The sequence below is a fragment of the Saccostrea echinata genome, unplaced genomic scaffold (genome assembly GCF_033153115.1).
Source record: "Saccostrea echinata isolate AGI-Se365-2 ecotype Australia unplaced genomic scaffold, CSIRO_AGI_Sech_v1 ptg000027l, whole genome shotgun sequence".
Lineage (NCBI taxonomy): Eukaryota > Metazoa > Mollusca > Bivalvia > Ostreida > Ostreidae > Saccostrea > Saccostrea echinata.
In genome coordinates this window covers 14,499,408-14,643,586 of record NW_026889776.1, presented here as the reverse complement: position 1 = coordinate 14,643,586, position 144,179 = coordinate 14,499,408, and the positions used below count along the sequence as shown (strand labels likewise).

Genomic DNA, 144,179 nt, shown 5'->3' with positions numbered 1-144,179 from the left:
GAGTTACAAATATATACATGTATATGTTTTCCATGTTATTCAATGCATTGTTTTGAGTATCACTTTTTCAAAACACCAATGAACTTTCCATAATGGCATTTCATTTTGTTTTCAGAATTGATTTCATCCAGAAGAACTGTTTGAACTGTGGACTGTTTGAAATATTTTGCACCTGCTCAGAAATCCCTTCACAGCCTGCCTTTGAAATTAAATAAATTTTGTAGATAAATAATACTTTGAATTTTTAACAGTACAATGGTGTGAAAGTTTGAAGGCTGTTAAGACTTGAATATCTTTACTTGCATGTATTCTGACAGGCCCGTAGCTGCCTATGCGCAGGTGCGTACACATCGTTTTCAAATTTAAAAAAAAGGGGGGGGGGGATTTATTAGAAGAGAAAAAATATCAATACCATCCAGCAAATATTTGTGTTTCAAATTATTTTATCTCATACTGTTTCGATTCAAATTCAAATTTTATATTACCAAGTCTTTATAACAAAATTATAATGTTTTATTAAATCATTGCCAAAACCAAATAAAACATTCATTAATTTGTAATTCTACAACACATTGATAATTTTTAAAGATCTTTGAGAAAATATCAACCGTTGAATGCTGTGATCCACTAGTATATGATTTGATATATAACATTATTTTTGTTAAGAATTGAAATTAATTATATTTGTTGCTGAAAGTTAAAAAAGAGTAGATGATACCAATATATCATTTTAAAAAAATATTCGGCCTCTACATGTACAATAAATTTGCATGGAAGTATTTAACTTTGTGTTAAAACCAATATTACTATGTCTTGTACGTTCTAAAGAAAATCGAAATGGCATGATTTTGAAAGAAATATTTGGTAAAACTCATGAGCTTCCAGGGACTTCGCCCCTGGGCCCTCATCAGGGCTTCTCCTTCGACCCACTGGGGGCCTCAAAGCGGACGCCAGCCGTTCTCTGTGTACAATTAATTTTACTTCCATTCTGGCTACGCGCCTGTCTGTGTTTTGGGGCATCAACAAGATCTAAATTTCAGCATGTATAATGTGTTCACCTGTTCTTTAACAGAGTATCTGTTTCTTGGTTACAAAGTTTTTACTATGATTATCTTGTTTGCGCATGGATTGATAACTCAAAAAAATGAGACTAAAGCCCCCCCCCCCCTCCCCCGCAGTGTGATTTGTGTGCTACAATACCCAAATAAGTAAAACCTGATGTAAGCACTGTTTAATAATTTATTTGTAACATGTACGTAAGGTATATGGTATAAAAAGGAGTCAGAGGCAAAATGGTGATGGGGAGGGGGGGTTACATCTCTAGAAAGGAAAACAGGTTATTTAATACAGGAGTAAGCACCCCAATCCCTTCCTACTGTTCTTAAAACTTTTAACGTAGTCTAGAATCCCTAAACAGTTGAAGGTTTGATAACTAAAAGAATCACTTATGTATTTAAAAAAAAAGTTCTCTTGGAGATATTTTTTCTGTGTGTCTACTGGAGGAGCATAAATATTTCATCATTGATAGGGGCTGTCTGTTGTTTATTACAGATGACTGAAGCTTTCAATATTTTTAACCATGGGCATTTTCAAATTGATTTACATGATTGATGTTGCGGCAAATTTTAGACCTATTGTTGACGAACGGAGGAAATGCGGTAGGTGTCAAATACGTCTTGTGTAGCGTATAAAAGAACGAAGATATACAAAACAAAGTAAAGTCGAGGATTTTTTTTATGCATACCGTTTTGATTTAGTGAAATAAAGCCCAGCACAGTCCGTAGGTATTATTTGTTTAAAATTTGCGAGGTACACAAACTCTATTAAGTACCACAGAGTTATCTCCCATGCCGGGTCAATGATGCGTTTGAAAACTATATTTAGAATGAATGTGTTAAGATTTCAATTTTTAATCAAAAAGTGCAAGGGCAAGGCGACAAACCAAGAGGTAGGTTTTTATTTTAAATTCTTTATTTTACTGTATAGTTTTTAAAAAGTGATGCTCATTTCTTTGTAATTCATTAGGCAATTTAAAATTTCCGATTAAATGATGAAAAATACCCTATTTTTGAATACTGGTGTTTGTTTTCAATGAATAAGTTAAATATCTCAGAAATCTGACTGAATGAGCATTAGTTTTTTGATAGAATAGATAGCAAGGGACACAATGAAACATTGACCTAAAATCGGAGCTCACGTGACTGTAGAGGGTCACATGATGACAAAAAATACCGATGTAAAAAGCGATGGACAAACTCTTCATAAAGCCATTAAGATATTTCAGATAGAGTTTCATGCTAAAAAAATAAGACGGTTGTACTTTAAGTGTCTCGTTTTTGGTGCCTTTTTATAGAAAATGTTGCCTTAACTGTACTGCGAAGGCATTTGTAAATGTTTACAGGAATTTGAAAGAGGCAAAACATAAACAGAAACATAGGCCAATAAAGAAAGCAAAGAAGAAACTTTTCAAATAGGTGACCCTCTTTCTTTCAAAACTAATCGTAGGACTTGTAAGCTAGATAAAAAATTGGTACCCTATTACCGCATTGTTGATCAAGCAGGTCCCGTTAGATTTGTTGTTAAAAATCAGTTAAATAATACCACCACTAAAGCTCACGCAAGGCACCTTCATCATGCCCGAATTAATGAGTGGGAAATTTCACAAAATTCCGGAGAACGCGCCTTATGTAGTACCCCCAGTACATGAGTCTGATAGCGAAAATTGAACAGGAAGTAGAGCAGCCAGCCTTACAAAGACTGATAAATCGAAAACGAGTCGAACGCGAAAATTCCTCTGATGAGGACGATATTCGGTTACAAGAGTTAAGGAGGAGAATCCGTGCTTGTGCTTTAAACGATTGCGAAACAATAATGGAAATTAAAACAAGGTAAATAATAACCATCTAATAGCATCTAACGCAAATTTGCGCGTTAAAATTACGCAAATGGAATGTGAATCTGATTCTACTATTGATAACAATTATCAATACTCTAATTCTGGAAATGAAGATTATAGGTTAGATATAGATCCTACTATGAGTGATTCGCCTGAGCAGTTAATTGAAGAACAAGAAATGGAAGTTGACGGTTTAAATCTTAAATGTCATAACGACAAGTTAAATAGAGGCTTCTGTAATAATTGTATGAAACCACCTGTAATGCCCAGAAAACGGGTATAAGTACAGAATAAAAAGTGTTCGCAAAGTATAGATCTTAGTTATAAACCTAACGTAAAACCACAGGCACTTGTTTCGGTAATAAATTTTTAACCCATAGTATAATAATAACACAAGGTATCTAACTCCGAGTTACACGGAGTACCCCCCCCCCCTCCCCCAGAATCGCACTCAATTACACTTTCAGAGGAAATACACTTACAAATTGTTTATACCTATGTTTTCTATGATAATTTATCTACACAACCATATATGGCATGCTTGTCTTTATTTTCTTTAGTCTCCGTAAACAGCGTCAGACTCTGCTCGCCGTGTGGAAAAGTCGAATTCAACCATGAAATGGTATGTGCTAATCCCGCACAGAGAACAGAAATTAAAAATGAGTGTGTTTAAAAATTCAATTCCAGTGTTTAAATATTGCATGAGTAAATAGAACTCGTTTACGTCTGATTTTCCCTGAAAATATTACGATGTTTATCCGATGTAATTTTAGAAACAGATTTTAGCCAATCAAAATCTCTGTGCGGGATTAGCACATACAATTTCATGGTTGAATTCAACTTTTCCACTCGACGAGCAGAGTTTTGACGCTGTTTACGGAGACTAAAGAAAATAAAGACAAGCATGCCATATATGGTTGTGTAGATAAATTATCGTAGAAAACATAGGTATAAACAGTTTGTAAGTGTATTTCCTCTGAAAGTGTAAATGAGTGCGATTCTGGGGGAGGGGGGTACTCAGTGTAATTCGGAGTTAGATACCTTGTGTTATTATTATACTATGGGTTAAAAATATATTACCGAAACAAGTGCCTGTGGGTAAAACCTAGGAAGTCACAGAAACAAAATGTGTCTAGTGAGAATGTATTAGGGGAAAATAATTATGTCATAGAACAATTTCTCAAGATTATGGGGAAATCACTCCAAGTATAAATCAGATTTATTTTTAATTACAGAAAAAAATGAGTTAGACTTGGGATTGTATTCAACCTCAGAAAATGGAACGAAGAAATACGTCCAAGGTTGTTAAAGTGTCTCAGAAAAGATTACCTGAAGAATTTGAATACGCTGTTAGCTTCTTCAAGTCATTCCGGCGGGTCAAAGAGGGGGAGAATTTTGAAACCATCGTATATTAAACACAACAACACTTTGAGACAGATAATGAGTGGTCGGCCTTATGACCACGTGTGGCCCAGTCTACAAAGTCATGCAAAAAAATTCTGGAATAGTAAATAAAGGTACAATCATAAGTTCTTAACCAGTCGGTAAGTTATAAGATTAAACACTGAAAAAAAAAAACCAGGACTGGGTTGCTCAAAACCTTGGTTAGCGCTAACCGCTGGTTAAATCTCTTATCCAGCGGTTAACTTTTAACCACTGGTTAAATTCTGTTGCTCAAAATTTATCCACTGGTTAATTTCGCTATCCAGTGGTTAAATATTGGCCAAAGTTAGCCATTCCACAGAGGAAGGTTAAGTCTCTTATCCAGTGGATAAACATGGCTGCTAGGTTGTTGTTTGATGTGAATTTCGGCAGACGACAAAGGAAACAAAGAGTTTATAGACATTTTCATTTTGAATTTGATGCTGATGAGTATCAACAAAGATACAGGTTTTCTCAAGAAACAGTTCAATATTTAGCAAATTTATTAAAACCCAAGTTATGTCGCCCAACTATGAGATCACAGTCCCTTGTAGCGATAAGGCAAGTAGAAATGGCTTTGCGATATTATGCAACGGGTGACAACATGAAAACTATAGGAGATACGATGGGATTCCATGTCTCCAGCGTCTGTAGGAGTGTTCGAGATGTATCTCAGGCTCTCGTTGACATTGCAGAGGATTATATCATGTGGCCCACTTCTGCTGATGAAATTAACAATATCAAAAGGGGTTTCTACAGCATAGCAAAATTTCCTGGAGTCATTGGTGCGGTGGATGGCACACATGTAAGGATTATTGGACCATCATTGCATGAGAATGTATACGTAAATAGAGAAGGATATAATTCTCTTAATGTACAGGGAATCTGTGATCATCAAGGCAAGTTTGCTTTCTGCACTTGAATATACTAGTAACATCATAATTAATTGTATACTAGCTGACTGTAGACATTATTTTATTTAAGGAAATGCTTGTATTCAGATGGAGATGCAGGTAAATGGCAACAAACGTGGGAAAGGGGGTGGGGGTGCATTCCCCTTTTTCGATATATTTGTATGTAAAATATAATTGTATATAGTACATGTTAACATATGCTGTATTGTAGGTCTTCCTCCTTTTGCCCCCCTCTTCCACTTTCTTTTGGTTTATTCTTGCTCTCTACTCTTGAATTTCAAAATTGACAGATCCTTAAAAAGCAATTAAGGGGGGGGGACCTAACATTTTCAGTTGTGTGGGGTGGGGTTCGGCACTACCATGCAAAAATTCGTTGACAAGCAAAAAAAGGGGGGCATCAGACGTTTTTATTGAGGGGCCTCAAGGAGTATGAAGTAGCTATGTGTTTTCTTTAGTATACTAAATATATATCGGCAAAATTAATGGGGCACCCCCCCCCTTCAGTTTTTTTTAAGGTCATAAAAGATATAATTTCATAAGATCCGGTGTTAGCCTGTCAGGAATTTTTTTTATCCAAAGTCAGAACATACACACTTTGAAATTGGTGCAAAGTTGCTGACAATCATGCATTTATTTCCTTCAAACGATGTATTATATTTCGGTTACTTAGGACGTTTCATCAATGTAGTGGCTAAATGGCCAGGCTCGAATCATGATTCCTTCATTTTTCGTGAATCTGATGTTGGGGCCTTTTTGGAAACTTACCACAGAGGTATTGACAGGGATGGAGTTTTACTTGGAGACGGTGGTTATGCTTGCACAAGATACCTTTTGATTCCATATTTGCGTCCAAATTCCGAGTAAGATTTTGTGACACAATCATATTAAAATATCTTCACTTAATGTTTGTCATCCTTCCAGTCACTCTCATAAATGATAGTTTTTTTTCCAAAGTAAATCTATAATTTATAATTTCAATGCAAAGAATTATAGTGTACCATGCAGAATAAAACCGATAGAAATTGCCTTATAGCTTTAGTTTTAGTCATTAATCCAAATGAGAGTCATCTCTCTTATCAGAATGTCAATGAACCTTGATAGGGCTTGTGTAGTTTTCACAATGATATATATAAACAAATAGGTTATACATAATTATAGTATGGTATATATCACTGAAAATGGTACATGTATATGTGACTGGTATGCACAGAGCATAGGCGTCGGAAGCAAATTGAAAGTGGGGTGGCTAATTGAAAGTGGGGGGGGGGAGGGGGCTAAACCAACGGAAAAGGGTAAGCCCCAGTTTTCAATGTCTATATTTTGTCTATCTTTGAAAAAAAAAGTGGGGGGGGGGGCTAAGCCCCCCCCCAGCCCCCCGGTTCCGACGCCTATGCAGAGTATAATTATGTATTACAAGTACATAGATGCACATATATCACAAATACTTGGGGACATAATCATGCGTCTGTGACAAGGGGTAAAAGGGGTAACAAGTGTTAATACAAATTGTATTCCCATAATTTTAATGTAACTTTCAATCAGAAACATGAAGCTGAAGTGGTCAGAGATTAAAATTAAAAAAAAAAATTAAAATAAAATATTTTAATTAGTAGAAGGGGTGTCATTGAATTATGCCCCTGTCTGGAAGTACCTGTGGTATTTATTTATTGATTTATTTCAAGGGCTCAGATGAGATACAATGAATCGCACACACGTACAAGAGGAATTATTGAGCGATCCTTTGGTTGGTGGAAAAGGCGCTTCATGGTTTTGCATGGTGAAATAAGGGTATCTACAATTTCTATATGCAACCATACACTGTAAACTTAAACTGCTCAAATAATGCAAAATAGAAATATTTGGTTAGAAAGGGAAAGAATTCTGACAAGTGATTTTTTTCCTGCAACGTCATTTCACATATGAAAAAAAAATCAAATATTTCCAAAGTATAATAAAATCTTTATGGTAATATAGATATCATATTTGAAATATTCCAAGGTATATCCACATTACGTAACATTTTAATAGTTTTTAAGTATAGATAAAAAACTTATGTACATTTTAGTGTCAACCGGATCGAGTTGCAAAAATTGTCGTGGCGTGCGCTGTTTTGCATAATATTGCATTTGAGAGGAAAGAAGCTATGTTTGAAGGAGATGACAATGGCGAACAAGGCAGAGTGAATGATCCAGTAGTTCCTGTCCCACCTAGAAATGAAAACGTCAGACAATTTATTACTGACACTTATTTTTAATACCACTGTATTTGTTACTATACTTCATTCTGATTACACAAAGTAGAAAGTTTCATCTTTAATTTTTGTATTTCAAGTGCTGTCTTCTCCTTTTTTTAACTTGATTAATTCAGTCTGCTCCTTGATTCTGATCAGATCCTTCTGTAATACTTGAACTTGGAGATCAGCAACATCATCTGTGTGTTTTCTTTTCCTGCATTTCTCTTTAAAATATTAAGAAAATAACAAGATCATTAAAAAATTGAGTAATCTGTTAAATATAATTTCTAAATGAATATGATCCACATTTTTTTCATGGATTTTTAGAAGAAATGCCAACTACATTCAAGCCTTTGACTTCATCTGCCCTTTTGACCTTTGTTCCTGACTTTGATACAGTCACATCATAAGTCACAGTTGACCCTAGGAAAACGCAAAATTATACTACACTGTTCAAAAAAGATTTCAAAATTGCAATAAAATTTTCATTGAGTGTATGGTTGTTTGTTTTGTGTATGGAATATTTTATTACCCGTGGAGTTGTGTGGAAGCTCAATCACAGTTGTGGCAAGACTATCAGTTTCTGAAATGTTTCGAATTCCATATCTGATATAGCTAGATAACAGGTACAGGCAGAAGAAATATCTGCATAATTTATACATTTTGTTTTATTGATATTATAGTAAGTAAATGTTATAAGTGTATATAACTAATTTTCAGCTTACCTTTTCCGTCCTTTGCTGCCTCTTTTATAAAGTGATCACCTGCACATGCCTTCTCTTCTTCTTGGTTAACATTTACTACAATTCATGGTGCATGGATTTATAAAATATATAAGTACAGTATCTAATGTTTGTGTAAAAAAAATGCTATTCTATTATGCATACAAGTTAGAATTAAATTTACCTTTATTTTCAACTGTATTATTACCAGCAAGATCTAATGGGGGAAAAAATCAATTAAATCCTGATCTATACATGTACATGAGTATATTCAAGCAGGGACCTATTTATTTATTTATTATCTATTTGTTATTTGTTTTACTTATTCTATATTTAATTTATGCCTATGATTTGATTTTAAATTTAAAGAAAATATATATTAAAAAAAAGATTTTTTTGTATTATCTTTGTATTATTTTTTTAATGCAAGCAGAACAAAAGCTTATACTTACTGGAACTCTCACAATCAGTTGAGTAAGGTAGAAGGTCTACCTCTGTAATCATAAGTTAAAAAGATAATTATTTATAGGTCTACATCTAGGCCTAATAGGAAAAAATTGCACATTTTACACCTCTAGATATTGATCTATATTGATTAAAATTATTTTTCCTCAATTATGATGATTACAGATCAATTATTTAAGTAATATTCTATAGTTACTTTAAAATGTGTCCATATTTACATAAATTAAAACGGAGCGAAACGCCTTAGGGGTGATACCCCTGTAACGGCCATGACCTTTATTATTTCTAGCCTATTGTTACCGATACCATCGATTAGTGTAGGATAGATATAAATATGACAAAGTTTCTTTTAGATAGCTTTAGACCTTTGTATCTAGTTTTATACAGTTTACACTGAAGTGATTCTGACAGAACGTATCAAACCTCGAGAATATAGTAATGCAACTCGTGCGAATTTCCTCAGATGCACAGCATAGCAGACGACGTTTACATAGATACACGCATTCATGTTTTATACAGCTAAAAAAGTTAAGGTAAGGTTTTGCTTATACATTTACCTGGTAAGTGTAATCCCACCTCCACCCCTCCAGTTATTCCAAAGAAATTTGGCGAATCAGTGTGTAAGTCCACAATTTTCTGTGACACGAGATTCAGTGAGGGCTGTGGTGGCCCACCACCAGTCTTAACGCGGTCCTTCTTGATTGAGATAATGTCTGCCTTGGCCTTAGTACACACTTTTCTGTACCTTTCTTTGATTTGATCCACAGTTCTTGTGGATCCTCCCATTGAATTTATAGCATTTAGTAATTTCCTGCCAAACCTGTGCCTTCTTTGTATTAGTAATTTGATTCGTTTGTTTAGATTTTATGACATCAAACCACTTCCTCAATAAGAAACAAAGTTTCGTCGGCCGTGAAGTTATTACTCCTTTTTTTACTCACATCTACTTTGGAAGCCATTTTTGTTTTGGTTGACAGACGGACAAATGTAATGCATTGTGGGATACTAACCACTGGTTAAATCATTTAACCAGTGGTTAGCTAACCAGAGGCTAATTTTATTTTGAGCAACAGATATTTGACCAGCGGTTAGTTGGCCAGTGGATATAGAATTTAACCACCGGCTAACTTAACCAGTGGTCAAAATTAACCAGTGTTTTGAGCAACCCAGTTCAGCTGTTTAACAATGTTAAAACAATGTATTTAATTGATTGATTTCTTTTTCTATATTAGATTGCCAACGAAGTATACGGAGTACTTCCAGTTAATGTTCTTGGCCAACAACCTACCCTTAATACCCAGAAACCTACTTTTCTTTCACCTCCACCGGGCATTTACCCAGGAATTGTGTCGGGAGGTTTGCGACATTCGGGGGTGTCGTAGAAAGAATAAATATAACCATATGACTGGACCTAGCCCCAATATCAACGCCGCTTTTGGATAAAAGGCCCTTTCATAGACGGGTGCGACTGTACCATGTAAAGAAATTAAGCTTCAAGACCCGGGGGTTCACTGAATGGGAGTCTCACGACATAACTACCCATACCATGGACACCTATCCCATTAGGAACCGTCTCAACAAACACCTACAACGATGTTTTTCAGACCCTTTTAACTCCTTCAAACATTTTGCAAATACACCAAAAAAAAAAAAGAAGTCAAGATTTAACGGCCTTAATTACATATGATTATTTTTAACTTTGCAACATACATCTCTAAATGTTTGAAAATTAATGTTCGGAATATTTATAGCTGGGAATGGGGTGATTACGGAGATATAAATGATTTTTATTAAGAAAAATGCAATTACAAAAATTACGCAATTTAAACTTTAGGAAAAATACCATTCGGAATAATTACTTGATCAAATCTGTAACTGTTGCCTTAAAAAAAACGAAATTTTACTCTAAAAGATATTTGCAGAATGTTTGTACTTGTTCTTTTAATTCTCTTCTTCCTGTTACATTGTTTGTTTTATTTACGATATCTTTAAAATAAAATCTTCTTATTTCGAAGTGATTGCTGTATATATATCTAATCTGATATTTCAGTAAAGTTTGCTATAGTCGAATTTGTAAACAAATTGTTTTTTTTCCTATTTAGACTATGACAGAATGTTGGTCAAGACAAGAACCATCTCTCTGAATTGTGTCTCAATCAAAATTACAAAAGCGTAAAGATCAGAAAAAGAGTAAACTTCCTGTTACAAGTTTGTTGCATGAAACGATATTAGTTGTTGGGCAAAAGCTAAATAATTACACAAGAAAAAGGGCCATGCCGGAAAACTTACGAAAAATCAGAGAGAGTGACCCCGTTGTAATTGAGTTAAGAAATAAAACAAAGGAAAAAGGGTAGCCTATTAGCAAGGTTGAGAGATTTAGTTATAAACATGAAAATTCAAAAGTTTCAGCCAGTCTGAAAATATCCGCCCATTATTATTCCTCGTCCTGCGACCATGTCTTGTGATGATGAGATAAAGCAAGATGATTAATGTCAAACCGTTTCGTCATTGTTGTGACTGACGTTCTTAAAAATATCGAAGAGTTTTAGAGGGACTCATACAAGTTAACTAAGAGTTTGTAATGTAACACCAGTTGTATGAGGTTTGTCGAGAAGTAAAGCAATCCCAGTGATTGGAATTGGACCATGCCACCATACTTTGTAAAGTTTTTTAATTATTATTTTTCACATAAAAAGCAAGAAGGGTTTTTACAAATGGAAAATGAACAGCTGGATTTTTTGATAAGGTTCTATTCATTTGAAGAGGATTTTCAACGGTTGTAAAAGAAGTCATCTGATAATATACTGATTTTCATTTTTTTTTCTTTTCTGTTGATTTTTTTTTTGTAGACGTTTAAAAAAATATTATAATCACTTGGCATGATTTTGTTAATTCATTTCAGATTGTGATTTATCATTGGGGGGGGGGGGGTGTTTAGACTAAATATAATGTTTTTGTTAACGAAAATGGCATTTTTGGTGAAGTAATAACCAAAGCAACCACAAGATATATATGGATAGTAGCGACTATCATTAACTTAGATCCATATGCAGTTTTTTTTTAGAACGATTAAATGAGGGGTTAAATGAAATAGGCAATTCATCGATAAAATAATATGCATAAAGAAGCTGTTGTTGTTATATCTAATGGTACACCTTTATTTCGTTTTGGAAGAACGCTTACAATGCAGGATGTTATAACTAGAGAAATAAGTCAATTACAAACTGGGTATCAATTTATTCAAGACGAATTTCAAATTCTTCAATCAGTTACTTTTAGTCACAGTTTAAGTCCAGATAAAAAGAAAAAAAGCTTTATCACCTATTGTGGGCAAAGCATTATCTTTTCTTTTCGGAACTTTGGATGAAGCGGATTTAGAACTTATTAAGGAAAATATTCAATCTTCAGCCACTTATCAGATGAAAATCAAACATGTGTTGCAGAATAGTCTCACCATCACAAAAGCCAACCAACGTTTTATTTACAAATTCGAGAGAAATAAAATAAAGTAATCGACGCCTTAAACGAAACCAAACTCGTACATGCTTATTGGATTTTCTTTCTAAAAATATTTCAAAAATCCATGATAGTAGCACTTTGACGGTTGCCATAGAAACGGATGTTTGAAAATGTGGGGGAGACATTTATTTGTTAATTATCTTTTCAATTCTCTTAAAATACTCACTGAAAATAGGCGCTAAATGTCATACGCAATGAAAATGAGGTCATAATTATGATTGCTTGAATCTCGTTGTGATAAAGTTTTATCGATCTTCCTGAATATTTACCTATTCTGTTGAGGATTTGTTGTTTATCATGACATCGTCCGACAAAGACGAAATTCGGTCAGTTATTAATGTTTGTGAAAATCTGGAAAGAACTCCGACTCAGACCCTTAAATTAATGACACAGGCAGGTCGAAAGAGCAGCAAGCAACTAAGTTTTAAAGTGGCATACGAGATTTAAAGAGGGTAGAACTTCCGTGGAAGATGAAAGGTCTGGCCGAACAGTGGAAGGTCGTTCTTTCGCCGCGAAAAAAAAGTGAGGGCGCTAATGGACTTGGACCACCGACGCTCTGTGCGTGACATGATTGCTGCTGAAATTGGAACATCATACGAAATGACAGTGTATTTCGAAAAATGACCTTAATATGAACAAAGTGAGTGCGAGATAGGTTCCAAGGCTTCTTTCGAAGGAAGAAATGGAGAAGAAGGTACGAGGGGCGATAAAAGAGTTCGCGAACTCTCTCCATATATTTACAAAACCACAACTCCGATCACAATGAAATTTGGCACACAAATAGTAATAAACATGTTCTATAAATAGCAGATGTTATATTATGATTTGGTCCACGTTTATGATGTCACAATGTGAAAATAACGTCAATATGTAGGTGACTTATGACGAAAAATGGGTGACTCGGTCTTACTCGAGCAAGGAACGTCTGTAAAGTTTAACGTACATCTTGGAACTTTCTTTGCAGTTGCATATAAAAATTTGTACAGGATTTATGAAGACAAAGGACTTGCAAGAATTTCAATCAATAATTGGATTGATTGTTTTAATGAAGGAAGGGAGATGGTTAAAAATGATGTTTGTTCTGGTGCTATTAAAAGGATGCGTCTTTACTTGACCAATTTGTAATAAAATTTCGTCAAGTTACAGTTAGAAAAATACTTGAATATCAGATATGATAAAGAGAACGCGCCCATACTTCGCAGCTAGGTTAAGGACGCCCATGAAATATACGCCTTTATATATTCAGGGAAAATAAATACAATTTTCATATTTTTTAAACAGCAGTAGTTTTGATAAATGTGAATTGTGGTGATTGCATTTGTATATATCGGGTCTCTGCTGAGTTCGGCCAAAGTGACATCGCTTACATCAGCTGTTTGTCACGTGACAGGTTTAAAATTGGACCATATATGTACTACTACAAAGATCGTAAAAGTTCAACGATATACAGGCATCTTTCCGCTATAAAATTTATTTTGTTTTCTTTGAGACAAATTCCTTAACCCGAAAAGTGCTGGGAGCAACTTCCTCATGCTCGAGAATTGTTTAAAATTTAGCCGTCTTTCTATAAACTCCAAACAAAAATGTAATACGCACTGGAATAATGTTAGATTACAGAATAAATAAAGAATGTACAACCAGCTCCCAGCACTTTTCAGAATAGTAGGAATAATAGCTATATGTGTTTAAAAATTCAGAATTTATAGTGAAGCGGATATCGTTGAACTTTTAATATTTTCAAGGGGCTGGACCCCTCATTCTAGCACGTTACTGTACAAATGTGCTCCCTACGGCTATATCTAAAGTCTACACATTATCAATTTAGTTTGACAATAAAATGTGGATTAATATATTTCAGAATATGTCTCTCTTTTTGTCTGACTACGCATGTTTCGTATTTATTTTTATTTTTACAAGCTACGATAAAAGCTTGATCCACGCCTCAAATACAGAGAAACTGCGTGTCAAACTAAGAAATGACGTCATCTCAGTAAGTACAGCGAGATCAAGCTGGCTTTCATTCTGCATACGCTAAGTGGTATTATGGCAACATAAGTTGCACATCCATGTATCTTTATAACATTTATGAGAAACGAAAGTATTTAGTGTGTTTTAAAAAGAACTTATAGTATTTATTCATCGAGATTCATTTGTATTGTTTTTAACGTGACGTCATAATAGCCCTCCCGAACCTCTGCATAGACTGACGTATATATGGGAGTCCTTAACCTAGCTGCGAATTGATTCACATTACAAAAACGACGCATCCAAGACAGAAGAGTCGGGTTGTGATGGTTACTATACTCATTCTGGTAAAAGATATCCTTATCCACCAATCCTATTGCCGAGATTTGGCCATATTTGACAAATGGACTATTCTTGTTATAAAAAATAACTTGCATGGTAATAAATATAAGACTCGGAAAAATCTTTTAGCTGCTTTGAACAGAACGCTGCGGGGCATGTCACGTGACCGCCTGGACAACGTTTTTAGCACATAGGCAGAACGGTGGCAGATGTTCATTAAAACTGGAGAGGACTACTTAACAAAATAATACACACTGAAACATAAGTTTATTTCTTTTATGGAAGTAATTCAATTAGTTTGCGAACTTTTTGATCACCCCTTGTATAGTATTCTATTGAATTTTTAAGACGCTATGAACGTGAGGGCGAGAAGTTCAAAGATCGAATCGTAACATTGCTCTACCACTGTAATATGGATCAAGGAAACAGTATTCTTTGTGGAAAACCCCTGAATTCACATTCCCGAAAAAAGCAAAATCCGCAAGTAAAAATTACATGTTTATCTTCTTTATGGATCGGCGTGGAATGGTCCTTGTTCGTTCACCAAGTGTCGGAAGGACGGTCTGTTAATGCAATCTACTACTCAACGGTTTGTGTTTTAATGATTCAATTTACTCAATTAAATGCAAATAATCTAATTTAATAAAACATTAGATTATTCTTAAGGACGTTCGATCCTGAGCTTTTGAGCAGATTTTGGTCTTGAGCTTTATTTCTAAAATTTTGCATTATTTTTAAGTTCTAACATTTAATCTGGATTCTACAATGCAAATTATACTATATCCAATGAAAAAACCGCAATTAAATTCCATTCAAATAGGATTAAGCCAGGAACTATATTTTGTGGCGGAAGGTTTTTTAGAAGAAAATGATCATTTTTTCCCTTTTGAAATATATACAGTACTGTTAAATTTAGATTCCTATTTTTCCATGCTGGTTGCACACAGAGCTATTTTGTGCATTGAAATGTTTAATGCTGGTTCTAAAATATTAATTAAATCAGTTTTTTGTGAATTCTATCATCATATTGTGACAAATATAGAAAATATATTCTGAAACTCCAGGAAAAAATTGAGCCAATTTTATCATAAAATTCACAGTTTTTTAGTAATATCTAAAAAATAACATCATAGACCTCCACTTTTGATTTTCTTTTCTGAATATATAAGATAACTCTGATCAATCTACTTAAATTCAGCAAAAGTTTAAGACTTTAAAATATTTTTCTTGCTTGTTAAATTTTTAATGCCCGAAAAATGACATTTTGTGAGTGCAGAAAGGTCAAATAATTGATTATGCGAAGCAATTTGAAATTTTTTTTGGGTCACAATTTTAATGTGTCTTTTTTAAGAGAGAATAATAGCATACTTTGTCCCATGATTTATTTGGATAAAAAATATTGGAGGGAAAACGTCGAAGATGTTATTTTTGATTAAGACACAAATTCAGTGCAAAGAGGTCATTTTAAATGTACTGTAGCGCCAAAAGAAGCATATTGACCCCCATTTTTTGTTTTGATTTTTAATTAAGCTATGTGTGTAGAAGCTAAAAATATACTTGACAAAAAAAGTTTAAGACTTTAAATATCAGGATCCAACGTCGTTAAAATATGAATTTTATTATAATGAAAAATAAAGGATAAAACATAAGAAAAAATTAAATGACAATATGTTGCCTAAAACACTGCCCAAACCCCAAACTCAAGATTTTTTTCTTATTTTTCCGACCCTGAGGACACATCTCATACGTGCTTTGAGGGGGAAAAACGACCGAATATAGATATTGAGGACTTAATTCTTCACCAAGACCATGCTCCGTCTCATACAGGACTGGAAACGCAGCTTGAAATTGATCTTTTGGGTTTCAAAGATTTGCACACACCCCTTACAGCCCCGACCTCGCACATGGTATTTCCGTGTCTTCTCAAAGTGAAAGAAAATCTGAGAAGTTTATAGTTTCAGACTAAAGCAGCAACATATATAGAATTGTTTCGCGGTTTGGTACTAATTGGTACAAAGATACATTTGATATGTGGGTAAAACGACAGAAGAAATGTGTGAAAATGGGCGGAGACTATCTTGAGAAAGTTTGATTAATGCGCTTACGTTCAACGTTACCAAAAATGACGTGATATACCTAACTTTATTACGTCAAAGTCTTCGCAGGATATTACAACTATCAATTTTAAGAAAGCTCGTGTGACGTTAAGGAAAGAACTTTCCGAAAATTTTCAGTTTTATAGCACACAGGGTATATTTTATAGATATGTCTACTGTTTGTGTGTGTCTCACGATAATAAAATTTCAAAGAAATTCCACGAACTTGATATAAAATTTGTACTTAATAAAAATCTGAAGCTTAAGAATCAGGTTAAAAGAACAAAATTTATTGATTTCCATAGAAGTTATGACACCCATTCAACAGCTGTTCAATAGAACAATCCAAGAAAAAGGCGCAAAGAAAATTTGGTGCGAAATGATTGTTTCACCCCTTTTGTAGAAGTCAAATGGACTGATTCAGTAATTTAGAAACGCAGAAAAAATGTTACACGGACATGTCTGTATAAAGAATCGCAAAGAATTAACAGGTGCAAGCAAACAAGATGTGTTTGTGAAACACTGATGCCCCCGTATGGCAACTTATAGCGAAGGTTAAACTTTCTCAAATGCAAATCAAATATGTTGGTACCCAAAGTAAGGTCTTGTCTCGAGGAATATACCTGTAGAATATAAAACCCTAGCAGTAACGATTAAATACATATGGAAAAGGTTAAAGTTTTTCAAAAGTAATTCAAACATCACGGTCAAATGGTCAAAGTTAATGGTGCCCTAGGAAAGGCCTTCTCACAAGGAATACACATGTGAAATATGAAAGCCGTAGCACCAATCGTTCAAAAGTTATGACCAAGGTAAAAGTTTGACAAAAGCAGGTCAAAGTCCAAGGTCAAAGAGTCAAAGTTGTTGGTATCCAAAAAAAGGTCTTGTCACAAGGATTACAAATTTGAAATATGAAAGCCCTAGCACCAATCGCTCAAAAGTTATGGCCAATGTTAAAAGTTTTCTAGAAGTAGGTAAAACTCCAAGATCAATGGGTCAAAGTTGTTGACATCCAAAGGAAGGTCCGGTCACAAGGATTATATATGTGAACAAAGAAAGCCCTAGCACCAACCGTTCAAAACTTATGGCCAAGGTTAATGTTTTTCAAAAGTAGGTCAAACTCCTAGGTCAAGGGTCAAAGGTGTTTGTATCTAAAGAAAGGTCTTGTTACAAGAATTACATATGTGAAGTATGATAGCCATAGCTCCAACCAATCAAAAGTTATGGTCAATGTTAAGGTTTTTGCGGAAAAACAGACAGACGGACGGAGGGACAGGGCAAAAACTATATACCCCCGAATCTTCGATACGGGAGCATAAAAAATGAAGGAAGTAAAGACATCATTATTTGGCATCAGTAATATGATTCTTTCTTCTGCAAACTTTATTTGTTAAAATGCAGGTAACAAATTCCGATGTAAATCAGCTTGCACAAAATCTACCTCACTACCTATTTTCTCTTAGTTTCGGACCATGGAAAAATTGATCCTTATACAGCCTGATGCTCGTGGCGTTAGGCAATAATTACAATGAAATGCTATGTTGATTGATTAAGATTAATTTTAACCTTCCATTTTTTATTAATATAATTCAATAAAAATATATTGTAATTGCATCATGGATGCATCAAAATTATTTCCTGTGATACGATCCTTTTTGCCTTAACCAATCTATCTATTTCTTCAGAATTATAAATAGTATAAATATACATATCATTGTACTGCTATAGCTACATGGTTTATTGTTCAGAAAGCTGCCAAAATCATGGCAGAATCACACAGTATTAATCAAATACGAGGGTTGGAATACGAACACGCAAACATCATTAGAAAAGCGAAAATAAACGGTATATTTCACACACGTAAGAGAACGCATTCGAAGCAAATATATCCCTGCAGAGAAAACTGAGCTCGCTGAGGGATCTCATGTGAATTTCTTCTACAGCATTGGATTCAGTTACTGGACAAACATCTGGCATCACTGTTCCGTCGTGGAATTTCCATTGATTATTTAATTTTACTCCTTGTACCCAAACCTGAATCGATCCATTAATTGTGTAATTTCCTAAAATGAATGGATAATAATTAAATAATTGTAGGACAATCTGACCTTTGTAAAAATAGCTTCAGATAAATAAAAATTTTAGTGATGAAGATTTTTTTTAACTTAAATGAACCTAGAGAAAGGGAAGACTTCAAAATGATTGTTTAAATGCACCCTTTATGTTTCTTAGTGTTACAACTGTAGCTCTTTCAAAAGACAGGCAATTAATGCAATGAAATCAGAATATTTCAACTGCAGATTTTGCAACTCTGATCGGCTGTAAAATTGAACATGCACATGTATTCGTCGTTCTGCTTCATATCTAGATATTTCAAAGACTTAAATATGCCAAATTAACAACTAAACTATACGACAAATGGGATGTTTTCAGCATTTCCATCGTCAACTTTCCTTATTTATGTAGTAATATTCCACATTCATCTGGAAATGCTATTTACGTTATCCAGTAGACTCGAATCCAAAGATTATGTTCCGATTACGATGAATTTGTAAACAAGACAGGTTACTGAGAAATAAAGTAATGCTTCCAGGTTTGCAACTAATAAGAAAAATATATAATTTTATACATGTATCGGAAATTAAATACGAGTTGGTCATGAAATAAATTTGAGCACGTACAAACCATTATATAGATCCCGATATTTTTTGATATCTTATAAGTTATATTTACATCTATGACTGAATCATTATTTTAAAAAAAATGCCTGTTTAAGTTTTGAACCCAGATATTGATTTACTTTTCCAACCTCAACGGAATAAACTGAATATGTTTAACGCTTCAACTAATTATGACGTCATTGTGAAATTATGTCGATTGTTTAAAACTTTATATTCAATTTTGGTCATGTTACGAACATATTCTTACACAGGTTTTAATATACATTGTTCAGATAGTGTCATAAATAGGAAATATTTTTTTACACCATTTGGCCAGAGATACATGTAATTAAGTTAAGCAAATCAATAAAGAGGACAAGAATCACGGGGGGTTCTACTATTGTCGGTCGACAGGGGATATTTAATACTCATTGGCACCTGATCTCACCTCTCTCTTATGTTTCCAGGGGTCCGTATGTTCTGTCCTATTCATGATTCGTGATTCGCATTTCTTACTGGATTCACTAGCCTTATCACTTTTCTTTTTACCGTTTTTATTGACGAGTTTATGTCTGGCATGCTATATTGATATACATCATGGTTATATAGTCATGGCTCTATCCAAAACATGGTATAAGTTTTCTCACCTGTATTTTTTTTTATTCTTTTAAGCTATGTCGAATGTAATGAAGTATGCATTGCCATGTTCAAAAATCATCTTCATGTTTTAAAACGCATATTTATTTTATTTCTAGAATGTAATGTTAGCGATTAAAAAGAAAGAACAGTAGGTCTTCAACTATTAGTTTGTCATTCTATATTTGTGCATATATACCTGCGTAAGTTTTGAATATGTTGTATTTTGTTGTAGAATCAATTCTGATAAGATCTCCTCCTTCGTTTCTACAATTGGTAACTGCATCCCAGTACGAGGCAGGAATTGATACATATTTCAGACAGAGTTCAAAATAAGAATATTGAAACACAGCATATCCAGATGGACAGTAAGCTGTTTAACAAAAAGAAAAAAAAAACTATTTTATTATATTTACATTTTCAAATGTCTTTGACCGAACTATGAATAAGGTTAAAGCTTTATATTCAAAATAACATTTGCTCAGCAAAACAGAAATATATGCTTTTCCGCTGTGTTCCCTAGTTATACACTGGGAGATTTTTCATTATTAAATTTTTTTTTGAAGCAAGAATCAAGAAAAAATGTAAATATGAGGAAAAACTATATTTTTTTTTTAATTTTGTGTTGTGTTGTTTTGTTTGTTTGTTTTGTTTTTTTGGTTTGCTTTTTTGTTTTCTGGGGGGTTTTATTTTTAATTTTACGACGATGATTAATTAGTTTTCTCATGTGATAATTTCATGCAAATTATCACGCAAGGAAACTAATTGATCAGATCATAAAACTAAAATACTAGACAAATTACTACGATTATTCCTTAATAAAAGTATAAATAGCATTTATGACATCATTCACCGTCCAGGTTACAAAAGATTTTTTATGAAGAACTAATAAACTGTATTTTTCAAATGCAATCCATGGCCTATAAGGTTTTACTAAACAAAATTCAGGTAACATCGAATTTACAATTCCCCATTGGCCCACTCGCTTACCTAAGTCAAAGAAATATGCACACAAATGAGATCCATTATTAGCCATAAACTTTAAATCAACATTAAAGCATTTTTAATCTTAAGTACGAACGTTGTCTATAAAGTTTGTGGACAAATGCTATACCTTTCTAAAATAAAGTCCGCAGAGGCAAACGTGTATGATAATATTTTGATATAGACAATGATTTTAGTAAATATATAGAAATTAAAACAATACATATTACTTTTATAAAGTTACAGATGTAAATACTTTGTATATGCAAGCCTCACGGACCAGTCTGACGTTAAGCTAATTTCATGATAACCTCAAAAATATGGATTTTAAATTTTTATCACACGCTTGTGGACACAAGCTGTATTATTTATAATTGCCAAGTGTGTACAACAATATTTATGTTTAGACTATAATTGATTTAATTTTTAAAATTAAAAAAGATACACAATAATTTACGAGCGTCATCAAAACATGTATAAACGCTTCGTATACACAGGCTGCAAAGCCCAGTTCCACATACCGCTAGATTTATAACTAGTCATGAATGGGGGTATTCTATTTTCATCAAATAACAGTGGTTTTCAACTTCTTGTAGAGACTCCGTAATTGTACACACTATTAAAAATTTCTAATCAATGAATCTAATGTATTCAAATAATTTCAAGTAGTCTGAATAAAAATTTTGTCTATGACGTCGTTTCAATCATATTAAAACATAATTTTACGATTGGTCGCTGTTCCGTTTGGATTGCTGACGTCGCTTTTTTCTGTCAATTTTTGAAACATATTTCTTGCGGTTTTTGCATACCATTTTCACTGTCTGTATAGTAACCGATACCAAAGATATCTGAGAATGACAATAACCGCTTAATTTGCGACAGGTTTAAATTTTAAAAAGCTTTGACTTATTTTATAAAGGAAACAATCATTTTAATCAAAACACTTTATTTCAAAATTTTTGGCAGTTTAACCCTGAGCCGTGCACACTATCTGTGATCCTTAAAGACCGGAATTTTACAAAAATACTACGTTCAAATAATAAAAACCAAACTAGTCTGCGACTTGGTTTTTCATAACACATATTTTGGTATACAATAAGTTTATCTAGAACCATTCATTTTGACAACAGCGTCGTTGCTTACGAACGTTATGGACAACCCTCGTATGTTTGCAGTTAGATTTATGAATTATACCATTCATATAATATTCATTTAACATTCTTGCAAGCGTTACGATATTTCTTGAAACTGTCACGCGTATTTATTTCCAAGATATTTCCATAGAAACACTCAAGTATTTTTCTTTTTACTAACAAACTTGTGTTATTATCTCAGTATACACATATGCATAAAAAATAGTCAACATTTTCCTGAAAATTTTTTTTTACTTAAAATACATTTCAGAAATGTGCAAAATAACAAAACATACAGAATGAATAATTCAGAAATGCTCAATGACATTATGTCACGTATATGAAGAATTAATAGATTATTTAGAATGAAATGAAGTAGAACGCATAACTCAGGAAAATGTGATTCATTGGCGAAATGAACTCATCATCATAAAATTTTAATTGATTAATAAATTACAAAAATGTACCAAAAAAATAATATAAAAGCAATGGCATCATTTTTAAAAAAAATTCTGTCATTTACTCTGCCGCCTTAGATCACCCTTTCGACTATTTTTTGCAATTACAAAAGACTTGCAAGTTTTGTCAACAGTGATTTTGCCAATTAAGCTATACAGAAATTTAAGGCATTGATACCTTAAGCTTTTCAAATATTTTCATAACCCACTCACAGTAATAGCTTAAGTCATGGTATACTTACGAGGGATATATGTCTTCCATCCTGTATTATTCAATACATTTTGGGTTCCAAGGCCATAGTTACAGCATCTGCAACGCTTAGCAATGTCGTTATGGCTGAACATATAAAAGGAGTCCAGTTCCTTTAAACAAATCGACAAACAGTAAACGGTATTCTTGACATTTTGGAACTCCAAACACGAGGTTGTTTTGAAATCGTTAATTTTCATGCCATAGTTGTCATATATGCCATTTTGCATTGTTGTTTCGAAAATAAAACAACATAGGCTAGCAAAACAAACGATATTAATTTTACGGCACATTTTAAAATATGGTTCTTCAACAAATGTCTGTATTTTAAGAGTAACTCCTTTTCAATATATGTTCTGTGATTTTTTTTCAGAAATATTTAAACCCCTCATACAACAATCATCACTTTAAAAAAACAAAAAAAAAAAAAAAAAACAAATACTCTTACTAAGCCCTTACTTTTAATTTGTATTATGTATTTGTTTGTTTTATAATGAAACAAATAAATATTGTTTGTATAATCGTTAGGCTTATTTATCTAGATTTGCTTGTTATCTATAATTGTTACAATTGGTTTCTTTTGTTTGTGCCTAGGTTATGAAATCTTAAATATTAATGAATTTTCCTGTATAATAATTAAAAGCTTGAATGATCAACAAATTGCATTTCTCCCACAGCTATCAATGTTCAAGTGATGTATTTCCTTTTTAATTTTTGAAGCTCAAGTTTAAAAGATGTATATTATTATTATTATTATTATTATTTGATGTAAATTTAAATTAACGCTTTTTCATTTTTTGAATACATCTAAATATCAAAAAGGACTTTCTTGCATCTAGAAATGTAAATAGTTTTAAAATCAAAAATATTTTTGTATGAAAATCAATAAGTACAAAGACTTAGCACTGTTATGAATACATCATTTCGATCAACAATAACAGAAATGACAATATACGAGATTTGTCCAAAATTTCCGTAAAGACGCGTAGTTTTGTAGGAATCCGGTGCCATAGATTAATGAAGCTATGTACAAAGATAAAACCAACTAAATAAAAAAAAATTGGGCAAACATTGAGTAATTACACAAACAAATTCTTATTACAAACAATATTTCATTATCTGGTATAAAAGGTCGGCGTCGGAATTAGAAATAAATATTCTTAATATTGTAGTGTTAACTACCTTTCCTCCAATTTTGATGTATATGATTTGATTAATATGAATTTATAAAGTTTAACATGAACCAATTTGAAATCTGACTTCTTGAAAATGGCGGCTGGACTGTGGTCAGTCAGTAATCTCTGGTACAAATGGAAATATACTTCGGTACATAGTATATTACATGAACGTACATTGTTCTTTTTTTAATGTTCAAATATATCAAAACAATGTGATATTTCAAATCTATTTGTATAATCTTGATGGTGAACTAAAGAATTTGATTCCAAACTTGAAACGTTAAGTATATCTTTTTAAACGTCGGATTATTATTGCTCCGGATATAAGGGAACGGTAACATCGCAAATCCTAATACTCGAATTGCTTTATAGTTATCGCATTAAAGCTGAAATTTATACACCAAGAAAATTTTATAGAGATGCGTTGATTTTTGTAAATGATATGAGGTAAATCTGCGAAATTTTGAGACAACCCTCCTATCCTTACCACTTTTGATGAATGAAATATATGGAGATAACGAACAGTATTCAAGCTCAAAAGTCCATTATACAATACAAAATAGGAGCAGAGCAAACACGGACCTCCAAACATCAGAGGTGGGATCAGGTGCCATGGAGGAGTGAGCATCCCCTGCCGACCGGTCACACCCGCCGTGTGCTCCTTGTCATGATCGGGAAATAACGGAAAAATCCGTCGACAATTCAGTGTGTAAATAATGGTCTAACAATTAGTATGAAAAACGTCAGTCAGCATTTGACTCAATGATAAATTGTATTTGCTGACAAAGTCATTGTATCGACCATAGAACTTACGAAATGATGACTTTAAACGAGACAGCTGATATTCTTGTTTCATCAACTTATTTGTCAATAATTTACCTCGTTTTAGAAATTGTACATACGTAGAGCATGCTCTTTTGTATCGAATCAACTGAGAGATATATACCCCGTATGCAGGTGATGAAGGTATATTGCTGCATAAGTAGGGGAAGTTGACGATTGAAAAGTTAAAGTCATCACGTTTATCATAAAGCTTGGTTGTTAGATTACCATTAACGTCTTTTTTCAAGTAAAATATCCAAATATGAAACAGATGTGTCAGACTCTGTGGTATCTTTTATCTCAAGTTCACCAGGATATATCGTATCGACATAAGAATGAAAATAGCCATTGTTAATTGACAATACGTCGTCAATATATCTAAATGTCGAGTTGAACGCTACAGCAAGTGTTTTCTTCTTTTCACGTAGAGAATTTTGGACAAATTCTGCTTCATATGAATACAAAAAAAGGTCTGCTAATAACGGGGCGCAATTGGTACCCATAGGTATTCCAATAGATTGTTGGAAGACCTGGTCTCCAAAAACCACAAATGAATGTGTATCTTTCATAACATGAATAACTGAATTATTGGTTTTTACTTGGCCCATTTTCTAAATCGTAAGGCATTAAGAAATGTCATTCTTTCATTTATGAGTTATTTCTTAGCTTTAGCTGTATACAAGTAGTAAACTATAGATAATAATTGATAGTAATTGTTTCATAGTTTTCCGGGTAGGATATAAAAGTTTCGAATTTGTTTCCTTTGTTAATTTGAAATTGTCTTCTTTGTGGTCACGATTAAAGAAATGCCGATTTTCTAAATTCACTGCAATTGTATGTATGTTTCGAGCGATGTTATTTAGGAAAACCATTATTTAAGACACCAAACAGCTAAGAAAAACTTCATGTTTATTTTGAAATATATATGATCACATATACCTACGCACGATTTAAAACTGCTGTTATTTGTCTTGAAATTAATTCTGTTACGATATCCGCCCTCATTTTTGCATTTGTTAACAACATTAGTGTTTGAAGTAGCATTGGGTTAAACTATCATACACACCTCATAAAAGGAAGATGAAGAAAACGATGAGTGATCGATCTTAAAACTTTGTTTTTGCTAAATGTTATGGAAACGTTGAGAGGCAACATACGGTGTTGGCTGTAAGTTGTTTACAAAAAGGAAATAAATACGACTGCTTCATTATTGCACGTAGTAGTTAAAGCATTATTAATGTGGCATTCCTTCCTTTTGCACTCCCAGATCAGGGTACAAATGGTTATACGATTACATTCAAAATTGTTTTGTTCAGAAAATAAATCATCAATATAAATATCAATATAAATCCATTAACAATGTCTTTGGTGAATAGGTTACTGGTATATCATATTTACTTGCATTTCCAAAGAACTTTATTACCATGGGCCATCTAAATAATGATTTTTAATGTATCATTAACTGTAGTTTACATCTAAGGCATAAAAACTAAACTTCCAAGACAGCTTTCCTCGCTTTCGTCTAAGAATAATCTATTCATTTCCATTCTTACTTTATTGTAATTCAATTATTGTATTTTTAAAATTGCAGCATATATCATTGTCGCGTTCTTATTCAGGCATTCTAATAAAAAAAAAAATAGAGATTACACCCATTTGAAATCTGCATTTGCTTGTAAACAAAGGAATATAAGACTGGTCAGTCATTTATTTGCAATATAGTGATACAGTTCATGCTTAACAATAGAAGAAGTAATTTCAGGTCCTCGTTATTAACTATATTATTCAGGTCACAAGAAATTGAGTGTCTAGTAGGACTATAGTTGATAGTAGTACATGAACAGTTTTAAGGATTATATTTCAGATATTAGATATCTAGGTACTGTAGAGTTTTTGTAGTAGCATTTTACTATTACTTAGGCCATTTATTGTTTCTATGGTATGTTAAGAACGCGTATAGGAAATACGAATTAAAATACAGCTGAACTTCGATATCTCGAACACGGATATCTCGAATATCACGGATATGTCGAAGGAAGGCTACAGTCCTGACGAAATTTGCGCTATAAATGATTAAAATAAACCTCTATTAGTCTATATGCCGAACACGGTAATGTCAAATACCACGTTATCTCGAAGTAAGAGTACCCATTTATTAACGAGGTTGGATCCTGATAATTAAAGTCCTAAACTTTTTATGTCAAATATATTTTTAGTTCCTACACACATAGTTTAATTAAAAATCAAAACAAAAAATTGGGGTCAATATGCTTCTTTTGGCGTTACAGTACATTTAATATGACCTCTTTACACTGAAATGTGTTTCTTAATCCAAAATCACATCTTCGACGTTTTCCCTCCAAAGCTTTTATCCAGATAAATCACGGGACAATATAAACTAATAGTCTATTTAGAAAAAAGACACTTTAAAATTGTGACTAAGAAAAAGTTTCAAATAGCTTCGCATAATCAATTATTTGACATTTCTGGACTCAAAAAATGTGATTTTTCTGGCATTAATTTAACAAAGTTAACAAGCAAGAAAACTATTTTAAAGTCTTAAAGTTCTGCTGAAAAGTTATTTTAAATATTCAGAAAAGAAAGAAAAAAGTTGGGGTCAATGATGTAAATTTTTAGATATTACTAAAAAAAGTATTAATTTTATGTTAAAATTGGCTAAATTTTTTCCTGGACTTTCAGAATATATTTACTATATTTGTCACGATATAACGAACAAAATCATAAGAAATAGATCAATAGATATTTCAGAACAAGCATAAAACATTTCACTGCAAAAAAAAATTAATGATAATAATAATAATAATAATAAAAACAGCTCTGTGTGCAATCTGCATAGAAAAATAGGAATCTAAACTTAACAGTACTGTATATATTTCAGAAGGGAAAAATTGATAATTTTCTCCTAAAAAAAAACCTTCCGCCACAAAATATTGTTCCTGGCTTAATCCTGTTTGGATGGAATTTAATCGCAGTTTTTTCATTGGATATAGATTAATCTGCATTGTAGAATCCAATTTAATGTTTGAATTTAAAAATGATGCAGAATTTAATTTATAAAGATCCAGACCAAAATCTGCTCAAAAGCTAAGGATCGAACCTCCTTAAAACCACATGCGTTATCTTGAAGTCAGGATAATTTTCTGCTCTGATGATCAAGTCCGTTAGGTAAACTGAACGCTCTTTTGATAACATCCACCTGCCTGTCACGCACGAGTTGCCAGTGTTCCTGCGATCAACAGATTATACAAGGTACATGTATCGCTTATCTCGATTTTAATTATGCAAGCCAAAGGTTGTGTGTATTAGTCTAATGCATTCGTGTGGATGACGGGTTTATTTTTTGTGGCTGAGGTACGTTTATATTAATAATCGCTATTTAATGTTTTGTATAATATGAGTGCTTGCATAGTTTATGCATATCAAAATGAAAACTATAAACATCAAAGAGAAACAAAATTCTGTAATTTAAGAAAGACCTTGAGCTGAAAAACTAATTCTCATTCAATTTTTTGTTATTGATATTTTGTATATTTCTTATTAAGTATGTCCAACATATCTTTAAGCCGTTATATCATTAGATATCTTTCTTTTCCACAGGACATCGTTAAAGAAGACATAAGTATGACAAAAAAATTGTCATGTTTACATTTCTTGAGTACGGGAAAACCAACTATGACGTCACACTAAGCTGAATAAGCGAAATAAGTTATACCTACATAGATTCCAGTCATCAACTATGCGAAAATAATTTTTGTGTTCCTTGTTTCTCAAAATATTTCATCATATACTGATTATGACCTGTTTTTACACAATAATACACCAAATTTGGGATATAGCATCTGGGTAAAGGGAAACACAAATTGGGAATTTCATGGTTCCTGTCCCCCTGGGGCCTGAGGGGTGGGGCTAAATCCATCAGAATTATTGCAATCTTTGAAAATCGTCTTCTTTACTCCTGGACATCAAGCAGTCCAACTGTTAGCATGATTGTAATAAGCATTGAGCCCTCTACTAAAATTGTGAAATTCATGGCCCCAGGGTCAGGGGTTCTGGTGTTAGGTGATAGGGCGGGGCTCCGGTGAGATTAAGATAAAAGATACTACAGAGTCTGACACATCTGTTTCATATTTGGATATTTTACTTGAAAAAGACGTTAATGGTAATCTAACAACCGAACTTTATGATAAACGTAATGACTTTAACTTTTCAATCGTCAACTTCCCTTACTTATGCAGCAATATACATTCGTCACCTGCATACAGGGATATATCTCTCAGTTGATTCGATACAAATGAGCATGCTCTACGTATGCACAATGTCTTAAACGAGGTTAATTATTGACAAACAAGTTGATGAAACAAGAATATCAGCAGTTTAAAGTTATTTCATAAGTTCTATGGTCGATACTATGACCTTGTCAGCAAATACAATTTATCATTGAGTCAAATGCTGATTGACTTTTTAAAATACTAATTGTTAAGCCATTATTTACACACTGAATTGTCGACGGATTTTTCCGTTATTTCCCGATCATGAAAAGGAGCGCAGGGGGTCGGCAGGGGATGCTCACTCCTCCATGGCACCTGATCCCATTTCTGATGTTTGGAGGTCCATGTTCGCTCTGCACCTATTTTGTAAAGTTTAATGGACGTTTGTGCTTGAATACTGTACATTATCTCCATATATTTAAGTGCATAATTGTCCGAAAAATAGGAAAAAAATTGTTACATAATATAGATTTTTTGTTTTAAAAGCCAATTACATATTTTGTCTTCTGGAAGACTTTTCTACTCAGTTATAAAGAAATAGGGTAAAAGAAAGTCTGCCAATTTTGATAGTGTTCCTGAATCAGTATCATAATTGTTAAGGAAACATTTTATCAAGCGTTATTTGATGACTTTGAATACCTGCAGGTTTACATCCAACAGTTGCGTGTACTATTGGGGTTTTAAGAGCAACAGATGTTTCTCGGGAAATTCTTGCTCTTCTTTGATTCTTTGAAATCTCCAATGTTATTTTAAAGGCAGATTCAAAAAAAAAAAAACATTTACTACTAAAGTATAGCTGACTGTAGTTATTAATTGTAAAACACATTTTCAGATATAGTAAACCAAATTCCAAAATATCAACTACATCATGGTTAGTCAAATTTTTGACAAAAAACCTATATTCTTATTTACCGTTTTAAACTATCGTTTACTGTAATTCATTATGGTAAACATAGTATTTGTCAAACCAACTGAAAGTATTTTTTTTTTAATAGAAAACCAAAGTATAAGTATATTTTTTTTACAAGTAGTTATTGAAAAATCTTTTTCTTTAATTTACACTAGATGAAATCTCGAGCAAGCTCGGGGAAAAGAATTTATACCACTACCGACAGAAAATATATTGTAGTTTCTATTTAAAGCCTACAGGCTTATACATGTAGCAGGAACAAATACTTTGTTCAAATTCCGCATGAAGTAGATTTACGTATCCATCCCCCCATCCACCCCCTTTTTGTGAAAACTTGAAAAATAACAATTTCATTATTTAACGTTTATTGTGAAACCTGTTATACTATGTTATGGATATTGTACTTCAGATGCTCTTTATTCATTTCCTTCAAGGATAAAAGCATGCAGCGAATATGCACGTTTTACTAATAAATTGATTGGGGGCGGGGGGTTAAAAATTCACAGGTACTTGGGTCTTGGTATATAAATATGTATGTACCTTATCGATATGTAAAAAATATACTTTACCTTTTTTTTTTTTTTTTACATAAGAATACATACATAGACCCAAGTACCATCTGTAAAAATTAGCTTTTATCACCTTATGAATAGGGCGAGTATTTGATAGAAAAACTGTATTCAGAAAAAAAATGATTAAAGAACAATTTTTTCAGCTGTAAGCAAGTTTATTACGAAGTACAAATTGCATGTACTTCGGGTTCATTGCCACGATGCTCTCAGTAAGGAATATATATAACTTTTACAAATTTATTAGGAAAACCTACTACAGATATATGTAATAGTCATTCGATATATAAAATTTACTATATTCACAACTTATAGTGTTAGCACTGATTTACAATTATTTCAAAGAACATTCAAACAAAAGCTTGTTTTACGTTCATGCAGCTATAATCGCCTCGTTTTTCTTTTTAACATCGGGCTCGATGCTATATGGTATTCTGGAAACTTCCGTCAATATTAAGATCGGTGAATTACGAAAATAATTTGCACATTTCCCTTTTTAATCACTTATCACAGCTTATTTCTTTTATATCATTTAAATCAAGTTTTGATTGAATAATTCAGTGATAACGTTTAATGAAATAAATAAACGATTGCTTGTTGTCAGTTTCATATAAAATTGTCAGTAACTTAGATCCGCCAACCGGAAACGCCACCTTACTCACGTTTTTGCTATTTCATGGCTGTTTATAGAAAATGAAAGTAGACTTTAATTCAATGTACAATACTTCCTATGCGAGTGAAATCTAAATATAGTTTACGGACATCATCTTGTATCTAGTGTATTGTTGGAGGAGTACGTAAGAACTCTGGTGCAGCCGTTTCGGAGTTTATTTGCAAAATTTATTAATTTATAAGTATTGATGTACTATAGCGACTTAAAGTATAGAAATACGAAATTTGGCTTTATAATTTACTACATTTTACTAACGATAATAAATGAAGTGACTGTCACTGTTAGTTAGTTTTATTGAACTTAAGTATACACTGGTAATACTATGGTATTTCAAAGTTCTATAGTACACGCATTTTACAATTCCAAATAAGAAGATCTCTCGTTTTTACTTAAGGAAATAAAGGTTTAATGGCAAAGGCTAAATTGTCAAACTTATGACTGTATTTACAGAAGCAAAGATTTTACTTAAAAACATCACATAATATTACACATATATGCCTAAATAAGTGAAGGTAGCAAAGACTTTACTATAGTAAATCAGTCCCAAAATATGAATTATAGCATACAAATGTAGTATATTCTTTCATACATTTTTATCGGATTGAACCGCAATGTTATGACAATTACATTTTTATAATGTAAAGATAACTTGACAATATTTTACTAATGTAAATTATAGTCTATTATGGTAATTTATTTGTTATGAATTCAATAGTATGACGCATGAAACTCAGAAATTGATTGTATTAATGTCTAGAGTTTTAAGAAAGCTAAAATAAAAAAATTATTTGTGTTTTATATAAGGTATTTTCTGTAGTTCAACAGCTAGGGGTTTTGAATATTATTTGCAGAATAGACGCGGAAATGGACATAGGAACAGCAAAAAAAATTCTACAAAAACATAGATCAAGTATATATATCAAAATGAATATGCAAAAATATTAATAGTGCAAATTTCACTGAAATGAAAACTTTTCACACAGGTAAATATGCTGTGCTTGTGCAGTGTTGTCTCCACATTCAAAATCTACTTCACTCCTGATCCTCATGTGAATTTCTCCAGGACCGTTGGATTCATCGATAGGACAAACATCTGGTATAAAAGTACCATCATGGAATCTCCATCTACCATTTGATTTTACACCCTGAACCCAGATCTCAATATGGCCGTTGACTGCATATTTTCCTAAAGTATAAATAAATATATATGAAAGCAAAAAGCCTATTTTTTAATTTAGCTTCATAAATGGCATTGTGAGGGAGATATAAAATGTAAAATATCGTGAGGGAGGTAATGGTGATTTTTGAATTTTGAGAATTCAATTCACTTCTGATTTAAACTACTTCAAGCATATGCTGTAGCTCAGTACGTCTGAAGTTTTCTCCTTCAAAGAAGTTAATATATTTTTGTAAGGAGTAAAAAAAGGGTTAAATGCAAAACGATGATCTAATTCGAGTTGATTTTTAAGGACACATTATGAAATTAGCGCATATTTTTCTGGGTACTGCTAAATTTCACAAGTAATGAAACAATCTAAAAAAAATATAAACATTGAATCAGAAAACATAAATGGGGTTTCAAAAAAAATCTAAACTCATTTTGCAAATTAAGAGTGAAAAATGTCAAACATGAAAGAAAGCAATCAAAGGTGTAATGTAATAAGTCACAAAGAGGAAATGAAATTTAAATGTATGACAATTGCAGGATGCTAGGATAAATTTAACATTAAATTTATACTCAATAGAAAGTTTTAAGCATCACTTCTTCTAAGAAAATGTTCAACTTATATATTTAAATTCTATTTCTATATATTTAATTTCAATATTCCTTTATATAATTTTTTAATTTGCAATATTTTTGCCTCTAATGGTTTAAATATTTTGTTTCTAGATTAACTACCAACGTGATTAAAAATATCAGATATTTTAGCCAAAATGCCAAACAATAACAAATAATATTCATGGTTCATTTTAAAACTAGATATATTTCATGTTACATGTATTTATGTACATTCATACCTGCATATTTTTTTAGTATGTCGTATTTTGTCTCCGAATCAATTCTGACAAGATCTCCCCTGTCGTTTCTACATTTGGCAACAGCATCTGGGTATGTGGTAGCAATTGGTACAAATTTCAGGCATAACTTAATATAATAATGTTGCACTTCGCCATATCCAGAAGGACAATTAGCGGATAATAAAAAAAATACTGTTTTAGTAGTATATATGAGTAATACAGTGTAATTTATTTGAATTAGAAATCAGGGGGGTTTTTTTAGAAACGATTTTACTATTAATACTTAAGGTAAGATTGTTTTATGTTAAAAATAATGTATGAAACAAGAAAACTTATTTTTAAAAAAAGAGCGCTTAAGATAGAAAGGCTTATAGAAAAGAACGCCTTTGGTGGAAAGCCTTATCAAAAAAGACGCCTTTGGTGGAAAACCTTAAATAAAAGAACTTCTTCATTTGAAACGTTAACAGAGAAAAATTTAATGTTGGACAAGCTTATATGAAAAATACTTAATGTAGCCACAGACTTAAAATGTGTATTTTGTATTTTAGGAGGGTTCGGTATCATTTTTATATCATGCCTGAACCATAAGGTATACTGATGTCTTGGCATATGAATTTTGAAAATTAAAATTTAAAAATAAAACGATACAGTTGCAAAGAATATCGAATTTAAAGAGTAGTAATGATAATGATAACCCATATTGTTTGTTTATTGGTACATGTATACATATGTATTGTTTAGTGTGAATAATGCAAGTCATAAGATTATATACATGTAGCTTAAAAGGAGTATTGGAAGGAAAAAAGTATTTAAAAGAATTAAAACGTATTTTAAGGAAAATATTGAAATCAGCGTATTGCAGAAAAATTAATACGGAGCCGCACTTCAAGTTTAATTTACAATTTGACCAATCCGGTATCAAATAACTTGTTCTTTATCATCTTCGATATTTTCTAAATTAACATTTATTCAGCAGTGCAGTAAAGATTCATGTCACTATTTTTTTTTTATAAGTTTGGTATGATCGTTTGTAAAGGAGAAAGATAAAGTTTTCCATCAAGCCTTATTCCAATTGCAATCCTCTTGCATAATTCCCAGGCAGAATTGCTGACAGAAATGCTATCAATAAACAGTAATCATATGTTTGTATTTCGTTATCCAAATAATGCAAGGATTTATAAAGGACGTAAATTTAAGATACAGTTGGTGCAGTGCATGTTAATATTTGTTTTCACACACTGAGCAAATCTCTTGAAAGAAATAATCATTGTTTTAATATTTGCATCAACTCATTACTTTTTCCTTTATTTATTATGACAACCACTCCTTTAATTAATACATAAACGCTAAACTAGCTTAAACAGGTGCTTGATTGCTACCAGTTTAAAAGAATGCAACATCCCGTAACGTATCAATAATATAATATTGTACTCACTAATTACGTACTTTATGTGATTATTAATACAGATAACGAACATTTATGATACAATGCCCTTCCTTGTTTGTTAATGAAAGATTAACGTACGGTTGGAACCATTCCAGAAAAAAAATTCACATCACCCGCAACTGTCGGTTAGGTATTTTTCTTTAATAGTTGCAATTGTTATATTCCCGCATAAACAAAGAAAACATTTTATTTAGAAAATAGTTTATTGGTATCAAATGAAAGGTCTTTTCATTTTGCACATCTTTTGTAATATATGTTTAAACAAAATATTTACTGTTAGATAAAAAAGGAAACGTGTCAAATTTTCCGAGATGCTTGTGAGCCTATTTTTCGAGCCCAGGCGAGCTTCGGCGCCTTTTGAGCTGGAAAGATATAAATGACAAATGGCACATCTACAATCTTTCCTCTATCTTCACCGAAAATCTTATCCCTTTATCTCTATTTCTTTAGGAGAACACTCCAGGACAAGCCGATCCTCTGAAAATCAGAAAACCGTCCATATCTCACGACCGGAAGTGACGTCATCAAAAAACAAAAAAACCTATCAAGATCAATTGAATATCTTTTACATCTGAAATTTTGTTGTAAATCGGCCCTGTCCTTTCTGAGAAATCGGTTGGAAGAAAAATAATAACTAGAAACTCATTGCGAGCAACGATAGGTCTTCCGTCCAATTCTGAAAATAAAAACGAAAATTCAAGCTGATAACGTGACAAAAGAAATTCAGAAACTCTGGAGATTTAACACTGGTCCTCAGCGTGAAAATCCAACGTGCTTACCTTTAACCATTCACCTTTTTGCATCACTTCCTGTCATGACCGAAAGTAACCGAGATACAAGACGTTCTCACGATTCAAATAAACTGATGACCTTCTATCAGTCCTGAAAGATTTAGACTTCAGTCCTTTACTGTTGCCGAGCAATATTGTGAGAACAAATTCTAATTTTGAGGACAGGTAAACATGCGACCAGAACTGAATTTTATAAAAAATCTCTGACTTTTCTCTATACATTTGCAGTATCTACAACATACATAAAATTATTTCAAGTACTTTATCGATAAGTAATATTTATGAGAAAGTTAAATATCAACATAACGTAGTTTATCTCCTAAAACCGGAGGTTGACGTTTTTGTCACGTTTTATTTATTATGACGTTTTATGCAATAAAGTGAAGCAAGTTTTAATTTAAAAAAGTAAAGTTAAAATTTTTGATTTTTTTTATCACTTCCTGTGACAAGCGGAAATGACGACTGACGCGCTTAACCCAAATGGTTTCGCTTACTCTTCAAGGTCTTTTACTCATAAAAGTTTGGTATTTTAATCTTTTACCTGTTTTTGAGATCTCGCTCAGACAACTTTTCGTTTTGAGGACAGGAAAACACGCGACCGGAAGTGAATTTTTGAAAGATATTTAAGGTTACTCTAGACATTTGCACTCTGAATAACATTTAAAATTCATTTCAAATACTTTATCTACAAAGACTATTTATGGGAAAGTAAAATACTCAAAATATGTAGTTTTTCTCTTATAACCGGAAGTTGTCGTTTTTGTTTCCGGTGGGAGCAACATCTTTCGAAAATGCAATAAAGATGCAATAAAGTAATGCAGGTATTGATAAAAAAAAAAGAAGAAAAGTTGAAAAATTACGATTTCTTTGATCACTTCCTGTCACAACCGGAAGTGATGGCTGACTCTCTGAACCCAAATGGTTTTGCCTATATCTTAAGGTCTGTTGCTCATATAAGTTTGGTGTCTTAATCTGTTACCGTTTCCGAGATCTTGCACAGACAACTTCCCATTTTGAGGGGGAAAAACACGTGACCGGAAGTGAATTATACAAAGATATTTGACGTTACTCTAGACATTTCCACTCTAAATAACATATTCAAAATTCATTTCAAATACTTTGTCTACAAAAGACGTTAATAGGAAAGAAAAATACTCAAATTATGTAGTTTTTCTCCGGAAGTTGACGTTTTTGTGTCTGGTGGGACCAACATATTTCGAAACTACAAAAGAGATGCAATAATGTAGTGTAAGTATTGATTTAAAAAAAAGAAAATTTTACGATTTTTTTAATCACTTCCGGTGACGAACGGAAGTACTGATGACTTATAAATAAAATCGTTCCACAGATCTACAATTCATGCTCTTTTATCTTTGACAAGTCTCCAGTTCCTCTCTTTAGCCACTCCTGAGAAAATTCGCTAAAAACATTTCATTTTAAAATCAGATAATTGCCCATAACTTGGATCCAGAAGAGAATTTTCCAAATTTTCTTGGCCATGTCACAAGAACATATCATTGCTCACAAACCCTGAAAGTTCACAGAATCTCACTGAATAGTATTCGAGATATTGCGTGCACAAAATTTTGTCTAACAAATAATAATAATAACTAGATACTTATTGCCTAGGCAATAACAGGTCTTCCGTTTTCTTGACTTCTTCGAAAAAAAAAAACAAACACAATCTTGCCAATAAGATTATTCTAAATAATTAACAAAAGTTATCTCAAGGCTTCCAAAGATATGTAAATACAAATAAAAACAAACGGAATTACTTTCCTGTTTTCTCTATGTAATTCGTCATGAACGAAAGTGCTCCAAACGAATAAATTGTTCATTCTACATCTTAATTATTCACAACTGATCCTCCCTAAAAGTTTCCATGAAAAACTACTCATGTTTGAGACAACTTCCGTTTTTCGGTTTGCACTTCCAGTGATAAAAATTGCATGGTTATGGTCTATCTAACATCCGCATTAGCCAAACATTTCTGTAAAAAGAAAAAAACTGTAACAATTCCCTTTTCTGCATCGCTTCCTATCACGACCGGAAGTGACGGCAACGTACGATTTTTACATGATGTAGATAAACTGAGAACTGACTATCAGTTCTGAAAGTTTTAGACTTCAGCAATGTACTGTTTCTGAGCAATTTGGTGAACAAAATCTCAATTTGAGGACAGAAAAACACGCGACCGGAAGTGCATTTTCATAAGATGATTAACGTCACACTAGACAATTGCAATCTCAATAACATATATAAAAATCATTTTCTCTTATAACCAGAAGTTGTCGTTTTTTGTTTCCAGTGAGACCAACACATATAGAAACTGTGAAAGAGATTCAATTATATGATGCAAGATTTATTTCAAAAGAGAAAAGTTGAAATTTTTTATTTCTTTGATCACTTCCTGTGACGACCGGAAGTGACGGCTGACGCTATTTACCCAAATGGTTTTGTTTACTCATTAAGTTCTATTACTCATATAAGTTTGGTGTCTTAATCTCTTACCGTTTCTGAGATCTCACTTTGACAAGTTCTTATTTTGCGGACAGTAAAACATGCGACCGGAAGTGAATATTACCAAGATATTTGACGTTACTCTAGACATTTGCAGTCTAAATAACATATCTAAAAATCATTTCAAATACTTCATCTATAAGCGATATTTATGGGAAAGTAAAATACTCAAATTATGTAGTTTTTCTCTTATAACCGGAAGTTGACGTTTCTGTTTCCGGTGGGACTAACATATTTCAAAACTGTAAAACAGATGCGATAATGCGATGCAAGATTTAATTAAAATAAGAAAATTTGACATTTCCGATTTCTTTGATCTCCTGTGACGACCGGAAGTGACGGCTGACGGATTTAAACATATTCTGCAAACGTACTTGTCATGATCTATAATCCCTGAAAGTTTGAGGTCTTAATCTTTTACCGTTTCTGAGATATCGTCCGGACATGATCTCTTTTGAAAAAACGGAAATTGGACATATCTGACGACCGGAAGTGAATTTTGCAAAATCCTTCTAAATGTTTTTAGTTTATTTTATTTGTCATAATCCCTGAAAGGTTCAAGAAAATCCATTGAGCCATCTCTGAGAAATCGCTTGGACAAAAAACGGGAAAAAATAATAATAATAACTAGATACTTATTGCCTAGGCAATAACAGGTCTTCCGTTTTCTTGACTTCTTTAAAAAAAAAACAAACACAATCATCTCAATAAGATTACTCTGAATAATAACAAAAGTTATCTCAAGGCTTCCAAAGATATGTAGATACAGATAAAAACAAACGGAATTACTTTTCTGTTTTCTTTATGTACTTCGTCATGAACGAAAGTGCTCCAAACGAATAAAATGTATAAAAAAATTTGTATGGTCATGGTCTATCTAACATCTGTATTAGCCAAACATTTCTGCAAAAAGAAAAAAAACTTTAAAAATTCACTTTTTTGCATCGCTTCCTGTCACGACCGGAAGTGATGACAACGAACGATTTCTACATGATGTAGATAAACTGGTAACTAACTATAAGCTCTGAAAGTTTTTGACTTCAGTCATGTAGTGTTTTTAAGCATTTAGGTGAACAAAATCTCAACTTGAGGACAGAAAAACACGCGACCGGAAGTGCATTTTCCTAAGATGGTTGACTTCACACTAGACAATTGCAGTCTCAATAACATATGTAAAAATCATTTCTAAAAACTTTATCAATAAGGGATATTTTTGGGAATGTTAAAAATCCCAATAACATAGTTTCTCTCTTATTACCGGAAAGTGTCGTTTTTTGTTTCCAGTGAGACCAACACATATAGAAACTGTGAAAGAGATTCAATTATATGATGCAAGTTTTATTTCAAAAGAGAAAAGTTGAAATTTTCGATTTCTTTGATCACTTCCTGTAACGACCGGAAGTGACGGCTGACGCTATTAACCCAAAGAGTTTTGCCTACTCATTAAGTTCTATTACTCATATAAATTTGGTGTCTTAATCTCTTACCGTTTCTGAGATCTCACTTTGACAAGTTCTTATTTTGCGGACAGTAAAACATGCGATCGGAAGTGAATTTTACCAAGATATTTGACGTTACTCTAGACATTTGCAGTCTAAACAACATATCTAAAAATCATTTCAAATACTTCATCTATAAGCGATATTTATTGGAAAGTAAAATACTCAAATTATGTAGTTTTGACGTTGGAGACGAAAGACCTTAATAATAGAGAAAAAGAAACCGAACCAAAACAATAAGGTCTTCCGTTGGAGACAGAAGACCTTAATAAAAAAAAAACAGGTAAAACACACACAAACACACAAGGAAATGCTTTTTTTTCTTTTACAAATTATTTTTAATGTAATAAAATTATTTTTACATATCTTAAAAGCAGAGAATTTTTTTTTAAATATATCAAAACTTTATTTAATCAATCAGGGGAAAGTGTGTTCATCGTCGGGAAAATCAATATTGCTTTGGAAAATCGCACCATTTTCAGAATTCCATGTAAGCTTCCAAACGTAAAATCAATCCATTACCATCATTCAGACATAAACTTTTTACAGGGTTTGAAAGTAGAGAAAGATACGGAGGTGTTTCAGCGCGCTATGGGTGAAATTGACAGAAGAGAACGTGTTGACATGTTGACACTTTTACACTGACCTATGATATGTAAAGTTTTACGTGATACAAGGCGAGATAATTCCTTCTCTGACAATTCTAGCAATCCGATTAGAATAGATTGAAAACCCAGTAAAATGATACTATACAATATCCCAAACAGTAATCCGTAAACTTTCACTTCCACCTAGCTAATTTGGCATTTAAACATTAAAATAAATGTTGCATAATTCTTCTTTATCGAGCTCTTCATAAAAAGTAAGTTTTTTCACAAAGAATCTAATCTGGTGTTTAATAAGATTAGAGCATATTTTTTAAGCAATATTGTAAATTCTAAATATACTGATCTTTAAAAGAGTTTAGGTTTGAATGTTTCACTTTGTAAAATTAGAAATCCTTAAAAAAATCGAAGAGAGCTTTATCTTACTGTTTTCGTGAGAAAAAGAATCTTGAATCAACGAACACTTGAAATGTATTGGAAATAGTGATACCAGTGAATTTTCGTTGTTTGTTAATAAGGGGACCTAAAAAATTGAAAAAACACTTCCAGACTGCGTATATTCTTGCTATATACATGTAAAATCAAACCTGAGTTGTTTTTTTTTAATCATCCCCCCTTTTTTTGAAAATTCATATTTGCATATATCTAGGATAGTACACATTATATTCATATTTGCTGTAGAAAATGACATATTTGGAATATAGAATTAATATTTACCGTCGTTGGTTGTTTTAATTTTTTAACAATTTTGTTTATAAATCAAGATTTTATTTAGGAAATAAAGTCCGCTTTTTCGTGAATGTTGCATGATAAACTCCGAGGTCGAGAAATGTTGTTTGCAATATAAAAGCCGAGGCGTTAGCCGAAGCTTTTATATTTCAAACAAAATTTCTAGACCTGAGACCGTACTTCAAATAACATTTTGAGACCTGCATTATTCACGACAACAAAGACTTTATTTTTATCATAAACAGCTAGCTCTTTAATACGGTTGATCGTTTCATCTATAGAAAAACGAATTAGGTCACCATGTCGCGATCACGCTGTTCCATTTAACACGAGAGGGTCAATTAATTTGTTTACTTGTGTATCAATTGCATATAATGTACACGATTTGAGCTTTTGTTGGGTTGAAAATATCTTTATTTATAACTCTGTGTGCAACATATATTGATTGACTTATGAATGTAAAATAAAAGATTCTGTTGTCTATTTTATTGCTTTATCAGTAAAATCACCGAGTAAATATTGTGGGGAGGTCCGTGGATCAGCCAAACTTAACTATAAGACCGATATTTATCAGCTGTTTTAGGCCATACACACTCTTCAGACTGCGGAAGACGACACATTGATAAGGTCTAAATAAGCATTAGATTCTACAGTGAAATATTCATCTCAACTATAGGTTTGATATGTGTTTCTGATCTTATATTTTTTTGATGACGTTCGTGATTTATTGGAGAATAATGTCCGCGGCATTTCTTTGATCTCGGCAATAACTATAGTAGAATAAGCAACAATTCGTTTGACTTTCAGATCAGTATTTCAGGAGAAGACATCATGGATCAAATTATCTTTAAACTGGTTTTCATGATTTCACTTTCTACAACTTGTTCAACACTGAACCTAACAAGACTTATGAGTATATATATAAATTCGTGTGGAGAAAACGGCGTATGTAAAGATTGGCCAGGCTTAACTGGATACCAGATGAACTCGATACAGTCGAGGTGCCCCTCGTGCTCCTGTGAGAACACCTGTCTTCGTGAGAATACATGTTGCCCTGACAAATTTTTCGAAAGAAAATTGACGCGATTCTATGAGGCAACCTTTCAATGGTCACCACTGGGTGAAAAGTATGCTGAACTACCAAAATATCACGTGGTTGATTATTGTCCTGAGTTTTCAGAGGTGCTTGATAAATGCATAAACCCCGATATGAATTTTAAAAACAGAATCTTCGTTACCTCGCTAGTGAGTAATTATACATACTACAACATTTACTGTGCTTTGTGTAACGGCGAAAAGAAATCTGACATTGTGGAGTGGGACATATCTGTTGATGAAAATATGAATTATTTTAATTTCATAGACTCCAGTGAAGTATTGGAATCAATGATTAAGAAACGGAGCAATTCTGTTATATTTTACCCTTCACCCAGCCTTGGAGATATCGTCTTTCCTACTTATATAGATAATGATGAATATTTCACAGAACCTTGTCCTAGTGATGAAGATCTTCAGATTGCCTGTTCTTCTGCCTATGTGAATGAATTTCGACTTTATAAGAACGTTTTTTGTTACCTGTGCAAACTGAAAAACATCAAGAGACTTCAACAATCCACAGTGACCTGTCCAAAATCAGCTACGAACAAAATTCAAAAATTGTGCAAAGATAACCCAGTTTCAGATCTGACATACCCGTATCGAAACTTCTATTGTTTCCTGTGTAATATTCCAACATTTAATATATCCGCAAGTAATCTTGCTAATGTAGAAAATGTGGCCAAAGAATATGTTTTCCTGGACTTTTCCAGCAATGTGCATGAACGCACTGGAGGGGAGGGTACCAGTGGACGAAGTTTAATTTTCTATAACAACACTTTCAATAATGCATCAATTATCAACAAAATTTTGAATATAAAAATGATGGAGGGAGATGATATCAGCTTTGATGAACCAGCTAAATACACCACAGATCAACTGAAATCACAACTTTTAAAAATAACTTCTGATTATCCACATCGTATTTGTGACCAAAACATTCTGCCGAACTTCATACAAAATGATACCATAAGAGACTGCGATTGTTCCTTCTCATGTATGTTCAAAAATCCCTGTAGCTGTTGTTTGGACACCGCGTTAATCTATCCGACTAAGTGCATCAGAAACACCTGGTCACAAGAAACTCTGTTCAAACATAGAGAGAGACTAATAGCAAAAATACAGGTTGTTCACATCTGTTACGAAGATACTACAATAATAGCGAACAAAGAGATACAGAGAAAGATAAAGCTATTATGTGAAGGTGAATTAGATGAATTTGATCATCCTGTTTTATCAAACAATGTTACTTACAAAAACGTTTTCTGTTTCCTTTGTAATACAAATTATACGATTGCGAACGGTTCCATTTTTTCAAAGCCTTATAAAATTTTAGATATCACCATTCATTGTGAGAGTCCTTTGCAGTTTGACTTCTTACTGCACTTTAGCCAAGTTCTTGCACTGGCTTCCATCAACAAATGTGATATTATATACGATGTTTATGATGTAGTTTTGTGTCAAACAGACATAGCAAAGAGTATCAAAGCAGTGGGATGTCAAAATTCAAACAGAGGAATTGGCATTGATCAAACTGAAAATGGAGCGTGTGAAAACTCAAATCGACAGTCTTTTTTCTTAGTTGGTGAATATACAAATGTTTTTTGTCAACTGTGTTACAACTCTAGTACATGGGAAATACTTGACAAAGTAGAACTTTGTACCAGATCTGGTACCTATCACTTGATCTACAAGGATTCGTGTTTAACATTACCGCATATACAACACCACGATCTTATTCATCCTTTCATAAGCATTTTTTGTTCCAACTGCATGGGGGAATATAAGAACTCCTCCAAACTTCGCTCTTCCAGAGACTGCATTCCTGTCAGAGGGGATAGAATATCAGAGAAAACGGATCTGATGAGAGAATTATTTTTTCCGACGATGACGTTGCGAACTTCTTCATTCCAACTAAAATCCAAGGTAAGTATTTCAGGCACTATGCATTCAACATTAGAAGGGATGTCTACGAATATTCAAATACTCAAAGAGTTGTTATTTGAATGAGTTTATGTTTCCAAACTCGTTATCGGTATAATATGGTTATTGCATTTCTATTGGTAAATATTGGCACGAGTTGGCTTTACATTGGTAAGGCATTTGTAAGGGATTGATTGATTGATTGTATGTTGTTTTACGTCCCAATTGAATATTTTTCATTGATATAGAGACTTCATTATATACCGGTGAAGAGCTTCAAATTCTGATCTTTACTCGGTACTCAGGGCCATTGAGCAGTGAGGGTTCTTTATCGTGCCAACGCCTGCCGTTTTAAGGTCTCATCCAAAGGACCCCCAATGTTCACTTCAAAGTGTCGAGCGCATTGCGAAGGAACAGTTGCTACCATTTTTTTTTTTATCGATTTAGGTGAGTCGCGGCCGAGATTCGAACTTAAGACCTTCCGATCACGGGGCGAGCGCTCTACCGACTGAGCTACCGTGAAAGGTCATTTGAAAGGGAATGAGTGCCAATATTCACCAGTACCGTATTAAAATTAAAACTGTAATATCAGCGTCTGTCCTTGAATTAATTTTCAATATCACACCAGACCAAGAGTTATGATTTGTCTACTGAGGTTTCATTGAGGCTGATTAGTACTTATTTTTTTTTTATTTCAATTTCGTGTGAAAATAGATGCATGTTATTTAGGTGCCTCTACCCATCATAGATACTGCCTTTGAGCAGTTGACCAGACAGCATTTTTGTTTACAATGGGGAGTCCGATATTGAACGCTGGCATTCGGGATGTTTCGGGGCATACTCATATAAGTATTGAACACTCTGCGTTCAATAAAACGCCAAGAATTGAACGTAAAATTGCTTAAGACGTTTAGTACTTCTTTTATCATATAGTCATAAACTATTTGTTAGTTATATAATAAAAAATACAGCATAAACAAAATGTTATGATATGTTGGTAATACCAGATATCTCCTATAAAAAAAACAGCTTCTGGCTTTTAAAATTCATATTTTGTTTTCAGAAGAATATATATCAAAAATATCTTTTCCACGTATGAAATTAGCTGTTTTTATTTCGAGGACTTTTAAACAGTATAAATGCAATTGATTTTGCAATCATGTTTTTTTTTCCTTTCATTATTTGCTTACTGCATGTTGTTGCAAAACCGCAAAAAATATATCTCCGCGCAGTTTTTCCGTTAAACAGTACAACAAATGTCTAAAAGAATAGCTAGTACAAGGTGATTAAGGGCATTGGCAAGTCAGGGTTTTCCGAAGAAAAAAGGTTCAATACATGGTTTTTTCACGGATGAAATAGTGATTGAGAGTGATTTCCCGTGTAGAATTCACCAGGCGGTGAAAACCAATAAAGCTTATGTTATAAAGGTAAACAAAAGCACGTGTACGCCGTGTACTTCATTCAACGGGTAGAATTATCTATACAGCAAGAAAGGAAAGTAGTAATGGCTTTGTTGTACATTGTATATAGGGGACAAAGAGCCAACAGGTCGTCATTTACCATAGTTATGCTCAGTATGCTGGGAAGAGCAAAGATGTGACATATGCTGAAATGTAGACCGACTGAGGTCAGTTCTACGGTTGTATGAAGGAAGCAGCATTTAGAAAATACGAATAGAAATTAAAATAAATCCATGCTAATATTTTATGACAATGTGTTTCAATCAATTCAGTCAATTACATGACAGAAATAATCAGCCAGTTTGACTCTCCGAGTCTCTTGACCATTATGAATAATATATAATAATAGCTTTTAAGGGAAGTAACTCAGAAATAAAGATCGGTGCATTATGTCCTTGTCTTGTATACACGTTTTAAGCCAAAATAACTAGAAGTCATCGGAAATGAAGATACAATAATATATATAATACAAAAACTATATGAAATAAGTGGGTTTTGGAGAAATATTATGGTGAAAGTTATGTTGGTCCCTTTTATCAGCATTTTACGTAGGAAATGCATTGAGAATTGCAAAAACACTAATATGACAAAATCTAAAAAACAAGGCTGGCTTGTTAGGTTAAACAATCCAGAATATTACCTGTTTAGTACAATTAAACCTACTCAAACTTCTTGAAAAATTCTATACGATAACCAGGAACCTTGCTAGTGTCCTTAAACAAAAATAAGTATACCATCTAGTAAAGTATGTCTTTGTTTTTGTACAAGCGATTGCTCCAAACGCAGAGTAAAGAGTTGATCCCTATGTCGCGGGTTCCAATCCCACTGCGGGACGTGGAGACCGGTCGTTCGGATAAAATCGGATAAACCGATGTCTCGTGTCACAGTAGGTGCTGGTACGGAAACGACCGCTCACTGCTCAAAGGGTCTAAGTGCTGAGTACAGGTTTTAATTTGCAACCCTCCAACGACAAGTGTTGTCGTCTCATAACATGGATGAGTAAAAGATAAATTCTCCTAAGGGACGTTAAACAACAAACAAACAAATCTTTCTGTACGGTATTGGTAATAGAATCTTTAAGAGGCCATGTCGTGAAGCATTGAGCTTCACACTATATAAACATGGAAAGTGGGAAAAAATATTTCTATGTCAAGTTTTGTGAACATGATGCATATGAATAGTCTTCTTTTTTTTTTAAATCTTCCAGCTCATTTGTTATATTTTTCACAGAAATATTTAAACTGGCCTCTCCTGTTATAATCAAGTAATTTACGTCTGAACTCAATGTATAATTTTATACATTTAATTACATTTTTCTTTTTTTTTTTTTAAGGATTATTTAATTTGGAATTGATTTTTGTTTTATTTTACTTGTCAAATTATATTTTCATGAAGAGCTGCATTGTTTGCAAATTCCAGAGAACTTTAGAAAATTCTACATTTAATCTTTAGTAGCAGAATAGTCTATTCAATAGATCTAGAATAAATAATAAAATTGGGAAGAAAATGAAGACTTTAAGAAAATAATCCGAATGAATTGTTGTAAAACTCTGTTGGATTACCCCCCTTGTATGACCTCTCAAGCAAAAGAGACCAGAAAGAATGAAATAGACAACAATGGAGGAAATGCGTGAGAAAGAAGAAAAAATTCAATTTGCAGTTTGTGGACAAAAACAGATGGCGGTATGTTGAATTTGTATGTTTTCATGTATATTATTGGTACACTTTTGATAAGTGTGTTTCTTTAACACAAAATTAAAAATTAGGAAGGTATTCATCCTTTTTTTTTCTTTTATCTATAGCTATGATGTGATACAGACAAAATAATAATTTATATTAAAATAACTTTCTATAATGCTAGTATACATGTTTCTCAGACTCTCTGTCATGATATACCATTTTAAAGCATACCTGTTTAAATTAAAGAAAAACGATTATACTGTCACAGGGACCAGAGGACGACTGTGGAAAATGTTAAGCAGGTGTATCATACAGCTGACATTTTACATGTATGGTCATAAATAGAGTTACGCAACAATACACTTTGGTTCAACCTGTTATATACGACTACTGATGTTTAATTCTGAATACAGAAAATTTATGATTACAGTACCGACCGGAAACAACCTAACACCAGAGCGAACCCAAAGCGCACCCCGGGTTCGCTTCCTGGGTTCGCTCGGGGTCCGCTGCGCGTCCGGTTTCAGAAAATTTGGGACCGCTCTGGGTGCGCTTCGGGTTCGCCCTGCGTTCGCTCGGGGTCAGCTCTGGGTCCGCTAGAGCGAACCCGGCGTTCGCTTTCTGGGTTCGCTTTACGCACTCATGCGTGAAGCGGACCCCGCTTTAACCTTGCCGCAAGTAAACCCCGCCCCTTGTATATTCCAAATACAGTAGTGAAATCTATCATTGCTGTTTTTATGGCGATCGAAACATGTACATGTAAGTGACAATATGGAGAACGTTGATATAAATTTTCAAGAATTTCACCGTACATTCGACGTAGAATTCTCACTTTTATTTTTCTTAACTTACAAGCTAAGTATATCTCGAAAGAAAAAAGAAGAAAAGGTGTTAAATTTATTTTCGATGTATCGGATGGAGTGAAATTGATATGAGTATCTGAATAAAAAAAGCTTTCAAAATCATTTGTTTACATTATTTGTGCGTTTTGAAATAATTTGGAACTTCCAATTGTAATTGCAATTTCTAAATCGTAATTTAAATTTTTGAAAGACAACCAACTGAATTATGATCTTATCTATGAAATAGCTGTACAAGTATAATGCTAAGTTTTCATATTTAGCAGTTTACATTTAAGCTAGGTTGTCGTCCATTACATGTATATGTAGGTCGTGATAATCACTAAAAATTCCCATACAGTGTAACTTGAGTTTCGTTTTACAGATCATTTATAATTTACTTCCATGCTATAAATCATTGTTTTATTAGGCAAGTTTAACGGAAGACTTATAAAAAAACAACAATAAAAAAAAACAAAACAAACAAACAAACAAAAAATAATAACTGGTCCACTGATAAGAATATATTATTTTTTAAATTGTTTTCAAATACATGATCATTTGAATAGTTTGTGTTCCTTACTGGTTCATGACCCACCCCACCCCCGCCCAATACATATACATACTTGAGCGGCATGTTAACAAACAAAATCCTAAATGTTTAAAAATAAATAAAAACAAGAAAGAAAACAAACAAAACAAGAAATCAACGATTGTAAACTCGCATGATTAAGTAGATGAAATTAAGACGATAACGCCCGATGTTTGTTTTCTTATTGTTTTATTTCGATGAGCCCCCCCCCCCCCACTCCTCTCCGTACTCAAATTGTTTTCTATGGGCCGGTTGTAGCGATTTTAATTTCAAATAATATACAGTGTTTTCTCTCTCTCTTTCTCTCTCGTAAAGCTATTTTACTGATTTACAGCATTCAGGTGGCAGCAAATTACATGAACATGTACTCCTCATGCAACGTACCAAAGAACTTTGACGTTTCCAAATTCAAAAATCAGGAAAAAAAAGATAAGAATAATAATTGAATTTCTCATTGATAACTTGTCCAGACGAGGTACATGTAACTTAAGGGGCATCAAATGTAGGGGGAGTATATACTCAGGTAACCGTGAACACGAAGACAGTATACATCCAGCTAACAAGTGCCAATTAAAAAAAAACAAACCGCAATTGCTCTTAGCACCCGCAACATCTTCGAAAAAGGTGGATGATTACCGACACGTGACGACCTTGGCTTCACTTTGAAACTATAATTATTAAAGTGTTAAAATGAAATAATTATGACAGTTAGAAAGTTCAAATACAGATACCTATGTAATGAAAAAAATATATGTACGTTTTCGTACATGTATAAAGGTATCTTTGCAAGTTCAATTTATCGGATACCAGTTTTTTTTTATTCTTTTTTTAAAAGTAACAATGGTTATAACCATTATTATCCTCTTTTTTAAATTATGAATTGACGTACTTATTGTCTGATAAATTTACGCAATGCATATTTATATATTAATGGATTTTAAAAATATAAAGAAAATAAATATGTAACTACACATGTAACATGCTACCTGGATAATAAAAATATATAATGTATTAATAGATTTTAGAAATAAAAAAAATAATGAAAATAGATGTGTAAATATTGCATATTGTCTGGAGAATTAAAATAAATAAATGTAAAATCATGTTTAAAAATCATATTAATAATATTTTTATTATTCACACCCTTTGCTTGTACAATGTTTAGATTACAAACTGGCATGTTGACTGGTCGATGCGCTGATGGTCAATGCATTTTATCACTTATCCTGATTGTCAGATCTGTTCCGCATGTTGATTGGTCGACGCGCTGATGATTTAATCGCTAATCCTGATTGACAGCTCTGTTACGCAACACCGAACGCGCGTTCGCTTTCTGGGACCGCTACTGAATTCGGGGTTCGCTTTCTGCGTTCGCTCTGGGTTCGCTGCGGGTTCGCTACGGGTGCGCTCCGGGTTCGCTCGGGGTCAGCACTAGCGGACCCCAAGCGAACCCAGAGAGCGAACCCGGGGTGCGCTCTTGGTTCGCTTTCTGTTAGGTTGTGTCTGGTCGGTACTGTAGATATTAGATTATTCTTGAGCAATAAATAAAAATTAAATTCCATAATGATATTTAAATCAATTAGAGGTTATATATTTGTGAAGACCATGAGAACACTCTGCAGGTAACACTAAAATCCCTAAAAGCACAAAACCTGTCACTCTTACTCCCATGGGGATGATGCTCCCCTTTTATAAATCACAGTTTTTGTTATTTTAAGTTAAAAAATAAAGAAATATACAAATCTCAGTTTTTCTGCATGTTCTGTAAAATTTATGCAGTAAACAGTATCAAATGAGGTCAGTTAAATTTGGAAATGGTCCTGATACCAATGTAATGTGGAAAAAATAGTATCAAATTTTATTTACTTTTAAGATTTGAATGAAATATAACTTGATTCAAATGCAAAATTTATTCTAGACTACAAAAATATGCAAAATATGTAAATTTAATGTGACTGGATGTGTCTAGTTTATAAATAAACATGACTGTGTATGTAAAAGCATGAGTAAATCAATAAATTTAAAATAAAAAAATATGAATTACAGTGTACAATTCAAATATTTATCAAATTTATATAATAAAATATGCAAAAAATATGTACCACCCCCTCCCTCTTCAGGAAACCAGACCTCATATGAAATAGGAAAATGATTTTTTTTTTTTATAATTTGCAGCTTGTCTACTGAACTGATTCCCTTGTCTTACTATTCATAATCACTTATTAGCATGATATAAATTACATGCATATATAATACATGTAATACAACCTTTTCAGAAAATCCTGAAAATAGGGTGCACATGTAGTACCTTATCTCACTTATTCAGTAGCAATACATAAACTATTGTTAATTTTAGAGCTAAAGATAGTTGAATATGACATCTTGTTCTTCAAAGAAGTGACTGGAGGAAAAGCTATCTTGTTTGGAACCATTTTTGAAGTTGCCATGAATGTTTTTCCACTGATATCATGTACCAAACCAGTTGTCATACATCTGATTTACTGGATCTGAAGCCATGAAGGATTGTTTGTGTTTTGCATTTTTGTGCTTTTTTTTGGGTGATGTAGAGTATGACTACAAGGTGTCCATGTATGATGACTCAAAAATGACTTGTGAAAAATTATGAAAAATCTTGTTACTTGCGAGAAAAAGTAGCCACTAAAATTCTATTATTAATTCTTAGGATTTTCCAAGTTAAAATGGGGGTTTTGAAGAGCATTTTGATTTTATTTTCTTTTTCTTTAGGAGTAGTTGTCAAAACAGATTTTTCATTGCATTTTTCCTGCAAGAGCTCTCAGTAGTATATTTATAGAACTATTGAGGGAGAAATGTCTGAAGTTTTAAAGGGGCATTAACGATGACTGTACTTAAAAAGGATTTTCTGTTAAAAATTGTGTTGTTTTCATCATCTTCAACATTTCTGTATTTTTGTCTTTTTCTGAGAACACCATTAAACCATGCTTAACACCGGATTTCTTTTAGTAAAGGGATTTATTTCTTTCAAATAGATGAGGTCCTTCCCAAGAGGAGATAGGCAGGGAAAGCAAAAAATAGGGTGGGGTCAATTACATTTGTATAAATCTTAAGAAAAAGATGATGTGAAAGCTTTCTGAGAACAAACCCCCCCCCCCCCTTGTGAAACGAAAATTCCTTTTTCGGGTATTTTTGATTGTTGATTTACAAATTCATACCAAAGCCTTTGTTTGGGGGACATACGTTTATAGTCAAAGAAAAGCAAAAGTAGTTATTTTTAGCTCTACTGGTTAGAGACCAGACGATCTTATGCGATAGAAAGGTGCCCCTCGTCTGTCTGTCTGTCAACAAATTTTGAAAATGCTACTCCGTCTACAGTTTTGGTATGATTTCAGTATAACTTGGCACATAAGTAAAATACACTAAGATACATAACTCTGTCTATAAGTTTTCGATTTCGATGAACGCTATTGCCAAGGTTACTAAGAATATAAATTTCTCTGAAATACGTTCAAAATGCTACTCCTCCTATAGTTTTGGTATGACTTCAATAAACATATAACTTGCGAACAAGTAGACTACACTAAGATACATAATTCTATGTTTTTGATTTCAATGAACGGTGTTGTTGTGGTTAGTAAAAGTAAAAATTTCTTTGAAATACCTACATGTACAAAACGCTACTCCTTCTACAGTTTTGGTATGCAAGTAGACCACACTAAGATACATTACTGTCTTTCTGTTTTTTTAATTTTGATGAATGATGTTGTAATGGTAACTAAAATCGAAATTTCTATAAAATTCATTTAAAAGGCTACTCCTCCGAAAGTTTTAGTCTGATTGCAATCTTGCTACAAAAAAAAGACCAAATTAAGGATAATTATTCTATTTATTGCTGTTGCAAAGTTTCAAGTCCATCTGCAACTTTCTCTTACTTTGTTATCAGTACAAACCAGTAGAGCTACAGTCTCGACAGATACTTCTGGTTTTTAACAATTTCAAATGAGTTTGCATATTTAAAAAATAAATTTTATCAATCATGTATGTTAAATTTTACCTTAAATAAACATACGGAAAGAAAAAAGCGTCATTTATCCAATTTCACGAGTATCTGAATATCTAGTGATGTTAAAAAGCCCAATTCCAATGGATAAAATGTTCTACACAGCTTATTAAAAGGCTTGTAAATTAGAGCAATTAACTTTTTGACACTGTGTTTTAAATTATGAATGAATTACTAACTTTTTGTGCATTCAAAAAGTTTTAATGACCAAATTGCCACTTATATTGAATTAAATGGGTTTAAAATAAAGGCGGGAATCGAGAGTTAGCATTGGTAGGTCTTTCTTAACTTAGACTTCAATTAATTAACTGACCTTGCCACTTGGGTAAAGGTCAACATTAGAACATGATTTTTTTGCCCCCGTATGGAAGATTCGGGGGTATATAGTTTTTGCCCTGTCCGTCTGTCTGTCTGTTTGTACGCAAAAACTTTAACATTGTCCATAACTTTTGATTGGTTGAAACTATGACTTTCATTTTTCAAAAGTGTATTCCTTGTGACAAGACCTTTCTTTAGGTACCATCGTATTTGACCTTGACCTTGGAGTTTGACCCAGTTTTTACAAAATTTTACCCAACATAACTTTTGAACAGCTGAAGCTAGGGCTTTCATACTTCACATGCGTAATCCTTATGGCAAGACTTTTCTTTGGATACCAACAACTTTGACCTTTTTACCTTGACCTAGGAGTTTGACCTACTTTTGTAAAATTTTAACCTTGTCAATAACTTTTGAATGGTTGGTGTGAGGGCTTTCATACTTCACATGTGTAATATTTATGACAAGTCCTTGTTTTGGATACCAACAACTTAGACCCTTTGACCTTGACCTAGGGGTTTGACCTACATTTGAAAAACATTAACCTTGGTCATATTTTTTGAACGGTTGGTGTTAGGGCTTTCATACTTCAGATATGTAATCCTTCTTAAGTGCAAGGACAATGTGAGAAGAAAATCATAGTAGTGCATGACATTCCCTTATACAGTTCCACCCATGTGGTATAAGAAAGCATTGTTTGTTAAAGATGTATTCACCTCTAATAATCGAATTGTGTAAAGGGAATCATGCCCAAATTTGCTTTTTTTTAATCTTCAAGGCAACAAAGTTTTTTAAAAGTCTACCCAATTTTATTTTTCATAATTTTTTTATGTAACATAAAAAATACATTATAGAGTTTATAAGCAGTTGTATGGATTTTTGTTAGACGCCTTTTTAAAAATGTCTTAAATTCAGATATTTTTTTTTTTGAAAAATTTTGCCCTTTACCCATTGCTATAGCAACACAACAGAAAAATATAATCCAACTTAATCGGGTACAGTAGAACTCACAATTAAGTCCTCTTTAAAGAATATGTAATTTTAAAATCTTATGATAATATTTTTGTGTGGATGGACTTTAAATATGTCATTATTTGCATATTTTAATGTAAAAAGGGGTTCCAGTAACTAAGGAAAAGTTTTTCCTTGGATACGACAGAGAGATTATGGGTGAAATCACTAATTTTTCACTATTCCTGTTATTTGTGATAGAAATAATCCAAAAACATCATTTTAAAAAACCTTCTTTTTTTGACTTTCCACACAATGCTCAATGCTTACTGGCATGGCCTCTTAAAATCTAAGTGTCATTTTTTTTTTAATGTTTATTATATTACACATCTTTATTGCATACAGTATTTTTTTAATATTTCTATTTTGTATCTGTAGCCCACAGTCCATGTTTGTTACCCAGGCCGTAAAGTAGTAGCTGGAAAATGCAAACCTGTCATCGCTTTTCCACGCTCCATGTTATATGATTTACATATTCAATGTACTCTGCGAGGATCTTCATCAACAAACGATACAGAGCATGTGCTGTACATAGTGAGGTCCACCGCCATGGATGTTTTAGCAAATTTTACCCATATTGATGATTACAAAGTCGAGGAATTTTATCTTCTAGCAACCCCAATTTTTTTCAAGGAATACCACGAGGGCCAATTTTACTTTGATACGAATATCACTCTTCATTGTTTCTTGTTTTATCCGAAGCGTTACGATAGAGAAACCGTAGAAAACAATCTACTTCATATTCCCTATCTGATAAACATAAATCATACGGTTGATGGAAATGAGAAAATTTCGTTCGTCTTAAAAGGTATAAGTATTGACAATATGAGTAGAACATTAACACAGTCCAAATTAATACCAGAAATTGACTTTCTAGTCTTTAAAGACTTATATGGATTAGCTGTCTTCGATAATCCCGAATTTGGGATTATTGTAAGTCGATTGCTCTTTTGTCTTCAGCGATATATTGACATTAATAATGTGCATTTTGACCGGAAGAATTACCGAATCATTGTCAAAGACTCCAATGAAGTTTTTCATCTGGGAGAATACGTCATAGATTATAACCGTTCAATCAGAGTATGCGCTAAAATTCAAATTGTCGCTCCAGTGGCAAACAGTATTTCTGAGATATTAGATATCTTGACAAATATTCTCAACGCCATTAGTATTTTTTGTATTATCCTCCTATTGGTAATTTATTTGAAATTCCCTGCTTTGCGCACGCTTCCTGGTATGAATTTGATGAGCACAACGTTTTCTCTAATGTGCATGCAGCTAACGTATACTATAGCCAATGTTTTACAGAAAGGTACCCTGTTCTGTCAGATAATTGGAGTTTTATTGCATTACTTTTGGTTGAGTTTGTGTTGTTGTTTATTTATTTGCTGCTTACAGATGTTCTTAACTTTTAGAGGTATCAGTGTTAGTAATATTAAAAATAGTGGGCGATTAAGAAAGGTTTTTGTGAAATATATTTTATTTTGCTATATGCTTCCATTGATCATAATATCCCTAAACGTAATATTGTCTTATTACATAGATGGCAGCATTGGTTATGGTATAAGAATATGTTTCGTAGAAAACTTCATTCAAAACATCGTTACATTTATAGTTCCTCTTCTTCTGACATGTGTTACTAACGTTATCTTGTTTATTCTAACCATTGTCAATATAGATGTTGACAATAAGATTCAAAAGTCGAAAGGAAACAAGTCAGAACTGGTTATTTTTACCAAGCTCTTTTGTTTAACAGGATCAGTCTGGATACTGCAGGTTATAGATAGTTTCTTAGAAATTTCGTTTTTCTCGATTGTTGTAACCCTGCTGACTTCTTCACAAGGTATATTCATTTTCCTTAGTTTTACTTCCACTTCATATATTAGAAATATTTTCAAATCTAAGTGAAATGTACAGTCAGAAAGGCACAATATTTGAACAAGAGCATCCCTGTAAGAATCTAGCAACTGACATCGATCCCAATGTTAATTATAACTTCAGTTTCAATCCTTTTGTACTGTTATTATGTAACTTTCTTAATACAGCTTTTCCCAAAAAAATGCTAAAAATCCATGGTCACGGGTTAGATTTTTTTTTCACGATTTGTTGGTTTCTTAACTGTAACAAATGCATTAAAAGATATATAACTATTGTACATATGCTTCAATTGTAACAATTATTTCTTGTATTTTTGTTGTCGATTGTAGACATAATTTCAGTATATCTGTTCTTAAGAATTATTTATGTACGAGAGTGGTCCCAAGAAAACGTTAAAATTTTAAACATTTCATTATGTTCCTGACCAGTTTTTGTTTATGGTAGGAAATGATTTTTTTTTTCGTTATTTTAGTAAAATATCATGAGGTTATAATCTCATTCGTATGTGAAAATTGTAACAAAGGAAACCAGGAAATAGTGGTCGGCGCACCACAATTTGTATTGTTTTACTTTTTAAGAATAGCATTATCAGGGATGTTTTGTTTATTACCATATTATACAGAAATATAACATAATGAAATAAACATGGACAGAAAGTCTATGTTCTATGTACTCATGTAGAAAAAGTCTTTAGTTTGATATTAAAAATTTTTTTATGACGTTTATGCATATACGATTTTCGATAGATATTGCCAAAAATTGGAAACGTCTGGTGATTATATGCCATTCAAATCATCATTCAGTATCTTGTTAAGCGGGTAATGACTAATCTATATAAGACACCAGTTTATACCAGATAACAGGATTGCTGGACTGGTTATCCCATCGAGGGGGATCTTTGTAAACTAAACAGATAGATTGAAAAGTGAGAAGAAGGTCATAGATTGAGACCAACTTTTGCAGAAGTTGTAATCATGATCAGGGCTTGGAAGTAGTCCATACAAAGAATGAATTACGCGATCTTTCCATAACTCTAGAGTGTATAAAATACGTACTTCGGTTACCGACTTAAAATAAAATATATTCACCAATTCCTAATTCAAACAAAATTTTATAATTCTAAAGAAAAGAAGCAAAATTCCAGAACAATTGTACAGGCACCGGGAACTACGTTTTAATGTTCAGTGATGCGATTCAGCTTTAATGCAAGATCAGTTTGACTGAGAGAAAAATGATACTTATAAAGATATTTTATCAAAATTGAAACAAAGCATGCAATAAATCGTGATTATGATGCATGCGAATTTTCTACTTTATGATGTAAGTGAAACAAAAAATATTGTAAATGTACGGGTTTTCTGGGTCAACCCTCGTAAGTTTAGCTAAAAGAGAGAACAAGTGGAAAGCTGTTCAACAGAACTGGTATTTCTTACATGAATAGATTTTTTTTTCATTTGCAAGAGTTACTTCCCTTTGTCATGAAACGCCTATCTTTCTCACTATATTCTTTGTAACACACCTGTAAAAATTTAAAATATATAAATGCCTTTATTGGCAAAGTATTAGACAACAAAGAAAACATAACGAACATACACATAGAGAAGATATTTGTTAGATACTACCCCATTAAGTTCGTATGTTATAGAGGAAAAACAACACCTTGTTTCGTCTGACCCTAGATTTACCCAGAAAGGACAATGACTCATAAATGTGAATTTTGGGTATTATAAAAACTTTCTATTCTAAAAACTGAAAGAGGTGATAACAAGATCAATGTACCCTATTAGGATATTTTGAAGAGAAATTACTAAGTTCAACAGCTTGTAGTTTCCCCATGAAAAATTATCCAGACAAATAGGGAACCCTGTATGCGATATTTTGTTTTAAAAAATGACTAAGTTCAAAGGCTGGTATTTTTTCTCATACAAAATCAAAAATTAAAATCTTATTAATATGCACATTTCTGTTATATGTACCATTGGCCTGCAAAACAAAAACTTCTTATATTGAAAGCTGCAGGAGGAGTGTCCGGACAAAAAGGGTATCCTTTATAAATGCAATGTTTTGCAAAAAAAAGACTATGTTCAAAAGTTGGTATTTTTCTCATTAATGACAGTTGCAAAAATTATTACAAATCGCTTGATTACATTCATTAACATGACATCAATAATTGTCCACTGTGACGTCATAATAAAGTTTATGAACGTTACCAAGCGATTTGTAATCATTTTGTAACTGTCTAAAGAGCCATTAAAAGGCAGGAAGCTCTTACAATTATAATGTGTATTCGAGTTTTGTGAGTCTTGATTTGAACTGCCATTTAAATTTAGCTGGTAATGTGCTGCAATAGTGTGTCCGTAATTGGCCTCAGCAACGTTTTATGTAAGAGCTAATATACATATATTTATGCCTGCCTCAATTGTTGAGACATTAAAAAAGCTATTGTTAAGACATTCTCTAACTATAGAAGAATACTGCTAATATGACCGCTAGGAGTTATTTACAATTCTATGCCTTATATATCTTGCAAGGTTGAAGATTCTTGAGTGAACTATGAGCAAAAAAAAAATGTTGGCGATTGCGTTTACAGAGGTGAAGATTTGTCATAACAATTACTGGGTTAAAACGACTTTCATTTGAGATTTTACCACATTAACACTACGTAAATACAAAAGCCTCTTTAGAGTGTCCAATCAAAACTCAGGTTAAATAAAGTTCTCGACGTAAGCCTATTTTATTTTAGTTAAGATAGATAAACACTCGTTTATCATGTCCTAAATTTTGAGCTATTTATTGACAGAAAATCTTACAAAAAATACAATTAAACACATTTTAAAACCAATTATGTTCCTTCAGTGTGCCTTTCATTTATTCGGACTTTGCTAGAAATATTTTATTTGTCTAAAAAAAGATTTAAAAAAATGGCTAAAACAACCCCCTTCTTTTAAAAAAGCATATTTACTTCTTTCCGCTTGTTTATCACGAAAAAAGTTCTTATAAAGGGCTGCGATCGAGAGAATTCCTTCGACTCCTACATTTGGGTACACCTTCCAAGTTACTGCATTTAAAAAAAAAATACATAGACATGCAGGAATTATTTAATATTTGGAAAGGGAAAAAGAGATAAAACAAACAAGATGATGCAACAAGAATATCAACAGCCTCGTTTAAAGTTATTATTTTGAAAGTTCTATGGTCGATGCAATGACCTCGTCAGCAAATACAATCTATCATTAAGTTGAATGGTGATTGACGTTCTCATACAAATAATTGGGCCATTGAATGTCTAAGGATTTTTCCATTTCCCGATCATGACTAGGAACACACGGCGGATGTGACCGGTTGGCAGTGGATGCTTACTCCTCCATGGCACCTGATTCCACCTCTGATGTTTTTTAAATGGTCCGTATTTGCTCTGATCCCGACCGATTGGTATTGATTTAATGGACTTTTGAGCTTGATTAATGCTTGTTCTCTCTCTATCTTTCTCTCTCTGTATAAAAAAGTATCAGTTATAACAAAGCTTCCAAAACTATAACGAAATTAATTCTTTTCTTTTTTTCTTAAGAGGAGGAGGATAAATTACCAATTGTTAAAGTTTTGAGGGGAAAAAAAAAAATTAAACAATATATGTTATATATTTCCCTTTACAATACATATAACAATTCAGTTATTTATTTTTTTTGCGTTAAAGAAATCGGATTATAAATATTTACATTTTTCATTCAATTAACTATAAGAAGCTTAATTTTTTTACTTAACAAATGAAATATGAAGAGAACGAACAGTTATCTAGCTTAAAAGTCCATTGAAACAATATATATTGGGTGCAAAGAAAACACGGGCTCCTTATGATAAGGTCAAATTGACCTATCTTATAAATTTTCATTATTTCTCAATTTAAATACATATTTTGAAATAAACTTCATTTATGCAATATTACGTAATACAATTAAGAAATTCGTTTGATGTCGGATTGACTCAATTAGTGTCAGCCCATCCTGTCTTTGTCCCCTCGTTTTTGTACTCCTATCTTTTTATAACGGGGCCTTCCATAGGAAAACGTATTGTTTTTCTCAACGTTTCTTTGATTAATTCCTTTGTGCCCCTCATGACCTTCACCAAGTCAATTTCTACGTCGGTTGCCAGTCGCGTTCCTTTATGCTGGAACCTTAAGAATAAAAAAATCATAGAAATTTATTCCATCTTGGTAATATATTTTCAGGTAGGACAATAATTGTTTTTAATATTTTTTTTAATATTCATGTTTTAATATATATAATTATTAGTTTCAAACTTGGTCCTTTCAATAGCGACGTCTATTAGATCATTGGGATATTTTTGTCTAAGTAAAAAAGTTTTCAATTCCTAAAATAAAATCATAACAGATTTATACTACAAGAAAACGGATTCCCACCAATACCTTGTATTTAATTCCTGCCATCCTTCACACGTAAAACGTAACATACCTTTTAATATGGCAAGACGTGTATGTACCATTGTCATAGATGAAACCAGAAGAAACAGCCGTCTACAGGAATTGAAAACTTTTTTACTTAGACAAAAATATCCCAATGATCTAATAGACGTCGCTATTGAAAGGGCCAAGTCAATACCAACTACAGATCTCCGGAGTTCTACTAGAGCAGGGGCCCAGGAAAACAATAAAGAAATCCCGCTTGTCGTTACACATAACCCCCGGGACCTTAATATGTATAATTCCGTAAAACAGTGTTTCCCCATTCTACAACAATCCCAAAATCTAAAGGAATTAATTGACCTGAAGAGCATAATCTATAGCCGGCGCCAACCCCCAAACCTGAAGAAACTCCTTACAAGAGCCAAATTTTCGTCAAATGAAGACATACGCACAGTGGCCAAATGTATGGACCCCCTATGTGGAACCTGTCCTTATTTAAAAACAGGAGAGACGTTTACTTTTTAATGTGGTAAAACATTTACCGTAAATGCGAATATGTCATGCAAATCTAAAAATTTAATATACTGTATGACTTGTACTTCATGCGGGGAAAACTACATTGGACAGACCGGTAACAAACTAGCTGACCGCGTAAGAGTCCATAAACAGCAAATACGGGACCCTTCTGTCAGAAATACGCCATGCAGTGAACATTTTGATTCATTTGCGAATGGAAACTTTTTAATATTTCCATTTTATAAAGTTCTAGAAAATAATGAACAATTACGGAGAGCCAAGGAAGATTACTTTGTAAAATTATTTAAACCTAAACTAAATGTAAATTGAACATTATGGCTTAAAATTAGCAGTCTACTGTATACAGGGAAAATTTCGCCCCTTTCGCCCTACACACAAGTGGGCGAATTTAAAACGGGGCGAATTCAAAAATCACAGTATAATTTGTTAAACAGAATTGTGACTGGGCGAATTTAAAACGGGGCAAAATTGTTTGCAAGTATGAAAGGGCGAAAATAACACGGGGCGAAAATAACCCTGTATACAGTTTTTCATCACAATGTACATATGTTCAATTCTCTACTTTTGGCGCCCTAATGACATATATAATTCTGCCTTTATGACGTCACAATAACGACGTCATAACAACCAAGTTGTATTGTTTTTATAAACTTTGTTACACTCTGAAGAGCCTCACGGCGAAAGCGCTTAGTGTAATAATTAAATGTGAACTTGTTTGTTTATCTTGGATTTTATTTTAATTTATAACCTACCTATACCGTGGAATTTTACTACAATTTCACTATATATATATATATATATATATATATAGCATTAGTTTGACATTTCACAGAATTATTTATCAATATTCTTTCTTGAGTAATGTCAAGGTTTTTGTTTTCATTATAAGTCTAAATTACTATTCGTTTCAGGAAATGCTGCACCATACAAAATGAATTTGAATAACCATACCTATACTAGATTCCAAAACTCCATGAAAATCCTTACAACCAAAGATACATAGCGGGTTCCAGTGAATGTTCGACACTTAAACTTAAAAACTCCAAGGAACTTTGAGAAAAACTGAAATCACAAAATTTTACCAAAATCCATAACATCGAAACATAGGACTTTTAATACTAATACTAAATACAACCATTCCCCACGAAAGATTAAAGTCCACGCTTTTTGACATCATAGGCAGCTGCTTTTTCAATAAAATATGGAACGCGTTAATAAACTTGTTAATAATTTTATCTTGTAATTGGTAATTTGCAAAATTACTCTTGTAAAAAAACATTTTGATTGTATACAAGTACTCTGAAGTTTATATTAAAAAAGATGCTAGAGTGTCTCATAGGCAATATCTATATAATTTTTGGAGATCAGTTGGAATTCGCACGGGTACCAAGTGCGCCCCGTTATTAGCAAAACTATTTTGTATTCATATGAATCAGAAGTTATTTAAAACTTCTACATGAGAAGAAGAAAACACTTGTAGTGGCCTTCAACTCGAATTTAAATATATACCGACGACGAATTATCAATAAACAAAAGTTACTTCCATTCATATGTCGATTCGATATACCCCAGTGAACTTAAAATAAAAGACCCACAAAGTCTGACACTTCTGTTTCATATTTGGATATTTTACTAGGAAAAAAACGTTTTTGGTAACCGAACAGCAAAACTTTATAATAAATGTGATGACTTCAATTTTTCTATCGTCAACTTCCCTTTGCAACATCGCTATATTGTAGGCCATTTTGGTATACTAAGTTCGCTATACCTCTTTCTTTTTTTAATTATCAAAATATCCTTCAAGATGACCTAAATATATAATATTTTCTAAAGCATCATGTATTTTATTTACATTTCTGTAAATTTCATCTTATTTGGACATCTGAGGTTTGTTTTGACATAGTGCATGTGCTCCTATTGTTTGTGTGTATTGTGTACTAAGCCTATGCAATCCAATTGCGTGTATCATTTTATTCTATTTATTCATTCGAATAATTGTTAATTGAAACCTTTCAAAATTCAATTTTATTCAAATTTATTATGACCATGCACATTCTTGTCCTGCTTTTAATATGTTAATCGCTATCAAAACATTTAATTTAATGCTCTTAATAAATTGTATACCTTTTCATGGCCAAGTGATTTCAATTTAGGTTAATTAGGTTAAGTTTCCCACTTTTGATTGTTTATTATTAAATAGCTACGATGTTTATATTATTCTTGTATATGATATGACGTGCACATATAAGGTCAGGGTTAATATGTTTTGACACACCCGGTGGAATGTAAACTGTTTTATAAACAGGGCACGATCTCTGTTATTGTTCATGTTTATATTTTACCGGTGTGTTCAATTTGTTAGACTCTGCACACATCACTGAACACGGACTGGCAATACTGGTGAGTTGGTTTTGCTTTCTCACATTTCTACTATGAATTTTCTGGAGTACATCTTTAAATTTTTATATTAATACATAACAAAATTTCTATTTTCTTAAGTATTAAGGATAAAGTTTACTTTGTGAAAGTGCAAGGATGTGTCAATCAAATGCGTGCCGAAATTCGTAGTTCCAATAATTTCCAGATAAAATACGTTTTTATTATATTTTTCCTGTAAAATGCTATAGCAATATATAAGTCATGATATTATACAGAAAATTGGAGTAAATATTAACTACAAATCTGTATATGTCCCTTTAACAACAAATTTCGTCCGGAAGGTGCCGCGTCCGGACTAATGGCATGTAGCACCAATGTAATACTAGTAAAGTATTGGTACATTTTTATAATTTTATGACATCAGCTCTTTTTACAAACAGTTTAACCTACTGGTTCCTTTTCGTTAATCATGAACAATAAAAAAAAAAGCTTAATTCTTACATATAGGTACATGTAGTTGTAGTTGAGCTTGTAGACAACATTAAAACATTTTCTTTCCAAAATACCAGGGCCCGGTTGTTCAAAAGGTGGTTAAATTTAACACAGTGTTATCTCTGTGTTAACAAGTGTGTTAAATTTAACCACATGATTAAGTGTTGTTCAAAGGTGTGTTTGTGTTAACAAGGTGTTAAATCTGTGTTAAATTTAATCCACCTACGGTAGGTAGATTAAGAAGTTAACACCGTGATTAAATATGGCCGCTAATTTTCTTATTCATCCGCCTGGACCCAGAAAACAGCGTGTTTTTAGACTACACACAAATATAGACGGTTGGTCTGATGAAGAATTAAGAAGAAGGTACCGATTTGGTCAACATGGCATAAATTTTATTGGGGATGTCATCAGAAATGATTTAGAAAGAGCCACTAAAAGGAACAGCGCACTTAGCGTCCAAAATCAAGTAATGATAACCTTGCGCTACCTTGCAAGTGGTAGTTTTTTGCAGGTTGTCGGGGACACCCTAGGTACAATTAATAGAATACAGTACATACACTATGTAAATGTTAAAAATGAAGTTTAATTAAAGTTAAAAATAATAATGACACAGTGCATGGAAAATTTCATGGGTATATATCGCATGTATTAAACGTAAAACGCGGATTAAATAGTCTATCCATAATGAAAAAAATATATACAGATTACTCAAATTTGAACAGGGTTTGACAAAAGTACAGTCTCTCGCACCGTTAAAAGAGTCACAGAAGCACTGGTTGCTAGAGCTGACACATTTATAAAATGGCCCGACGCAACAGCAAAGTCTACTATCAAAACGGGCTTCTACCGGATGGCAGGTTTCCCCAATGTAATCGGGTGCATCGATGGGACTCATGTACGGATCCAGGCCCCTTCACACGACGAAAATTCCTTCGTGAATAGGAAAGGATTTCACAGCATCAATGTCCAAGCTGTATGTGACCACGAAGGTATCTATCACTGACCTTTCAAAGGCCCCTTGTGTCATTTTCGTTCGATGTTTTTTTTTTTTAATGTCATAAAATTTATAATTTCTAGATACAATGAATTCAGAGGTTTTTCAATCCTCCTTCTACAAGCCCTCTTTCATTATTATCGTATTAGTTGTACATTCAATGTTTTAAATGATTTTTTAAAGTGATATATGCATGTAATCTAGATTAACCTCCCCTTCGAAAAATAATGTGGCGGATCCAACCTTTGATTATTTATTTCACTACAATCAAGAAGACATCATTGTATTGGGACTGGACCCTACATGTACAAGAAAATAAATTCAATTTCATTTTTTTAAATAAAAATTAAAAAAGAGATTCATATCAGAATTTAAATATTAAAAATAACAGGGATCTATATACTAACGTTAGTATATAGGTCCCTGAAAATAATTTAAAAAATAATTAAAGTCCTATATGCCTTTCTTTATATACAATCTAGTCTTGATATATTTGTTCATTGAATTTTTTTTAATTATTTGGTTTCTGAATTTACAACATAGAATTTGGGACATGCAAGTACTTTCACATGGATTTTTTAGGTAATTAAAATGGGGTCCTATTACCGGTATAATAGGTATCTGATTATTTATTACCACTGCAATATATCTTGGTAAAATATATAAAATTGACCTTTGATTTATAGGAAAATTGAGAAACTGAATTATTTTGCACATTAATCAGCTCCAATCCCTATACTAGTGCAAGCTTTGAAAAAAAAAATCCTGAAACATGCATGATCAATAATAATTATTATGTTTCTCTTGACTAGTAGAATGTTCCATTATTAATAATAATATATTGTATTTAAATGAAAAACAGAAATTTTAAAGAATAAAGCCTGTCCTCCATATTTATATTGCTATTAAATCATGCACCACCTGTCCCCCCCCCCCCTTCCTCACACAAAGTGTGTTTTAAATCAATTCAGTTACATTAAACTGAATATTATAACATTTATTGCAGGAAAGCTTACAAACATCAATGCATCTTGGCCTGGGTCTGTACATGATTCCCACATCTTCAGAACATCACAGGTATTGAAGTAATATCAGGGACCTATAGGTCCCGTGTTATATATTTATGATATTTTAAGAATGTTCTTCACCATGCAACATATGTCCTCACTCTCTCTCTCTCTCTCTCTCTCTAACTTCCATAATCTCTCATATTAGAGGCACATTATATCTCTTTCATGATTTTTATCTCTCTTTCGTTCTCTCATCATATGCATTAATATTGAGAGTCTAATGACTATTAGATTTTGGAGGTTGATTTGGAATATTGCAATCTAGCATAAGAAAAGCCTGATAATATTTATTTAATTATCAGATCAGAACATATTTGGAGGAGGAGGAGAATGGTCTATTTGAAAATGGAGTTTTGTTGGGAGACAGTGGATATGCTTGCAGACCATTTCTTCTAACTCCTTATGCCAATCCCCAGAATGAACCTGAGGAGAAGTACAATCAAGCCCATGCAAGAACGAGAAGTGAAATTGAGCGCACCTTTGGGCGACTTAAGCGGAGGTTTCATGTTCTCCACTCAGAGGTATCTTAATATTAAACATTCTAGTATATTTGTCACCAACATTTAATAGTGCAATTTATAGTGAAAGAAATTATATTTCATGCCCATTTTTTTTTTGTATACATGTAAATTTACACTTCAAATGCATTTTGATTTGTGTAGATCCGAATGAAACCTGACAGGGCATGCAGAATCATCATAGCATGTGCTGTCCTCCACAACATCGCCATCAACCTTGGAGAGCCTGAGGATGAGGATGAAGTTGAAGAGGACCAGCCCCAGATGCCTGCCTTTCAAGGCCCTCAAGATGGAAGAGGAGTGCGGGACTATGTGAAGCAGCATTACTTCAGCTAATAACTGTTTTTTTTAACATTTAAAGAATTGTACCCATAATAGGATTTAAATTTCATATTATTATTATTATCCCTTAGGCCATGAAATATGCTAAAAAATATTATGAAGCATCAATAGTAGAAAAGGAATAAATTACCAAAACAATTCCATGGAAAGAGATTGATTCATTTAGTTATTAAGAGAGTCTGATTTCATTGACCAGTGTTTTTGTATACTTCACTTTCTATATTATGATTAAAATCAAGAGGAGATAACTCTTCAATAACAGGTCAATTTTAAGGTCACCAATTAATGCACACATACTCAAACACTATATACCAATAGTTTAAATGTAAATATTCATATATATATATATAGAGAGAGAGAGAGAGTATTGAAACAAGTAGTATATGTCTGATATGCATAGAGTTAATTAAATTTATTTTTTATAGATTAATACATGTACCTTAAATAAGAATGATAGAAAACTTTATATGTAACATTTTATTTAACCAGTGATAATTGTACCAGTTTAACAATTGTATACACAGGTCAACAAAGGTATAAAGATAAAATGGATACCTTAATTAATATAATATTATGCTGAATGCAACAAACAGGTAACAGGTAAACTTTCCACTCCAAATATCACAATATAGCTAGCATGTTCTGAAACAATTAAAATTTGCACTGAATTCATACAGTGAAACAAAGTTTTAAGCACATTCCATAACAATAAACAGTTACTGGTAACTGTAAGGAACAATACAAACAAGCAAATTTAGAGAATCATGGTCTCCCACTCTTGATTTACAAAAAAGATTTTTAAAATTTTGAATTAAGGTACTTATATGTAGTACAAAACACCCATGAAATCCTTTTTACCTCATTTTTTATCAATTACACAAGAAAAAAAAAGAATGATATCACTATATTGTCAATAATCTATAATCTTTGAGAGCATACATGTATTTTGTTTAAAAATGTTAGAGACATTCTATATATTGGTCACTTGGGACCCTACATTTTAAATATATGTTTATGCAATATAAATGCAGGCCCATAGAAAGTGTTGGGCTGGCCCCCTCACTTTTATCAAAGTATAGTATTTTGCTATAGTAAATTATAGTGAATTTTAGTATACTAAAATTTTCTTGAGATGCTGGTCCCCCCCACCCCCCATCATTTGCTGCTCTATGGTCGAGTACTGGCAAATTCCAGGATTTTGACAGTTCAATGGAAGATCACGTCTGATCTTTGGACATATATATAAGGAGTCTTCCTTCTTTATGTACAATAAAGGTTAAGGTTATGTTAACAGATCAAAGGTCAAATATTGTGGCATCAACTACTGAATCTTTAAAATTTTTGGTATTGATTTTTTTGTTTAAACTGCCAAAATATCTGAAAAGAATGGTTCAATTTCCACATTTTGACAGTCATTATGATCTGATATCCATTTCCATCATTTTGTTGACTTTTTTATAAAAATGAATACATGTAATACATTTTCTCTAAAGAGAACTTAAAGTGTAGGATATTTACATGTGAATTTTCAATTCTGGGAGAATGTATGTTTCTATTTTTATATCACATTTTACTAAAATTTATCAAATATCAATAACACAAATAATGCACATATGAAAAAAAGTGAAAGGACATCTCTTCTGGAGCAAAAGTTGTGGCCAAAGTTAAAATTTTTGTAACAGACTGACGGACGGACAGATGAATAAGATTCAATTTCCCCTAAACTTTGAAAGTGGGAGGCATGCAATAATGAATATGAATGGAGATGTTTATATACATTCACTTTAGGGTGAAAAATTAATTAAATTAAGATTGGGTGAGTCCTACTCCTATAGTTATATGCAGATATCAGAGACTAGGGGACTAAGTACATGTAATAAATGGAAAGCTTGGCAGTTATAATATTAAAGCATTATTTGGTTTACATGAAGGAGGCAAAGAGCTCTGTCTGGTCATAATCCTGTTTTTTAAGAATTGAATGAAGAAGTTGAATTTGCAGATCCAGCTTTTCCTTTTCCTTCTTGATCTTCTCTTTCTCCTCCTCAAGCACTTCACACTGCAACCTGTAAACATCTTCCACTGACTTTTTCCCACACTTGCGCTTCTCCCTGAAATAATTTTGATTTTTCAATAAAATAAATCACTTCTTTTCTTTGAAAAAAAATCTAAATAGACAATGTGTGATTTTTTTAAGGAAATGTATTCTGACATTGTATGTTATAGTGAGATAGTCATGAGTAGATTTAGTCTATTAATTTTTATGACTATTTTATGTACTTTATACAGATACTTCATGTAAATGTATATATGGATTAAAAAAATGTAGATATAAAATTGTCAACATTTTTTTTTCTTTATTTTTTGTGATACTCTTGTACAATTTATATACTGGTCCAGTACAGGTATGAGAAAGGAAAATTTAGAGAGAGAGAGAGAGAGTAACCTTACTTCTCCTTTCCTTGATATGGATACTGCCTTGTGTCTCTACTACAGCTAGGCAATGCTGTTTAAAATAAACATGAAATCAGTCAATGTTTAGCTTCAAGAGGGGATTGGTGCATTTAAATTGCTACAGTTTCATATAAGAAAAATATGAGTATCCAATCTAATTTATATAATTGTTGTAATTAAACATGCCTCTCACAAGGAAATGGACCTGAGTATCATCCTTGGTCTTTATACCGGTAAATTAATTATAAGTCTTTCTGACTCTTAAATTGTTGTCCCCTTCTTTTACTTAATTTTTAATTTTTTTTCTTGCTTAAGCAATTGAGAGCCTGACAAATATTTAATTATATAGCTGCAATTTACATGAACTTGGTTGTTTTGGTGGACTAGGTGGGGAAAGGGGTTCCTCTAAGGGCGTCTCCATGACAATGAAGGCTTGACTTGCTGAGATAGGGGATTGGGAGGGCACAGGAAGGTCCTCACAAGCATCTTGCCATATGTCCATATCATGTTGATCCTTAGTTACAGTCTGAGTGGGAGATGCTGCCATGGAGGATTATACTATAGAAAACAAATATTCATTATTAGTCATTTTTATACACATGGGTAGTGTGTGGCTTCAGCAGTACTTGCAGCATAAATTCATCAGATTATTTATTTATATATTTTTTTAAAATTATAATTACTTTTTATAATTAGTACACATATATATTGTATGAGTGAAAATATGATTAATATATAATTTTCTATAATCTACACATGTATATTTATTATTCATTTATTTATTTTTCATCATTTTGTTTGTTTTTGATTTCTTTGGGGGTTTTTTTCCTGATATTTGTTTTTTTCTTTCCTTCTCTCTTTTTTAATCGATACAAACCCACATGTATAAATATGCATTTTTGAGATCAGAAAAATTTCAAAACTTTTTTTGCTTAGAGTGACAGAGTTGTCCTAAGGAAAAGACAAAGCAAGAATTCAACATTGGGGACTCCCCCCCCCCCCCCAACCACCCCAAGGGAATTTTGTTTATTAGATGGGTATTACTTCTCTTAAAATTCATTTATACCCCCTCCATAATAACACCATGTTTACTAAAACATTGGGTGAATGTAGTTTTTGAGGCTCTTCGGATTTAAAAAAAAAAAAAAAAACAAACTTGGATCGACTCCGATTCACGAACGTCAACAATCCACGTGTCTTGATTTCGCATTTGATCTCCGTACCTCCAATCTTCACATTTACATAGTTAAATTACTACGAGCACATATTTAATCTTATCTAAAATAATTAAATGTAATCATTCAAGATATAAGAAACATATTTTGTGCGAAGCTAATCAAACTTTTAACATGGAAAAAATTAGAAAGATGAAAGCACATGGTGATGGTGAGTTCGCCTCTTATTTTTCATTTTGACCTTAACAACACAAATGAAAGCTTAAAAAAGAGAATGTTAAGATCATTATTCATTCTTTAAAACTAAAAAACTACATTTTCGTTCACAATCCTACATGCATAGTAAATGTTATGATTATTTTCGATTTGCATATCCCCATGAAAAGGTCAAGGTCGTGTTATTGTAAACAAAATCGAAAGAAGGTTAGGAAACTTGTCAATATACCTATTCAAACACATAATTATAAAAATTTATAAGGCCTATTAAAAGAAGAAAAACAACAACAAAAATAAAATACCCAATCATTTTTAGGTCTAAAATATAGATTTTAACAATAAGATGTCATTTCTTCGAGCAGACGAAAATGTTCCTTGTTATTTTGACACATATCACTGTTTTATTCAAATTAAATTACAAAATTTTAGGTCAAAGTAGTATTTTATATTGAATTAATAAAGTATTATTATATAATGAGTTAAATAGAGTAAAATCTTTGAAATGTGTGTACAGTGTCACAATGTGTGTATAACTGTATTGTTGGTGTAATATGAACACTGTTATAATCTTTTTACTTTATTTTCTTATTTAATAAACATAAAATATAGAGATAACGAGCACATTAGATAAAATTTTTGTTATTTAACACATAAAAGCCATATTTTACCAGAACATCCAGGCATTGAAGTTTCAATGCCCCCTTCAATCCCGTGGAAGGAACTGGCATCCCTGTACATGTCCACCACATCCTGCATTGTTTGGGAAAGAGGGGTAGGTGGAGGCCCTCCTCCTGTTTTTGTCATTTGTCTCCTGTTTTCCGTAAATTTCAATTTTGCTTCCCGACACATATTACGCCATTTATCTTTGACTTCTGTCAAACTCCTTTTTGCCACCCCCACAGCATTGACTTTTCTAACTATTTCAAGCCAAATGGCTTGCTTCTTAGCATTAGTAACAGTATTACTATGTTTTGCCTCCAGAATAGGATGGAGTTTCACCTGATTTTTAATAATTTCTATCTCTGTTAATGAGAAATTGGTGCTTCTTGCTTTCCTGTTCTTTTTTGAGCAGACGATGTCAGGATTGTCAGCCATGATTGTTTACAAAGGAAGAGAGGTGCATTTTGGGTAATCAAGTGGTTATTGAGTGATTAAGCAGTGAACACAATGTTAACACAGTGTTAGCTAACCATTGCGTTAAATTGCTTTTGAACAACAGAATTTAACCACTGCGTTAGCTAATCAAATGATTAAGGTTTAACACATAGTTATCCTTAACCACTGTGTTAAATTTAACCACCTTTTGAACAACCGGACCCAGGTATATAATAAACAATCAGTAAGGAAATGATATTTATCTTCTACACAGTTTTTAAGTTACCTAGTTCACATATTCTTTTATTTCTTTCTAGGGGAATTTTCCGGCCAGTATTAATTTTGACAAATATTTATTAGTAGATATTGTTTTCTTGGATGAGAATTTAAGCTTTTTGCAAGTAGATAACAGAGTTTCATTTTTGTATCAAAATAATTTATATTATATTTTTGAATCAAAAATTTATAATGTAGGAATTCAATTCACAATTATATTCCTAGTATAAACACTGTGTAATGGGGATGATTCTGGACTATTTTCATATTTTTGCCAGTATAGTAAGGTATTTTTAGATTATTGAGCAAAACATTTAATATCTCTCTTTTTCTGAAATTATTGCAATTTCTTTTCACGGCACCCAATAAATGCTTACAAAACTAATATTCAATTTTAAAATTCCTCAATTTTTGAAAATATATCATCCCTTTTTCTGTAATATGCATAATATACGATGTACGTTTGTATATACATGTATGTGTTTTATGAAAAATCTCTCTCTTGTAACAAGATAGCATCATTTATTATTTGTTATTACTATACACCTTTTCTCTGATGACTGTAAATTGCTTTGATTAGAGTAAAGAATGTGTTGTTAATTGCAGTCAAAACATGGATATCCACATAAATGTCTGCGTATTTAACTGAATGATATAATTGTAAAACCATACTTCATCATGGTACATATTGACAGTGGTATTTTACTTTAAAACAAAACCATAATAATGTATTTATGATTATTTTACACGTTTATATTTACTTTATAAATCGAATTATATACCATTTTGCATTTTTTTAAATCTAGGGTATAGCTTATCAATTTGATATGAAGTAGGATAAAGTATGAAGATAACGAACAGTATTCAATCTCGAAAGTCCAATTAAACGATACAAATTTGGAGCAGAATAAACACGGACCTCAAAATTTAGGTGCCATGGAGGACTGAGCATCCCCTGCGACCGGTCACACCCGCCTTGTGCTTCTTGTCATGATCGGGAAACAAAAACCGAAAAAATCCGTAGACAGTTCAATGTATAAATAATGGCCTATCAATTAGTATGGAAAACGTCAGTCAGCATTTGACTCAATGAAATATATGCTGACAATGTCATTGTATCGACCGAAAAACTTGCGAGAAGATGACATCAAACGAGTTAATTTTAATATGTTAAACATAAAATGTCATGTAATTGAATTTAAAAATGTTTATAAATGTTTCTAATCATGATTACATGGGTCAGATATTTTGCTTCGTAATTCGGATAAGAATTTATAAGCAATTTTTAACGCATGTTTAGACATGGAGACAAGGGTAAGGATAAACCTAATTAGTATTTTTTATTTACAAAATGCTAACAAGCCTCTATTTCAATATAGTAGATGGGATCTTGGAGATGAATGTGTAAAGTCTGATTCGATACATAATTCGCCTGTATATATTACTTAGGTTTTTTCTACACAGCATTTCTCGCCATGTGGGGCATGTTACTGTCCAGAATGTTTTTTTTAAAATAATACAAAAGTCATATACTCACATTTAAAACACTAATCTCTTAGTTTTAATATGTGAATTACTGGTATTAGAATTTTAAATTGATTAGAAATATTTTCAACGCTCTGGAAGCAAGCATCTTTCCGTATTTTTCGCTACATATGCTATTTATTGGGTCACGCAATTTTTCATACAAACGGGAAGTAACTCTAAATATGGCCATAATCGGAGCTCAACAAATAATTTCGAAAATTATATTTAATAAAAGATGGGGACGTTATGACACACATTCAAACACAAATCAATGTAAATTATTGAGATGATTTTATTAACAACTTTTTACCTCTAATTCAAAATCGTCTCGAAATCCTAAACACAGGCGACTTCTTAGGTATTTATTTGTGTATTTCATTTGTGTATTGTGCATTAAATCATTTCCTGTGTATAGCGATTAGGAGACAAAGACCATAGGAAGACTGCAAGCCCTTAAGGCATTCACACCTGTTCAAAATAAGCCCCATCCCTCACCTGGTATTTACCACCCGGTATTAAATCCCTGCCTTTAATTAAGTGCCGATTGCATACATTTGAAGTGCTGATTTCACCAGGTGCCGTTTTCACTTGCACCCTTGCAGAGTCATAGATTTGTTGCATTCTCTTCAAAGTTCATATTCAATGACAAATTCTTTATTATTATTATTTTATGGTGAATATGTATTAATAGATAAAAACAAGGAATGAAAAAGGTATTACATTATTATAAATACTAGATCTTTCAATGCATCCCCATTTGAGCGACTTTATCATGCAATCAGTCTTGTTTTTACACACAAGACAATTAGTAGCTCTAAAATGTGCCTACATCCACAGCATGAATTAATCTTTATGACAATCTTTATTGACGTTCAATGTACATGTAGGTCACAACCTTCGTTGTCGCCAATTGTTTGTATATGCCCCTCGCTAAAATAGTTCGGAGAGAAAGGATACTTCATATCTTAATCCTACTCAAAAACTTGGATTTTAGTATTTGTATGTCTATGAAAAGACAACTTATTGCTTGAAGATCACATTAAATACATTTTCGATCTTGTTGCGTGGTTGAAATTTTGATTTAAATGCATATATAAAGAGAGGGTAACATTTCTTGGTGAACTGATATTAATTGACGGTTAAATATTTCCAATCAATCTTGCATGTGCTATTGTTTAATATTGCATATAAACAACCTATATCTGATTTGATTCATGCTTCCTAAGGTATCACATGTTCAAAAAAAAGTAGTGAATTGTCTTGAAGAGCAAAGTTAAATAAGAACACGCAGATGGCAGCGATTAGAGGGGGCGCAGTTGAAGCTGGACGACAGCATACGACTAACGTCCCCTCGAAAAATTATCATCATCCACTACAAGATTAATCATTTTGAATACATTGAATTTTTTTCTGTAGAGATTCTACATTGACAACCCGAGTGATCAAGATAATGATGTGGATTCTATACATGAATTTAACCTTCCGTAACCTGTAAGTTTTTATTTATCAATTTTTTTTTGATTTTGTCAACATAATTTATATCCAATCTAAACAAATCTGTGAAAATTACGTACAGTTTCTGATGAGGTTGAATTAAAATCCCTTAAATATTTATGAACAATGCAAGTTCTTGTTCGCATTGGTATGTAGACAATAAGTTATATATATAGTTTATTGATTGAAAAGATTAAAAAAAATTACTGCATTCTTCAAAATATTCCAATTTAGTAGCCCTCCAAAGTACGGGCAATTAAACATGTATATATAAGTACATAATCCTGACTAAAATAGCTAGGTAAGTTGATGAGATTAGTAAAGTAAGACAGTCTGAACATACACATTTAATTAAAGTTCATGGAGGATATTGTGCACATTATTTTTCATTGACAAAGAAACATCAACCAGAATAACAATTAACATGATCAGTAGTGAGGTAACTTAACATGGATAAGTACAAGTAAAGTTTGTATGCCGTAAAAAGATTAACAAAAGTAACGTACTATCTCAAACTGAACATAAGGAATAACTTTCTAACTTTAAATATTTGATACAATTCAAAAAAGTAATTTTGTGTTATTTGCAATAAAATTGAAAGCAATTGAATGGTTTAATAATCAAAGTTGAGGTTGTTGTCAAGCATTACCGCTTACGTTCTAATTTTCTTCCATGAAGCGAAAGTAAAAACAAAGTACATGTATAAAAATGATTTTAAAAAAATGAAGATGTTTATCAATAAATAAATCTAAATGATTCAAAAATTGACCATATCAGTGTTACATAAATAGCTGTATCTACACCACAGTACACATATTGGCCTTCCTGTCCACTTGTTAAACTCCCTAAAAAATATGAAAAAATAAAATAAAAATAAAAATTATACAATAAAGAGATTTAAAAAAAAAAAACAAACAAACAATATAATTCTATTTAAGAGAGATTATTATAAATAAAAAGAGGGATAAGATCAAGTAGCTGGTTACTGATGCCTTCACAATTGGGTCATAAAGTATGTGTTGAGACATACGCAGATTAATAATAAGCGGTTAGGCCAAACCAATACAAAAATTTGTTCGTCGGTCCCGCGCGCTCGTATTTAAGGAGGTTGGATCCTGCCATCAAAAGTAATGAGAATTTTTTATCAAGTATATTTTTAGAACTTATGCACATAGCTTTATTAAAAATCAAAACAAAAAATGGGGGTCAATGCGCTTCTTTTGGTGCTACAGAGCATTTAGTTTGACCCTTTTGCACTGTAAATATGTCTTACACATAAATCAATTTTAAAGTTTCTACTCCAATAATTTTTGTTCAAATAAATAATGGGGACAAAAACAGTCTTATTTCATCTTAAACAGACACATTAAAATTTGTGACAACGAAGAAATTTTTCAATTACTCCGCATGTTCAATTATTTGACCTTTTTGCACTCAAACATTTTCATTTTTCTGGCATTAAAAATTTGACAAGCAAAAAGATCGTTTGAAAGTAATGACATTTTACTGAATTTAAGAACAATGGTTAAAGGTATCATATATATTCAGAAAAGAAAATCAAAAGTGGGGGTCTGTGATGTTAATTTTTAGATATTACTAAAACAGTGCTAATTTTAAGCTAAAATTAGGGCTATTTTTTTCTTCATGTTTACAATATATTTCCTATATTTATCATATATGATGATAGAATTCATGACAGTTTATTTAATAGATAATTTAGGACCAATATAAAACAGTCCACTGCACAAAATAACTATGTGTGCAGACTGCATGTAAAAATAGGAATCCAAACTTAGCATACTTTAAATACTTCGAAAGAGAAAAAATGATCATTTTCTTCTAAAAAACCTTCCGCCACAAAATATAGTTCCTCACTTAATGCTTTTAGTATGGAATTTAATCATGGAGTTTTAATTGAATATAGTTAAATTGGCATTGTAGAATCCAAATTTATTGTAAGAATTAAAACATTATGCAGAATTTTTGAAATATAGGTTAAGATAAAAATTTGCTCAAAAGCTCAGGAGAGAACCTCGTTAAGCAAAACAAATAATATCAATTTCAATTTCCCAAGCCATGGAAATTCTGTGCTATTTTCTATTCCATTTCCGCTCTATTTTTCGTATTTTAAATCTGCTTACTCTTCAGATCAGAAAAAAAAAATTGTCCGCTCAAATTTTTTCACGCCCCGCCTAAAAATTTTGCCTACAAAAAAGAAATAATATTATTATTTAACCGCTTGCCCGCTCGTACTTTTTTCATCAAATGTCCGACGAACAAGAAATTAAATTGGTGTGGCCTTATTGATGCATTCACAATAAGGGCATAGAGTACTGTAAAACTTGTCTAATCTGGACACCAGTCGTTCCATAGATATTGGTCGGGTGAAACAACATTTCGGATTAGAGAACATTTTAAACAATTGAATTTACTTAAAGGGACTGACAGTCAACATCGTATTAGGCAGGAGATTCGAATAAACAACATCCGGATTAGACAAATTCACAGTTTGTGTTAAGATAGGAGTAGAGTTATAATAAGCGGAAAATTTGTAATGGATTTCATTCGAAAAATTGCTTGAAACAAATTATTATTCTTTAATGCTTTGCAAAAGTTCCAATTCATTAATTACTTTCGCATATTCTAGTACTTTACCTCCTTCAAGAATCATTTCAATGCTTTGCCTGTCCATACTGCATAGAAAAACTCGCCCAGGTGTATATTTTGCAATGAAGCCATCGATTCCAAGAGGGTGTCCTATATCAGGGTTATATAATTCTTTAATATATTCCAAGTTCATATTTAGATAATCTAATTGTTCTATTCGCCTTCTGCATTACACTTTTAATATTAAACATGTGCACTAAACTGACATAAACTCGAATAATTGAATATATCAATATTTTGTTTCTGGAAAAATTAATTGAATCATTGCGCGATATAATTGTATTGTTGACGCATCAATTTATCATAGCTCCCATCACTAGAATTGGCGTGTGCGAAAATTGATTTGATGCATGCAATATTTTAGACCGTGTAAGTTAGTTTTTTGTTCGATAACTTTTTTTTGCATTGTTTTGCAAGATGGCCTGTTCGCGAAAGTTTCATTCTCGCGTATATTTTTTTTTTTTTTATAAAACATTGACTAAATTCGTGAAAATTTTTGTCTCGCTTAAAAATTCTAAAAACCTATCTCGCTAAAATAAGATGTCGGAAAAAGTGTGATTATCTACGATATTTCTCTCTCCATTCACTTATTTCACGTAACATATCAGTTGTTAAATTCATAAAATTAATCGAATTACTGCAAATGCATTTTTTTTACCGTTCGGAATGAAAATTGATTTTGAAAAATTGAGGATAGCGATGAAATTACTTTAACACAATATAAAACTTCTTCCTTATTTTATTTTGTGTGTCTGTGTCAGATCTTATATATTTTGGCATTTTTTTATGTTCGTCTAATGAGATTATTGTCATGGAATTTCATAGGTGGAAGTAAAGACAGAATTATTTATTTATGCCTCTTGTGGAAGTTACTCAATATTTTAAATTTTGTATTTTAATTCTTTAAATCAAATGATGTTTAAAAATTTTAAAAAAATCATTTTAAAATTATTTTATATCATTTTTTAGAAGTTCTGTATGGTGAACATTTATCTCGAATCATGTCTTTAAAAAACGGGTGCCCGTCGCATAATTGTCATTATCCGAGAGAGAGAGATGTGTAATGATAATTTTTCGCTCAAATTCCGCGAAATTAACATAAAATATACAAGATATTTACAAGATATATACACATCGCCAAACTCCTCGATATAACAGGTGACCTAGTTGTCCCAATATGATTTCTACCCATTTATTGAGATCATTCCCTTAGTATATAATTATGACACTGTTCGACCCCTTGGATCGTCAAGCAATTTTTAGGTTTGCTTTTTTATAAAATCGAAAATATATAATATAAACATTATAATAAGGGTGTAATGAGTTCTTTTGGATTTTGTAGAGTTGAGAAGGAAAACAATATCAATCAGAATAAACAAATAAATTTATTAACACAAAATAAATAAAATAGAAAACAAATAAATTCTATGTCACTCACTCACTCTCACATACAGGCTCACACACCGAAAAGAAATAAATGTAATAGTAAACTGTTAACTCAGTTTTCACCAATTCCGGTACTTTACATTAATTCAATATTAACTTCTACAATTCTGATTCAGTAAGTATCAGATATTATATCAAATGAAAAATTCACCAAAATTGACTTAAATAATATTCCGAAAAAGCTCAAATAATTTTAGTTAACAATTATATATACTTCAAAAAATAATTTCCTTTTCTTAAACAGCTGAAAGTTACTCAATAGTTACTATATCACAACTGCTTATAAATGTTCACCGGAAGTCACACCACACGTGCATCCGCCATTAGCACTCATCTAGGAACGCCAAGTCCTGTGCCGTTCTCTCGTCACCACGTGGTAGTTGCTTTAATCGTAGCCCCGGGTCTATCGCCTCCCACTGCGGTTATCCTACCAACATCGGTTCCTGTTCAGCATCGACGATTGGACATTACACGACTGGCCCTCCATCCAACGCTCCCCACTGACCTCAAACGCTTATAACAGTCGTCAACTGACCCTCAGCCCGTCTTCTATGTGCACAATATTCTCTCAGCACCTTACGCACTGAAATGAATTTACGTTTACAAAAACCTAACCTATATTACAACTGAAAACCGGAAATTATAACAATAAACCAACTATTTACATTATTCGAACACTCTTACCGGCTTGAACTGCATACACACGCTGCAATAGTCCGCCTAACAAGTTATATGGCTACCCGTTAAATTCGGTGCTATATCTCACCGAAATATATTCGCTACTTGTATAATCATGCAGGGGATAAAGCAAACGTGGCACACCTCCGGCTGGTCACGCTACCGGACACCAAACTAGATCTGACCACTCCGACAAAACCGGTCCCTTTATATACTCGTAACAAAACAACCTCAATAGTAAGGAAACCCGTTAAAACCAAAATTAAAACAGTATATACAAAAAAAAATCAACTTCGTCACACACGCCCCCATTTATTTACCAATATTCATATTGTAAATAAATCCAAAGAATATTGACGAACAATCTAACTCTTTCTTGACAGGAAGTCCGCCATTTTGTTGTCCTTGCCAGGAATATGTCTAACTGTATATTTGTACTCCTGTAACACCAGGCTCCAACGGAGAAGTCTAGGATTTTGGGACTTCATCGTCTTAAGCCACTGCAACGCTCTGTGATCTGACTCTATGATGAAATCCTTACCATACAAGTAGTTCCGCAGACGCTGCACTGCCCAAACTATGGCATAACACTCCTTCTCCACAATGGCGAAGTTCTGTTCCCTGGGGAGTAATTTCTTACTGAGGTATACGATTGGATGATACTCTGTATCCTTCTCCTGCAATAAGACCGCCCCCAGTCCTCTGTCGCTTGCATCTGTTTGTAACACAAACACTAATGTAAAGTCTGGATTCCAGAGTACAGGTGCACTTACCAGTTTCTTTTTCAGCTGATTAAATACCCTATCAAGCTCCTCTGTCCAAATTACTTTGTTTGGTTGGGTTTTCCTAGTAACGTCAGATAATGCAGCAGACAAATGAGAAAAATTTGGAATAAACTTTCTATAAAAGTTAATGGACCCCAAGAATGATCTCACTTCTTTCTTCTTTGTCGGAACAGGAATATCTAAAATAGCCTGTACTTTGTCTGAAATTGGTCTTACCTGACCATTCCCGACCTGATGTCCAAGAAATTCCATTTCTCTACATCCAAACTCACACTTCTTCGGATTGGCCGTCAATCCTGCGTCCTGAATAGATCTTAAAACTAACGTAATGTGTTCAATGTGACTAGGCCAATCCTTACTGAAGATAATAATATCGTCAATAAAGGAATCTGAATACTCCTGATGACCTGCTAGTATTTGTCTAACCAACCTGTTAAAAGTGGCTGCCGAATTCATCATTCCAAATGGCATTACAGTGAACTGATAATGACCAAATGGAGTGATGAATGCACTTTTTTCTTTGGCGTCATCCTCTAGTGTAATCTGCCAATAACCCTTCGTCAAATCTATCTTACTGAGATACTTAGCCTCACCTAGTCGGTCAATGATATCCTCAATTTGAGCATTAGGTTCTGGATCGAACACTGTAACCTGGTTTAATCTCCGATAATCTACGCAAAACCTGATACTTTTGTCCTTCTTAGGTATGATAACGTCTGGTGATGCATAAGGACTGACTGACTGTTCGACAATACCTGCCTCAATCATTGCAGATAGTTCCTTCTTCACCTCGTCTCTCAGCATATGTGGAATCTGATATGCCTTTTGACACACAGGAACCTCACTAGTAGTTACTACCTGATGTTTCAGTAAGCTAGTTCTACCTGGTACATTTGTCAACACACTACTGAACTTTTCTAAACAACTCTGTAACTCACCTTTCTGTTCATGTGTTAGCGTCTGTGCTATCTTCACATCCCTCACTGTATCTGTTACATCCATTAAAGGATTTCCTATCCACTCACTGTCGTCATCAGTGACGTCTGGCGAACACACCGCTGTCGCCACTTCATGTTTAACTTCTCTGTCTATCCATCTCTTTAACATATTGACATGGTAGACCTTAGTTACCCCATTATCGTACCTTACCCTATAATCTACGGGACTTACCTTCTCGGTAATAGTAACAGGTCCCTTCCACTGAGCCAACAGCTTTCTTGTACTTGTAGGTAACAAAACTAGTACCTTTTCTCCAACCTCAAAAGACCTGTGCCTAGCTGTCCGATCGTAGTACCTTTTCTGTTCCTTCTTACTACCTACCTCATTCTCTAGAACAATGTCGGCCATTTTTGCCAACTTCTCCCTGGTTTCTATAATGAAGCTAAGTACTGAAGGTTGCAACTGACGATCTTCATCTTCACTCTCTCCCTCAATGCTTTCTCTAAGAATGGTCAAAGGACCTCTTACAAACCTTCCATACATCAACTCGAAAGGAGAGAATCCAGTGGACTCCTGTGGGACTTCTCTATAGGCAAATAATAAGTACGGTAACAACTTGTCCCACTTACCTGGCTCGTCTTGTGCATATATTTGAAGCATTCTCTTGAGTGTGCCGTTGAACCTTTCCACCAAACCGTTTGCCTGTGGGTGGTACGGTGTGGTGTTTAACTTACGAATGCTTAACAAACGACATAACTCTGTCATAAGAGAAGACATAAAGTTTGTACCTTGGTCTGATAGTATCTCCTTTGGGACTCCTACTCTTGAAAACACTTCCACTAACGCCTCAGCTACCACTTCTGCCTCTTGACTCTTAAGTGGTATCGCCTCAGGATATCTTGTTGCGTAATCACATAGAACTAGAATGTATTGATTACCTCTCTTTGTTCTGGGTAATGGGCCCACCATATCAATAGCTACCCTTTGAAACGGCGTCTCGATTGGCGGCACCTGAACTAAAGGCACTTTACTTACTTTAGTTTTGGATGTTCCCTTCTGACACTTGGGACATGATTTACAATACCTCTTAGTGTCCTCAAAGATGCCTGGCCAGAAGAAGTTTTTCAGAATTCTTTCTCTTGTCTTCTTAATACCAAGATGTCCTGCTAGTGGTATGTCATGACCCATCGAAAGTATTTGCTCTCTAAATTTTTCTGGTACTACAAGCTGTTTGTGAAGAGTATCTTTATCTGTATTGAAAACTCTATACAACAAACCCTTCTCCTTAGTTATGTAACTGTCATCATCCTCTGCACCACTATTATCTGCACACTTTCTTAATCTATCAAGACTAGGATCCTTACCTTGCTCTTGTATCCACTCTTCCTTTGAACCCATGTCATTCATGTCAGAACTGAGCTCTAGTTTCTCATCTACCTGAACTTTCCGTTTTGCTGCAGATCTTGTTTCCACTGCTTGACAAGCCTCGTCCACCTTTTCTCTCACATCAGTTTGTATTTCATCAGGAATATCAACTCTGGTATAATTACCTACTATTAAATCAGCAAAAGGAGAGTTAAGCACCAATGCCACTACCTTACCTCTTACATACGGTGTGTCCACATGTATCCAGACCTCTGGACACTGTTGACAACTGCCATTAGCAAGTGTAACTTCACTCATTGCTCCAGTCTTATCATCCGATGTAACCAGTTTTTCCGAAACCAGTATAGATGTACACCCTGTATCTCTAAGTACTGAAGCGCTCTTACCGTTCACAAAACCTTCCTCTATTTTCAGACCTCTTTCTCTGTTATCTGGAATAACTTCAATCTTATCTTTAACTAAAACAGGAAGTTCTACAGAAATGCCCTCCTTACACTTAGTAGGGGAGTGAATTAGTCCTGCTTTTTCTTTACCACTACTTGCTTGAACGGTACTTTGTTTATCTCCAGTTGATTTCCAACCAACTGTACTTTTACTACTTTGCTTGCGTAAAGGACAACTACTCATGAAATGACCCACTCTATTACAGAGAAAACATTTCTTCTCAAATTTGTTCTGATGGTTTACCAACGGACTTGTGTTGCCCTTTGCCCCAATAATCTTACCTTTCATATCCTTGGTATACCCAACAGCTTTGTTGGTCACCATCGACCCTTGATGTGCATTTTGATATGCTTCAGCCAAATCTACCATTTCACCTACCGTCTTAGGTTGTCTCTCTTTCAACCAAATTTGTAAATCTTTCGAAGAACTGTTAATGAGCTGCTCTCTCATAATAACATCTACCAGAACATTGTAACTCTGATTTACTTTTTCCATTTGACACCAGTGATCAAAATAATTCACTGCACGACTATGAAACTCTCGAAACGTTTCAGTAGGATATTGTCTGCACCCTCTGAATTTGTCTTTGTAAGTACTAGCTGTGAGGTTGTACCTCTTAAGAATGGCTTTCTTAATTACATCATAGTCGCTAGCTTCCCCATCGCCTAACCGTGCGTACGTATCTAAGGCCTTACCTGTAAGCTGAGGTACCAAACGCAACGCCCATTCTGATTTGTCCCACTTATGAAGTGTAGCTAATCGCTCGAAAGACCTCAAGAATACATCTATATCTTCCCCTTCAACGTATTTGGGTAGTACAAACTTTACCTCATGTTTTGTTTCTTTGTCTCCTGTATCTGGCGATGAACCATGTGGCTTCTCTTTCAGGGCTTGCTGCTGTAAATCTAGTTCTCTCATTCTTACCTCTAATTTTCTTTGCTCTAAGTCTTTCTCATGAAGAAATTTCCTTTCCTCCAACTCTTTTTCATGGAGCAGTTTCTTTTCTTCTAAGTCCCTCTCGTGAAGCAGTTTCTTTTCCTCAGCATCCTTCTCCAGCTGTAGTCTCTGAATTTCGATTTCCTCCTTTTCTCTCTCCCGTCTGGCCATACGCTCCTCTCTTTCCACTGCGCTGGCGTGTTTCCACATCTCTAGACAAACCGATAAATCCTCACCCTTACCAATGGCTTCCTGCACCCAACTAGGTAACGACATCTTGGACTTCAACCAACTACCACAACACAACAACAAAACCACACAATGAGTACTCTTTCAGTTTGACTGTTATCTACAAATAACTTTTCTTTTAAATTATCTTACTGTATTTCATTGAACTTTTTCAAAACTGACCTAAATGTTAATTCTAATAGATATTTTTCCATCTCAACCAACCCCTACAAAATCCCACCGCTGCCACCATATGTAATGAGTTCTTTTGGATTTTGTAGAGTTGAGAAGGAAAACAATATCAATCAGAATAAACAAATAAATTTATTAACACAAAATAAATAAAATAGAAAACAAATAAATTCTATGTCACTCACTCACTCTCACATACAGGCTCACACACCGAAAAGAAATAAATGTAATAGTAAACTGTTAACTCAGTTTTCACCAATTCCGGTACTTTACATTAATTCAATATTAACTTCTACAATTCTGATTCAGTAAGTATCAGATATTATATCAAATGAAAAATTCACCAAAATTGACTTAAATAATATTCCGAAAAAGCTCAAATAATTTTAGTTAATAATTATATATACTTCAAAAAATAATTTCCTTTTCTTAAACAGCTGAAAGTTACTCAATAGTTACTATATCACAACTGCTAATAAATGTTCACCGGAAGTCACACCACACGTGCATCCGCCATTAGCACTCATCTAGGAACGCCAAGTCCTGTGCCGTTCTCTCGTCACCACGTGGTAGTTGCTTTAACCGTAGCCCCGGGTCTATCGCCTCCCACTGCGGTTATCCTACCAACATCGGTTCCTGTTCAGCATCGACGATTGGACATTACACGACTGGCCCTCCATCCAACGCTCCCCACTGACCTCAAACGCTTATAACAGTCGTCAACTGACCCTCAGCCCGTCTTCTATGTGCACAATATTCTCTCAGCACCTTACGCACTGAAATGAATTTACGTTTACAAAAACCTAACCTATATTACAACTGAAAACCGGAAATTATAACAATAAACCAACTATTTACATTATTCGAACACTCTTACCGGCTAGAACTGCATACACACGCTGCAATAGTCCGCCTAACAAGTTATATGGCTACCCGTTAAATTCGGTGCTATATCTCACCGAAATATATTCGCTACTTGTATAATCATCCAGGGGATAAAGCAAACGTGGCACACCTCCGGCTGGTCACGCTACCGGACACCAAACTAGATCTGACCACTCCGACAAAACCGGTCCCTTTATATACTCGTAACAAAACAACCTCAATAGTAAGGAAACCCGTTAAAACCAAAATTAAAACAGTATATACAAAAAAAAAATCAACTTCGTCACAAAGGGAAAAAATTAAAATTGATTAGATAAAAAATTAAGCAGATAATTGAAAAAAGATACAATTTTGAAATAAATGCCATGAAATTTATCTGACATTCAGTCGACTGAATGAAAATTGCAAGATCACCGAGAAGTCACAGACGGGTTTCTTTCAGGGACTTCACTAAGACCTTTAAGTGGGCACTCAGTTACAATTCCGTCGACTGAATGGTATAGTTTTATCCTGGATAAAATCAAGGTTTCTGTTTCTGTCCTTTTAGAAAGGAGGGGATTTTTCTTTAGTAAGACAAAGAAGATTTGACTTTCATGTCAGTAGTTTACCGTGGTTTTGGATATTGCATTCAGTTGCTGATGTACTCTCGTTCCATTTGCATGTTTCGACAGGGACCCCATCAGCCCAATCAATAATACTTATCTGCTTTGACACGTTGAAGAAACTGTGTTTGCACATAAAAAAGGCGTGTGTGTCGTTGTGCGTGACATTTGCCATGAAACATGAAACTAAAAATGAGGAAGGATAAAATTAAGATATTAAATCTCATGTATTCCATCTCTAAAACTGATACAGTAGAACATGCTTATGTGAAGTACCAGCGACGGACGAATTTGATTTATTATAAGTGTTATTCGCTATATCCGTTTACAATATATTTCAAACACACAGGGAATGAAAACGATTTGCTGTTAGTTTTTTAAGGTAGGTTGCGGGTTTGCTTTTGTCATCAATTTCGGTACACGATTTCGACGATTCGATCGGTTGTTTTTTGCACATTTAATTATGACGTCAGTTATGTCAAAAAGGCGACGTTGCATTGCTTCACGTTTATTTCTCTGAAAATTACTTTAGCAATAGAATACTAGTAGTCCGTATGAAGCATAGAAGGTACATGTTATTGTCCGTAAACCTCGTAAATGTATGAACCAAGCGTATTATATGTTTGAATTCTGCTCTGATTATATGTGTAATGTATAAGAAGAAACTACTTAAACATAATAAATGCGATGCAGTATGCAAGGAATAATTTATATTGTAAATGATACAAAACTTCTAAATGAGTCCATGTTAAATTAAAGATATGGCATGCGAGAAGAAAGTTAAGGTAAATTGCTAAGCCGAAAAAGTGAAAGGCTGTATGTATGCACGTAATGTGCAACGAAGGGAAGGTGTGTAATATACCATATTTGATCATCACAGCCGGAAAAAAAACCCCAAAATTGTTATTTTTTGGACAAAATAAATCCTCAACACAAAAAAAAAACCCGGATGAACTTTAATTACATTTGCATTTTCCTCTTTTTTTTAAAAAAATATTTTGTATTTGAATCTGATAAAGTCGTTCTTTATATGCACGCTAACAAGGAATTGATTTATCATAGTGAAATGCATAAAACATGTTAAAATAAATTCATACAAACACACGGCATATAGGACCTTTATGACGCTGTAAACAGATAAAAATGTACAACATTTATTACGAAACACAAATATCAAGTACATTTTTTTTCTGCATAACAAAATTAAGCTGTCTGTGTATAAGCTGAATGCAAGTATTTTACATTTTGCCGATCAAAAATTGATAAAGAAAAAAAACAAGAAAGAACAAATGTTTGAGAGTTCGGACTATATACTTACTTGCGATTGATATAAAAAGAACATTGTCGGTACCCCCACCCCACCCCCCATCCTCAGCAGTGGGGTGGGATTTTTTTCTTTACCGCTTTCGAATGAAGTGATAAAATTCAGGTATTATACTTGAAATCTTAATAATGAACTGGAACATCCCAACATTACTTGAATTAATATATTATCAATCGCAGTGTTGTCGCTGCATATTAATTCTAATGCACGAAGAATGTTTATATCAATATACCGATCATTTTGACTTCCTGGGCAGAATATGAATTTCACAATACCAGAATAGATAAGCTGCTGTTCTTCATGACATGTTTCCGCAATAAGTGAAATGATGAATAAAATAACAGTGTGCATCTATGTCACCTTTTAGATCTTGTATATTCCAAATATAAAGATACATGTACTTATATGTAAACGTGATTACGTTCAATATATGACGTTTTAGTCATACATGTAAATAACGCCATAAACGCAACATTTTGGCAATATAAAAGCAAACTTTAAAATTATTTAGCAAAAAAAAAAAAAAAAAAAAAAACGCGAGAAGACATATTGATTGTTTTTACCTCAATAGTTTTTATTCTACCTCATCTTGATATTATGAAATTTCTGAGTAATTCATCTACGTCTTTAAAAATTATCCGAGCTTTTCTAAAGAAACTCTTTCGATAACATTGTTTTAAAAAAGCAATTTTCCTATGTATTTCTATAGTTAAGCGTAAAAAAGTACCGAAAACTATACCATGTTTACAGTAATATAGCATTTAAACCACTTAGACTAATTTAATAAGAATTTCAGATAATATGCCGCAAATCCTAAGGAACATTATATCAAATTTTTAGGATATGTTTTCTCGTAAGAATTTTAATGCAGTAAACCCGCGACCTACCTTAATTTATTAAAAGCGTGTTCGCTATAAGCGTGTTTCACTGTAGTAAGCCAGCGAGATATTCAAAATCCATGAAAATCGTACGTTATAAATTTTCATCTTATCCATTTAGTTCTCTTTTCAAGGACTAATATCTAATGCGAAACTGAAATATACTTACAACAAGGATACAGTGTGACATAATTACTCTGATCAGTTCCGTTATCACACGTGGTATTTACCAAGATTGATTTCCCGGCGTTCTCCGAGTCATTGGATGTTAAGGTAAACTCCAACATTTTGTACGTTTCATCATAGCCTCCAACAACACAGGAGACGCTTCCTTTGTGAGAGTTATTGGAGTTTTGACAATTTTTGGTATCGCTCGAACCTTCTTCAATTACAATCCTTGTAGAATTTAAATCACAGTCTATATGAATCCCAAGTTTTTTAGTGTCGTTATAACAAAACCCCCCTCGCACTTGTTCTTCTACTATAACTTCACCTATTAAAATATTAATTATGTGAACTACATTATCGCATTTTGAACATATTCTACAATTACAATAAATGATTACTCATCATTGGCCGGGTCTGCACAATAATCAAAACTCCCTATGAAAAAAGGTCTTTATTGAATCTATTAAAAATTCTAGATTGACAATGGCAGTATTTCAGCTTGATAGACCCTTGCTTTGAACAGTAATCAAACAGCATTTGCTTAAATTACTTTTCTATTTTTTCCAGGGAAGAAAATTATGTTTCTTTGATGGACGCGAAAAATGGATTATCATTAGTCATTACATTTTGGGAGTAATATTATTATGTTTCTAAATGTAGATGTGTGGTTTAAACACTTTTACTTCACGTAATGGATTGAACACCTATTTAGTTCTGTGAGGACTTGTTAACTTAACAATATTCTGGTCCAGAGGGTTCTTTACTTACAAATAAGACGATGTTACAGGGATTTTATTTGTTTGTTTTTTTTAGTTTTCTTAAATATCGAACGGTGATCGTTATTTCACCTACATGTACGTATTTCATAAATCAACAATGATATCATATTTCATTGTTCATATCTGATATGTATTCAAAAAATTATAAAAAGTAGAATGTGAAAAGCTCCACTTTTCTTGTCCATAGCTACCTGCAAATTCTATAAATCAGGTAAATATAGGCATGCGAAAGTGATAAATTAGAATAAATTGTATTTTTTTTAATTATAAGAAAAGTATGTTCTCCTATTAAATTTTGCCAGGGGATGGCAGGGGATGGCAAGAGGCCCCCGGGCCACATCGCTCACCTGAGCACTGTGCCTAGGAAAAAAGCAGAAATTAGCTCAGTATTAAAAAGTATAAATGCATAAGTAGCCCCGACCTACCCCTAAAACAGGGGGTGGGGATATGATTTGAACAAACTTGAGTTTACACTAAGGATGCTTACATTTCTTGGTTTTTCTTCCCAATAAATTTGAACTTTCATTGTGCTCTTAACCCCCCCCCCCCCCCGAAGATCATGATTTGATCAAATCTGAATCTACACTACCCGAGGATGCTTCCATATATATAAATATGACCAATCATGGATTTGTTGTTCTTGAGAACAAGATTTTAAAAGATTTTTCCTATAAAATCCTAAGTAAAAATTCAATTGTCCATTGTGACCCCACCCTACCCCAGGGGTCATGATTTGATCAAACTTGAATCTACACTACCTGAGGATGTTTCCATATAAATGTTTCCAATAATGGCTTTGCTTTTCTTGAAAAGATTTTAAAAAATTTTCCTATCTAAAAATTTGATCATCCTCTTTGGCTCTCCCCTTCCTCCAGAGTTCGTCATTTGAACAAACTGGAATCTACACTACCTGAGGATGCTTCCATATAAATATGATCAATCATGGATTTGTTGTTCTTGAGAACAAGATTTTAAAAGATTTTTTTTCTATAAAGTCCTATGTAAAAAAAATATCATTGTCCAATGTGACCCAAGCCTACCCCAGGGGTAAATTCAAACTTGAATCTACACTACCTGAGGATATTTCAATATAAATGTTTCCAATAAAGGCTTCGCTTTTCTTGAAAAGATCTTTTAAAAATTCTCCTATCAAAAAATTTAATCATCCACTGTGGCTCTACCCTACCTCCAGGGCTCGTCATTTGAACAAACTGGAATCTACACTACCTAAGGATGCTTCCACATAAATACAGGTAACTCTTGATATCTCGAAGTCCGTGGGACCGAGGAAAAATTTCGAGAGATCAAGAGTTCGAGTTTTCAAGAGTCCGGAATTTTCTGAGTTTGTTGACAGGTTTTAAAATTATTCTTACCGGATGTAATGATTTTCATGCAGTGCTAACCTCTTACATGTGGTTTTTATAAAACAACGATATTTTTTCGTAATTTAGATGAATATTTCATTAAATTGAGTAAAGCAAAAATGTATATAGTCATTTCATATATATTTATTAATTCTTTGTAATACGGACATCATACTACACATTCGTTACATAAAAACGACATTTTACAGTGTCGTACATAGCATTGAATATTCCAAACATGATCATTGAACGCAATTCTGTATTTGTCTAATAATACTCGTCGTATTGACATTGAGGCTGTTTCAGCTTTTTCATATTTCGTTTAACTTTGACACTGACTCGAAATAAAAATTAAATTAGTATTTCGTCTTTTAACCGACTACTACTTTTCACTACACTGCGTCTCTAAATTATCGTAAGACAGACGTTGATAAATATTTAAACAGCATATAGGCTAAATATGATTAATTATAAACCAATTATCACCTCACAGCATAAGTGTTACCTGAATAAACATCTCGTTCCTCGAGACCCGCGACTTCTGCCTGGGGCCATTTAAATGTCCAGGTAAAGGTGCTAATTATATAACCTTGTATACACATAGCCACTTCGAGGTCTCGAGGGTAAATTCCAATAGAATATGCATAACAGGACCGCATTTTGACTTCGAGGGATCAAGGGTTTCGAGAGATCAAGAGTTCGAGAAATCAAGAGTAAATTTGGTTATTATATAGGGGAAAAATTCGGGACCGGAGACTCACTTCGAGCGATCAAGAACTTCGAGAGATGGAAGTTCGAGCCATCAAGAGTTACCTGTATGACAAATCATGGCTTGGCTGTTCTTGAAAAGAAGATTTTTCCTATGTATTCCTAAGTAAAACTTTTCTCGTCCATTGTGGCTCCATTCTAAACCCAATGGTCATGATTTGAACAAACTTGAATCTACACAACCTGAGGATGCTTCCACATAAATATGACTAATCATGGTTTTGTTGTTCTTGAGAGGATTTTTCCTATATATTCCTATGTAATACTTTGATTTTTATAAACTTGAATCTACACTACCTGAGGATGCTTCCATATAAATATTACCAGTAATGGCTAGGTTGTTCTTGAGAAGATTTTTCCTATATATTCCTATGTTAAACTTTGATTGTCCACTATAGCCCCATTGTATCCCCTGGGGGTCATGATTTGAATAAACTTGAATCAACACTACTTGAGGATGTTTCCTCATTAGTTTCATCTTTCCTGGCCCGGGTTTCTTGAGAAGAAGATTTTTTAAAGGTGCTTGGACACAGATTTGAAGTTAATATTTTCTCAAATTTTCTGTATACTTTCATGACTTATATGTTGCTATAGCATTTCATACTAAAATATAATAAAAATCTTATTTCATCTGGTAGTTATTGAAACTTTAAATTTCTGAACGCGTTTGATTGACACATCCTTGCACTTTCACAATTTTTAATTTTATTCTTAATACTTAAGAAAAGTGGCAATTTTGTTGTGTATCAATGAAAAATATTAAAACTATAATCCAGAAAATTCAAAGTAGAAATGTTCGAAAGCAAAACTCACTCACAGTATTGTCAGTCCGTGCTCAGTGGTGTGCGCAGACTTTAACAATTGAACACACCCGGTGAATCGTAAACATTAACAATAACAGAGCTCGTGCCCTGTTTACAAAAACAGTTTACGTTTCACGGGTGTATTCAATTTGTTAAACTCTGTACACAACACTGAGCACGGACTGACGATATTAGTGAGGGGGTTTGCTTTCGCACATTTCTACTCTGAATTTTCTGGATTATAGATGTAATGTTTTTCATTAATACACAACAAAATCGCTTCTTTTCTTAAATGTTAAGGATAAAGATAAAATTTGTGAAAGTGCAAGGATGTGTTAATCAAACGCGTCCAGGAATTCGTAGTTCCAATAATTTCCGGATAAAATAAGTTTTTAATTATATTTTCGTGTGAAATGCTATTGCAATATATAAGTCGTGATATTATACAGAAAATTTGAGAAAATATTAACTTCAAATCTGTGTCTAAGCACCTTTAAAAGGTGCCATTAATTTTTCACTTATTTGTAATTATCTCCCCTTGAAAGAGGGCCCATTCCTACATTTGAACAAACTTGAGTCTCTTTCACCCAAGGATACTTTGTGTCAAGCTTGTTACAGGAGAAAATGAAATTTTGAAAAAATAAACGAAAACGAAGACGACGATAGACAACGGACAAATTTCGATCAGAAAAGCTCTCTTGAGATTTCGGCTCAGGTGAGCTAAAAACATATTTATGATAAAGTGTGACGAAGAGTAGAAAATAGCTCACGTGTGATAGAAAGTCTGCAGTTCTTGTGGAATATATAATAAACAAGGATAATTCAGACTTGTTGCAAGGACTTTCCAAATATAATAGGATGCGATTAACTAATTTATATAAAAAGAAAGAACAATTGCGTTTATCAAATGCACTGATGCGATTTTTTGTGCAGCCTTTAGAAAAATTATAAATGTTCATTACGTGATCAAGAAGTCACTCGAAATCCCATAACTTCGTTATTTTTAACCTGATAAATTTCTCTTCTCAAATAGACTGTACTTCTATACATTTTTTATACATCGCAATCAAAACCTTGAAATGAAATATATCTTAAATGCATTTTTAAGCTTCATAGATTCTAATTATAGCTGTGTTATCCTTTGTTTTTCCTCCGCTAGTCACTAAATCAGACCTGTTTACCCAAATTGTTGTCTCTTTTTATTAGTCCCCTACCGGTGAAACCGGAGGGGACTATAGGTTTCCTCTGAGTCTGTCCGTCCGTCTGTCCGTCTGTCTGTCTGTCTGCCAGTCTGTCCCACTTGGTTTTCCGCACTTTTTTCCTAAATGCTTGCAGAAATTGAGCTGATTTTTGGTATTCCGCTTCATTGATTTTTGACGGAATTACGGCCTTTTCAATTTTACGGGTTTTCCGCAGTTTTCTTCTAAACGCTTGTAAATATTGAGCTGAATTTTGGTATGTGTCTTTACTTTGATTAGTTATAGATCAAGTTTGCATTTCGCCCCGCTTCATTAATTTTTGACGGAATTATGGCATTTTCAATTCTTAACGGGAACGGAACCAGATTACACTTGCCGGTAGGGGACTAGTATTGCCAATGCAATACTCTCAGAATGCTTGTTAGATTTGTCAGTGAGATTTGGCATTTGCCCGTAAGATTTCACTTTTCATCGACTGTACATATATTACTAGAAAACAGCTAAATTTCTGATTACCAAAACATGGTTTAATAACAAAGCAAAACATCATACCCTGCTTTCTTTTGAGTTATTTTTGTCTTTTTTTTTTTCAAACCACCGCGTTTTGGCAACTTGAATGTTTGAAGTTTTTCTCTTTTTTAGCGATTAAAAAGCGTCAAACTGAGACAGATAACGAAAACTAATTGCTAAAATCCATATGAAAGGATTTCCGTATTTTCATTATAGCAAAACGTGAGACGTATTTTGGACTGAAAATCGGTACAAAATACGGCGAAATCGTAAGAGTAAACAGGTCTGCTAAATTCATATCCTTAACATTATTACTTGGTGGTTTTATGTTTCTTGTTAGATCTTCCTGAACAAACAGCAACTGGTCAATGATATGCATGACCCCGTTTGTAGCTCCTTCGTCCATGTGAATAACATTTGCTGATGCTCCTCCAAAGTATATCCTCACATCTAAAAATATTGAAGGTGTCAATTTGTTTAACGTTTAAATAATATATCAGATATCACACTCGCATACATAACATACAACTGTTCTGCGTGCTAATCAGAACAACACAAGTACTATACTAGGTTTTGAAACCTTCTTTGATAACCCATATCAAAACCTTTCGGTATACATTTTTGTTCCTTTATTACATGCTTTAATTTCACACAGTCTAACAGATAGAAATGCAAGGTGGTTTTCATTTGCCGCATTGTATAGTCTGCATCATGGTTAAGGCAAACCTAAAAGGTGTTTAAACACTTAACAAGATAAAGACTTTAAAATCAGAAATTCTTTTGTGGGTCGAATTTTCGTGATTTGAAGAAAATCTCACGGATTAAATTTCGTAGTTTGAGAAGAAATGTGATTCAGTAGAATAAAATTTAAGTATTTCGTTGAGGACATAAGTACAGTGGTCCTCTTTATATCACGAACAATTAAAAAAATTAAAAGTTTTATGAGGAACAAGCCTGATAATAAAAATTCCGTTTTTACATTCTGTGAAATCACTACTTTACCTGGAGGATTAATTTTCGTTGTTTTAGAGATATGAATAAACTCTCGAATTCATAAAAAAAATTTAACAGCTCAACAAGTCATCATCCACGAAATCAAATCCAATTTTTTATTTATTTATATTTTTTTTAACAATTTTACAATACAAATTGAAAATATGGAATGGAGATAAATAATTACACAACTCAATTAGAAAATTATGGAATGCAAATAACAATCATACAATACAAATAGATAATTTTAAAATATATATATGGAAAAGATCGAATATTGCAACGTTTGACATGCCATATGTACTTGTATTTTTTTTCTGATTATTGTACTGTTGTATTTTATAATTATACTATACATACATAGAGGGCCCAGAAGAAGACTAGTGCTTTGCACTAATCGGGTTACCCTCTTTAAATAAAGTATTATTATCATTATTTATGTCGCCCGAACGTAGTCAGGCGACATATTGCTATTGTACGCATAAAAACCTTGTCCGGGGATGTTCTCACAGATGGCTGGGACAATATTCCTGAAACTTTCCTCAAAAGACAATCACTAGTTGTACTTGTGCAGAGCAGACGTTTAGTTTCAAAATGGCTACCGTTGCCATGGAAACGTTCGAAAAGTGAGGAATTTTGTCGGGAGTGTTTTCCCTGGTCCCTTGAACATTCATCGTGAAACTTTACAGAAATGATGATAGTAATTGTAGTTCTGCGATTCGCATTTAAAATTTTCACATTTTCAATTGTTGCCATGGAAACAGAGGAAAAGTGAAAATTCTTTAACTTCGATTTTCTCTGTAACTGCTTAAGCAATCATTTTGAATCTTTTATGGATGATTCCTTGCGTTGTGTGAAAGTGATTTATATTTCTTTTAAATAAACTGGAATTTGCCGAACACAGTTACCATTGAAACAAAACAAAAAAAGAGGTATAATGCGCACATATGTTCTTAGAGGAGCTTGGACAATCTTGATAAAATTTTACAGAATTTATAATTAGAAACTCTACGTGTACAGTCAACATTCAATTTTTTTCTTAATCCTTACCGTTGCAATGGAAACGGACGAAAAGTGAAAATTCTTTAATTTCTATTTTTCTCAGTAACTACGCAAGCAGTCTTTTGGAAATTTGAACGGTCCATTCCTTCTACTGGATCAAATTGTTTTCCGCAAAAACATTGGAGCAGGTCCATCGCTTCAGCCACCGGAACGAAGTCACATTTTGGTTCACCTTAGTTTTGTACTCGGTTGATTGATTGTATGTTGTTTTACGTCCCATTCGAGAATTTTTCACTCCAACAGAGACGTCACCATATACCGGTGAAGGGCTTCAAATTTTGACTCAGCACTCTGGGCCATTGAGCAGTGAGGGATCTTTATCGTGCCAACGCCTGCGCGACACAGGGCCTCGGTTTTTAATGTCTCATCCGATAGACCCGCAACTTTCACTTCAAAATGCCGAGCGCATGGCGAAGGAACAGTTGTTACCCATTTTTTATCGACTTAGGTCAGTCGCGGCCGAGATTCGAACTCACGACCTCCCGATCACGGAGCGAGCGCTCTGCCGACTGGGCTAACGTGAACGGTAGTTTTATTTTCGAGTTTTCTCGTAGATGGCTTTCAAAATCTTCATGAAATTTTACAGAAATAAAAATCACACAGCCTAGTTGTGCATCCAATATTTTTTTTTTCAAAGTTTGTCGCTGAAGCCAGGTAAGGAACAAATGATTTAAGAAAAATCGCGGTCACGTGACGATTGTATGCTATCAGAAGTTTCTTATAAAAATCATTTCCCCACTTTTCCCTCCAACATTTTTGTTATTGAATACTTAGTATATTTTTGTGAGATTTATAGAGCTATAAGTCTATCTACAAATTTAATACACATATTTGCAGGTTCTTAGTACGAATGCCCAAAAACGTTGTACATACATTTATTTCTGGGGGGTTTTTTAATCAACTTATAGATTATTCACGTTGTTTATTACTAAATAGTAGTTTTCAGGTTCCAGTAAATGTGCTATTGTAATATATTTGATATGAGTGCAGAATGAACATCTTTGATGAGGAAAAATGACTATTTGTTTATTTCTAACCTGTTAAACAATATAAATCATTCACTTTAATTTTCATTTATATTCGTCAGAACTATTGATTTAGTGTGAAAGAACAGAGATTTCACGGAGTGTGACTCGTGTGCTAAATAAGCCTCCGAAGGAGATACAGAGGACGGAATACCTTCATGATCCCAATGTAGGAAGTTTATAGAAAGACACTTCTGTTCTACATTTAGTACACCGGTGTTATTTTTTCTCTTTCTAAACGATTGATAAGGAGTATGTTTTTGATAAGTGTCGTTTTTCTCCGATACTTTTTTTTGTTGAGTAATGCTTTGATTTCACATGCAGTTTTCAAATAAAATTCCGTTAACAAATAAATGTAAAGACAAGAAAGTTATTGTACATTTTTACTACACCCCCCCCCCCTTACACACACGCGCGCGCGCACACCTCACCCAGAACAAGAACAACATGAAATATTTCTCCTAACCCGAGATCGACCTCTGATCGACTTTAAATCCACTAAAGACCCAAAATAAATTTTCTTGAAAGTTTGTTTACCTTTGACTCAATTAGTTAATCGGCGAATTTCTGTAGAATGAACAGAGATGCGTAATTTACTTTTTTGTCTTAAAATTATTCTTATATTTATTAATTAAATCAAGTTTCCATAATATAGGAGTTTATATTCCGCTTCCGTGATGCTTTTTCTGTTGTGAATGTGTGTTAATCATCTTATTTACGATTTCTTCATCTTAATATAAACCACTTGTATTAGTTAAATTATTTCCGGTATCAATATTGACTAAAAAACTAGCGATATTATTCCTTCAATACAATCCAATTCTCCTGATATGTTAGTTTTAGTTACAAGTATAAACATCTGTGTTCTGATGTTTTTCGTGTTCACTCAATCAGAAAGAAAAGCAAAAAAAGAGGTTTTTGAGGAAATCAAAATTTTTATTAATCATCAATCCTGCCTGTCAAAACTATTATCTCCGCACAACCATTCCTTCACAATCCAAGAGTCGGTAGTCCAATCCCAGCAATTGGACTATGTGTTTAAGCTTCTTTTTTTAAGAAAAATAAAACAAACAAAAAGCCAAAAAAAAAAAAACAAACACAAAACAATACACTTTTAGACCATTTCTAATAAAGCCAGTTCGGGGCGACATACGCTATTGCTTGCAACAGAGATTGTTCTTTCTGACGTATCCGTATCGAGGTGAGAGAGGCATCTCGATCCCGATGTCTAAACTATTAAATAATAATAAAAATTTCCATCGTTATTTGTTTGGTGTTACAGCAGTCCCATTCATTTGAGAATAGCATATGGTATTTTTTCTAATAAAAATGTATTAAGCTGCTGTACACGTCTATCATTTCGTTGGAAAATTTTTTAAAAATAGATAATGAAATTAAATATATTTGTATTTGTTTTCAACATATTGTTTAAAACTTTAATTGTAATTTTGTTTCAAAACATTTATCGGGACACCCCCCCCCCTCTCCCTTTTAACTTCCGGACATTTTATTGATTGATTCTGTAATTAACATTAGATGACATAAAAGTTACAACCCCCCCCCCCCCCCCCCCGATCACTCACACTAAAATTCAAAAGATGTTGATATCCACGCAATCAATAAAACCATGTAGCCGTTTTCTTAAGAGAATTCGTTTCCAGACCCTTACCAGTATATGCTTAAAGATGCCGGTTTACCCCCTCCCCCCGGTACGCACGCAAACTTTCTTAGCGTCTTTCTTCATTTTTTTTTTCAATGAACTATTTGACAAATACGTGTATGTCTCCCCTTCCCCTACCAAGTTTAAATTGCTAATTTCGTGCCTATTCTCATACAGCTTGAGTTTGCTTTTATATTGTGTCCTTTCAGCAGTATTACCTTGAAGAGACTTCATGGCGACAAAAAACATAGGTAATGAAATGAAAATTCAATTGTTAAATTTGACTTCTCCTTTTAGTTCTCTTGTTGTTGTACATGCGTATTATAACTGTTTCAGAATAGGGTATTCATTATCTTAATTCTCTTTTTATAAGAAAGAAAAGATCATTAGACTAAAAAAATGTCAAAACGATAGATTTATAGGCTACCTTGTCCATCCAGCTGATTTTTTTAATTAATTTATTTATTTTTTATATTTTTTTTTATTTATTCATTTTTGTATTTTGGCCCAGATCGGGACAAGTGTGAGTCAATTCAACACACATTTTATAGAATTGAAGAGAAAAGGCTGCTTCAATGTAGCAGAGAAATAAAAATCGCAGAATAAAAGATAAAATTTATATAAAAGATTATATTGATAAAATATCAACATTTTTTCAGAGTTTTGATCCCACTTGTACACAAAGGATTACAGTCGTCTTAATTTCAAAAAAAATAAATCATTAAATAAACTGTAGCCAACATGTTTATATAAAGTAATGTATAAGCCATAAAAATTTTCCTCCGTTTATCTCCTTTTATCAACAATTGTTAATTCACCCCCGACAAACAACTGTGTGTACTTGCATGACTTTCGGAAATGGTAACCCTTTCTCAAGCTCTCTGGAATTTCGGATACGGCTATCACCTAACAATTTAGGGAATTTTGAGTCTTCAAACTGTCCCAGAATTCCCAGCTATCCAAAGCTTTTCTGGAGAACTATGACCATCAATATGCATAATCAAATGATATACTGAATGAAGAGGATAATAAAAGAGAAAATGAGGATGGAAATTTTCAGTGACCCCCACCCCTCCCCACACAAAGAGTATGCAGTATGGTTAAATCTTTCCCAGTTAATATATCCGTAATTATTTTTGTGAAAAAGAGGAACTCAAAACTTAAAATCCATACCCCGCTCACAGTAATAGGTTTTTTAAGAATTTGATCAATTGCTACACATTTTTGTTGTCAAAGTTTTGCTAAGGTGACTTGTCATTTTTTTGGTTTCTCCCTGCCTCGGCCCAGCTTCCCCCTTCCCAACTTTGTTAATCGATTAAAAAACTTATACTCATCTAAAATGTTTTATCTCTAACACCTACGTACAGTTAAAGTTTGTTAACTCAAATCCTTGGTGATATCGGTTTTAATTGATCCAATCAAGTTTGAGATAACGAGCGTTGACTGTATGCATTATGGGGAATATGTCTTGTACTTGTGAAGGTTACTTCGAGAATGAAACAATAATATATCCTGATATTGAGAAAGAGATAGAGAAGGGGAAGTCCCTTTTGAACCATTTTTTAAAACAATTTAATTAAAAAAATACATAGATTTTTCTAATTTAATTTAATTTTTTTTTTTAAATCCTTCCATAGAATGATATATGTGAACAGCAACTTGATACGTTTTATCATGTTCCCCATACGAAGTTTGGGAACATATTGTTTTTACTTTCTTTTTTCAAAACTTCTTCTCCGGTACTTTTTGTCCGCGAGTGTTCTCGGAAACTACTCATCCGATTAAGATAAAACCTTTTTAGGGTTAATAGGCATGTTGTGTAGATGTGCGGAACAAAGGTCATTTTGCGCGCACGTGAATGCACATGCGTGCGCGTGCGATGAGTGAAATAACTGATATACTTAATATCGCCATTACTTTTACATTTCTTGATGAATTGCTTTGAAACTCAGAATATCAAGATACCTTAGGATAGTCTAGACAAGATGACATGGTCAAATTAGCATGAGCCCACGCGCATGCACGTGCGCTTCGCTCCGATTGACTGATACAAAAATGTCAATAACTTCCTCATTTTTTGACAAAATACTTTGAAATTCTAAAATATACATCTGTAAGTATATCTTATAAGGTTCTACAACATATTATATGGGAAATTTCTTGAAAACATGCGCAAGCAGGTGTGCTGCAATCTGATTGGCTGAAACTTTACATGTAAATGGCTATAACTCTCTTGGTTATCCACAAAACAAGATGAAATTCATAATATAGATAGGCACATTGGGCTCCTACATTATGATCTATCAAAATTGAATGCAACGTCATGCATGCACGTGTGCTGATTTCTGATTGGCTAATACTTAAATGGTTATATCTCTTTTATTTGTCAATGAAATTCTTTGATATTTAACACAAATGTATATATTATGAGACACTATAAGAAAAATTAAGTGAAAAACGTAGAAAACATGTGCAAGCGCATGCGCTGAAAATTGATTAATACCCATATGGCTATATAACGGAGTAGTTTTCCAATAAAATACCCTTAAAAATAAAGTGTCCATCTATATTAGAAAAGAATTCTCCAATTCAATGAAGCTTGTAGGGAATGGGGCATCATAAGTGATTGGGGAGCCGTTTGGGGAACATCTGTAACGGTTTCCGTTACAATTAGCACTAGTTAGAAATATTACTATAAATATTATTTCCCAATAAAGAGGTTAAAATCAAATAAGAAACGATGGAAATGCTACCCAACGGTTTAATCATCAGGATAGAGATGCCTCTCATACCTCGATACGGATACGGATACGGATACGTCAGATAGAACAATCTCTAATAGCAGACATTCTAGTTATTAGCAGTTACCGAAATTACGCGGTTAGATTGTTTTGTTTGTTTGTTTGTTGTTTAACGTCCCTTTCGAGAATTTTTCACTCATATAGAGACGCCAGCACTTGCCGTTGGAGAGCTGCAAATTCTGACCTATACTCGGCACTTAGGGCCATTGAGCAGTGAGGGATCTTTTTCGTGCCAGCACCTACTGTGACACGGGACCTCGGTTTATACGGTCTCATCCGAAGGACCGGTCTCCACATCCCACAGCGGGATTCGAACCCTCGACGTAAGGATCAATTCCTAACGCCGCGACTCTAGAGCAAACTCTCTAACCACTACGCGACGCGGGCGACCGGTTGGATTTTAATGACCGAGATAAAGAGTTAACATTGTAATTACCGAGACAATAAGACCGAGATATCGAAGTTAAATTGTTATTAACGAGTTATCGAGATAAGACTGTACTTACCGATGTAACAAGGTTAGATTGTAATTACCGAAATAACATGATTATACTGTAATTACTGAAATAATGATACTAGACTGTAACTACCAAGATAACAAGGTCAGACTGTAATTACCTCTGTCGTTTGTCTTAGTGAGACTTATTGTCTCGCCGTTCAGCACTTTTATCTGGTGGTTACCATTTCCAATTTTTTCTAAGTAGATTCTACCAGGAACGATGAGCCGCTTAAACAACTGAAAACAAAATTTTAAAAGGTTGAATATCATGAAATAATACATTCTTTTTTAATGAAAATTCTTTTATAGAAATATACATATTTTTGTGTTATTACATAAACATCATCATTTACCACAGAACAGCAAAGCAGCAATTACTATGCAAATATATATGTTTGTCATGTATTAAATTTTGTACAGTGGCGGATCCAGGATTTTCATAATGGGGGGGGGGGCAGTAGAAGGCGGGGGGGGGGGATCTGGGGGCTGTATTGAAGGCCCCTGTTGGTCCTTATGGGGGTCCGGCTTTGCCCCCGGAAGCTGACGAATTTTTACAAATAAGATGTGTTTTTTCCCTTGATTTTATGATAATGAACACATACAAAAATTTCAAACGGAGGGGGGGGGGGGCACGCCCGGCGCTGGATCCGCCTTTGTAGTATATAAACCGTAAGTGCTTACATGTATATATTACTGTACTATGAGGCAAACACTTCGACTATAATAATTTTTATGGAAGACCGGATAAATTTAATATCTTTGACAAACTGCGTTTCTTCAAATGAAGAAAGTTTGAATTTTCCAAGCTTCGTCATAAATGATGATTTAAAAAGGAATTAAAGAGTAAAGACATTTATTAAACCTTGAGTTATGTGACGTAACAGAGAATAAATTAGCCTTAACTTAAATAGGTTGTTAAACCTATAAGACACAAGGATTTTAACTTCAAACTACTTTCTTTTTATTTCTGATGACATGCATATAATTTATCTCCGAGCTAGATGATTAAAAACTCTATTCACTTTGAGTCAATGAGCATTTCCTATCTATTTTTCACTTACATACTGAAATCGTTGTGTGTCTCTCATGACCCTGATTCCATTAAGCGACATTAAAAAGTAGTCTATGGCACTGGAATTGGGAACAAAGATTGTGAATTCGCACGCCGCACTGGTCGTTCCGCAGCACCCCATATCGTACACGGAGGAACTCTGTGACCCTGTGTTCGTACCATTTACATGTAGCATGTTGCATGGATACGTGTTGCAAGGACTTTTGTTTGCATTGCTTGGGTCGCTGCAGTAGCTCACATACTGACACTGGCTTGTTGAGCCGCCGTTACAACTAAGGCATTGCTAGGAGCTTGCATACTGGGGCTGGGAGCAGTAGGCGGGACAGTTAGATCCAGACATACAAATGGCCGAGTTACACGGATACTGATTAGCATACTGGGACAGTGAACAATAAGTAGGACAGGTTGTACTCCCTCCAATGTTGCTATTGGCACACAAAGCAGTATTACATGGATATTGGTTCTGGTATTTTTCCTGGGCACAATAAGTGGGGCACGTGGTGGACCATCCTGTGTTTGCCTGACATTGTGCTGTGTTACAGGGATACTGATTCTGATATTGGGCCAGGCTGCAGTAGGTAGGGCATGTCGTTCCCTGGTAAGTTGGAGGATAGCCGTATATCTCGAAATTGCACTTCTCTGCCGTGAATCTACGGTCCGTCAAGTAGTTCTTCAGTCCAACACTTTTCATGAAGTCATATGTACGCCTACAATTCAAAACATATAAACATGTGAAACACAATGATACCATGGAAACTAGATACTGAGGTCTAATTATTTTCATTCATTCAGGTATAACATCCATTCTGATCATTAATGTCTATCATATATCTATACTTACAACAGCCAGACGTCATGACAGATCAGCATGGGGAGATCCAGATACGGGATTCCCAGCACAGAGTCGATGATGTGGACCATTCCATTGACTGTCGTTATGTCCGGCCAAATCACGCGCGCCTTCACATTACCTCCCTGTACCCACATTTCTTAAAATGGAAATGATAGTTAACACGTTGCATAGTTTCTCATCTCCAAAGAGTATTATTAATGAAAGTGTTTGAAAAGATAAGGAATAGATTGTTCACAGAGTTTTCTCCTTATTGAGGTTGTTGAGGATACTGCTTACATTCAAAAGTTAGTAAACACAATTATAATACTACAATAACAAATAATGAAAATATATTTTTAAAAAAAGAGCAAATTCTATGATTTTTTTTGTTTGTTTTGCAATTGTTGTACAACAGGGTTGCATCTAAAGAATAAGACACATAAAGTTCGTCATATCTAAATATAAACTATGGGTTTTTTTTTCTAGGAAAAAGCCTGAATAATCTAGGACTGCATGCAACTATTTACCATTTCTTTCATTATAAATGGTGACCCTCTCGTTATTATACATAGTTTGACTGTATTGACGACTCTCATTTCCGCTCATCGCTTGCAAGGAGGAGATATTAATTTGGCTGTTGGGCATTAGAATATGCAGTCCAAGCACCTGGGAAAAAAACAATGGAATTATCTGCCGAAAACTGGTACATGTATGCTCAATGAACATGCACATGCACGGCAAACCAAAGCATTACAATGAATGAACACATCTTTAGAAATGAATTTATCATATGACCAGTTTCTACATGATCCGGTGCTAGTATGATCTGGTGATGGAGAAATCTTCCTTACCCACATAGATTGGCCAAAAGAATATCAAAGTTAATTGCAGCAGACGGGTTCTTTTTTGAGGTTTTTTATATCATTTTCTTGTCTAGAAATAATGATGAGAAACTAATCTGTTTTACTATTTGATCATTCTCAATAAACCGTAAGTATTGTTTTCTTGAAAAAAAATTGGGGGGGGGGGGAATACTGCTATAACAAAAAATGTTTTATTGAGAATCTTATAGAAACAGCATGTTTGGTGAAAAAGGGAGCAATTCATTTTTACCTAAATTTATTAATTTACTTTTTTAATACTTGAATATGTTTATATATGGATAAGTGTTTGCAGTTGTGCCTAGAAAAATAATAAGAGATTTTGTCACCTTAGAGCGGTAAATTAATGGCATAATACAATGACCTTGTCAGGAAATACAATTTATCACTGAGTCAAATGCTGACTGACGTTGTTCATACTAATTGTTTGGCCATTATTTACACATTGAATTGTCGACGGATTTTTCCGTTATTTCCCGATCATGACAAGGAGCACACGGCAGGTGTGACCGGTCGGCAGGGGATGCTCACTCCTCCATGGCACTTAATCCCACCTCTGATGTTTTGGAGGTCCGTGTTTGCTCTGCTCCTATTTTGTATTGTTTAATGGACTTTTGAGCTTGAATACTGTTCGTTATCTCCATATAATTCCCTTATCGAGATAGTTACCATATTCACTAATGTCTGGTTACTGCTCAGGTTGACCAAGGGGATGTCTGCAATTTTTTGGATGGCGCTGTCAAGAGGCACGAAGACGTTTACCCCCGACGGCTGTACCAGGGCATTTCTGATGTTTTCGAAGCCTTTATTTATTAGTTGGTCAAATTTCCTAAAGAAAAAAAATTTAATTATTTTTTACAAAAAGTTTATGAATAGAAGAATATCTATTGTATAGCTCCATGTGATACTTATCCTCCTGAAAAATGTAGTCTATAACACGATGATGGTATTGATAGAACTGAGCAGACATTTGTAAAAGAAAATAAGTTGATACTACAGGGTTTTGAATCTCACAGCAGAACATCTATAAACAAACACTCAAGATTATGGCACGTCAAATTCGAATTCTCTGTCCCAGTGTAAATCAGACTCTAGGTAGCAAAAATATGGAACTTCTCAAATAAGTAATTTTCTTTAACAAGAAAAATGTAAAATGCTTTTTATTTCGTTTGAATATAATTATTGCAATATCTAATTCATCGGTAAACTTTTGTATTGTAAATATGATAATTAATTAAATCCTTCTCGGAGCGATAAGGCTAATAAGGTCGGTGCTTATACCCGGTTTCCGTGGTTCTACGCGAATAACAGTCGTTGACTCTGGGACACCAGTCCATTGCAAGTTAACCCCAAGTGTAAATCAATTATTATTTCAGCTAGGTGGACAGGGACAATGTACATAAAGTACCTTGTCTAAGACACAATAAACACAAAGCATCATGTGATCATACCGGGGCTCGAACGAGCAACCTTTGGGTTACTGACCACTGTGTCATGTGCTCCACACATAGGAAATGATATTATTGAAATATATAGTATTTTTAAAGAACTTGTTTAAAAACAAGTAGCCCATTGGTCATGCACATCGCTCACCTGAGCACATTGGCTAGGAAAAAAGCAAAAATCAGTTCAGTTTTAAAGGTTTACATGGGGGACTTGAATTTTAAACTACCTGATGATGCTTTTATGTAAATATAAATATATGGCTTTGCTGTTCATGAGCAGCAGATTTTCTCCTATATATTCATTTGTAAAAATTTGATCTCCCATTGTGACCCCATCTTACCCCCGGGGCCCCTCATTTGAACAAATTTGATTCTGCAATACCTGACAATGCCTCCATATCAATATGACATCATGGCTTTCTGTTCTTGAGAAAAGATTTTTTCCTATATATTCCTGTGTAAAACTATGATCCCCAATTGTGGTCCCACCCCGGGATCATGATTTGAACAAACTCGAATCTACACTACCTGAGGATGACTCCATATAAATATGACCAATCATGGCTTTGCTGTTCTTGAGAAGAAGATTTTTAAAAAAAATTCCTATTTACTCCTTTGAAAAACTTTGATCACCCATTGTGGCCCCACCCTACCCCTGGGGTCATGACTTGAAAAAACTTGAATATACACTACCTGAAGATGCTTTTATTAAATTATGACCAATCATGACTTTGCTGATCTTGAGCAGAAGAGTTTTAAAGAATTTTCCCATGTATTCCTATGCTAAACTTTGATCACCCGTTCTGGCTCAACCCACTCCCGTGGTTCATTATTTGAATAAACTTGAATCTACACTACCTGAGGATGCTTCCATATAAATATAACCTATCATAGCTTTGCTGTTCTTGAGAAGAAGAGTTTTAAAGATATTTTCTATGTACTTCTGTGTAAAACTTTGATCCCACATTGTCGCCCCACCCACTCCCGGGGGTCATTATTTGAACAAACTTTAATCTACACTACCCGAGGATGCTTCCACATAAATATGACCAATCATGACCACTCTTTTTAAAGATATTTTCCTATATATTTCCGTGTAAAACATTGATCCCCCATTGTAGCCCCACCCACTCCCGGGGGTCATTATTTGAACAAACTTTAATCTACACTACCCGAGGATGCTTCCACATAAATATGACCAATCATGGCTTTGCTGTAATTAAGAGTAAGATTTTTAAAGATATTTTCCTTTATATTTCTGTGTAAAACTTTGATCCCCCATTGTGGGGTCAACTTACCCCCGGGGGTCATGGTTTAAACAAACTTGACTCTACACTATACCTGAGGTTGTTTCCATTAAAATATGACCAATCATGAATTTGCTGTTCTTAAGAAGAAGAGATTAAAAGAATGTTCCTACGTATTCCTATGCTACACTTTGATCGGCATACCCTGACAAAATTTACTATAGTTAACTATAGTTCACTATAGTTAGCTATAGTGAAAATGTTGATACTTTGATTTACTATGAAACTTTACTCTAGAAGATTTCAGAGCTAAAATTCGAAAACAGTAATGTAAATTTTGGAAATAATGTGTGAATATATAAATAATATTTCAATTTAATATAAAAAATGTGTAGGTATGAATTAAAGAACAAAAAATATAACGATCTGAAATCCATAGGAAAAATTAATTTGATTTATAAAATGAAAAAACTTTGATACTATAGTCAACTATAGTAAACTATAGTTAACTATAGTACTTTTTTTTCGTTAGGGTACTGGCCCAATCCTACCCCAGGGGGTCATTATTTGAACAAACTTGGATGTACACTACCTGACGAAGCTTCCATATAAATATGATTAATCATGGCTTTGCTGTTCTTAAGAAGAGGATTTTTAAAGATATTTTCCTTTATATTTCTGTGTAAAACTTTGATCCCCAATTGTGGCCCCACCCTACTTCCGGGGGTCATGATTTAAACAAACTTAAATCTACACTAACTAAGGATGTTTCCACATAAGTTTCATCTTTCCTGACCCAGTGGTTATTCAGGAGAAGATTTTTAAAAGATGCCATTATTTTTTGACTAATTCGTAATTATCTCCCCGGCGTGGCTCTTCGTTTGTCAAACTTGAATCCTCTTCACCCAAGGATAATTTGTGGCAAGTGGACGCCGGACAATATGTAATCAGAAAAGCTCACTTGAGCCTTCGGCTCAGGTGAGCTAAAAACCGAAATGTGTTTGTGAAACACTGATGCCCCCGTTGCAACTTATAACGAAGGTTAAACTTTCTCAAACGCAAATCAAGTATGTTGGTACTCAAAGTAAGGTTTTGTCTCGAAGAATATACCTGTGAAAAATAAAAGCCCTAGCAACAACCATTGAAGAGATATGGGCAAGGTTAAAGTTTTTCAAAAGTGAGTCAAACATCAAGGTTATGGTCAAATTATCAAAATTAATGGTCCTTAAGGAAAGGACTTCTCACAAGAAATACACATGTGAAATATAAAAGCCCTAGCACCAACCATTCAAAAGTTACGGCCAAGGTTTAAGTTCTCAAAAAGAAGAAGGTCAAAGTTCATATCCAAAATAAGGTCTTGTCACAAGGATTTCATATGTGAAGTATGAAAGCCTTAGCAACAACTATTAAAAATAAATGGCCAAGAATAAAGTTTTCAAAAAGTAGTTCAAACTCCAAGGTCTAGGTCAAAGGGTCAAAGTTTCTGGTATCCAAAGGAAGGTCTTTTCACAAGGGTTACATATGTGACGTATGAAAACCCTAGCATTAACTGTTCAAAAGTTATGTCCAAGGTTAAAGTTTTTCAAAAGAAGGTCAAACTACGAGGTCAAGGTCCATGGTCAAGGTACTTAGTTTCCCAAGGAAGGTCTTGTCACAATGATTACATATGTGAAGCATGAAAGCCAATGTTAATGTTAGGAAAAATCTTGCAAAACTAGGTCAAACTCTAAGGTCAAGGTCATAAGACCAAATAGTATGGTACTCAAAGAAAGGTCTTGTCACAAGAAATACACATATGAAATAAAAAAGCCATAGATCCAACCAATTAAAAGTTATTTGCAAAAGTTAAAGTTTTTGCGGACAAACATACAGACAGACGGACGGACAGGACATAAACTATATGTCCCCGAATCTTCGCCTACGGTTGCATAAAAACATATCAGTAAATAAAATGATTATCTTCATTACTGAAAAGGTTTGAATCAAATAAAAAGGACTTTCGTGCCAACTAATTAAAGATACTTTGATTTACATGCGTAATAATATAGAAATTTTACATAGCTTCTAGTTGAATTTGTTCACGAATGTTGTTGTAAACGAATCCCAACAGCTGATCTACCACATGAACAACTCCATTGATCACGGTAATATTACCCTCAATAATGGCCGCCCTGACACCACCATTGTAAACATGTACTGAAATTAAACAAAGCTGATTAGAAAGTAAACAATGTTGGTAGATATCACAAAGGAACTAAAAATGATAAGAAGTAAATAATAAAACCACACAACACTGAGATAATTCTCATAAAATCACACAACCTTATCAAATGTCTGATTAACTTTTATCCATACACAAAATCTAAGAGGTGTTGCTTGAATAGTGATCTGCAAGTGACACTCCGATATGTTGATAAAATAATACCACAAATGTAGTCTGTGATATGTCCAAGAGATTTGAGAGTAAACTCTTTTAGAACTTTTTTTTAAAAAATTATTTAAAATGCCAAAACAGATTGTGTTATTTTCAAAGGAGGAAGATAAAAACTCAGGAGTGGATTTCGTCAGGAATATCAGTACTTGCCCACACAACAGTTTACCACACAAATAATCTTTAACTTGCCATTGTGACCTGATGGTTTGCGAAATGTCAATAGTTGACCATTGGCATCAGTTACTTCTTCATTGTGAGAAATGCAGTTGGTGAAAATCGCCAGGTTTGGAACACAATGAGCTTGAATAATCTAAATTTAAAAAAAAAGGTTATACAGTTTGATTCAAATTAACTCACTTTTTCAAATACCCAACTTTATAACTCTCAATATTTCACTGATGTTTTCAAGCAATCACTTGACAACCTGTTTTCCTTTCTGAAACTGATGACGCACTACATAGTATAATGAATTTTTTCCTTCCTTCCTATGAAAAAATTCCTTAAAAATGTTTTATAAAGCGATAAACATTTTATAAATGTGAGGTGATTGAAAACGGGGACAAAGTTAGAATGAAAATTTTCCAACAGAATTTACATCAAAAATTTCTAAAAGTAGTTTAGGGGAGGAAGGACCTATTTGCCTGTTGTTCACAAAAAAATATTAAATACCTCTGGATCGTTATCGGGCAATTGTATGAAAAGACTGAGAGTTATATTTTCTTCCTTAATTAATTCTGCTTGATAGCCATCCCATCTGATAAGTGTATACTTATTGATTTTAATTATATAGGATTGTCAGATATTCAACTGGTGTATTTTTGTGAAACTGTCTGAGGAATGTTTACTTAACGGGTGTAATTCTGTGGGATTGTCTGATAAGTGTTTGTAATTCTGTGGGATTGTCTTCTAAGTGTTTATTTACCTGGTGTAATTTTATGGGATTTTTGGATAAGTGTTTATTTACCTAATGTAATTCTTCGGGATTGTCTGATAAGTGTTTATTTACCTGGTGTAATTCTGTGGGATTGTCTTCTAAGCTAAGTATTTATTTACCCGGTGTAATTCTGTGGGATTGTCTGATAAATGTTTATTTACCTAGTGTAATTCTGTGGGATTGTCTGATAAGTGTTTGTAATTCTGTGGGATTGTCTTCTAAGTGTTTATTTACCTGGTGTAATTTTGTGGGATTTTCGGATAAATGTTTATTTATCTGGTGTAATTCTGCGGGATTGTCGGATAACCTGTGGGATTGTCGGATAAGTGTTTATTTACCTGGTCTAATTTTGTGGGATTGTCTGATAATTGTTTATTCACCTGGTGTAATTCTGTGGGATTGTCTTCTAAGCTAAGTGTTTATACCTGGTGTAATTCTGTGGGATTGTCTGATAAGTGTTTATTTACCTGGTGTAATTCTGTGGGATTGTCTGATAAGTGTTTGTAATTCTGTGGGATTGTCTTCTAAGTGTTTATTTACCTAGTGTAATTTTGTTGGTTTTTCGGATAAATGTTTATTTACCTGGTGTAATTCTGTAGGATTGTCTGATAATTGTTTATTCACCTGGTGTAATTCTGTGGGATTGTCTTCTAAGCTAAGTGTTTATTTACCTGGTGTAATTCTGTGGGATTGTGTGATAATTAATTTACCTGGTGTAATTCTGTGGGATTGTCTTCTAAGCTAAGTATTTATACCTGGTGTAATTCTGTGGGATTGTCTGATAAGTTTTACCTTGTATTTCTACATGATCTGAATAGAATTTGATAAGTGTATCTTTACCCACTGTAATTCTGTTAGATCTGATAGGTTTATATTAACAATAATTTTAAGTCTGTGGGATAATCAGATTTAAAGTTAATATTTACACGTTGTAACTTTGGCGGATCTGATAGCTTTATATTTTCCCGTTGTAATTATGGGGGATCTGAAAGGTTTATATTTACCAGTTGTATTTAGCTTTATATTTTCCCGTTGTAATTATGGGGGATTTGAAAGGTTTATATTTTCCCATTGTAATTATGGGGAAAGTGATAGGTTTATATTTACCAGTTGTATTCTGTAGGATCTGATAGAGTTATATTTACCTGTTGTAATTCTGTAAGATCTGATAGGTTTATATTTACCCATAGTAAGTCTGAGGGATCTGAAAGGTTTATATTTTCCCGTTGTAATTATGGCGGATCTGATAGCTTTATATTTTCCCGTTGTAATTATGGGGGATCTGAAAGGTTTATATTTTCCCATTGTAATTATGGGGGATGTGATAGGTTTATATTCACCAGTTGTATTCGGTAGGATCTGATAGAGTTATATTTACCTGTTGTAATTCTGTAAGATCTGATAGGTTTATATTTACCCATAGTAAGTCTGAGGGATCTGATGGGTTTATTTTTACCCGTTGTAATTCTGTAGGATTTCACAGGTTTATATTTACCCGTTGTAATTATGTAGGATCTGATATAGGTCTATATTTACCCATTGTAATTATGTAGGATTTCATAGGTTTATATTTAGCCGATGTTTCTGTACAATCTGATTGGTTTATAATTACCCGTTGTATTTCTGTAGGATCTGATTAGTGTATATTAAACCGTTGTAATTCTGAGGGATCTGATAGGTTTATATTTACCCATTGTAATTATTGTAATTCTGTAGGATCTGACAGGTTTATATTTACCCATTGTAATTCTGTAGGATCTGATATAGGTTTATATTTACCCGTTGTAATTCTGTAGGATCTGATATAGGTTTATATTTACCCGTTGTAATTCTGTAGGATCTGATATAGGTTTATATTTACCCGTTGTAATTCTGTGGGATTGTTCTTGAGTCTGTCCAATTGGTTGATAGGAATCTTTTGCATTGCACTGTCATTGGGAACAAAAATTGTGAAAATCTTGTCTGGTGATGAAATATTGTTAATGGGGTCCATCACATATAGGTAGCTCATCAAGTCTAGGAATCTCCTGCAATTTAAGTTTATAGAGAACACTGCTAAACACATTATAGTTAAGAAATAATTATGTGTTAACAACTTTTATTCAGGATTAGTCAGTTTGAAATTCATTGGCGACTTTAAAAAATGCTGACTGGGAAAACAAGCTTTTGCATTCAGCGTTTGCAGCGAAATATAGTTGGATAATAACTCTCGAGTGTTTCTTGCATGCAATTAAAGTTGGTTTCCAGTATATAACGACAGCACAAACTGTTTTGCTACGGTGACAGTAAAACACGCCTATCACGAAGTGCCAAGGATGGCCGATTCTGCCTAGTTATAAACGTAATTAGCTACCTCCATTCACTTCATAATGTACTTTAAACCAAGGGAAATAAAATCACTTCGCTGTAAGCGTCTATTTATCATATAAGCGTATTGTAGTGTCTATTAGTATTTATTTATGTCCATTCCATTACTCCTTCATAATTTAAGTACTGGAATTTGTACACGTAAAGAGATGTCTTGCTTTAAAGCAGGGGTGTGTTATACCAATATTCGCTATAGATGTGTTTTACTAAGCATGCAGATAATATGTATTTTTTATATAGACATTTCTGGCCTTGGACTGCGCGTACCAGATGCAAATTAATTTTCATCACATGTCTGATGAATTTTTAGGAGATAACAACAGCGACAAGAGTATTTATTGTTTAGTATCTAATATATCATACCGTGGTTTCTATATTTAACGTTGTATATAAAATTGATTTTGTGATCTGAACAGCACAGACAACTTGATCATTAAACTATAACGTTTACTTATTGTAGGAAAGGCAGAAGTAGGTATCCACGAATTTACATATCAATATGACTCTATCTTTGCCAAAACCCAAAACATTTGTCCGTCAAGAAAATAAATAAAACCACGGGAATGTCACCAATAAAAATACTAGTTAACCTTTCCGGCAGTAATAAAACATAAAATGCTAGCGATGGAATTGTACTTTATCTTAGATTTAGGTCGGTAGGACGAATTCTTAAGAATCCAAAATTTTCATTCAAACAATGCTGAGCCTAGGACTTAACTGATCAGCAAAGAAAAAAGGTAACATATAAATTATTTTTGACCTGATGGTTAGCACAATCCTGAACATAAGTAACAGCTAGGTAGATAGATGGAACTCATGTTAAGTAGATCGGTCACGGTAGATAAGTGGTAGAGCGTTCTCTTCGAGATCGGAACACCGGAGCTCGATTCTCGTTCGCCGCGCCACGTCAAACCCAAGACATAAACATAGGTAGTGACTGTTCCTTCGCCAAGCACCCAGCATCCAACACTAGAAGTTAAAGTCACGGGTCTTTAAAATGAGACCTTAACAAGGGGCCCATGGGCCTCATCGCTCACCTGAGCACACTGAGTTGGAAGAAGCAGAGATCAGTTCAGTATTGAAAAGTTTTAATGGGGGACAAACTTAAATTTAAACTATCTCAGGATGTTTCTATATCAATAATATTAATCATGGCTTTGCTGTTCTTAAACAGAAGAATTTTAAATTTTTTTTTCCCTATGTATTCCTATGTAAAACTCTGATTGTTCATTGTGGCCCCACCCTACCCACCGTAAATTTGAACAATTTGAATCTGCACTACCTGAGGATGCTTCTATAATTATGTGACTAATCATAGCTTTGCTGTTCTTGAGATTTTTTCAAGATGATTCCTATATTTTTTATGCAAAACTTTGTTGTGCCCCCAACCCCTGGGGGTCATAATTTGAACAAACTTGATTGTACAATACCTAAGGCTGCTTCTGTATAAATATGACTAATAATGGCTTAGTTGTTCTTGAGAAGATTTCAAAGATATTTCCTATGTAATGGTATTATCAGGTTCCTATAAGGGATATATGGGTTTTCCCTTTGCTCTGTCTGAGTTAATGATTGAAATGATTATTAAGACAGCTCTGTCTGAGGATACATCACATTTTCTCATCAAAATTTCTACATCAAATTTTCTCATAGAGATGAGAACGGGGTAAGGTTCTACCTTCAACATGTTTCTCCCCTAGGTTCCCATTGATAGATAAGAACCAGTTGTCTCAATTTTCTTCAGATTTACTACACCCAGAGCTTAACTTCAATCCCTAGGATATTTGCCACTGGTGTCTATAACTTTTATACTTTTATTTGACTCTTACTCTTAAGGTTTTCCATCCTCTATCCTTAAATGTCCATCACATACATAATACTCTGATATTGATTTAAAGCATTTTGAAGTAGAAAAGGATTTACCAAGAGAAAGTTTCAAAAATTTAATTAACTAAGCAACAAATTAACAAAGATTGCATTGAAGTCTATAAGCCATTAGAGACAAGCGATTTAAAAAAAAAATAATTCAAATAATAAGAATATCAATAAATACTGTAGTGGAAAAATGCATTAAAACATTAGAAATAGAATGACAATTGAAAAACGATTTTTTTACCAGATTAGTTTCTTAAAATTTATTTTTTTTTTCATTAAATAAATCAGAGGGAGATAACTGTTTCGAAAATTCAAGGTCATAAATTAGGACACATCACACACACTTACATGCTAATAGTAATAAATGGGAATTATGTCTAAATATACTGAGTATTCAACACCTACAAATCTGTTATGTATTCAATTTAATTGAATGTGTTGCTGTTTGGGATGGAATACCTTAACTTCTTAACTTCTTGAATTCTTGACTTTCCCAAAGCTTTGCCTTATATACCCTTTGGTTTGGCAAGTCCATTCCAAGGTTTGTCAGGTCATTCCATTATTTGAGGTCATCAATGCGTTTTACTCAAATGCCCCTTAACCATTACCCCTGTATGTAAACCTTGACCCACTGTTGTGGCCCCGCCCTAACCCCAGGGGTCATGATTTAAACAAACTTGAATTAACACTACCTGATAATACTAACTTCTGTAATAATATGACTAATCATGGCTTTGTTTTTCTCGAGAAGATTTTTAAAGACATTACTTATATATTCCTATGTTAAACTTTGACCCCCTCTTATGGCCCGCCCTACACCCGGGGATTATGATAAGAACAAATTTGAATTTAGAGTATGTAATGAAGCTTTCACAGAAGGTTCATTTTTTCTTGCCCAGTGGTTCTTAAGAAGAAGATTTTAAAAAGATGCCACCAAATGTTCATGTATTCTTAATTAACTCCCCCTTGAAAAAGGGCGCACACTTCCTGTAAACAAACTTGAATCCCCATCTCCAAAGGATGCTTTGTGGAAAGTATGGTTGAAATGGGCCCAGTGGTTCTTGAGAAGAAGTCGAAAATGTGAAAAGTTTACAGACGACAGACGGACTCCGGACACTCGTTGATCAGAAAAGCTCTCTTGAGCCTTCGGCTCAGGTGAACTAAAAACCGAGGTCCCGTGTCACGACAGGCGTTGGCACGATAAAGATCCCTCACTGCTCAATGGCCCTGAGTGCCGAGTAAAGGTCAAAATTTGAAGCCCTTCACCGGTATATGGTGACGTCTCTATATGAGTGAAAAATTCTCGAATGGGACGTAAAACAATATACAATCAATCAATCAATCATCAAATTGGCACAAATTTACATGTACATGTAATTACACAGTAATTTACATATCTATGGTCTTTCAAGGTGATAAAAGTAAGTATATTTTTTAAGTAAATTTCTAAATCATAAAAATAAACATGTAACTAAAATTGTCTATATCGCAAATCACAACTTGATAGTAATATGCAATAAACAGCTGCATACGTAAATCAATGTGTAGTATCTTCAGGTTCTTGGATCCATCCGTATGTTGTCCTCTGACTTGTCTTCCGCATGACTCCATTTAGACCATGAACAACCCCATTGGTGGCCGAGATGTCACGGTTTGGTCCATCCGATATCTCCACACCGTTGACGCAATACTTTGGTGCATAAGTGAGGCCCGAGGTCTGAAAGAACGCAATACCAGTATGACATATGCAACCTACTTTACAAAATTGTTATCTATTGGTTATTTTTCAGGAATTTACCTGTTTAAAATTATAATCATATCAGATGTTCTAATACAACAAACAGCATACATTACATGGTGTTTTCAAAAGATATCAAATGATGAAAATCCTTCTGTTTTTCAGAAAGAAATATCCAAATATTATCAGATATATCATTTTCGCTGAAATTTCCTCAAAATGTGTTCCTCATGAAACATGTTGTGAATCTCGATCCATGAACTATATACAATTATAAACTAATACTCTGCCAGCTACGTGTTCTTAATACAAGTAAATAAGACGTGACCTACCGTGTCTATTCTCTGAAAAAGAGTAGGTCGCCATTGGAGCTGCTGCTTCGCATGTACTGGTTGTTCTGAATAGAAGTGGTTGCAATGCGATTTCCCAAAACTGAAAACGACAAAGATGGAGGCAAGAATTCCAGACATTGTTTTACACGTGCTAATGATTCTGAGTAGTATGTATACGTACAAAATATGCATGTATATAAATCTTTTATTATATCATTCGCCTTGTGCTGGACCGTTCACGGTAGCTCAGTCGGTAGAGCGCTTGCTCCGTGATCGGGAGGTCGTGAGTTCGAATCTCGGCCGCGACTGACCTAAGTCGATAAAAAATAGGTAGGAACTGTTCCTTCGCCAGGCGCTCGGCACTTTGAAGTGAAAGTTGCGGGTCCTTCGGATGAGACCTTAAAAACCGAGGCTCCGTGTCACGGCAGGCTTGGAACGATAAAGATCCCTCACTGCTCAATGGCCCTGAGTGCCGAGTAAAGATCAAAATTTGAAGCCCTTCACCGGTATATGGTGACGTCTCTATACGAATGAAAGATTCTCGAATGGGACGTTAAACAATATACAATCAATCAATCAATCGCCTTGTGCTGGAAGCTCATAAGTATGGTGATAAAAAAAACTGATCACTTCTATTACTGTTTTCATTCAATGGTGAATAAAAAAAAATAATGAAAAGCCAGGTTTTGCGACCAGCGATATCCATGATCTGTAGTATTCGGCTTTTGCAAATTTTTGTTGACAGGTGTCTATACGCTGATTTCTGTCAAAAAAAGGGGGAGGGGGGTAGGCTAACTATTAGCTCTGAACATTCATTAAAGCTTTATACATGTATATCCTGTTGACATATGCATACAACCCAATCACATTTTTATAACTATAATAATGATCCTTAGATCCTTCGATTAAGCAAAAGATATACAACTGTATGTTAAGATATTAGCAATGTTTAATTGCAATACCTACTTGTACAGAATTTGAGGTAATCTTTGAGCTCAGTAACGTTGTAGCTGCTATTACATTGCGTTCTTTGTACGGCAGCTGATTATAAGCCCCGTCATTGAATGCGAACACCGTCATACTGGTCGGAGATTCATAAAACCTTGTTAGTTGTGCCCGAGTAACTAACTGTGCAAACTGCAAATTTAAAATATTTTGTTGATGATTACACGATGAACATGATTTTGCATGTTATCATTACTTATGTATAATACAAGGGAGACCATCATAGTGTACATTCAAAGGTTGCCGATACAATTTGTACTTCTTTGACATATTTAACACTGAATTTTTATTTTTAGTAGCAATACTGATGGTCACGTCAAAACAAACTCTGGGTCTGGCTCTCTGGTCAAAAATCTATTTAAAAAAATTTAATGTTTTATTGTATAATTTTTAGAGGCTGTCAAATATAAATCCTTTTAATTTTGAAGGCCATATTTCTTTTGAAAATGAACAAGTGTTTGAATGAATCATTAGACACTTTTACTTTCCAAATCGTTTTAATTCACCTAATGACACCGTGTTTCTTCTTTATATTTTCGGTAAAATGCATTCACATGATAAAATATAAATGCTACTTTAAACTAATGTTCATTAAAATAGAAAAATTTATTAAAATAAATGCAATTCAATGCTTGCGGTTAAAATATGACATTTGTGACCTGAACATCGATTTATTGTACTTTGAAGAACTAAACCTTACTTCATCATTTCTAGAATATTGTTTGTAAAATTAAAAAAAAAACAGTTTCATATAATTTTTTTGAAATTTACAAATATTAACAATGTTGACTTAATTACAACAAGAGGCCCACGGGCCTTATAGGTCACCTGAGTATCATGTAACAACTTTCCAACAATTGAATTTGGTTTGTATTTTGCACCAGAGGCCATGTAATTCACAATTTTGAAAGAGGCACTATTGCTCATCATAACTATACAGTTAGCATGCTTACTTTGATCACTTAATACCCAGAGGCAGAGCAGAGGAACAAAAACAAGAGAAGTAGGAAGATCTGGCCCCGGGGCCACGAACGTCTTGAGTCGAACTCAAAGACTGTATTTTACTCAAATCTGAGATTTTTTCTCAAGTCGCTGAGTTTAACTCAATAAAGTGTGCCACGGAACTTGAGTCTTACTCAATTAGAGTTTTTTCTTCAGTTTTTCTCAAAATATCCGAGATTGCTAGGTAGCTGTCTTAGAAGTCAACTCAACACAAAAATGGCTGCCAGGCGCATTATAATGCAAAACATTATAAGGCAAGAGAGGATACCACGTCGACTTCAGGATAGATCAAATCCACTGGAATCGTTGACAGAGGAAGAAATTTTTATGAGATACAGGTTTAGATCCGCCACTATTTTCTTCATATGTAGTCTCATTGAAAACCAACTGGAACATCCGACGAAGAGGAGTTCGGCTCTGCCACCATTGTTACAGGTGTTACTAGCACTTCGTTTTTTTGCTACGGGTGCGTTTTACCAACTTATTGGGGACTCGCTGGCTATTTCTAAGTCGACTACAGGACGAGCTGTACGAGAAGTTACCTCCCTCCTCTGTTCGCTAGCCAGACAGTTCATTCGCTTCCCATCAATACCTGAAACTGCAGAGATACGCACTAAATTCTACAGTTTAGCAGGTACACATGTCCAAGATTTGATTATCTGTATTGACATGACAAGTCTAAAACAACTGCGTACTTGGCAGTTACTTACCTGTCGATGTACAGTGCCCGAACGCTAGGCCTAATGTTACGTCATAAAACATCCAATAAACACACTTTCAATGACTTTTAATAGTCTGTTCCGCAAAGCAGCCTCCACATTCTTTATATCATAAGAAACAAGTATAATAAAAAAACCAAAACTATCTGAAATGTCGCACACAATTTTCAAATCATACTCCATGAACTTATTCCATTTTATAAGGGAGATAACTCAGAATCAGCTGCACAAAAGTATGGTGCGCGAAATTACCCAAATTTCTATATTTTCGGAAGTTAATCCAAGCTGTTGTTTTATGACATATTTCAATTTTAGCAATTAATTGTTATGGGAATGAATAGATTATTATATTACACTTGCTAAAATGAAAACAAATATAGCCTTATTAAAACAATGATCTGCAATATATATACATTGGGGGGGGGGGGGGGGGGGGGGTAAATATAAATATAATATTATTTAAGTCAGGTGCTATATATCTTGTTTACTTGTGTTCATGTAGCTGACTCGTAATTTTTGCATGAATTATTGATAATTTCTTTCTTTCTAATGTCTTTTCTAATAATTTATCTAATTTTTCATTCTGGCCAAATATGGAATAAATATTTTAATTAATGATTAAAAGAAAAGACAAAAGGTTATTATCACCCCCCCCCCCCCCAAAAATCGAATTTAAAATATTTTGAAATAAACTGATGATTAGTAAATATGTGAACACTGATACGTTTATTATTTGTTTTTTTCATTTTATTTGTTTAATTTTATAAAAGGTTTTCCTAATGTGGTATGCTGTGTAGACGGCACATTAATTCGAATTCGATGTCCTGCCCAGAACGAGGCCGAATATGTGTGCAGAAAGGGTTATTATGCATTAAATGTGCAGGTGAATATAATCTATTGTAATTATATGTACATGTTTTTTTTCCTAACTAATTCATTTTTCAATTGCTTTATATGTGCAAGTATCGTAATTAAGTCGTATTATATCGTTTTCATTGGTTGCCAAATTTCTCTTTTTCACTATTTTTATATGAAAACGACTCGTGTGATATCGCACATTAAGAGGTTTTGCAGTACAATTACAAGTATAAATATAATATTTTAACCATGGAATGTTTTTATTTTCTTTGATTGTTTGTTTGTTTGTTTTTTGTTTTTGTTTCTTTTTTTTTTTTTTTTTTTTTTTTTTTTTTTCTTTTTTTTTTTTTTGGCCACCAATACCTATAATAAATGATTTTTTGTTATGCTCATATTTTTTTTCTACTCAAGATGACATTCAAAGTCTTTAAAGTTTCTACTCAAGATGACATTCAAAGTCTTTAAGGATATTTGTACACATTTTCATAGAATATATACAATTGTTTCTTCTGATGAAAGTCACGTGGTTTTAGTCTATGGCAAGATTGAGAGATAAGGATAAGGATCAATTTAGAGAATGACATGCTTTTCTAAGATTGTATGCATTTACATTGTCGCAAATTTGATGGTCAGACTGATTTTGAAAATATAACATATTATATGTAATAATCGAGGGAATATATTACATTGTATAATTTTTTTTCTTGTTTGTAAGATTTAGCAGAAACATAACTTGTTTTTGTACTTGCAACCCCCCCCCCCTCTAATTCTGTTAAAACAGAATGATGTAACTATCCAATGATGCATAAAATAAAAATATGAGTAACTTTGAGCGCCCCGTAACACTTTTGTTTGTTTTGAACAAATTTTTTGACAATCAAAAGGATCAGAAACAAGTTTTATCAACTTACTAGTTCCTCTCCTTAATATAACTCAATAATTATCATGCAAAATAATATTTAAAAAATATATACGATTTAACACTTTTATTTCGAGCTTTCGCGCAAGGATTTTGACCCCTTTTCCAAATAAATAAATCAATTAATTTAAAAAAAACGCACGATTTTAGCGCTTTTAAGGTCAAGATCTAGTAAATGAAAGGTGCCTATAGATTTCTCAAATTTGAGAAATAAATTCCTTTAATGATGCTTTATAACTTTAGCTTGGTCAAATAAGGTGTTGCGGGGCATAATTTGTAAATGAACAAGACGAAAAATCATATTTCAAACTGTCATTTTCAATGAAAAATTAAGAAAACCAGTCATGAATATGGGAGTTTTTTCCATATCAGACAAAGGAAATGTATCCAAATTGCCTACGGTCTCTCAGAAAACGATAATTTGTATGTCCTTGGCCTCTTCTTAAAATAATATTAAATTGAATATAGGTATCGGGATTACTTTTCACATGATTTCAAATTGAATTCCATGAAAATACTTTATTTTCTACATAATTCTATTGGAGCCGTAAAATACGGGAAAAAGAAAGTTAAAATTGATTATGATGTCATAATGGATCTAGCACCAAAAGGTTATATAGTGTAAAGTCCTTTACTAGATTTTGACCTTAAAGTGAAAAATCTGTTGAGAATTTTAATACATGTACGTATTCTTTGCGTATGTCTAGTAAATAAACATATATATATATGCTTTTTTTTCACTTGATTTACTAGGTGATTCGAACTGCGTATATATCCAATATAGTAATATAAAATCTCTCGAAATAGTATTAAGGTTATTGCTAAAGGTGGTTACATGTATTTCATTTACATCAAGAAAGTATTCTTACCACCAGAATCAAAACCTGAGTCTAATCCCTGCAAGGACGGCCTTCCCTCCAAAGTATCCAAAATGGCTTGCTCAACAGAAGTTGGTGATGGGGGCTTTGGACCTCCACCTGTCTTGGGTCTTTTAATTTGGGACAGTTTGTTCTTTGCTACGTTAAGAACAATAATAATAATAAAATTTATTTTAGCTTGTCAAACTCTTTATTTCTTTTAGAGACTCCGTTGTAAATAAAAGAGCGTTACCAATGCGCGGATCTGGAGGGGGGGGGGGGGTTCCAGAATTTGCAGAGTTCTTAAAAGTATATACTGAAGCAAGTAAAAAACGAACTTGGACCCCCTCTAGAAAACGTGGACCCCAACACCAACACAATTTTTTTTTTCACGTTGGGGAAATGGAATTTAGATTGCTTTGTTTTGTTTTGTTTTGTTTTTGGGTTTGTTTTGTTTTGTGTTTTGTTTTTGTTTTTGTTTTGTTTTTTTTTGTTTTTTTTTGTTTTTTTTTTTTTTGGCTTGTCAAGACATTTCTAGGTTGGAAATTTTTTGATTGGGGATTGACCCACCCTGGAAAAAATTCCTGGATTCGCGCTTGTTACCGATACATGTGCATATATATATTATGAAACGATGCTATAAAGATGATTTTTTAACTGAAATGTGCTTTGTATTCAGAATATAGTCAGAATAACAAAAAGTAAATGATTTTTAGATGTGTACCTCTGGATTTCAAATTGGCATACTGCTTTGATGCCTCCTTCCCTGTCCGAAAGTAAATACCTACTCTGTAACAGAAATAAACCGGAAATAAGTTGTGAAAAGAAATACAGCTCAATACTTGCAACTCTTCAGTATTGAATGAATATGATAAGTTTTATGAAGACTTCCTAGATGGAAAGGGGGGGGGGGGGTTGCATGTGCGCCCATCAAATCCACCTCCATGACACACATAAGTAATTTGCAAGTTTTTTCACACTTAAAAAATATCAATATGAAAAGTAAATTAAATTAACTGAAAACATTTCTTTGCGCTTTAATCTTTGTTTCAGTGAAAATCTTTAAAAAGGAGAAGGGTAGCCCGGGTTATAAATAGTACAATCTTTTATGCTAAACCATTTGCCGTATGATATATTATCACTATGCTAAGTTTAAATGGAAAATGGACCTGACATTTATTTTCTTTTTTTCTGTTCTGAGCACTTTCTATTTGTGCATCATATACAGTCTGTTCAAAGTCTTCGTAGATGACGTGTTATTAACTAAATAAAAAGCTCATAAATTAAATAAATCTTTAATTTAACTTAACAAGATACAAGCAAGAATAATTTTAAACTTTATAGAATTTTTAAAACGTATAAAATAAATTATCAAGGTAAGAAAATTTATAAATATAATTCTTTGAAATAAACATACTCGTTTACAGCTCTTGCTACATCCTCCCAGGCAGCTTCTCTCTCTACTTTTCCCCTTCGGTCCTTTAAACTTTCCAAAAAGTTTCTGCTCATTTTTTTGAAACAAATTCAATTAAAACGCTCTGTTCTAAGTCGCTCCAGGAAGGTTTCCTTTTTTGAGTGGATGCTGCGAGGGGAGTTTCGACAGCCTCGAATATTGTTTCGTTAATTTTGGAAGGATTTTCAACTATGATATCATACAGTACATCCATTTCTTCCATATTGGTGAGACAGCTGTTCCGTAGTATGCAACGTCATCAAAACAAAGAATATTACGTCACAATTATGTGAATTGGCATTATAGAGGTAGATTCAAAAGGAAAACAAAGAGATTATGTTTTTCATTATTTATTTTTCTTTTATTTACATTGCCAAGGCCACTTACATCATAAAAAATAATTTGAGTTTTGTTACTCAGCGGAGTTGAGTTGCTTTAACTTTCGTGGCACACTTTTTTGAGTCGTAGCTCAGGTGAGTAAAAAACTTAGAGTTAAACTCAGATTTGAGTTGAGTAAAATAAAACGTTCGTGGCCCCGGGGCCAGGATCAACAAAATAATTAGTCTAGTATTCATTATCAACTCAGAAATTGAGTTCTAATCTGTCCTCCACTTAACACTATCACCATGCAGTCTATTAACAAACTATTAGTGCTTCTGTACTATTTTTAAACCCATATTAAGATCTCTAGCATTGACCTCTCTTATGGTCTTTGAAGAACTTTTAATAAAATAAGTTATTTTTGTCTCATTTTTATTTATCTATTACTTACAGGTCTATCTGATTATTAAAACTAAGAAAGTACTTTTTTAATTATACGATAAACATTCTTGCATAATTATCTTATTCTATTAACCTTTCAAATACATTATTTACCGTGATTAATTATCAAATGTGAATGGAAAAGGGGAATAACTTCTCTCAGTAGAATACAAATTAATAGAGCCCTGCCCAGGACCAGAATGCTTAGACGAATGGTCCAGATGTTTACAAATCTGGTAGAAATACGCTTACTCATATCATTAAAACTTTTACTCAGTTTGCTTCCGATATGCCCAGAAGCAGAGATAAATTTCACAGGTACAATGCATTTTCACTACAGATTCAACAAAGCCTTACCCTAACACCAGAACCCAAGACCAAGGGTCAAGAAATTTACAAATTTGGAAGAGTAACTCTCATCATCATTACTATGGACTTCAAAGAATTAACACTTTTCCACTATATTATCAAAAGCCCCCCCCCCCCCCCTCGTTATGACAGAAACCCTGACCCTAGGACCACAAGATTTAAAAATTCTGTTCGAAGCTCCCATTTTCATCATAGCTAAGCAATTTATTTATCAGCTCAACACTAAGGAGCCGACAGGATTAATTAATGATTAATTAATATGATTAATGCTTTTTCACTATATAATCAATAGAGCCCCCCCCCCCCTCCTCAAGAACCCCAAAAACTGAGGCGATATATTTAAAAATTTTGGAAGAGGCATCCTTGTCTATCATAATCATGTACTTAGTTTGTTTAAATAATCTCCAGTAGCAGAGAAGAAGATTTTCAAAGAATCAATGCATTTTCACGATATAATCAATAGAGCCCCACCCTAACACCAGAACCCCTGACCCTGGGGCCATGAAATTCACAATTTTGGAAAAGGCATCCTTATGCATCATAACCATGCACTTAGTTTGTTTAAATAATACCCAGGAGCAGAGAAGAAGATTTTCAAAGAATTAAAGCATTTTCACTATATAATCAATAGAGCCCCGCCCTAACACCAGCACCCCTGACCCAGGGGCCATAGCTTTCACAATTCTGGAAGAGGCCCACCTCCTCATCATAACTATGTACTTAGTTTATCACCTTAATGTCCAGGAGGAGAGGAGAAGATTTTCAAAGAATTAATGCATTTTCACTATATATAGTCGATAGAGCCCCGCCCTAACACAAGAACCCCTGCCCCTGGGGCCATGAAATTCACAATTTTGGAAGAGGCACTCTTGCTCATCCTAACTATGTACTTAGTTACTGAATTTAATACCCAGGAGCAGAGAAGAAGATTTTCAAAGAATTAATGCATTTTCACTATATAATCAATAGAGCCCCGCCCTAACACCAGAACCCCTGACCCAGGGGCCATGAAATTCACAATTTTGGAAGAGGCACTCTTGTTCATCCTAACTATGTACTTAGTTACTGAATTTAATACCCAGGAGAAAAGAAGAAGATTTTCAATGAATTAATGCATTTTCACTATATAATCGATAGAGCCCCGCCCTTACACCAGAACCCCTGCCCCTTGGGCCATGAATTTCACAATTTTGGAAGAGGCACTCTTACTCATCATAACTATATACTTAGTTTGTTTATTTAATACCCAGGAGCAGAGAAGAAGATTTTCAAAGAATTAATGCATTTTCACTATATAATCAATAGAGCCCCGCCCTAACACCAGAATCCCAGACCCTGGGGCCATGAATTTCACAATTTTGGAAGAGGCACTCTTACTCATCATAACTATATACTTAGTTAGTTTATTTAATACCCAGGAGCAGAGAAGAAGATTTTCAAAGAAATAATGCACTTTCACTATATGATCTATATAGCCCAGCCCTAGCACCAGAACCCCTGACCCTGGGGCCATGAATTTCACAATTTTGGTAGAGGACTCAATGCTCGTTACAATGATGCCAACAGTTTGACTGCTTGATGTCCAGGAGTAAAGAAGAAGATTTTTAAGATTGCATTAATTTTGGTGGTTTTAGCCCCACCCCTCAGGCCCCAGGGGGGCAGGGACCATGAAATTCACAATTTTTGTTCCCCTTCACCCATAGATACTATATGCCAAATTTGGTTGAAATTGGTTGAGCGGTTCCAGAGAAGAAGCTAAAAATGTTCAAAAGTTTACGAACGACGTACGACGATGGACGAAAACGGATAGCAATAGGTCACCTGAGTTTACTCAGGTGACCTAAAAAATGAAAACTTTCGTTTATAAAAAGTTAGAATAAAATGTTAGGAAGAAAAACCGACGCTAGAGTTATCGGTTCATATATAATGATGTGTGCAGTGCAACAAATCAACACACCAGGTAAAATATATACAAAATTAATAACAAAGCCCGAGGCAATGTGTTTGAAAACAGGTTGTCTAACGTTATGAAAAATGTATTGTTATTGAATATTGAAGGTTTTCCTTTAAGTGCAAACAAATAAACTGCATGGCGTTATTTTAAAGTAGAAACACGTATACTGTAAAATTGCAAAAAGGATGGCAATTCAGGTGTGTCTTTGTCCTTTTGAAACCTTGATTTACTTCCTGGTAAAGAAATTTTGAGATTACCGTATATCATTATAACTACGGAAGCCCAATAGTGCAAACCAAAAAAATAAGAAACAAAAAAACGAAATTATTATATAAAGAAAACGAAATTATTAAATAAAAAACGAAATTATTAAATAAAAAACGGAATTATTAAATAAAGAAAACGAAATTACTAAATAAAGAAACAAACGAAATTATTGAATAAAGAAAACGAAATTATTAAATAAAGAAAACGAAATTATTAAATAAAAGACAAACGAAATTATTAAATAAAGAAAACGAAATTATTAAATAAAGAAAACGAAATTATTAAATAAAAGACAAAGAAATTATTAAATAAAGAAAACGAAATTATTAAATAAAGAAAACGAAATTATTAAATAAAGAAAACGAAATTACTAAATAAAAAAAACTGAAACTGAAATACGGAATTCATAGATGTGCATTGTAAGGGCCTGAACCCATGAATCATTCCATAAAGCATCACTTAGTAATTCTATAGACCTGATTTTGTTTCGACATTGAAACAAGTGTGGGGGAAATGAAAAAAAAAAACTTACATAAATGTCAAATTGACAAACGTAGAAAAACATTATGTGCTCACAGCCTATAATTCACATTTGTAAAGTAAATGATTCATAACTGTTCAATTTTGTTTACGCGAATTTGATGCTGTGTCGCATCCCCGGGCCCACAACGTCAAAGTTTGAGCCTGTAAGCCTGGACGTAGCGAGGATGGCTGTTTCTGCTTACATGAAATTAATGACATTCCAAAAGAGCTCATGAATCGCTGAAAGGTCAAGGTCTTGCGTATCGTATCGCTGAATTCCCACCGAACTAAACCTAGTACCCTTTCTGTGTACCCATAAATCTTAGGTTGTTGAAACAATAAAGAGAATGGTTTGAATACTTGTTGGATTTGTTATGCAAGTGTGTGCATTGTTTGTTCACAACTATCACTGACTTATAAATACAGATTGAGAATTTGTCATTTAGAATATGTGAGAACAAATAGTTATTGTCTGACGTCATGGCGTCAGACAATACTAGATTTAGCCAAGGCTTGTTGGTCAAGTCGTTCAATAGAATTCTTGTGATAACTTGATCTTGGAAACTTCATACTATCTTAACCATCAATTGGAGAGCATGAGGAGTAAAGGAAACAACCAGCCATGCAGAGCAATGGAGCTGATGTCATTATTATCACAGTATACATTACAGGTTACATACATTTGGCCTTTCTCGAATGCATCATTCATGTCAAGCAAAACAGAAGGAATGAAGCTGGTCAGGTCAACACTTGTCGATAATCTTTATCAGATTAACTAATGGATGTTTATTTTGATTGCATACTAAGTCTCTCTACCTTTAGTTTTTTTTATAAATCTGGACATATTCATAACTTGCAGACGTTTGATTTATTCATAGTTAAAACATATCAAAGTGAAGAATATAGATTTTGAATATTTTTTTTGCTAAATGCAAAGATGTTAGCTCATTTGTAACACGTTTAATTTTTTTAATAATAAATATTTCTTAATTATCAAAATTGTTCAGATTGTGTAGATTTTTATGTGTTGTAACTTTTTCTTTCTAAAGCACTTGTTATATCTTTATATCCATGAACAGGCTCGTTGGAAGAAATTTCAGAAATTTTCAGTTAAGGGAGGGCACTATCAAGTAAAATTCCTTATAGAGCATAAAAAAGTTATCACAAGTTAATATTTACATGATTTATGGGGACTCAAGCCATGATTTAGGAGACTCAAGCATGAAATACTTATAATGTATGAATGGGGACACGCCCCCCCCCCCCCGGTTCCTACGTCCATGAAAAAAAGAAATTACACCTAATATAGTGCACGTAAAAAGAATAAAATTCATGTCCAAGTTTTATTTTATGTTGATGACACTGATTTGAACTTTTCTTGTATCTTAACAACATAATGCATTTCATGACTCACAGTCATGATGATTAAACTGGATTCAACTTTTCTTGATTTTTCGCGTAAAAATAAATTTGCTCAAGTCAGATAAGCTTTTTAGGAAAGCTAGTACTTGGTGCATCACTTATAATTATGCTTTGATAAATGACCAAGAAATCACAGGCGCTCCCCATGTAATTCTGTAAATGACGAATGATAAGAATATATATATATATATATATATATATATATATATATATATATATATATATATATATATATATATATATATAGGTCTACCCCTCAATACTATAAAATCAACAAGGTTGATTTTATAGTATTGAGGGGTAGACCTATATATATATATATATATATATATATATATATATATATATATATATATATATATATATATATATATAATTATATATATATATATATATATATATATATATATATATATATATATATATATATATATATATATATCATCCGTCATTTACAGAATTACATGGGGAGCGCCTGTGCAAGAAATTAGAGGTGTTTTGCTTAATTTTTAATAAAGTAAGCAATCATTAAAATATAGTTATTGTAACAATTTTGTCTTGTTTAATTTTTGCACTTGCTCTCTTTAAACAATAATTTATAATGGGTTCCGATCGGTAACGTATCATTTTACAGCATTTTTTGTACTGTGCTATAATTGAAAAAAAGATGTATAACCATGGGCATTTCCTAAATGTTATAAGGTTCAGCAATTGTAAACAACGGAATCTTAACAGACATGTATATCTTAAATATTTGTGCAATTTATTAGCATAATCTCTTTGATGTTTCATGTCCAGATTCATTGTTTGCTAATAATTAGACCTTCTGAGTTGAGGGTTTAAGAAAGCTAATACTAACGTAAACTTGTCATCACTGGCCAATTCATCAGACTGGTCAAATTAAGTTCACATTAATCATGTTAATGTAAGATAAAAACATAGATCTAAGCATATTGGATAACCAAAGGTAAAATTCTCCCCCTATTCATCTATTATGATTGTCTACTCCAACTGGTTATGTTATCGATACGGGAATAGCTGAGTGTAAATGCAAATATCGCACTTGTTTTAATGTCGAAACAAAATCAGGTCATAGAACACGTGTGCTTTATGGAATGATTCATGGGTTCAGGCCCTTACCATGCACATCTATAAATTCCGTATTTTAGTTTCAGTTTTTTATTTAATAATTTCGTTTTTCTTTATTTAATAATTTCGTTTTCTTTATTTAATAATTTCGTTTGCTTTTTATTTAATAATTTCGTTTTCTTTATTTAATAATTTCGTTTTTCTTTATTTAATAATTTCGTTTTTCTTTATTTAATAATTTCGTTTTTCTTTATTTATTTTTGGTTTGCACTATTGGGCTTCCGTATATAACAGTTCAGATGTTCATTTAAAAACTTCAGGCTTGTTTCAATTTTCCATCTTACATATAGCTATAGATTTTCTTAGTTACATTTTTAAAGATTATCTGTAACTTATATACAATTGATATGTCCATTAAAGCAAAATTGAAACGTTTACATGCATCATTAAATGTTTACTTCATTATTAAGGAAATAGCTAGAGTGTTGTATTGGAGTGGTGCATATCCCTCGTGAACAGATTAAAACTGTTTATCCCTGAATTTGTGTATTTATACCAATTGTTTTTAACTACTCCTTTACGATATATATAGACTCTGCCAGTTGTTTACAGTAATTGACATTTTCAAATGCGCAATTACATCTACTTAAGTCACACCTTAACCTAGTAATATTAAAACCTTTCAACGGGAATAAAGATGCTCGACTTTACCTTAGAAAATCTTGTTGTTCTTTGTAGAATTTGAAGAATATTTCCTTGCACATAATTAACGAAATAAAATGCAATCAACAGTCCAAAAGTCACACTTCGAGTTTCCATGCTGCAATGAATTTCAACATGTTTTTTACCTGAACAGAAAAACGATTCTCATAAATGGCATGCTTCCGGGGGTGGATTTAAATCCACAAATTTAGAGTACATTGCATCATCGGTAAGCATAATAATGATTGTTTGAAGTGAAAATTTTAGACCGATTTCTCAATTCTAAATTCATTTTAAGAGGTTGGGTACTGCATTCAAATGTTTTAAGATTTTTTTTTGTTTGTTTGTTTTCCAATTATCTACTGAATACACATATCGAAATCAAATATCAAAACGAAGAAAGGAATTCAAATATATGTCTGTTGGTGCTTCCCTGCATTTTAGATAACATTTTTGCATCGTTATAGTATCTTATGCATAAATAATTTTTTTCCATTTTTATTCAAATATTCATTTTATTTTAATAAGTCATCGAACCAAACACTGTTTTATTCCATGTAAAATAAATATTTTAAAGTTTAAAAAAAATTAATAAAGAGCTAGGTACGTTAGCTAATGTCAACAGGCCCTGCAAAATGCTTAAAAAATAAAGTTTGCGTATCCTCACTAACTATGTATATTTATAAAGTTTATGATCCTAAGTCCTTTTATATGTAAATGTTTGGGCGGATTCAAGCTTCTTATGCTGCTATGTAATATCCAAACCTATGCCGTTTCCGGAAAACAAGCAATTTTCTTCACTTTTCACCCGGTTTTTGGGAAAATTCGATGTGGCCACAAGCATCGGCCACGAAGATATTTTAACCAGAAATACTATAACATAAAAGGGATTGATTTATACAGGTTTCGTTCTGGCCGTGGGCTGTGGCCACATTGAATTTTTACAAATTCTGATATCAGTCGTCTGCTATACTGATCTTGACGTGAGGGGAATGGAATATTAGCTTGGTAATTTGATTATATTCGTAGAAAATAAATAACAATTGAATACATGATTATTTTATAGAAATCTAAATGATAAAATGCATCATTTTAATAACTCAGTTGTAAAAAATTCGTATCCGCGACTACCTTTTTAACTTTCGTTTTCATTCCAGGCAACAATTCGGGAACAAGCAAAACACAGGCAAATGTACACATAAAACGTCTAAATTTCTGAAAGTCTGTTGTAAAAGGTTTAACTGAGATGTTTTTGGGTTGTTAAGTTTATAAAAAGGCATCTTATGTTAATTTTAAGGCAAAAACCTAACGTCTCTAGGTTGTACATCGAACTCTAAATATAGACGTCCTCGTTGTTTACATTGACAACGTACAGTGACGCGCCAAAATTTTTCCCCATTTTTCAGTCTTTCCTTCGATATTTTACTGTAAACAGTACGTTATATTATCAAACATTTTGATAAAAAATAATTGAGAATTTCTCATTGTAAGAGAAACCGTACTCAGATGATTCATTTTAGTTATAAAAAAAATCTCAAATTAACGACTTTTTATTATCTGTAAAAATACTGGAAAGTTTACATGTTTCAATGCACAGATGAATTATTTTAATATAATAGCACTTACACCCTTTCTCCAAAAGCTTAATTACTACATACTTATACTTAGTATATTTAAAGTATGACAATCTTTCAATGAATTAAATTTATATACCATCAACTAGAAACGAAAAAAAACATACACCATTTAATATGTTTTTATGTCTTCTCAAAAATAATTGAAATGATAATTGAGAACAGTAGAGGCATAAGAATATGTTACAATGCCGTTAAATTCAAGAAAGAAGAATGGGGAAATTACATAATTATAACTATTAAGTTTTCCTTCAGAGAAGTTGAGATGAGAATATTAATAACGTAATATTCGAGTAACATGATGCTCATTATAATAAAAACTTATAAATGGGACAGCTTCATATAATTTTGTGAAATTCTAAGATACTGAAAATATTTTTTAAAATTTATTTTATATGCATCTGTATCTATAATTTTTTTTCTAAGTCATTTATTTTACACCCTCCCCTTTGTGACAGGAAAAACTCTCCAAAAAATTCATTGATTCTTACTAAATCAAATAATATTAATAATAAAAATATTCTTCCTATGAGATATACATGTACAATTTGAAACCATACAATTATTGCATGACGTGAGGAAAATATGAAGATTTATTCAGCGAAGAAAAATTATACGAATTTTTTTGGTTGAATAAATCTTCATGTTTCCTTAACATTCATGCAATAGATTCTTAATATACCGAAACAAGCAAGGCCTTTAAAAATAAAGACAAATTTTCAAAAAGTTACTGGAACACTTAACCGAAGTCCCTTGGACACTTCGCATTTAGATTTCTTTGCTTTTTTTTTTTTAAGAAGTATCCTTATTGAAGAAGACCGCCAATTTTGTCATTGCATTCAATCATTTATGCTACTATTTTAAATTTTGTGATGTCTGCTGTTTTCGGGAGTTTCGTCAACGAATCGAACGATTTATAAGTATTGTGAGAAAATGCACTTGGTTTTCCTAGGAGGTTAAATATGATGAAAAGCATGACGATGACAGGGAAATATGAAGTTTTATGGCCCGTTACGTGACAATTTTGAACCAATCAGATAACGCGTTGTATAGAATAATTATAATGAGGTATAACAATAAGATGCATGCGTGTGTGTGTAGGGGGAGGGTTCGCACTTTTTATAAGCTTATATATCATACTTAGAATCTCGAAAATCGGGAAGTTGAACTACTTGGCCAGGGGTCTGAAGGTAACCCCCCCCCCCCACCCTTGCCTCTGAAATCCCCCTTCACAAACTCAGGTGACATACCTACCAGAAAGATACTAGTATTGTCTTTTGGGTATAGAACATTTTAGCGTTACAATATAAAGACTCAGGAGAATTATTTTCAGATCTTAATTTCTTGTTGTTGTTTGTCCCCAAATGATTAACAGTCAGGTTCTAAAGCTGAAACAACGAGAGGAATGAATTCAACATGACCCTGGTTGATGCGTTATTAAAAGTCATGTTTGTTTGACCTTATGCATGCTTACAGTCATTTTGAAAAACCCCGCGTTTCGAGACACTGGTAACCTTATCGCTGTACTTTGCACCCAAGTTAAGACAATCCAACGTAATAACTTTTTTGTAAAAAAAAAATAAAAAACAAAAATAAATAAATAAATAAACATCTTTTAGGTCGCAGATAAGTGCGTATGGCCAAGGGTTGAAATGTTACAACCTTTTTATGAAGGGTTGAAAAAATATACCTATCTTATTATAAACCAAGTCAAAGCTTAATAAAAATTAAATATGTCATGTACGAGATGAGTCGACCATCTTCATTTTCTGATTATTGGAAGGATGATGGATATGTTCAGAAAAATCACAAGTAATGCCCATGAAAACAGAACAACGTACAATCATAAAGTTATGTGTTGATATGGTAAAAACGGCGTCAGAGACATAATTAATGATTGTTAAAATTACTGGGAATAATCGAAATATTTTTTAGCTCATTTGACAAAGCAATTCATCATATATTTCACAAAGTTTTGCAAGAAAAGTATTGTCTGAATTCCCCATTAGACAAATTAAATTTTATCACTACAGTTATTATTTGAATTTACTTCAGCTGTTTTGTATGGCTTTGCAAGTTCCCTGTTGGTAAATTAGGAAAATGATTTTAATTTATTCTTTGTTAGTTGACACCTTTGTCTGTGGTCCAAATTCAAAGATCAATTTGCAAGGTCATCGTAAACTTAAGAAAATGCTGGTGAAAATGATGAAGGCATGTCACCTAGAGCCTGACTCTGACTCAAAGATATGTAATTCATATCCAGTCTGTACTATATGTATGAATTTTGACAAATAAAAAAATTAACTTTGACGTTCAGTTCACAAGGAACCTTAGGGTCAACTTTGATTTTTTTGTTATTTGATATTCCAGTAGCTTAATTTCACCCCCCCCCCCCTTCCTCCCTTTCTCAGCGCAATAGGATATATATTTATACTTTAAACAAAACCTTGGAGTAACTCAGAATTTCGGGATTCTGAAGTCAATGAATTTTACTAGATATTTCTTAAGTTGCTGCTTGCAGGCACATAGTATCGGTTTTGAAATGCGGAGGCGGGGGGGGGGGGGGGGTCAAACTTGAAAATCCCATTTCGTGGGAGGGAGGTCCAACTTCTCAACTTCTTCCACATCATTTTTTTCATACATCACCACATAACCCTGCAACAAAAAGTGGGGGAAGGGAGCTACTAGCCCATCAATGGACATTTTCGATAGAAAAGGTAATGTTCGAAAAAAGAAAAGGGACAGACCCCTCGCCCCCAATACTTCGAGCCTGAGTTATTATTACATCCTGGTGATATAATTCCTTATTATTTTGCTGCCCATTGATCTCTTTTGCATGAATAATTTAATACTGTTTTAAAATTGTATTGATTAATCTCAAAATGGGCGATTTTCGGTATTTAAAAATTATAATTTGAACCTTAGTGCAAATAGGTCAAAATTAATACTAAAATAGGTTATATTTCCTCGTTTATTATGCTTGTTTGTTAATAAAAGCTTCATTTCAAGGATCTTTTTGCATTCTCTATCTATTTTTTTGAAACATTCCTGAAAAAATAAATCTATTTGTGGAGAAAAACAGACTGCACATTATGCAAGCAATTTTGACTGCAGTTATGATATTCAGGTATATCGATACTTTGGAGGTTATTTATTCTTTAAAACATTCTTTTTTGTGCATATTTTCTTTGAAGTAAATAAACTATGCAATGTAAACATTTTAATGTAAGATTATTTACGTATAACATACATTGATACATTAAATAAAGTTGTTATTTAAATGTTCTAAATTGACAACAATAATGACGTCATAGTGCTCAAAGCGGTTAAATGCAATAAAATACATTCCATTTTTAGAGGGCTATTGCAACTAAACTACAAAAGTTAGATAAAAATTGTTGATATATTTATAAAGAGTACATCCTCAAGTCATTTCTTTATAATTATTTTAAATTTTCAAAGAAGGGCCGATTTTTGCTACTAACGTACCTGGCTCTTTCAGATTACTTCCCTTCATCGATATTGTGACCTTTTGTATACTTATAAGAGGCATAAACCGGGTTTTTCGTAGAAAATACACGGTTATTGAAATGGTGAAAAGGGCAGGCGACTACGAAAAGGGTGTGTCATTTGTACAGATAACTCAGCTATTGAACAGAATCATTTTTATGCAAAAAAAAAAATGCGTAAAGGGTACATGTACATCGATTATTTGTGTGACGATTTCAAGAGGAAAATAGCTAAAATAGAACTAAACAGTAATCTTTTAATCCTCGCTGGCTATCCTCGTGAAGAGGGTGAAAAGCTACAATAAATTAAGGAGGATCATAGGACACATAGTCCGATAATGTAAATATACATCTCACGCATTTTGTTACATTTGTTAAGGCTAATTTGATTAAGGCTAATAAGTATCTGACATTGAAAATTAACATTTGCAAAAAATAATGACATATTTATAGTATTTCTCTCTACTATGACCTACATAACGCACTGCTTTGATAGCCAACAGAGAAATACTATGGTATATTTCGACACTTATATATAGTTGCTAGGTCGACAACATAATCACAATCTACTAACTTACAGAAACACGTCTGCACTCATCAGCAGCCTATCAGGAAGACAGCGAGTCTCTGCAGACGTCACAAGTGCTCGAACAGAGAGTCACGTGTTCCGGAGGTGACGGTAATTCGTACCCAGCTTCTCCAGGACCACTACAATCTCCCCAATATTGATAAAGGGCTTGCCAGTCCATAATGCAATTGGGAAAACTATAATGTATATCATAGCAAAGTTCAGGTTTCCCAAAGCTTTAAATACTTTCAAAATATATTGCATTTCGACGTCGGTTTTGATTTTAATTGGCAAGTTATGTAATTCAGAACAGGCAATTTTCATATATAGTTCTCTCGGCTATACGTACAGACACTGAAACGTGCTACAACACCTCAGAAACAAAACGAACCGTTCCGTGCAAGAAGCGTACCGTACCGTGCACAAAACAAACCGAACCGTTCACAAAACGAACCGTTCCTTGTAAGAAGCGAACCGTACCGATCACAAAACGAACCGTACCGTTTGTGAATAATATTTAAAAATAATTATGCAAGACATGCCCCGAGAGCATTCCAAATCTTGCAATGACCAAATATAGTAAGTCATTTTTTTTTATTTCTTTCGATACAGCGCCGGTTAAAGAAGGATTGAAATTAACTGTAGAGATTCAAAATATTATTGTTAAGTAATATACATCTGGACTTGCATCTATTAGTAGAAGGAAACTACTAAAAACTAGTTACGACTTCAAAACAACGAGACAGAGTGTGAGGCGATTCCTTATTCGCAATGCATGATCGGGTTGTGCTTGACTGACATTTTTTTTTTTCATATTAAATGCTGCATAGTTATATTTTCGTGTACAATTTGTAATAATTATACCGGTAAGTGAATTTAATACTCTATCGTTTATTTCTATAGCTTTTATTTACCATATTCTTATCTCTATGAACGTTCTCGGAAACCAATACACATTGGAAAATGTATTAGGATTTTGTACTTTTTTCCGAAATCAATCAATTAAAATCAGTTTTATTCATGTAAGTAATAGTTTAAGGGAGAAATGATTACAGATTTATCACAAAAAAAAAAATAAAAACTGCGAACTAAATTGTCAGTTTGAAAGCGGACATGTTAAAATATAAACACCCTCTCGATCACACGAAAAATTAAATACAGGCGATATATATATGTAAATAATATGTGTGGTTTACACACTTCTGACCAAATCAAGATGTTATCGCCTGAATAAAACATACTATCAAAAAGTTCGATCGCCACATTTTCGCATGGAATTTTCAGTTTAATACAAGTAATCAAAAAAAAAAAAATCTGGATATATGTCAGAATTGATTTTTATTTAAAGAATTTTCAATTTCATTTGCTTTAATCACTGAAGCCTGCAGGTAAAATATGTTACCTGGAATTTACACATAAAGCCCAGTTTTATCTCTTTAAAAAATGCTTAGTCCGTAAGCCTGTTCATCGAAGTTTGTTTTTTTTTTAAAGAAACACTGTACATTTCTTGTCATGATCTCGTTATCTAAGACTGACGGAATTGTAGCTGTTTTAACCGTTTTCTAGATTGTAACTTCCCTTTAAAATGCGTTTTTACACATTGATGGAAAATTTATATAAAAAGGAAAACAATTAAGCACACAGAAAATAAAGTAATATTTTGCACCAATTATGCGCACTTCTACCGATTACATTTCAATGCATTTTTTCCTAGTGAGCCAAACGCCTAAGGAATCTATGTATAAAAAAAATAATTCCTTGCAAATAAAATAAAACCTTCGGTACTTATTTTTTATTGTTTTATTATTCTGTCAAGAGAAAAAAAATGTATTTCTTATATGAAGCAACAGCAACAAGATTCATATAAACTCATTTGCTTAAAAGGTGACAATGAAAATTTAAAATAATATAAATTGTATTCAATTAGGAAAATTAAAAAAAAAACAACAAAACATATCTACGTTTATTCTTTTAAAAAAAATACAGAAAGGCCTCTATGGCGACGCCACTAAAATATATTTTTTTTCATCCTTGTTATACAGTGTTTGTTGATATGTTCGATTTATTTCCACGTTACTGAACCATAAGGCGATGGTGTACAAAATCAGATAATAAATAGACAACTAAATTTTTTTTTTTTTAAATTGAAAGTAGTTCATAGAGAAAGTAAATTAGAAACAGTAAATAAGAAAACTAGTTTCATGTAAAAACGAAAAAAAAAGATGTAAAAATGGAATATTTATGACAGCTTTAACTTAAAAAACAACTTGTTAAAAATGCTTGCGACACAGTTCTTCCATTTATATAAAATATAGAGATTTAGATTATAATAAAGAAATAAACGACTTTATTGAGTAGCCAATCCTAAACTAAAGCGTACAGGCTCCGCCCACTTAATTTACATACCGTTCACTAAAGCGTACCGTTCACAACACGAACCGTTCCGTGCAAGAAGCGAAAGGTACCGTGCACAAAGCGAACCGTACCGTTCAATGCAAGAAGCGTACTGTACCGTTCACAAAGCGTACCCTACCGTACACAAAACGAATCGAACTGTACTGTGAAAGTGGTGTAGTAACACGTTTTAGGGTCTGTATATTAACACATTTGTTTTGATTTTCATATGACTCCGTTGATCACGTAATGGTCATCTATTTTAAAATTTTTTGAAGTGTCTCATATAAATCGCTTTGGCGCAGCCAGTTTAAACAATTACTATTAACATTTTGTTATCTCTTCTGAGCCAAAGGCTCTAATGCTATGGCCATTTGTGAAGTGTTTGCGTAATTTTTTTTTCTTTTCTTTTGGAAAATGGGCCGCATCTAAAGAACCGCTTAATTAACTTTTTTCAAATTTGTCACAGAGTGTATCCTTGGTCCAAGGACTTTCATTTGTACTAAAACTAGAGATGTTTCCCTTAAACAAGAGGAGATAAATAGGAAAGTAAAAACAGAAGTAGTGGTTCCTAAAAAATCTTTTCAAGAACCACTGGGCAGATTATCCCCAAACTTACATACAAGAACAGATATATTTTTTTTTAGATTAATAATTGTTCAAGCCATCAGCCTGGGGCAAAGGGCATGGTCTCAAGATCACTTCAAAGTTAACCAAAATTCACGTTTTGTTTAATCTTGGATATTTTGCCCACTATATTTTGCCTAGGATCATCAAATCTTGTCAGTTGATGCATCTTCCGACCTCATATCATGCTGACTCAAAAGTAGGTCACAGTGACCTAGGTTTTGAATTTTGCAAGTATTCATCTTAAGGAGGTTGGATCCTGCCATCAAAAGTAATGAGAATTTTTTATCAAGTATATTTTTAGAATTTAGACACATAGCTTAATTAAAAATCAAAACAAAAAATAGGGGTCGATGCGCTCTTTTTGGCGCTACAGAGCATTTAGTTTGACCTTTTTGCACTGTAAATACGTCTTACACATAAATCAATTTTTAAAGTTTTTCCTCCAATATTTTTTATTCAAATAAATTATGGGAACAAACACAGCCTTAATTCATCTTGAATAGACACATTAAAATTTGTGACTATGAAAAAATTTTCAAATTACTCCGCATGTTCAATTATTTGACCTTTTTGCACTAAAAATTTCCATTTTTCTGGCATTAAAAATCTAACAAGCAAAAAAATAATTTAAAAGTAATGACATTTTACTGAATTTAAGAAGAATGGTTAAAAGTATCTTATATATTCAGAAAATAAAATAAAAAGTGGAAGTATGTGATGTTAATTTTTGGATATTACTAAAATAGTGCTAATTTTAAGCTTAAAATAGGGATATATTTTTTCTTGATTTTCACAATATATTTACTATATTTAGGAAATATGATGATAGAAATCATGACAGTTTATTTGATATATAATTTAGGACCAGTATAAAACATTACACTGTACAAAATAACTCTGTGTGCAGGCTGCATGGAAAAATAGGAATCCAAACCTAACATACTTTGAATACTTAGAAAGAGAAAAAATGATAATTTTCTTCTAAAAAACATTCCGCCACAAAATATAGTTCCTCACTTAATGCTTTTGGAATGGAATTTAGTCATGGAGTTTTAACTGAATATAGTTTAATTGGCATAGTAGAATCCAAATTTATTGTAAGAATTAAAACTTTATGCAGAATTTTTGAAATATAGGTTAATATATAAATCTGCTCAAAAGCTCAGGAGCGAACCTCGTTAAGTTTGATTTTTGTGCATAACTAGGATACTTTGATGCCTATTATTATCAAAATTTGTCAGGCTATGCATCATGAGACCTTAAAATGTGTCAACAAAAAAGTACGTCGCCGTAACCTTTTTTCTAAATTTGATGGCTAACCATTTTCTGTACAGGTACTCATTTTCAAATTGTTTTAAAGGCATATTTTGGACATCTTGAAGCAAAGGATCATCAAAATTTATCAGTTGATGCATCGTAAGTTCTCAGAGTGTACCAACCAAATAATAAGTCACCTTGACCTTCCTTTGCAATTTCATGGCTTAATTTAAAAATTTCAGATATAAGGCCATCTTAAAATAATGTTTGCTTGCCCTCTCCCAACTCAGGGTAGAATTATTGGGTCGGCAGGCAGGTTGGAAAATCTTTTTTTTCCCACAAAATGTCAACATATTTGTTGACGAGATAAGAGGAATAAAAAGGAAAAAAAAATATCGTTCCCTGGAATGCTAAAAAAAGTTTTGAGTTGGGCAATTTTAAGTCAGTCGGTCGGGAGAGGGCAACCAAACATTTTTTTAAAGATGGCCTTAATTGGCTAGGAATTATCAAACTTTGTCAATTGGTGCATCTTGGGTCCTTTGAGTTTGTCAACCAAAAAGTAGGTCACTGTGACTTACTTTTGATATTTCATAGCAATATTTCAATACAGATACTCATTGGCTTATAATCATCAAACTTTCTCGGTTAATGCAGCTTGGGTCCTCAAAGTGTTTAAACTAAAAAGTAGGTCACCGTGACCTTCTTCAGGAATTAGATGTCTCTTTCAGTTACAAATAGGCTTTGATTTGAATATATTTTATTGCAATAAATATATACAATGGGATTGGACACAAGTTCTAAAAACTTAATTCGCCCTCTCCTTACATGTAATATCACAAAAAATGAATTAGACGTGTCCAACTGTGTGTAGAAATATATACTGCTAAATTATTGTCTACATACATTTTAAGTATAAGAACAACTCAATTTAATCTGCCAGAATGCTGAATATAAGAATATGCAATAGAAAAGAGATATTCTTTTTCAGCAATACTAAGTGAAGTATCCCCCCAGAGTAAAGTATGAGTGTCAACAATATGAACTTTATTAAATCTCAAGAACTTATCGAAATCTTTCCTGACCTCAGTGTAATTAGGGCATGAGAAAAAAAAATAATGATGTGTGTTTTCTACCTTACTACAAGAGAACAATGGACTAGATATTATGTTACACCTATAAAGATCAACGTTTAGCACTCAATTGTGTCGAAGTCTAGTGTGCAGTATATTGTAGCGTCTTTTTCCAAAACTGAAATAAGGCGGTGCTACTGTTATTTTTTGTGTAATTTTACTTTTAAAAGCAGACAAGGAGCTCGAAAGTCTGGTGTCTAGCGAAAAAAAAATTCCACTCGTTAATTACAGTTGGTACAAATGATGATTTGTATGTTTGCAGTCTACAAACGGGTATTTTATAATTTTGAGAATTTCTTGTTGTAAACTCGGAAGCGTTACATCGCATTTCAGGTAAAATCTCACATAGATAATCAGGAACTAAATTATTATGAAGTATACATGAGTGAAAGAGTCTTTCGATTTATTTTGAATTGAAGGGTTTTTTTTAATAGACCCATTTTTTGTAAGCATTAGACAGTAAGATTTCAATGTGAGATGACCAACTGATATTAAGGTATGTCACTCGTCAGTTTTTAAGAAAAATTCAGTCAGAACATCTAACTTCAAAACTATTTATTATAACTCAATTTTATAACATATTTGAATTAAACAACGCAAATTATACAACATTCAATTTAAAAACTACTCAAAAATTTATAAAGAAACAAGATTTATGAGGGACTATTTCTTGTGGTGGAAGGATATTTAGTAGAAAATACTTTTAATCTACACATTTGTTGAATTTAATATCTTGGAACTTTAACCCCACATACTTTTACTCAGAGAATATTTTCCATTATTATATGCTAGGAATATTATATATCGATTTCAATTTATATTTTTAGAACAAATTTTACACATTCACTCAACATTCACTCAACAGACTTTGCCAAGAAATGAAGATTTATTAAAGAAGTCAAGATAAAATTTACACTGTTTTTTGCCTGAAAATCGCATATTTTGACCAAAATCTCAAAAATTACATCACTGACCCCAACTTTTTCTTTCATTATTTTAAGCTAAACGATACCCAAAACCGATCGGCACTAAAGTCATAAAATGAAAAAATACAAGAAAAAAACCCCAAATATGATACTTTTTAAGTGCAAAAAGGTCACACAATAATTTTTGCGCATTAATGTGCATGATGTGTTCAATGATAAATATTATTCAAACTATTTTACGTAAAATAAGATTATATTTATTGCTTTGGTTACATCTGATAAAATATGATAAAGATTAAAGTGATTAACCTTAGAGTTACAATTTAAGTGCAAAAAGGTCAAGTTAATTGTACAGTTGCTCAGTAAGATGCACACTGACCCTCAATTTTCTTTGCGATTTTGAGTCATGCTATATGAGTACTTACCAAAAATATACTTCTCAAAAAATCCTTCATATTACTAATTTCACGAGTGACATACCTTAAATGAAAAAGTTACCCCTAAATGTTTATGAGTTTGAACATATTCTAATTAGCTGTCTTGGAATAGGAGTTTATGAGGTTCTGTGTTTTTTCTTGTGTTAAAAATAACTTCAGTTTTTGAAGGATTAAATTTTAGTAACCATTTCTTTGACCTTTCTTCAAGAGATATAAGATCATTATTAAGATTAATTTCTATAGATTTAACACATTTAGATGCGTACTGCAAGCTATTATCATCAGCATAATCTACAAAAGCTTGACATCTTGTCAGTTCCATCATTTACATAAATTAAAAATAACAATGGAACTAATACAGAACCTTGTGGAACGCCGGCATATATGGAAGCCGACAGGGATATCAAATGTTTGTATATCACTCTATGTGTTCTATTTTCTAAAAAATACACATTACTCTTTATACCATACATATTTTGCTTAAACAAGAGCCCTTTGTGCCAGACACGGTCAAAGGCCTTGTACAAGTTACAAAATATCATACAACAGGATTTACTTTCATCTGTATTTTTAACAATGTTATCGTATGTTTCTAACAATTGATAAACCGTAGAGTGACCAGGCAAGAAACCGGTCTGGTATTTGTAAAAAAAAAATATTATTATGATGAAGGTAGTTTAAGTACAATACGTTCCCTGAGTTTTACCAACACAACTCAACAATGAGACAGGTCTATAGTTTGACAAAACAGCAGAATCGTCTTTTTTAAAGAGAGGAATAACATTAGCCAATTTCCATTTTTTTTTTTAAAGAAAATACACAGTCTTTTAATCAGTCTTTTAATCAACGATTAAACAATAAACATAGAGGTTTGACAACAGCTCGTTTTGTTGATTTTAACATTTTATGACTAATAGTCTTCTCCAATAGCTTTGTTAACAGGTAGTATAGATAAAATATCAATAACTCCTTGTTCACAAATAGAAATATTGTCAAAAACACTATCACACTAAATAGTTTCTTTAGGTTAATCAGACTTATCATCAACA

At 33.2% G+C, this 144,179-nt stretch overlaps 3 protein-coding genes, 2 long non-coding RNA genes and 2 pseudogenes across 5 annotated transcripts; 2 read left to right on the top strand and 5 right to left on the bottom strand.

Annotated features, from left to right (window-relative positions):
- The first annotated feature begins 4,615 nt into the window (after nt 1-4,615).
- LOC133193282 (putative nuclease HARBI1) lies at nt 4,616-6,096 on the top strand. The gene is made up of 2 exons (XM_061329239.1): nt 4,616-5,217; nt 5,903-6,096. Exons 1-2 carry the CDS (start codon nt 4,674-4,676, stop codon nt 6,094-6,096), a joined length of 738 nt encoding a protein of 245 aa, XP_061185223.1. The 5' UTR covers nt 4,616-4,673.
- A 57,756-nt stretch (nt 6,097-63,852) lies between these two features.
- LOC133193399 (putative nuclease HARBI1) lies at nt 63,853-66,356 on the top strand. The gene is made up of 5 exons (XM_061329327.1): nt 63,853-63,939; nt 64,132-64,398; nt 65,410-65,480; nt 65,776-65,994; nt 66,136-66,356. Exons 1-5 carry the CDS (start codon nt 63,879-63,881, stop codon nt 66,325-66,327), a joined length of 810 nt encoding a protein of 269 aa, XP_061185311.1. The 5' UTR covers nt 63,853-63,878; the 3' UTR covers nt 66,328-66,356.
- A 1,490-nt stretch (nt 66,357-67,846) lies between these two features.
- On the bottom strand, nt 67,847-69,182 carry LOC133193398 (uncharacterized). Its single transcript, XR_009721931.1, has 3 exons — nt 69,145-69,182; nt 68,782-68,836; nt 67,847-68,441 (listed from the first exon to the last, which is right to left on the bottom strand). It is a non-coding gene; the product is annotated as an uncharacterized LOC133193398 (long non-coding RNA).
- Nucleotides 69,183-70,814: 1,632 nt separating this feature from the next.
- Nucleotides 70,815-71,270, bottom strand: LOC133193281 (nuclear apoptosis-inducing factor 1-like). Its single transcript, XM_061329238.1, has one exon. The coding sequence runs from the start codon at nt 71,268-71,270 to the stop codon at nt 70,815-70,817; it is 456 nt and encodes a 151-aa protein (XP_061185222.1).
- A 5,957-nt stretch (nt 71,271-77,227) lies between these two features.
- On the bottom strand, nt 77,228-88,201 carry LOC133193397 (uncharacterized). The gene is made up of 3 exons (XR_009721930.1): nt 88,127-88,201; nt 85,762-85,941; nt 77,228-77,324 (listed from the first exon to the last, which is right to left on the bottom strand). It is a non-coding gene; the product is annotated as an uncharacterized LOC133193397 (long non-coding RNA).
- A 318-nt stretch (nt 88,202-88,519) lies between these two features.
- Nucleotides 88,520-130,762, bottom strand: LOC133193280 (stabilin-2-like; annotated as a pseudogene).
- LOC133193088 (uncharacterized) lies at nt 119,499-123,781 on the bottom strand (annotated as a pseudogene).
- Nucleotides 130,763-144,179: the final 13,417 nt, after the last annotated feature.

Excerpts from the sequence above, each read along its gene's own strand:
- LOC133193282 (XM_061329239.1), top strand. The coding sequence starts at position 4,674 with ATGGCTGCTAGGTTGTTGTTTGATGTGAATTTCGGCAGACGACAAAGG. Across the intron at positions 5,218-5,902 it reads GGGAATCTGTGATCATCAAG|GACGTTTCATCAATGTAGTG; the intron begins GCAAGTTTGCTT and ends TCGGTTACTTAG.
- LOC133193399 (XM_061329327.1), top strand. The coding sequence starts at position 63,879 with ATGATAACCTTGCGCTACCTTGCAAGTGGTAGTTTTTTGCAGGTTGTC. Across the intron at positions 64,399-65,409 it reads AGCTGTATGTGACCACGAAG|GAAAGCTTACAAACATCAAT; the intron begins GTATCTATCACT and ends CATTTATTGCAG. Across the intron at positions 65,481-65,775 it reads ACATCTTCAGAACATCACAG|ATCAGAACATATTTGGAGGA; the intron begins GTATTGAAGTAA and ends TTTAATTATCAG.
- LOC133193281 (XM_061329238.1), bottom strand. The coding sequence starts at position 71,270 with ATGGCTGACAATCCTGACATCGTCTGCTCAAAAAAGAACAGGAAAGCA.